This window comes from Martes martes (assembly GCF_963455335.1).
Source record: "Martes martes genome assembly, chromosome: 2".
Taxonomy (NCBI): Eukaryota; Metazoa; Chordata; class Mammalia; order Carnivora; family Mustelidae; genus Martes; species Martes martes.
In genome coordinates, this window is record NC_137889.1 from 171,665,770 (window position 1) to 171,787,665 (window position 121,896).

General features: G+C 38.6%; 1 protein-coding gene across 2 annotated transcripts; it reads left to right on the forward strand.

Annotated features, from left to right (window-relative positions):
* The first annotated feature begins 36,387 nt into the window (after positions 1-36,387).
* Positions 36,388-112,902, forward strand: UBE2K (ubiquitin conjugating enzyme E2 K). Of its 2 annotated transcripts, XM_080796907.1 has the most exons (7): positions 36,388-36,661; positions 80,529-80,622; positions 85,628-85,686; positions 96,836-96,918; positions 105,540-105,639; positions 108,988-109,116; positions 109,646-112,902. In XM_080796907.1, exons 1-7 carry the CDS (start codon positions 36,599-36,601, stop codon positions 109,718-109,720), a joined length of 603 nt encoding a protein of 200 aa, XP_080653033.1. In that variant the 5' UTR covers positions 36,388-36,598; the 3' UTR covers positions 109,721-112,902. The 2 variants fall into 2 exon arrangements, with proteins under 2 accessions (XP_080653033.1, XP_080653034.1); XM_080796908.1 differs by lacking the exon at positions 80,529-80,622 and having other exon boundaries at positions 36,415-36,661.
* Positions 112,903-121,896: the final 8,994 nt, after the last annotated feature.

The following is a 121,896-nucleotide window of genomic DNA, read 5'->3' on the forward strand; positions in this document are numbered from 1 at the left end:
GAAAAATTTAATTTCATACTTATGGGAGCTCATAAAAATATGAGACTCAAAGAAGTGACCAAAGCAGAGAGTTTTTATACCTTTTAGGCAAAGACACGATAAATCCGTGAAGAACTGACAAGACAAAGAAGTTTGGGCCTGAAGTAGAAAGTTCATGAAGTAACTAGGTTTGCTTATATAGCCTCTCAGGCCTTAATTTCTTCTTTCTGGCAATAAGGATGCTTTCTACCCTCCAGGTGCAAGGAGGGCACGCTTCATATGGGGGATTTATTTTCTGTCTTCAGGGGGACAGAGGATGAGAGTGTCTTTGTGGTAGTGACTGCTCCTTAAGTAATTTTATTTTATTTATTTATTTTTAAAGATTTTATTTATTCACTTGACAGACAGAGATCACAAGTGGGCAGAGAGGCAGGCAGAGAGAGAGGAGGAAGCAGGCTTCCTGTGGAGCAGAGAGCCAGATGTGGGGCTCCATCCCAGGACCCTGGGACCATGACCTGAGCCGAAGGCAGAGGCTTTAACCCACTGAACCACCCAGGTGCCTCCTTTTCCTTAAGTAATTTTAATTCAAAAGAATCAAAATCCCAAAGAGGCATATTTGGGGGCACCCTGCCCCAAACTCTATCAGATATCTTGTGCAGATATGAGGCCAGAAAAGTTCAAGAATCTTAAAAAGCAGCCTAAGGGAAAAGCTGACACAAGGAAGAGAACAGAGCAAGAGAAGGGAAATGGAACTGGAGGTACTACTTTAGGTTAGCCCGAAAAGCCCTTCCCACCTCTGGATTTCTGATCTGCGGACCTAATACTTTCCTTATTATTCCAGTCCATTTGAGTAAGGGCTTATGTCCCTTGTTGCAAAAAGCATTCCAATGGACATACTCACCATTGGTTAATGGACTTATCATGGACACAGTCACTTACACTAGAAATCAGAGTCATTGGAGATGCCTTCTTCTTTCACAATCACACTGTTCTGTGGTTTCTGTATCCACGATCTATCTCATTTCAGCTCCTTCTTTTCATTCCCTATTGTCAGCCCCATAGCCATTACCTCTGACCTACAACACTGCAACGGTTCCTAACTGGAGTCTCTCTACTTTTTTTTTTTTAATATTTTGTTTATTTATCTGACAGAGAGAGAGAGAGAGAGATCACAAGTAGGTAGAGAGGCAGGCAGGGGGGTGGGGGTAAGCAGGCTCCCCGCTGAGCAGATAACCCAATGTGGGGCTCCATCCCAGGACCCTGAGATCATGACCTGAGCTGAAGGCAGAGGCTTAACCCACTGAGCCACACAGGCGCCCCAATCTTTCCTCTTCTTTTGTTTCATTTGACGTGTTTCTTTTTGCTAGTAACTTTTTAGATAGAGTGAAAAAAGTTTTTTAAATAAAACATAGATTGATGCTGTAACTTGGCAGAAATTCCAACAGATTTCCATGACCTATGATAGCGTTTCCTGAATGTGTTCCATAGAACAGTAGTCCCAAGAAAATATTAAAGAAAGGGTTTTGTGATCAAATACATTTAGGAATTTCATCTTTGGTAGCCAGATTTTGAGATAGTTCCCAATGATTCTTCCTATCTCTGGGTACTTACTCTCTTCTATGGTGCCTTCCCACACTGTATCAGGATTGGTTTATGTGAGCACCAGAATATGGCAGAAGTGATGGTATGCTACTTCAGGGTGAGGTCATAAATGTTAGCTTCTGTGTTGGCCTTTCTTGAATCTCTCATTGTGGGGAAGCCAGTTGCCATTTCATGAGAAGAGATCCATGTGGCAAAGAACCAAGACCTTCTGGGGCGCCTAGGTGGCTCAGTGGGTTAAAGCCTCTGCCTTTGGCTCCGGTCATGATCTCAGGGTCCTGGGATTAAGCCCCCCATTGGGCTCTCTGCTCAGCAGGGAGCCTGCTTCCCTTCCTCTCTCTCTGCCTGCTTGTGATCTCTGCCTGTCAAATAAATAAATAAAATCTTCAGGAAAAAAAAAAAAAGAACCAAGACCTTCAGTCAACAGCCAGAGTCCACCTGATGGGCTTATAGCCTTTCTCTACTGGAGTGCTTAAAAAAACAATGATGAAAAGAGCCCTTTCCTTGTTATTACCCTGTCCCTTGAGCCTCCACAGATTAACAGGACAGACTGTGCTGGAATAGAAAAATAGTTACTTACAAAGGAGAGCTGTAATATACAAGAGACAAGAGTTAACATATCAACAACTTGAGCTTTCCTTTGCTTGCCTGAAGGGAAAGTATCCAAAGACTATTGGGAGGGTGCCCTCACCAGGCCCTTCCCTCCATTCCTAACAGGACCGTCCAGGCTCTTGCCCTGCCTCTGCTCCAAACATCTCTTCTTCAGGATAGTCCTATAACCCCATACTATCCTTGGGAAAAAACCTGGTCCTTCTTCTATAGGAAAAGATTTCTTCCTCTGGATCAGGAAAAAAATAAATAAATACAGTTTTTCCTTGGAGAATCCCAACATCTGCCCAAGCCTAGGGGCCTTATTGTTTCATAAAGAGACTATAAGAGAAGAAGGAAGTCATCACAAATAACTGTAAGAAGTCTGACCATATAATCTGCTTCTGCTGGGCAGGAAGTTTTCATCAGTGGGGTACCCACTCTTAGTGGCTCTGGTCTCAAGTAATTTTCTGAACGCGAACAGCAAAAACGGCCAGTCCTTTGGTCATTTGTAATGTAAGTATATCTCCCAAGGACTTGCATTAATGACTTATCTTGAAAATACCAAAGTCTAAATTCATACTGAAGAAAGAATGTGTTCTCCGTCATCAAGATTCCCCATTGTGTTGATGAGTTTCCAATGGTTTCTTTCTTACTCCTCCAAAGAGCTTAGGGCCGTTACAAAATTACTTACTGGCTTTTAAAGTCTCCCTTCTCTCTAACTCAGAGATTGGCACCAGCCTCAGTTGTGTTCTTTAGACTCCGACACTCCTCCTGCTAATAGGTGAGAAGGAAATCGTTGATATTTTCCGTCACTAGGGCATGGTCCCGCGAAAATAAGAATTGGAAAAGATCAGGGGAAAGGTGTCTGGTTGGCTTGGTCGGAAGAGTGTGTAACTCTTGATCTTGGGGTCATGAATTCCAGACCCGTGTTAGGTATAGAGATTACAGAAATAAACTTAAAAAAAAATCAGAGAAAAAGAAGTTGATAGCTTGAATGCGTAACTCCAAGAGACTGTTTTCATGTTTATTCATTCAGCTACTATTTGTTGATGCCGGTTATATGCCAGGCATGCTGGTTACAAAGACAAATAAGATGTGAAGCATGTAAAACATGATTCTCTGAGAGCTCATAGCTTGAGAGAAGATTGATGATTGGGAAATTGTTTGGCCAGATGTTTTAACCTCCAGTCTAATCTTCAATTTGCTAAATGAACCACTTTGATTGCCTTGTCCTCAAAGTGCAATTAGTAAAATTTCCTCCAAGTATTGAAACATGATTGCCTTGGTTCCTAAGTGTACAATATTTGATTTGGACAAGTATGTGATCTTTTAACTCCTGTTTCCTTTCCTAAGTCGAATTCAAAGGTAGACTAATAGAAGTCAACCTCAAGATCCCTCTTTACAACTAGATCAAATCCTAAACAGCCAGCTCTATGTCGTCTTCTCCTGGTTGCTTTTAGTTGCCAAGAATTAAAATGTTTAGAAGGCATTCTTTCAGAGAAAGAGAGAGAAAAAGAAAACAAAATAAACCACAAGAACAAACAAATCTCAGCTATGGTGGAACCTAATGTCCCAAAAGCTTAAGGGGAAAAAAAAGGCCTCTAGGGGGCGCCTAGCTGGCTCAGTTGGTAGAGCATGCAACCCAGGTTGTGAGTTGGGGCGCCATGTTGGGAACAGAGCTTACTTGAAAAAAATACAAAAAACAAAAACCAAGAAGCCTCTAACCAAATAGTCCGGGACAGTCTAGTTCTCCATCATTCACACTCCCCTTCAAATCCTTTGTAAATCTGAACCACGTGTTTAGACAATCATTTAGGGAGGGAGAAGCAGGACATTTGTCTACTGGATAACTACCGGTATCAATAGTATTTGCATTTCCATGGTAACTCAAACCCCCTCCCCCACGTCCTCCTTTATTATGGATTCTTATTCATTTTCAGTTTCTTTCCTGAAAAGTACAGTTAAGAGAAACAGGGTGGCTGAGATTGAAAAGAGGAGCCAGTGCAGTCCTACAGAGCCACTGATTAATTATAAATTAGCATTTTTCAACATAACCGATGGAGAACTTTGACATGGAAAACAGTTCCTATATATTATGTTATATTTAAAAACAAAACAAAACAAAACAAAAAACCACTTGCTTTGACCTCATTTTCTTCTCATTTTCTCTTTTCTCCTCAATCGCTTTTTGTGGGATTTTGTTTCTGTCTTCTTTTTATTGGATTTACATTTTTCATTGTGTCCCTTATCTCACTGGTTCTCCTTTTCCTCTTTTTTTTTTTTTTTTTTAAATACTGCTTAGGACATTGTAGAAACATATACTTCTAAATTTGTTATGCTGTACTTTTTGTTCTTGAATAGATACTGGGCAAAAGGAGGAGTGGATACAAGAAATTTGTGTTATATTCATTTTCTGCCTCAGTAGAGAAATAGTGCCTTCTAGTGTTTGCAATAACGTTTTGTATTTGCACCATTTCCATTCGGAAAAGTAAAATGATACTTTTACTTTTTGTAGTTCTACCTATTCATTAAATATATTGATAATATTTTGATTTTAGGGACTTAAAAGACAGGATGATAAAACATAGTTAATGAGCTTATGATAGCACTTAGTCCAAATATGTGAAAGGATTAGCAAAATGTATTCTACTTAATGCATTCCCCATTTAGCTGCCATTGGTCACCAATTGGTGAGGAAACAAATCACAAAAATGTGATCCATGATACTGCCAAGACTGCTAAAAAGATGCCATAAATAGAGAATTGAAAAAAAACTGGTTGCTCGAAGGCACCATGAAGGAAATGTTACAGAAGAGTTGTTCTAACTTTCTATCCCTCAAGGTATCCCTTTTGGGTTTTGACTTGGGTTTTGAAGGGATTTGATTGACATGACTTCTTCCCTTCTGCTGTCCTAAATCACCTCTATTTCTTCTAGAACTGGCCATGTTCTTTGGAAGAAGGGCTGTTCTCTCAGAGAACCAGATATATCCCTTACGCAATTTATCAGTTGTGAGAAGTTAGCTGTTGTCCAGTATTTCCCAATTTCCTGTGGCTGGATAAGCATTCCCTATAGTGGATTCTCACTTATTGACTATTATGAAAACACGAGGAATAACTTTGTGCATGTGTATATCTATGTATTATGTTAGGGTTCTTTAGATATACAGATACAGATAAAGATATAGATAAAGACGTAAATATAATTACATACGTCTCTGTTTTTATGTATCTACACATACACATATCCTAATGGTTCTGTTTCTATATATTTCTATATATTTATTTTTATAAAGAGATTTCTTTTTTTTATTTTATTTTTTTTATTTTAATAAACATATAATGTATTTTTATCCCCAGGGGTACAGGTCTGTGAATCGCTAGGTTTACACATTTCACAGCACTCATCATAACACATACCCTCCCCAATGTCCATATCCCCACCACCCTCTCCCGTCCCCCCTCCCCCCAGCAACCCTCAGTCTGTTTTTTGAGATTGAGTCTTTTATGGTTTGTCTCCCTCCCAATCCCATCTTTTCATTTTTCCTTTTCCTAGCTCCCCCCAACCCCCCCGCATTGCATCTCCACTTCCTCATATCAAAGAGATCATATGATAGTTGTCTTTCTCCGATTGACTTATTTCGCTAAGCATAATACCCTCTAGTTCCATCCACATCGTCGCAAATGGCAAGATTTCATTTCTGTTGATGGCTGCATAGTATTCCATTGTGTATATATACCACTTCTTCTTTATCCATTCATCTGTTGATGGACATCTAGGCTCTTTCCACAGTTTGGCTATTGTGGACATTGCTGCTATAAACATTCAGGTGCACGTGCCCCTTCGGAGCACCACGTTTGTATCTTTAGGATATATACCCAGTAGTGCAATTGCTGGGTCATAGGGTAGCTCTATTTTCAGTTTTTTGAGGAACCTCCACACTGTTTTCCAGAGTGGTTGCACCAGCTTGCATTCCCACCAGCAGTGTAGGAGGGTTCCCCTCTCTCCGCATCCTCGCCAGCATCTGTCATTTCTTGACTTGTTAATTTTAGCCATTCTGACTGGTGTGAGGTGGTATCTCATTGTGGTTTTGATTTGTATTTCCCTGATGCCGAGTGATGTGGAGCACTTTTTCATGTGTCTGTTGGCTATCTGGATGTCTTCTTTGCAGAAATGTCTGTTCATGTCCTCTGCCCATTTCTTGATTGGATTATTTGTTCTTTGGGTGTTGAGTTTGATAAGCTCTTTATAGATTTTGGATACTAGCCCTTTATCTGATATGTTGTTTGCAAATATCTTCTCCCATTCTGTCAGGTGTCTTTTGGTTTTGTTAACTGTTTCCTTTGCTGTGCAAAAGCTTTTGATCTTGATGAAATCCCAATAGTTCATTTTTGCCCTTGCTTCTGTTGCCTTTGGCGATGTTCCTAGGAAGATGTTGCTGCAGTTGAGGTCAAAGAGGTTGCTGCCTGCATTCTCCTCAAAGATTTTGATGGATTCCTTTCTCACATTGAGGTCCTTCATCCATTTTGAGTCTATTTTTGTGTGTGGTGTAAGGAAATAGTCCAATTTCATTTTTCTGCATGTGGCTGTCCAATTTTCCCAGCACCATTTGTTGAAGAGGCTGTCTTTTTTCCATTGGATATTCTTTCCTGCTTTGTCGAAGATTAGTTGACCATAGAGTTGAGGGTCTATTTCTGGGCTCTCCATTCTGTTTCATTGACATATATGTCTGTTTTTGTGCCAGTACCATACTGTCTTGATGATGACAGCTTTGTAATAGAGCTTGAAGTCTGGAATTGTGATGCCACCAACTTTGGCTTTCTTTTTCAATATTCCTTTGACTATTCGAGGTCTTTTCTGGTTCCATATAAATTTTAGGATTATTTGTTCTATTTCTTTAAAAAAAAAAAGTGGATGTGTAGATTGCTTTAGGTAGAATAGACATTTTCACAATATTTGTTCTTCCAATCCATGAGCATGGAATATTTTTCCATTTCTTTGTGTCTTCCTCAATTTCTTTCATGAGTACTTTATAGTTTTCTGAGTACAGATGCTTTGCCTCTTTGGTTAGATTTATTCCTAGGGGGGCACTTGGGTGGCTCAGTGGATTAAGCCTCTGCCTTCGGCTCAGGTCATGATCTCAAGGTCCTGGGATCGAGCTCCGTATGGGGCTCTCTGCTCAGCAGGGGGCCTGCTTCCTCCTCTCTCTCTGCCTGCCTCTCTGCCTACTTGTGATCTCTGTCTGTCAAATAAATAAATAAAATATTTTTTTAAAAAAAGATTTATTCCTAGGTATCTTATGGTTTTGGGTGCGATTGTAAATGGGACTGACTCCTCAATTTCTCTTTCTTCTGTCTTGTTGTGAGTGTAAAGAAATGCGACTGATTTCTGTGCATTGACTTTATATCCTGACACTTTACTGAATTCCTGTACAAGTTCTAGCAGTTTTGGAGTGGAGCCTTTTGGGTTTTCCACATACAGTATCATATCATCTGCAAAGAGTGATAGTCTGACTTCTTCTTTGCCAATTTGGATGCCTTTAATTTCTTTTTGTTGTCTGATTGCTGAGGCTAGGACTTCTAGTACAATGTTGAACAGCAGTGGTGATAACGGACATCCTTGCTGTGTTCCTGACCTTAGCGGAAAAGCTTTCAGTTTTTCTCCATTGAGAATGATATTTGTGGTGGGTTTTTCATAGATGGCTTTGATAATATTGAGGTATGTGCCTTCTATCCCTACACTTTGAAGAGTTTTAATCAGGAAGGGATGCTGCACTTTGTCAAATGCTTTTTCAGCATCTATTGAGAGTATCATATGGTTCTTATTCTTTCTTTTATTAATGTATTGTATCACATTGATGGATTTGTGGATGTTGAACCAACCTTGCAGCCCTGGAATAAATCCCACTTGGTCATGGTGAATAATCCTTTTAATGTACTGTTGGATCCTATTGGCCAGTATTTTGGTGAGAATTTTCGCATCTGTGTTCATCAAGGATATTGGTCTGTAATTCTCTTTTTTTGTGGGATCCTTGTCTGGTTTTGGGATCAAGGTGATGCTGGCCTCATAGAATGAGTTTGGAAGTTTTCCTTCCATTTCGATTTTTTGGAACAGTTTCAGGAGAATAGGAACGAATTCTTCTTTAAATGTTTGGTAGAATTCCCCTGGGAAGCCGTCTGGTCCTGGACTTTGTTTGTTTGGAGTTTTTTTTTTTTTTTTTAAAGATTTTATTTATTTATTTGTCAGAGAGAGTGAGCACAAGCAGACAGAGAGGCAGGCAGAGGCAGAGGGAGAAGCAGACTCCCTGCTGAGCAAGGAGCCCGATGTGGGACTCGATCCCAGGACCCTGGGATCATGACCCGAGCCGAAGGCAGCCGCTTAACCAACTGAGCCACCCAGGCGTCCCTTGTTTGGAGATTTTTGATGACTGTTTCAATTTCCTTACTGGTTATGAGTCTGTTCAGCTTATCTATTTCTTCCCGGTTCAGTTGTGGTAGTTTATATGTCTCTAGAAATGTATCCATTTCTTCCAGATTGTCAAATTTGTTGGCGTAGAGTTGCTCGGAGTATGTTCTTATAATTGTATTTCTTGGGTGTTGGTTGTGATCTCTCCTCTTTCATTCATGATTTTATTTATTTGTGTCCTTTCTCTTTTCTTTTTGATAAGTCTGGCCAGGGGTTTGTCAATCTTATGAATTCTTTCAAAGAACCAGCTCCTAGTTTTGTTGATTTGCTCTATTGTTTTTTTAGTTTCTATTTCATTGATTTCTGCTCTGATCTTTATGATTTCTCTTCTCCTGCTGGGTTTAGGCTTTCTTTGTTGTTCTTTCTCCAGCTTCTTTAGGTGTAGGGTTAGGTTGTGTATTTGAGACCTTTCTTGTTTCTTGAGAAAGGCTTGTACCGCTATATATTTTCCTCTCAAGACTGCCTTTGTTGTGTCCCACAGCTTTTGAACCGTTGTGTTTTCATTATCATTTGTTTCCATGAATTTTTTCAATTCTTCTTTAATTTTCTGGTTGACCCATTTATTTTTTAGAAGGATGCTGTTTAGTCTCCATGTATTTGGGTTCTTTCCAAATTTCCTCTTGTGATTGAGTTCTAGCTTCAGAGCATTGTGGTCTGTAAATATGCAGGGAATGATCCCAATCTTTTGATACCGGTTGAGACCTGATTTATGACCCAGGATGTGGTCTATTCTGGAGAATGTTCCATGTGCACTAGAGAAGAATGTATATTCTGTTGCTTTGGGATGGAATGTTCTGAATATGTCTGTGATGTCCATCTGGTCCAGTGTGTCATTTAAGGCCTTTATTTCCTTGTTGATCTTTTGCTTAGATGATCTGTCCATTTCAGTGAGGGGAGTGTTAAAATCCCCTGCTATTATTGTATTACTGTTGATGTATTTCTTTGACTTTGTTATTAATTGGTTTATATAGTTGGCTGCTCCCATGTTAGGGGCATAGATATTTAAGATTTTTAGGTCTTCTTATTGGACAGACCCTTTGAGTATGATATAGTGTCCTTCCTCATCTCTTATTATAGTCTTTGGCTTAAAATCTAATTGATCTGATATAAGGATTGCCACCCCAGCTTTCTTCTGATGTCCATTAGCATGGCACATTGTTTTCCACCCCCTCACTTTAAATCTGGAGGTGTCTTCGGGTCTAAAATGAGTTTCTTGTAGGCAGCATATTGATGGGTTTTGGTTTTTTATCCATTCTGATACCCTGTGTCTTTTGATTGGGGCATTTAGCCCATTAACATTCAGGGTAACTATTGAGAGATATGAATTTAGTGCCATTGTATTGCCTGTAAGGTGACTGTTACTGTATATCGTCTCTGTTTCTTTCTGATCTACTACTTTTAGGGTCTCTCTTTGCTTAGAGGACCCCTTTCAATATTTCCTGTAGAGCTGGTTTGGTGTTTGCAAATTCTTTCAGCTTTTGTTTGTCCTGGAAGCTCTTTATCTCTCCTTCTATTTTCAATGATAGCCTAGCTGGATATAGTATTCTTGGCTGCATGTTTTTCTCGTTTAGTGCTCTGAATATATCATGCCAGTTCTTTCTGGCCTGCCAGGTCTCTGTGGATAGGTCCGCTGCCAATCTAATGTTTTTATCCTTGTATGTTACAGACTTCTTTTCCCAGGCTGCTTTCAGGATCTTCTCTTTGTCGCTAAGACTTGTAAATTTTACTATCAGGTGACGAGGTGTGGACCTATTTTTATTGATTTTGAGGGGTGTTCTTAGCATCTCCTGGATTTTGATGTTTGTTCCCTTTGCCACATTAGGGAAATTCTCTCCAATAATTGTCTCCAATATACCTTCTGCTCCCCTCTCTCTTTCTTCTTCTTCTGGAATCCCAATTATTCTAATGTTGTGTCTTCTTATGGTGTCGCTTATCTCTCGAATTCTCTCCTCGTGGTCCAGTATTTGTTTGTCTCTCTTTTGCTCAGCTTCTTTATTCTCTGTCATTTGGTCTTCTATGTCACTTTTTTTGATTGCACCTCATTAATAGCTTTTTTGATTTCAACTTGGTTAGATTTTATTCTTTTATTTCCCCAGAAAGGGCTTTTATCTCTCCGGAGAGGGTTTCTCTAATATCTTCCATGCCTTTTTCGAGCCCAGCTAGAACCTTGAGAATCGTCATTCTGAACTCTAGATCTGTCATGTTACCAATGTCCGTATTGATCAGGTCTCCAGCCTTCGGTACTGCCTCTTGTTCTTTTTTTTGTGGTGAGTTTTTCCGCCTTGTCATTTTGTCCAGATAAGATTTGCTTTCTCCTCCTATAGAATTCTGCTGTTCTTGGTGAGTGAAGTTGGTCTTGGCTGGGTTTCTTGTTGATCTTCTGGGGGAAGGGCCTGTTGTGGTGATTCTCAAGTGTCTTTGCCGCAGGCAGAATTGCACCGCCCTTGCCAGGGGCCGGGCTAAGTAATCCACTCGGGTTTGCTTTCGGGAGCTTTTGTTCCCTGAGCGCTTTCCGTAGAGTTCCAGAGGACGGGAATGAAGATGGCGGCCTCCCAATCTCTGGCCTGGAGGAGCCGAGAGCTTGGGGTTCCACTCCTCAGTGCGCCCTCAGAGAAAAGCGCCCAACCGCCCCGCCTCCCTGGTCTGCGGTCGCGCCGGTAGGAAAGCAGTCAATTGCTGGCACTTGGAGAAATGCGCCCGGTCGCTTCCGTCTCCGTGGCCAACGGCTGCACTCCGAGCCCACCCAGCCTGCGACTGGCACAAGGTAACCCCGGGCTGAGAGCTCACTCCTTGGCTTTGTCGCTGTAGCCGGCTTCCCCGCTCTAATACCTGCGAGCTCTGCGGCACTCAGACGCCCCCGGTCCTTCTGTGACCCCGCGGGACCTGGGGTTATGCTGACCCCGCCTGGGTTTCCCCCTGGTTTAGCCTCTGGAGCGATGTCCCTCCGTGGAGCAGACTTTTAAAAGTCCCAATTTTGTGCTCTGTTGCTCTGCCGCTTGCCAGGAGCCGGCCCCTCCCGCCGTGGTCTATCTTCCTGTCGCTTTGGATTCACTTCTCCGCAGGTCCTACCTTTCAGAAAGTGGTCGATTTTCTGTTTCTAGAATTGTTGCTCTTCTTTTCAATTTCCCGTTGGATTTGTAGGTGTTCACAATGGTTAGATAAGCTGTCTAGCTGATCTCCTGCTACCTGAGGTCGTCTCAGCCTGCTACTTCTCCACCATCTGGACTCCTCCCCATAAAGAGATTTCTTATGAGCAATTTGCTCATGCAGTTTTGGAGGCTGACAAGTCCCCAGATCTGCAGGGTGAGTTGGCAATCTGGAGATGGAGGGCTGATAGTACAATTCCAGTCCAAGTTCAAAGGCCTGAGAACTAGGAGAGCCAATATTCAGTTCCAGTTCAAAGACGGGCAGTCTTAAGACCCGACAAGAGTTGATGTTTCAGTTTGAGTCTGAAGGCAGAAAAAATTCTCCTTTACTTGAGGGAACATTAGCCTTTTCTTTCATTCAAGCCCTTCAACTCACTGGATGAGGCCCCACCCTCATTTGGTGGGGGAATGTGCTTTACTTAGTCTATTGATTCAAATGTTAATCTCATCAGAAATACCAAAATAATGTTAGACCAAATATCTGAGCACCCCGTAGCCTAGACAAGTAGACTTAAAATGACAGATTTTATCAACATATACAAATTAAAATATGTTTATTTCTTTAAAATGTTTATAGCATCATTGTTCTATAACAAACATATTGTTTCAGTATTCATTGAGTCTTACGAATTTCTTTCTTCAAAGCAGTAGACTGTACGATGTCTAAATGAGTTATGGTAGGCAGTGTCTTTACTCCACAAAATAACTGGAAAGAATATGGAAATAATAATATTTACTGAGCACCAACCATTTATTTGGGATTAGATGTTAACACATTTAATTTTCACAATAATCAATTGAAGTAGGTAAGATTACTATCATTTTAGAGATGAGGAAGCTGAGACTCAAAGAGGTTAAATAACTTGCCCCAAAGTAGCAGACTATGACTCTAGAAATAGAAACAAATCTTAAAAGCGCATATTCTTTCTACTCCAATTTGTTATCATTAACAAGCTGTATTACTGAGGCAAACTAATTAACTTCTTCAGACCTTGCAAATTTCTTGTATTGCATTGCATTGCAAAATGACTATGAACTAGAAGATTTCTTTTTTTTTTAGTTTTTTAAATTAAATTTAATTTTTTAAAAATATTTTATGTGTTTATTTGACAGACAGAGATCACAAGTAGGCAGAGAGGCAAGGCAGAGAGAGAGGAGGAAGCAGGCTCCCCAAGGAGCAGAGAGCCCGATGTGGGGCTCAATCCCAGGACCCTGGGATCATGACCTGAGCTGAAGGCAGAGGCTTTAACCCACTGAGCCACCCAGGCGCCCCTAGAAGATTTCTTTTTTTTTTTTAATATTTTATTTTTTACATAATCTCTGCACTCAACATGGGGCTTAGACTCACAACCCCAAAATTAAGAGTTGCATGCTTTGCCGACTGAGCCAGCCAGGTGGCCTTGAACTAGATGATTGCTTAGGTCTCAATTGCTAGAGTTGGTAGCAGAGATTTTCAATTATCTACCCAATATGAATTAACCTATTCTTCCTTGCGGATAGAATAGAGACAAACTCATTTAGCATACTTCCTTTGCCCTTCACCTTTACCCTATTCCTACCTGAATACAGACATGCTGCTAAAAGAGAAACATCATGTCCCAGTTCCTTGGTGCAATGTTTGTTCTCTACTGTTCTAGCTAACAATCTTTTCATCTTCATTCCAGGATCTAATGTTGGCCTTCAAAGTACAGTGTGTTCCCCCAGGGTAGAAGCAAAATGATTGTAGGTGTGCCAAATAAATATACATATATTTTAAATGATAGGTTTTTCCTGAATACAGGGCAAATTTTGTCATTGAAGTTATTTGGAAAATGCAGAAAAATTGGAAATTAAAAATATGGGAAGCCTGCTATTCCTTAATGAAGAGAAAGAGAAAACCATTTTTGAAATTTTGCTGTGTTTTTCACTTTTGGTCATAGTGGAATGATCAACTGTAAAACTGCCTTAAACATATTCAGCAACTATTTTCAGACAATTAAGAGCATAGATTGCAGTTTCTGAGAGAAAGAAAATTCATGAGGTGAGTCTCATGACTGATTAGCTCTCTGCCTAGGGAAAATTTCCTAACCATAGTGCCGAGGGCTTGAATTTGAACAGAGCACAGAGATCCTGCTGAACTGAGGAGACGGGCATGAGAGTCTGTGGCCTCTGAGTTGGCTAAAATCTCTGGGGCCAGGACACTGGAGAGGAATAAGCAGTACAGAAGGGGGCCGGCTCCAGATATAACTATTTCTACATATCCAGATCTATATATATTTTATTCCACTCTTCTGTATAGCACCCCCCCACACACACACACATATAGCGAGAGAGAGAGAGAGAGAGAGAGAAAGGGAAAGGTCTAGATAAAGATATATAAATATAGATGGTTATATATCTCCTGTCTATCAGCATGGAAAAAGCATTCAATAAAATAACCATTCATGGCATAAATTCTCATCAAATAAGAATAGAAATTTTCTTAATCTGTGTACAAACATGTACAAAAACTACAGCTAGTATCACTCATGGACCGACAAAGGAATGCTTTCCCTTTAAGATGGGGCATAAAGATAGGATATCCACATTCAACACATTTAGTATTATTTTATTGGAGGTCTTAGCTAATGCAGCAAGGCAAGAAAAAAAGATACAGAGATTCAAAAGGAAAACGGAGGGGTGCCTGGGTGGCTCAGTGGGTTAAGCCTCTGCCTTTGGCTCAGGTCATGATCTCGGGGTCCTGGGATGGAGCCCCACATCGGGCTCTCTGCTTGGTGGGGAGCCTGCTTCCCCCACTCTCTCTACCTGCCTCTCTGCCTACCTGTGATCTCTGTCTGCCAAATAAATAAATAAAATCTTTAAAAAAAAAAGGGGGAGGAAAGGGAAAACTGTTTCTATTCACAGATCACATGATTGATTGCTTACAAAGGAAATCCTAGGGAATATACCAAAAAAGTGTTATCATTAAGAAGCAAACTTAGGGGGCTCCTGGGTGGCTCAGTGGGTTAAGTCTCTGCCTTTGGCTCAGGTCATGGTCCCAGGGTCCTGGGATCAAGCCCTGCATCAGGCTCTCTGCTCAGCGGGGAGCCTGCTTCCTCCTCTTTCTCTGCCTGTCTCTCTGCCTACGTGTGATCTCTGTCTGTGAAATAAATAAATAAAATCTTTAAAAAAAAAAAGAAACTTAGCAGGGAAGTGTGATTAAAGAATCACTTGTATGTCAATATACTAGCAACAAAACTACTGGAAAATAAAAATTTTAAATGCTATTTATATATTTATAACATTTAAAAATAACATAATGGGGGGGCACCTGGGTGACTCAGTGGATTAAGCCTCTGCCTTCAGCTCAGGTCATGGTCTCAGGGTCCTGGGATCGAGCCCCGCATCAGGCTCTCTGCTCAGCAGGGAGCCGGCTTCCGCCGCTCTCTGCCTGCCTCTCTGCCTACTTGTGATATCTCTCTCTGTCAAATAAATAAATAAAATATTTTTAAAATAAATATAACATAATTAGGAGTAAATTAAACAAAAGGTGTCCAAGACTTCTTCACTGAAAAAAATGTAAAACATGACTGAGAGAAATGAAAGATTTAAATAACAGAAAAATAAATCATATTCACGGACTGAAAGATCCAAAATTGTTAAGATGTCAGTTGTTGATCTATAAAATCAATGCAATCTTAATCAAAGTCTCTGAAGAACAGACAAGCTGATTTTTAAATTTGTTTGGAAATGTGAGAAACCAAAATAGCAAAAACAATTTTGGATAGCTGGTCATTTCAACACTATTTGTTGAAAGAATTTCCTTTCCCCGTTGCATCCCTTTGATGCTTTTGTCAAAAATAAACTGATCTTCTAAGTGTGGACCTATTTGGGGGCTATTTTGTTCCATTGATCTGTTTATTGATTTTATTCCAGTGCTACACTGTCTTGATTGATCTATATTCCTGGTGTTTGTATGACTGGTTCTGGAGCCTGTAGTCCTCAGGGAGAGTACTCAGGAAAGGAAGATGGATGTGAAGTGGCGGAGGAAAGAACAAAATGAAATTTGTGAGGTTGAGCTGCCCATCCATTGGATGGACCTTTCATCACCTCGAAGCTTCCAACTTTGATGATGGGGGTGTAATGCAAGGAATCCAGTTGACACATTTTATCTGAGAACTATTTAGGCACCCTCCCCAGGAGGTGAAGAAGCTGCAGGGGGAGATCTGGCGGGAGCCAGGGCTGCAGTCCTGTCCACACTAGCAGGTGAGCAGGCAGATAAGAGACGACTGTAACACTTGCTGGTGCTCTGCACTGACGTTCTAAGTACAAGAAGGAAATGGCTGTTATTTCACTTCTGTCTTCTAAAAATCCTGCAAAGAAATCCCTCATGGCCCTGGAACTATAGGCTGGGCAACCGTTCTCCATAGTTCTCTCACTTCTCTGTCCATTTTTAGAGCAAAAGCAGTGTCAGACTTCATTTTGGAATATCTTTTTTTTTTTTTAAGATTTTATTTATTTATTTGACAGAGAGAGAGAGCGCGCATGAGCAGGGTCCGCGAGAGGGGCAGAGGGAGAGGAAGAAGCAGATCCCCCCCTCCCGCCAAGCAGGGAGACAAGTGGGGCTTGATCCCAGGACCCTGAGATCATGACCTGAGCTGAAGGCAGATGCTCAGCCAATTGAGCCACCCAGGCACCCCGATTTTGGAATATCTTTAAAAAGATACTTGTATAGTGAACAGCCTTGAAAGAAATAGATAGCTTCTTCCTCTGGGACAAAGGGTACATTTACTTGCTCTGCAATATAAGAAGACAATAATGTAATAATGACGCATTCCAAAGCAAAGGTTGGGCAGGTTTGCTTGCAGCCCATTATAAGAGACTGGGAGTTTTCCCAAGCTCAAAGTCCCTCAGCTGTGACACAAACCCATTACATGGGTCACACCCACCCAAGTCCTCCTCCATGTTGCCCCTGTGGGACTTGGTAGGGGTGGGTGTGAGGGCAAAAGAAGCTGTGTGAACACAAAGCTCATGCCGACTGTTTATGCTGTGAGAGATAAAGTCCTCTATCTCTAACCTGGGTATCTCATGTCTTCTGCCAGATCCACGAACTGTGACAGGACTTTAAAAGGGTAAAATCTGGAAAATGTGAGGTACCAGCTTGGCTAAATTCACCCAACACAAATCCACTGCAAAGAGACAAAGGGAGAGAGGACATGGGGGTGAGGGAGGAAGGGGGTATGTGGTAAAATGTTTGCAATTGGTAAATCTAGATGAAAGCTATGCGAGTCTTCACTACATTCTTTTTTTTTTTTTTTTTTTTTGAGAAAGAGACAGAGCGAGCAGGGGTGGGGCAGAGGAAGCGGGACAGAGAGAACACCAAGCAGGCTCCACACTCAGCACAGAGTCTGATGTGGGCCTCAATCCCAGGACCCTAAGGTCATGACCTGAGCTGAAATCAAGAGTCAGACGCTTAACCGACTGAGCCACCCAGGCACCCGCTACACTATTCTTTCAATTGAAATTTTACAAAGTAGAAAGTCAAAAGGGAAAAATCACCCAAACTGCTATGGGAGACAGGAGAATGGGAAGAGCTGAAGCTGGGATATTAGTTTGGAAGTCTTAAGCAGCTAGCCAAAATGCAAACCAGAAATCTAGATGCCATTTTGTCATCCTTTCCCACATCCAAACCATCACCAGATGACCTCCTGGTCATCTTAAGCTTTGGCATAACCTCTTTTTCAGTACCACTATCTGGATTAGGGCAAGACTAATAAAATAACCTCCTAATTGGTGGTCTTACCTCCAGTCCAGCCCTTTCCAAATCATCCTCCAAATTGCTGCCAGGATAATCTTCAAAGATCTTTTCTGACCATGTCATTTTCCCACTCAGAGCCTTCTGCAGCCCGGACGAAGTTCAAATTCCTTTACACAGCCTACATGGCATCATGATCTGGACCCCATACTTGACTGACTTACACATGCGCCAGAACAATGGTCACATCTTTGTTTTCCCACACACATCATGCTCTTTTCTAGGTGGTATTTCTGCTGCCTGGAATGTCCTTTTCACCTTGACTTCCTGCTGCATGCTTATTCATCCTTTCCTATCTGGTGACTGCAGCACTCACTGGTGCTGAGCCACTTTCTGAACCTCACACTCAGTGAGAATTTCCTCCTCTGCGCTATTTCACAGCCTTACACATGCTTCAGTTGTTTCACACATTACATACTGTTATATTATTTATTGACGTGGCTGTCTTCCCAACCAGGCCATGAGGGTCTTACAGGCAGAGACTGAGTCATAGCTGTAATCCAATGCAAAGGACAAGGACTACATGTGGCAGGTATTCTAGAATAGCTCACTGAAGTGGACTGAAAATCCTGACACTTTAAGAGAATTTAGGGAGGGCAGGGAAGAGGTGAAATCCTGAAAATGCCAAGCATAATCTTTTGCGTGGCTGAATTCTAAGATGCCCACCCCAAGAGTCAGCCCTGAGTCACCTCTTTGAGGTTTGAAAACAGGTAAATGAAGCAACTGAATGGGGAATTGTAACCACTTTCTTTGAAGAGTGTTTCTGGCTAGCTATTTGGGGAAATACAAAATGATGGCCAATATCTTTTTTTTTTTAAATAGGAAATGTATGGAAATTCAAATTGAGTATTAAAACATAAGGCTAGTTCATGAACAGAGAGAATGAACAACTTGGAAGAGGGAAAATGCTTTAAACAAAATTTCTTTTTTTTTTTAAAGATTTTATTTATATATTTGAGAGAGAGAGAGAGAGAGAGCACCAAAGTGGGGATACGCAGAGGGAGAAGCAGGTTCCCCCACTGAGCGGGGAGCCTGATGCGGAACTTGATCCCAGGACACTGGGACCATGACCTGAGCCAAATACAGACGTTTAACAACTGAGCCACCCAGGTGCCCCCAAATTTCTGTTATTAATACAGTATCTCTTCCCCACATCCCCCGCATCATCATTTTGTACCTTCTGAGAGAGAGAACTCAATCTCTATTCCTACCATTTGAAAGATCCTCCATTTTAATCTAAAAAAGCCGAACTCAGAGAAACAGAGAATAATGTGGTGGTTTCCCAGACTGCGGTGGGATGGATGAAAAGGGGAGATATTGGTCAAAGGGTACAAATTTCCAAACTTACAGTGATTATAGCTAATAATATCATATTATATATTTGAACGTTGCTAGGAGAGTAGATCTTAAATGTTCTCACCACAAAAAAGAAATAGTAATTATGTGATAGGATGGAGGTGTTTGCTAATTCTTTGGTGGTCATCATTTTGCAATATTTAACTGTATACCTTAAAGTTATGCAATGTTGTATGTCAATTATACCTCAATGGGGCTGGAAAAAGAAAGATCTTCATTTTAACAATAAAGTCGTTGAATTACTGCCTGAGACTCTACATTTTTGAAGAAACATTGCAAATAGGATACTTTATAGTTATTATTTTTTATGTAGCAGAACAGCTCTAGAACGCTTTGAAATAGGCAGAATAATTTTAAAAGCAAGGTTTTTGTACTAAACTGTCTATGATGTAATTTTCACAGATTAATCCCAAAATACTACCTGGTAATACCAGTGTTTAATAGCACCAATACATAAAGACAGTGTCAGGAAAATTGATGTCCTCAGCAAGAAGAACAAGGAGCAGAATGTGTAATGATAACAGATGACAGAGGAAAAAGCAGAATGCATCACCTCCTACTTTGCCTTCATTTTCCAACACAAAGAATTATCCTCAAATTAGAAAAGGTAAGAGCTGCACGTGAAAGAGAATTTTAGGCCAAGGCAGGTGAGGATATAAGAAAACATCCAGCCCTTTAGTGTAACTTTACCTCTCCGGTTTTACTGAGAGAATTTGAAATGTGGTCCAACTTTGTTGGGAACCGGAGAGGTGCCAGAAGACTGGAGATGGACAAATGTCCTCATTTGCTAAAAGAAGAAACTATATAAGCCTGTGAACACATTTTTTCCTTGGCAAAATTCTGGAATGGAAAATTAGACAAATGGTTTGTGAATCTTTTAAAAAGGGGTGGAAACAAGACACAGCATGAATTCACTAAAAAAAATAAGTGGATCTAAATGAAGTGTTCTTCCTTTCTAACAGGGTTCCTGCTCTCCCTGGTCTGACCCCTACAGAGTGACACAAGGGAAGAAGGTGGGCCTGGAAGTGGGATGAGGTTGAATTCCCTTCCTGGCCCCCCATTTACCAAAAGGGAGACTTGGACACTCAAATTCTCAGAGCCTGTCTTGTAACCCAAATGTGATGCAGTTTCTTTGAACTAGCTCTGCTCTCACCCAGGGACTTACTTGAGACCAATCCCACATATGTGGTCTTATTACAAAACATCAATGACTTAAACTTTGAAGGCATTGATAAATAATGCGGATTATGTTACACATGACACAATACAACTTCTTAAAAATCCCTTTATCTAATCTGACTCTCCTTAAAATTCTTCCTCTTGGGAATCTACATCATCACTCATCTCCTTCATTTCTAACTCCCTCAAAACAAACAAACAAACAAAACACACACACAAAACCCCACTCTCCACAGCTTCTGCAGGTATACCTCTGCTTTCAGTAAAACATCAATATTTAGAAAATGAATATGTGGGGGCACCTGGGTGGTTCAGTTGTTAAGCATCTGCTTTCTCTCAGGTCATGATCCCAGGGTTCTGGGTTCGAGCCCCGAGTCAGGCTCCCTGCTCAGCGGGAAGCCTGCTTCTCCCTCTCTAACACCCCTTGCTTATGTTTCCAATCTCATCTCTCTCTCTGTCAAATGAATAAATAAAACCTTTAAAAAAAATGAATATGTGTTAGATAAAAGCAGACCATACCCACATGTGCCCTAGGGAGCCTGAATTCTTCTGTCACATAAAAAATTAAAATAACTAAACCTATGTCAGAACTTTTTGAGAGGACTAGTTTAAGATTATATACAAAACGCTTTGGTCTTATCGCTCAGTAAGCAGTAGCCATTATTCTTCATCACTATTCTCACTACTGTGATAGAGCAAGAAAATGGTATGGACCCTGTATATCCTTAATTTTCAAGGCATTTGACAAATCTTCAGGACAAGGAAGGTTGGATGATAGTACAGTTCATTGGAAGTTGAAACAGTTTATACAAAGGTGAAATAGAACTTTCTAGTACTTTGTCAGAGGCCTCTATGATCCTATCCTGTTAGACATTTTCATGACTCACTTAACATAAAGGAGCATATTGGACATCCTAATCAAATTTGTAGTTAATACAAAATGGGGGGTGATTAATAGACAAGCTCAAAGAACAAATGATTCCAGATCTGAGAAAGCTGATACAAAAAAGTAATGCAATATAGGCCTAATGTAAAATCAAATTTCCCCCAATGGTTACATTTTACATAAATATAGTACAGTAACAAAACCAGAAATTTGACATTAGTACATGTGTGTATAATTCTGTGTCATTTTCTCACATGTGTAGATTTGTGTAACCCCAGCTATAATCAAATCTATTGGTGTAGACATTTTACTTTGCCTTCATTTATGTTTCCTTACTGTCCCACATTTATAATATAATTGTCTTAAATATTTCCTCTATATACAGTGAGAACCACATTAGACAGTGTTATAATTTTTGTTTCAATGGCCAAATGGAAACTCAAGGCAAGAAAAGTATTGTATTTAGCTGTATTTTTGCTCTTTCTGTGTTCTTCCTTCCTTCCTGATGTCACAAGATTCTTTCTCTTCTCATTTCCTTTCTATTTAAAAGAGAACTTCCTTTAGCCACTCTTTGAGGGCAGGTCTAATTTGGTGAATTTGATGTCATATTCTCTTAGTGTTCCTTCATCTGAGAATGTCTTCTTCTTTTTTTTTTTTTTTAAGATTTTATTTATCTATTTGAGAGAGAAAGAGAGAACACAAGCAGAGGGAAGGGCAGAGGGAGAGGGAGAAGGGCTTGACAAACTCAGGAATTCTGACCTGAGCCAAAGGCAGACGCTCAGCCAACTGAGCCATCCACGTGCCCCACCTCTGAGAATGTCTTGAATGATCCTTCACTTCTGAACGATATTGTCTCTGGATAGAGAATTCTGGTTTGACGGTTCTTCTCTTTCACAACTTCAAAAATACTATGCCATTTTTTTCTGGCCTCTATGGCTTCTGATGAGAAATCTGCTATTATTCCAAATGTTTTCTCCCTATAGTAAATTTCATTTCTCTCTGAGTGCTTTCAAAATTTTCCCATGTCTTCAGTTTCCAGAAGTTTGACTATTACATGCCTTGATATGGATTTCTTTAAGTTTATCCTGTTTGGTGTTCAGTCCATTTCTGGCAACTGCTAATGGGTTTTTCGGTTGGTTGGTTGGTTTTTTGGTCGGTTGGTTGGTTGGTTGGTTTTGCTGAATTTGGGAACTTTTCAGTTTCGATTTCTTCAAATATTTTTCAGCACTGTTCTCTATTCCTTGGTCTAGGACTCTAAAAATATGACTACTAGATTTTTTGTTGTAACCCCATAAGTCCTTAAGATTTTGTTAATTTTTCTAAAAATCCAATTTCTCTTAATGTTCAGATTATGTCATTTCTACTCTTCTATCTGCAAGTTCACCGATTCTTTCCTCTGTCCTCTCCATTCTTCTGTTGAGCCCATCCATTAAGATTTTATTTTGGTTATTGAATTTTTTAACTCTAGATTTCCATTTGGTTCTCCTTTATATATCCTCTTTCTCTTCTAAGACTTGGTATCTTTGCAAAACTTTCTATTTTGTTCTTTTTCTTTACACTTGCTCAAATTGCTTGTTGAAACATATTTATGATATCTTCTTTGAAATCTTTGTAGAATAATTCTAATATCTGTGTCATTTTGGTGTTGACATCTGTTAGTTGTCTTTTTTTCATTCATTTTGAGACCATCCCATTTCTTCCTGGTCGCAGAAGGCTATGCTAACTTTTAAAATCTTCATGTCAATCCTATGAAGTAACTCCTATTAGATCCATTTCAGAAGGGGAAACTGACTACAAAGAGGTTAAGTCATTTGCCCAAGACCACACAACTAGAAGTGGGGATGAGATTCAAATCTGAGGCAGTCTGGTGTCATAGCCCATGCTCATAACTGCCACATGGGCTTATAACAATCATTTATTTATTCCCTACTACATTTCAGTCAAAGTATCATCACATTTAATTTCATTCATTAATTCAAAAAATATATATTGAGTGCCCATTATGAAGCATCTTGTACTAGATATAAAGAGACAACGTTAAAAAGACATGGTCCCTGGCCATAAGATGATTACAGTCTAGCAAAGTGTATAGAAATATAAATAAATAATCAAAATATAACATTATGAGTACAATAGTAGATATATGTGGTAGATACAGTGACTGCACAAAAGAGACTGTAAGTTTGTTTGGAGAAGGAAGGCAAGTGTCACAGATGTTTAATTTGGATCTTGAAAGAATAGGATGTCAGTAAATGGATGATGTAAAAAAGGAATTCCAAGCGAAGAGAACAGTATACACAAAGGCATGGAAGCATGAAAATAGCATCACATATTTGGGAAGCAGTAAATAGAGTAACTTAGCTATTATGCATGGTGACTGTTGTGGGGTGGAGGGTAGCATTGTTTTTCCCAAATTATCCTAATGCTGCTTATTAAACAATTCATTATTTCTTTACCAATTTGAAATGCCACATGTAACACACACTAAATCTTTATAAACTGTTGGATCAGTCCATTCTCACTATACTATCTACTCAGAAAATGATTTGATTTTCAACAGCTTTAAAGTATATTTTCATATCTAACAGTGTCTTTCTTTTTCAAAGATTCTTAGATTTAGGATGAAATGGTTCAGATAGGGGGGAACCCTTGAAATTTTAGTTGGAATAGCATTAAATTTATAATTCATTTTGAGCAGATGGGAAAATCATTAAAATTTTGTCTTCCAATAGAGATGTGTCTTTTTATTTGAGTCTTCTGAATAAAGCTGCACGTTTTTTTACATGCTATATAATTATAATGTTTATTGCTAGATAATTATTTTAGTTTTATTTTGTGAAAATAATTCTGAAATTGATTTTTTTAAAAGATTTTATTTATTTATTTGACAGACAGAGATCACAAGTAGGCAGAGAGGCAGGCAGAGAGAGAGAGGAGGAAGCAGGCTTTCTGCGGAGCAGAGAGCCAGACATGGGGCTCGATCCCAGGATCCTGGGATCATGACCTGAGCCGAAGGCAGAGGCTTTAACCCACTGAGCCACCCAGGCGCCCCTGACTTTTTAATTATTATACAAATACATAGTGAATTAAGTTTTATTTAATGCATTAACAAGATAATCAGTAAAATTCTGAGCTCCTTCAGAGAAGGAGAACTAGGGGTACCTGGCTTTAGGGGCAGACTCATGACCTGAGCTGAAGGCAGAGGCTTTAACACACTGAGCCACCCAGGCACCCCGCCCGCCTTTTTTTTTAATCTTTAAAAAAGAAAAGGAAGGGTGGCTCCATCTGTTAAGCAGCTGTCTTTGGCTCAGGTCATGATCCCAGAGTGCTGCGATCGAGCCCCACATCAGGCTCCTTGCTCGGCGGCAAACCTGCTTCTCCCTCTGCCTGCTGCTCCCCCTGCTTGTGCTTTCTCTCTTCTATCTCTCTCTGTGTGTCAAATAAATAAGTAAAATCTTAAAAAAAAAAAAACAGAAAAAAGAAAAGGAGAAGTAGAAGTAGATGCATATAGTTAGTGGGAAAAGGAATGCTGAAATAAGGTTGCTAAATTAAATGCAAAACCGGTCAGTGTCATAAGGGACAATAAAATATAATCTTGGTCTTATCCTTACTACCAACAGAAAAAAAAAAGTGCATCCTATTCATTTCTATAAATTAAGCTCAACTATTACAGGAAAACATCTGGTCCCTAATCAATTACTTGTCAGAGTTACAATTTCTGAGTCAGAAATGATCCTTGGGCAGCTTATTTTAAAATCCTCTAAATGAATACTGAAGCATAGAATATCCAACACAATACTGGAAAAGAACAAAGTTGGAGGGCTGACACTAGCTGACTTCAAGGTTTATTATAAAGCCACAAAAATTGGGGTGCCTGGGTGGCTCAGTGGGTTAAAGCCTGTGCCTTTGGCTCGGGTCATGATCCCAGGGTCCTGGGATCGAGCCCCGAATCGGGCTCTTCCCACATCAGGCTCTCTGCTCAGTGGGAAGCCTGCTTCCCTTCCTCTCTCTGCCTGCCTCTCTGCCTAATTGTGATCTCTGTCTGTCAAATAAATAAATAAAATCTTTTAAAAAAAAAAAGCCGCAAAAATCAAGACAGTGTGGTAGTGATGAAAGAATGGACAAAGGGATCAATGAATAGAGCCTAGAAATAGACCCATACAAATATATATATATATATATATGTGTGTATATATATATATATATATATATTTGTATGTATAGTGAATATAGTGAACTGATCTTTGACATGGAGTAAAGGCAATCCAGTGGAATAAAGTTAGTCTTTTCACAGATGGTGCTGGAAAACTATAAAACTTCTAGAAGATAATATAGGAGAAAATCTAGAATTTTTATATACAACACCAAAAGCATGATCTATGAAAGACAATATTAATAAGCTAGACTTAAAGTTTAAAATTTCCTCTCTGCAAAAGATACTGTCCAGAGGGGCATCTGGGTGGCTCAGTGGGTTAAGCCTCTGCCTTCTGCTCAGGTAATAGTCTCAGGGTCCTGGAATCAAGCCCCGCATTGGGATCTCTGCTCAGTGGGGAGCCTGCTTCCCTCTCTCTCTGCCTGCCTCTCTGCCTACTTGTGATCTCGCTCTCAAATAAATAAATAAAATCTTAAAAAAAAAAAAGATACTGTCCAGAGAATGAAAAGATAAGCCATAAGCTTAGAGAAAATATTTGCAAAATACATATCTGATATAGTACTTGTATCCAAAATATAGAAAGAACTTCTAAAATGGAACAATAAGAAAAATAAATGTCATTAGGGAGCTGTGAATTAAAAGAATAAGATGTATTATTAGAATGACTAAATTCCCAGATGCTTTTTCTTTTTCAAAGATTTTATTTATTTATTTGACAGAGGGAAAGAGAGCATAACCAGAGAGACTGACAGGCAGAGGGAGAGGCAGACTCCCCACCAAGCAGGGAGCTTGATGTGGGACTCGATCCCAGGACCCCAGGTTCATGACCTGAGTCAAAGGCAGATGCCCAACTGACTGAGCCACCCAGGTGTCTTAAATTCCCAAATGTTGATAATACCAAATGCTGATAAGGAGGTAGAGCAACCGAACTCTCATCGTTGGTGGTGATGCAAAATGGTTTAGCAACTTCAGGAGATAGTTTGGTTGTTGCTTTTTCTTTTCTCTTCTTTTCTTAAAAGATTTTTATTTATATATTTATTTGATACAGAGAAAGAGCACAAGCAGGGGGAGCAGCAGAGGGAGAGGGAGAAGCAGGCTCCCCACTGAGCAGAGAACCCAATACAAGGCTCCATCCTAGGACCCCAGGATCATGACCTGAGCTGAAGGCAGAGGTTTAAGCCACTGAGCCACCCAGGCACCCTGCCCCCCTTTTTTTAGTAAAGATTTTATTTTTTAGTAATCTCTACACCCAATGTGGGGCTCTAACTCACAACCCTGAGATCAAGAGACATATAGTCCACCAACTGAGCCAGCCAAGTGCCCCTAAGTGGCACTTATTTTTAAATTAGCATATGCTATGTTATTTGCATGTATTTTAATGACATATTCTATTTTCCCCAGAGATATTCTGTTTCCCCCATTAAATTGGTAGTTTCGTGAGCAGAGTCCATATCTTATTCCTCTATGTATCTGTAGCATCTAACATAGTTACTTATATACTCATAAATGTTAATAATAGTGCCTTTTCTTCCAATGTAAAGCTTTGCCTGGGAAGAAAGATAAGAATAATTTGTGTTTAAAGGTTTGAGATGATCCCTTACATACATGGTCAAAGAATTTTCAACAAGGACCAAGACCATTCATTGGGGAAAGGACAATCTTTTCAACAAATCATGCTGGGAAAACCTGTACATCACATGCACAATGATGTAATGGGACCCATACCTTACACCACATTCAAAAATTAACTCAAAATGGATCAAAGACCTAAAAGTAACAGTAAAAGGGGCGCTTGGGTGGCTCAGTCTTTAAGCATCTGTCTGCCTTCCTGCTCAGGTCATGATCTGGGAGTCCGGCCTTGAGCCCCATGTAGGGAAATTCCTGCTCAGCGGGAAGTCTGTTTATTCCTCTCCTTCTGCCTGCCCCCCTCCCCCCAATTCATACTCTGTCTTTCTCTCTCTCTCAAATAAATAACGTCTTTAAAAACAAAATAAAAAAAATAAAAATAACCTTCTGGGGAGGAGGGGAAAAAGAAAAATAAATACACAAAACTGTCTTTCCTAATGTTAACTTAAAAATATATTATACTAATAGGTTAAAGATGTGTAAGAATTCACATTGTTAACACACCGAAATCATAAAAAGGAAGATAAAATGTAGTTACATCAAATTCTGAGCACAGTGCTTTTGCTCAGATGTTTATATAAGTCTGTCTCCTGCATTATGCTTTTCATTACAGCTCTCCTATGCAGAGAAGCTTGGCCTCTGTAGGGTCTCCTGAGAGTGACTACCTCAGTCACGCTGTTTGCTAGCTTCAGAGGGCACAGGGAGAATTGTTTGCATGTGCTTCTCTAAACCTCTGGAAAGAGAGACTTAAAGCCAGAAAGAAAGAAAGAAATAGAAAGAAGATAGAAATAGATAGATAGAATAGATAGAAAGAAGCCATTGCCTAGGAAAATACAGTTGAATATTCAGCTACAGTGATCTTCAAGTGACTGAATCTCTACCCCAGGGAGCATCAAGAAAGGGAAAGATAGTTATCTATTATTCATAGAGCTATACCTACAGTGGTCATTCTCAGTTGGTCCTTCTGGGTTAGGTCATCACCCTAGCAGGGAAAGTTGTTACAGTGGGCTCCACTAATCCTAATGCAGAGCCTACGGAACGGTAGAGAGAGAGTGGTAACTTTCCTCAATGACAGCCACATCCAGGAGAGTAAGAAATTATCGTTGTACTGTGGGTATCAGCAGAGTCCTGGCAGGAAGCAGGTGGTTAATCAGAAGGGTTTGTTAAAGAGACTCTAACAGCTATAGGAAGCTGATAAAGGCTAACAATAGCAGGGACCACTTGGCACCTCCAGGCTTGAAGGGGTAGAAGGAGCAAGATTACCAGAATCCTGAAAGAGCTCTGGTGGTAGCTGAAGCTACAGCTGACGGGGAGAGCTATTGGACAGGAACTGTAGCCTTTGGTAAGGAAGTATAGCATTGCTGATTCCTGCCTCACTTCCTGCCAGAGTCTCCTACTCATTGGCCACACTCAACGGAATCCAGACAGTAATGAAGTCTTATTGATGTCAGGACAACGTTGCAGATCATACTTCCAGAATCCAGGGGGCACAGAGTAGAGAATGTTGGCGAGTGGATTTGCAGGAACGAAAAAAGACTATCTGACCAACTTGATGAGATTTATATGATTTTTGAAATTCTGTATTCTAAATGAATGATAAGGGGTGCCTGGGTGGCTCAGCAGGTTAAGCCTCTGCGTTTCGCTCAGGTCATGATCTCAGGGTCCTGGGATCGAGCCCCGAGTCGGGCTCTCTGCTCAGCAGGGAGCCTGCTTCCCCCCCACTCCCTCCGCCTGCCTCTCTGCCTACTTGTGATCTCTCTCTCTGTCAAATAAATAAATAAAATCTTTTAAAAAAATGAGTGGTAAATAACTGACATGATTGAGGGGGTCGAGTAGGTAGAAGCTAGTTGTGGATTTTATTTAGTGGGAACTTCATGGCCTCTGAGACGACCAAAGAAAGGGAATTTTAAAGAGTGGCTTTAAAGGATTGGGAATCTTTGCATCGGGTCTCATATAGAGGACTCTGGTTTAGAAGACCCAAAGGAATCAACCAACTCAGCAAAAACAACCAAGATGGTCAGCAGGGGGCAGTCTCCGGGAAACTTGGCTTGTATCTTAAACATGAAGTGTGAAGGCCCCTTAGCCGTGTCCCAGTTGTAGCTGCACATTCCTTTGAAACAGTGAAATTATAAAGTCCTTCCCTCAAAAAGTTCCCACCCAAAGAACTTCACTGCCTAACAGGTACCAAATCAGTAACTTAAGACAAGGAAACATATTCTGTGCTATTAAAATCAACTTTCCACTCATGCTCTATAATGTGCATTACAATCAATATTGCGGTGCCCACGGGCCTGGACCTAAGTTTAGAAGTTCGACTGTGGATCTAAATGCTGTTTTCCACTCTTGCCACTAGAGCTCCTCAGCAGCTGGGGTGAGTAGGGGAGAGAAGCTAACAAGATGGGAAGGGCAGAATCCAGTGAAAGAAAAAAAAAGGCAAAATGACCTCAGGGTTATGACTGGGTGTTTCCAAAAAAAAAAAAAAAAAAAGTTAAATGGGAGGCTTGGGTAGAACAGGCAGTGATGAGAGAAAGAAAGGAAAAAAGGTCTCACAAAGCTGGCCAAGACAAGGTCAGGAAAGGGCACTAGGGGAAAAAAAGTTGCTCTGCCTTCTTTGCCTTCGGAAGAACAAGAAATCTGAATATGAAGAGCGGTGACAGGAACTGGCAGGAACTACAAAAAAGACTTGCACATTTCAGATTGGCGATTATTATCAGGGGTCAGCAAAGCACTCCTATGCCTTGCTGCTTTTTTTTTTTTTTTAACATGAATCAAAAGATCAAAATACATTGTTCTGTTGGAGGCAACAGAAGAGTTACCAGATTAACTCCCCATCAATCTAAAACCAAGTTGACAACCTTCACGTATATGTTTATGTAAATTACATACTCTGAAAGTGTGTGACCTTTTAGATCTAAACTTTGTGTCTAACCAGTACAGTATATTCAAATGTACTTAGGACTCCTTTACACTCTTTAAAAATATTGAAGATTCTGGGGCGCCTGGGTGGCTCAGTGGGTTAAAGCCTCTGCCTTCGGCTCAGGTCATGATCCCAGGGTCCTGGGATCGAGCCCCGCATCGGGCTCTCTGCTCAGCGGGGAGCCTGCTTCCTCCTCTCTCTCTGCCTGCCTCTCTGCCTACTTGTGATCTCTGTCTGTCAAATAAATAAATAAAATCTTTAAAAAAAAAAAAAAAAATTGAAGATTCCGGGGCGCCTGGGTGGCTCAGTGGGTTAAAGCCTCTGCCTTCAGGTCAGGTCATGATCCCAGGGTCCTGGGATTGAGCCCCACAGCAGGCTCTCTGCTCCGCAGGGAGCCTGCTTCCCCCTCTCTCTCTGCCTGCCTCTCTGTCTACTTGTGATCTCTGTCAAATAAATAAATAAAATCTAAAAAAAAAAAAAGTTGAAGATTCCAAAGAGAGGTTGTTTACATGGGTTAAACAACATTGTGTTAGAAATTAAAACAGAAATTATTGGAACATTTATTTAAAAGTAACTATAATAGGGGTGCCTGGGACGTTCAATCGGTTGGGCGGCTGACTCTTGATTTTGGCTTGGGTCATGATCTCAGGGTCATGAGATCGGGCCCTGCATCCACATGGGAGTTGGCTTGGGATTCCCTCTGTCTCTCTCCCTCTGCCCCTTGCTCTGCTTGTTTTTGCTCTTTCTTTTTAATATTATAGCTACTATAATAAACCTATTACATACTTACATAAATAATATATTATTAGTGAAAAATAATTGTATTTTCCAAGATAAAATCTCTTTTTAATGCTTGCCTTACGGAACACAGCTGGATTTTCTTTTTCCTTTTTTTTAAGATTTTATTTATTTATTTTTCAGAGAGAGAGAGAGAGAACAAGGAGGGGAAGTGGTAGGCAGAGGCAGAGGAAGAAGCAGGCTCCCCGCTGAGCAAGGAGCCCTATGCGGGAATCAATCCCGGGACTCTGGGATCATGACCTGAGCTGAAGGCAGACACTTAACTGACTGAGCCACCCAGGCATCCTACAGCTGGATTTTCATATATGCTTTTGCAGTTAGTATGTGCATATATTGTTTTGGTTGAAGTAGAAGAAAATCCAATCTTGTACAAATACGTAGCTGGAAAGTAAAAAAAAATGTTTTAACAACTTTTTCAGCTAATTGTGGATATTATTTTTCAGTACTGCACTAAATCCAGACAAGGGGTCAATCCTCAAAAGTTAGTTGCAATGTGGAATCTGAAATGTTACCAGTGAATATTTTGTACCCTGTTATGTTAAAATCCATTGATCTGTCTCAAACCTTGAATGGATATTATTATACCCAGGCATGATTTTGTAACATCATGCATTGGTCATTTAGAAAATACTAGTTCACTGGCTTATGCAGATCTTCCAAATATTTACACATTTCACTGTAAAATTTCAAACAATCACATTTATTAATTTTGCCACCAATTTAGTCAAAATGTCTTTAAGTGTATTGGAAAGCTGTTGAGTCACAGGGGCAGATATATTTTCTAAAAGTCTAATTTTGGGGGCACCTGGGTAGCCCAGTTGGTTAAGCCTCTGCCTTCGGCTCAAGTCATGATCTCAGGGTCCTGGAATTGAATCCCGCATCAGGCTCTCTGCTCAGCAGGGAGCCTGCTCCCCCCCCCCCCCACCTGCTTGCCTCTCTGCCTACCTGTGATCTCTGTCTGCCAAATAAATAAATAAAATCTTTTTTAAAAAGTCTAATTTTCAGTTGGAAGTTTGAATTTTTTCATTGGCAACAAATTCTGCCAGTAGTTTTCCTTGATGTGATGGGCTCACCTAGTTCATTTGTGATAAAATGTCTGCCAAATACCCAGTCCTTGAGAAACATAGTTTGTCTCAATCATTATTTTAAGTAAAAATAGTGTTCCATGGAAATAGTTGCTAATTTATTTTTTTTTTAAGATTTTATTCATTTATTTGACAGACTAGGCAGAGAGGCAGGCAGAGACAGAGAGAGGAGGAAGCAGGCTCCCCGCTGAGCAGAGAGCCCGATGCAGAGCTCGATCCCAGGACCCTGGGATCATAACCTGAGCCGAAGGCAGAGACTTTAACCCACTGAGCCACCCAGGCGCCCCAATAGTTGCTAATTTAGCTCACAACTCACCACTTGTGCAAGTGCTTAACCATGTGCTTTGGGATGCAGTAGAAGTGCTTTCTCCATCGTTCCCAAGAATGACACACAATATATATATATATATATATATTTTTTTTTTTAAAGATTTTATTTATTTATTTGTCAGAGAGAGAGAGAGAGCGAGCAAGCGAGCACAGGCAGAGTGGCAGAGGGAGAAGCAGGCTCCCCGCGGAGCAAGGAGCCCGATGCGGGACTCGATCCCAGGACGCTGGGACCATGACCCGAGCCGAAGGCAGCCGCTTAACCAACCGAGCCACCCAGGCGTCCCAGAATGACACACAATATTAAAAGGGCGTGTATTCAAATATTAAAGTTTAATAAAATCAATTTCCACTGCTTCATCAAACACATTCTAAAGTGAAACTGGTAAAAAAAAAAAAAAAGAAAGAAAAAAGAAAAAAGAAAAAAGAAAAAAAAAAAAGGAGGGGGCACCTGGCTGGCTCAGTCAGTAGAACTAGCGACTCTTGATGTCAGGGTTGTAAGTTCGAGCCCCACGTTGGGTGTAGAGATTACTTAAAAATAGAATCTTAAAAAAAAAAAAAAAAACAAGGGGCACCTAGATGGCTCAGTCAGTTAAGCATCTGCTGTCTGGTCAGGTCATGACCCCCATGTCCATTAACATTTAATAAAAATGTTAAAAAAATTAAAAAAGTAAAAGTGCAAGTCTTCATTTAAAAACAAACAAACAAACTAAAACTGGTATTTTTTTAAAGTAAGCTCTTTATCTAATGCAGGGCTCCAACTCAGGACCCTGAAATCAAGTTGTATGTTCCACCAACTGAACCAGCTAGATGTCCCTGCAACTGGTATTTTTTTTTTCTTTTTAAAACTTTATTTATTTATTTTAGGGGGGAGGGGCAGAGCAAGAGAATCTCAGAGACTGACATGGAGCTCTATCTCACCACCCACAAGATCATGACCTGAGCTGAAACCAAGAGTCAGATGCTTAAGTGACTGAGTCATCCAGCCACCCCAAAATTGGTATTTTTAATAGTGAGTGCATGGTATTAATAGGATTATTACTAACACAGTGATTGTTTTTGTCTACTATTGCTTTTATGTCATCAGAGCAAATTTCAACACAGGAAAAGGCAAATAATGTCTTAGTTGTATTATGATGATAATTTGGTCATTGCAGATTGACCTCTGAAAACATATCAGGGACCCCTACATTTTTGTGGACAATATTTTGAGATGAATTCTCCCTATCTCGACAGAATGTGAATCCTGCAATTCCAGAAGCTTTCTGTTTCTTTTTCACTGATACACTTCTAGGACCTACATCATGCCTGGCACATAATAGGCACTCAATAATTATTTGTTTCATTAATTAATTTTTTAAAAAGATTTTTATTTATTTATTTGACAGACAGAGATCACAAGTAGGCAGAGAAGCAGGCAGAGAGAGAGAAAGGGAAGCAGGCTCCCCGCTGAGCAGAGAGGCCAACCTGGGGCTAGATCCCAGGACCCTGAGACCATGACCTGAGCCGAAGGCAGAGGCTTTAACCCACTGAACCACCCAGGTGCCCCCATTAATTAATTTTTAATGAAGTAGTCAACCAGAACTAGATCATAATAGTGAAGAACTTATAATTGGCATTACTAGAAACTCATTTTTAAAAATTTAGTTTTGAATAGGTAAAATATACAAGAAGGTACATGGTGAAAATTCTCCCATTTTGCCTTCTTCAAGGCATTTAAGTTATTTTCTCAGAGATAACCCCTACTGTCATTTTCTTATGCATTTTTCCAGTGACATTTTGAGGATTCACAAATATTACATACATAAGCATATTCCTTTCTTCCTTCACACATATGGTGGTGCACTACACACAATATGGACTGCATAGTGCTTTTCAAAAGTAAACTTTTTCTTTTGAAGTAATTGTAGATTTACAGAAAAGTTTCAGAGATTCTTGTATATTCTTTACTCACTTCTACTAATGTTAACATCTTACATAACCCTAATACCATGTCAAAACTAAGAAATTCATATTGGTATGATACTATTAACTAAACTACAGAATTTATTTAGATTTCATTAGTTATGTCCTTTCAATTCTAGGATCTAATCCAAGATACCACATTGCATTTAGCATACTGCTTTTTTCCTCTTAAAATGTACTTTGGGAATTGTCTCATATCAGTTAATATGTAGTTGCCCATTCTTTGGAAGGACTGTAGAATGACTTCCTAGAAGTAGAATTTCAGGACCAATGATTATGTGTGTTTAAAAATGACCAGGGATGCCTTGGTGGCCCAGTCAGTTAAATGTCCAACTCTCGATTTTGGGTTCAGGTCATATTCTCAGGCTCTTGAGATGGAACACTGTGTCAGGCTCCACTCTAAGTGGGGAGCCTGCTTAAGATTCTCTCTCACCCTCTCTCTTTTCCCCTCCCCCGCTTTCTCTTTTTCTCTCAAGGGAAAAAAAAAAAGACCAAGGCCCTCTCCCCCAAAGAAATTACCATACCCTTATAAGTAGTCCCCCTGTGATTTGAGTGTTGCAAGTTTCTTTGAAGTTCCAAGATTAAGATTGGGGACTGAATGAAGTTGACAAATGTAAAGTACTCAAAACAGTTTTTGCACACTTCAAAATGATTATTTTCAATGTACTGACACAGATACACATAGCATTGCATGAATTACATTATAGCAATGATTCATTGTACCATCACCCACACGTACAGTTGGTTCCTCTTAGGACCACTAGGGGGCTCTGCTGGAAGGGTTTATAATTTATGTTAGTCCTCTTACGGAGATGTTTCCAAATGATGTTTTAGAATTCTGACCTCTTAAAACTTGAAAGAGATCGTCTAATCCAGCTTCCTTATTTTGTAGGTGAGGAAATAAACGGTTGACCAAGATAGCTAGCATGGAGGAGAGCTGGAATCAAATATCTCCTCCTGGTTCCTGTGGCAGAAGTTCAAGAACTTTTTTTCCACATGCTTCCACTTGAGTGATTCACTCCAGGGAATATTTCCTTTTTGGTGCCATAACTTTAATAATTCTGCTAAGACTGTGTATTTGTGGTATTTTTCTAGGCGGATACTTTACTAATTGATTAGGTGAAAGAAGCTCATGAAATAAAAACTTCTAAATAACCTTTATTACTTCTTCCAGAATGTTCTATTTAAAGTACCGCTCAGCACCAAAACCATATTACTTACTGAAACCCTAGCAACGACTTTCAAATTGCCTTTCAAACTTACTTTCCACCTAAAACATTTTACTCTTATCTTCATTTGTTCATTTAATATTTATTGAGGGCCTACCAGTACCAGACACTGTTGTAGGCCCTAGGCCTACAGAAGTAAAGCTACCGTTCCTCCGCAAGAAGCCTCTATTTCTCCATTTTTCACTTTAATATACAAACTATTTTCACGTGTTTTGGTTTAGTGGTTCTCATAGTGTAGCAGCAAGAGCAGCAGCATCTGAGAACTTGTTAAAGAAGGAAATTATTAGACCCACCCCACACTCTAGGGATGGGGGTCTAGCAACGTGTTTTTTTTTTTTTTTTAATATAAAACAAGGATTTTTGGCTTTCTGTAAAATCAAGGAGAGGGAGGAGAAACAAGAAGAAAGAAGTCGAAACAACCAACCAACCAATACTTTAAGACAGCCTTATTCCTCTCCTTACCAACGATGTACCCATGTCCTCTGCACCAGCCACAATGGGAGCTCATTTTCTTTCTGGTTCAGCCAAATCAGCTGTCACTTTCAGGTCCCCATCTCTCTGATCTATTATGATGAGTGATCAAAAGTTGTGGGTTTTTTTTTTGTTTTTTTTAAACAAGCTCTTCAGGGATTCTGATGTACACTGGAGGTTAAACACTATTAAAACTCGGTATTAATGATCTAAGTAGCTCAAAGATCAACATCTGGCTTCTAAATCCACCTCAGGCATCTACATGGAGTACCTGTTTCAGATACACGGGATGGGACCCAACAATGACCACTCTTAATTCAGTGACGTGTAGTACCTGGAATGATAGTATTAGCAGTGGCACTCTAATGGCTTCAGAACAAAAACGGACCGCAGTGGATTTTTCTGGGCTACACCAACAGAAAATGGGCCGGATCGAGTTCTGGAATGATGTTTTTATACACTAGACACAGTCAGGCACATTAAGCCTGCAGGTTCTCGGTCTGGCTGAGTCAGGACGGCGCTCACAGGCGCTGGTAGCCGAGGGGGGCCGCGTGAACCCGTTAGGTTGGGCTCAGCCTTCAGTCAGAGGCCATGGCTGGAAGCCCCGACCACACCACAGTGATTTGAAGAGAGGCGGAGGCACAAGAGAGGACCCGGGAGGCCCCAGCAGGGTTGGCCAGCGCGGAAGCCGCACCCTCCTGGCCCCAGACGCCGGCAGGGCGGAGCCGCGCGGCCGCAGCTCGGGCTGAGACGCGCGGCGCGGCGCGGCGCGGCGCGGGCTCGCGTTTGAGGCGTATGGGGCTACAACGGGAGCGGCTGCGCCGCCCGGCCGGGTCACCGTCTTGCGCATGCGCGGACCCGGCGCCATTTTGGTGGCCGGGCGCGGAGGTGATTCCACACTGAGGAGAGCGCGGCGGCCGGGGTGGCAGTGGCAGCATTCGTGTGCTCGGGTGTGAATCGCCGAGGGAGGAGGCGGTGGTGGAAGAGGTGGCGGCGGTGGCGGTGGTCGTAGCGGTGGCGGAGGAGGCGGGTACGAATCAGCTGCGGGCGGAGACATGGCCAACATCGCGGTGCAGCGAATCAAGCGGGAGTTCAAGGAGGTGCTGAAGAGCGAGGAGGTCAGAAATGAACTCCCGGACATCCCCCACCCCAGCCCAGGGCGGGAGGGTTCTTCCAGCGGCGACCCCAGTATCCCCGGTAACCCCTGCGTGGCCCTCCTTGCGGTCGCCCTTCTGCCTGTGGGAGAGCAGCAGTCTCCCCCTGCTTCCGTCGCCTTCTCCTCCCCTCCCCGGGCCCTGGGATGGACCGCCTTGCGGGCGGGTGGTCTGGAGAGGAACTCGGTTTGGGGGGCAGATGGAGAGGGGGGCATTTCTTGGGGGGGGGGGGGTGAGCTCTAGAGAGAGCCCCGAGGCAGTGGCAACAGCTGGAAGTCTGGCTGTAGGGTGTGGAGGGAGCAGGCCGAGCCTTAGAAAACCCGGGAAGTGGGTTGGGGGAAGGGGAAAGGTGGTAACTGGATCCGGAGAGCTGCGCTGCTCAAAGGCCCACACTTTTAAGGGTATTTCTACATTATGGCCTGTTTGGCCTCCACCGTCCTTTCCTTTGGAAAGGAGCGGTGAAAGGCCTTAGGTTTTGATGAAAGAAGGACGTTCAGAGTTACTCCCTCCTTAGTTCGGTGTTGGGAGAGAAGAGGAGACATAATGGGATACTCTTTTATTTGAGTGGGAGATAAGGGAATTTTCATCTGAGGTAGGAAATTGATTCCAGATTAGATAATTACCTCATTTCCCCCGTCGCCCCACTCCCCAATTTCTAGGCCTCTTTTCTGTTGACATGTGAAGCTTTTTGATTGGGTGAAGGCAAGTTGTTTGGTGTGTTAAAGGCGCTTAAATATTATTCATTAGGAAAAAATAATGGAGGGTATGAGTAGCTTATTTCAAAATATTGTTTACAAGTTACAGATCAGAGAGTCTCTCCTAAGACAGTGCCTCTGTGACTGTTGTATTGTGCCATGAAACTTCATTATGATGTCCCTCATAGTTAACTTGATTCTTACTTTTGAAAAACAGCCCTATTAAAAACATGGGATTTCACCAGATCGATACATTATTACACCACCTTATTTAGTAGGTTTGTCCCAGTGTATCTTATCTGAAATTATTAAAAATATGTTTTTTTGTCTCAAGCTGCTCTTGAGTCTTGCAGAATTTACTCTGATGTTGGTCATATTTATTTATATAATATAATCAAAATATCCTTGTGATTTGACTCAAAACCATGCAAGTATAAGTACAATTTTTCATACCCAAATCAACAAGAATGCAGTTTTTTTCCTCCTTGGATTTAACAAAGAGATGAAAAAGTAATACTGAAATACTTATTATTTTCAAGATGTTATATCATTTTAATAATGCATCATTACTATTTGTATTTTTCTCTTAATGTTGGAACTTCGATAAATGATTTGTGCAATTCAGCATTCTGAGTGTGTGATAAGTAATAGATATAAGTGAGCTTTATTTGTGATACTGACTCTACAGCGATTATTTTTCCAATTCGACATGTTGAATATAATTCTTTAAAATTAACTTAAAAATAACAAATACCAGTAGATTTATTGAATGTAGTAGTCTGTAAGAAATGATCTGTTTTACAGAGCATGTGTATGAACTCTGACCTCTGTATTTGTTCTAGTGCCAAAACTCTGAATGGAAGGATGACTTTGTATTTTTGTGGTACAGTGCAGAAATAGGGTCATAAATGTCTGTACTGATATACAGTGAAACAATGATTCTTACTTTTTATTTGCAAGAAAATATATTTGAGTATAGTTGACATATATATTCCTAATGAAAGATTCAGTTAATACAGTTGCCAATAGCCTAAAACATTTCTTCTATAATAAAGTTGCACAAACCTGAGACTTAATATAAAACTTCTTTCAAGTGCTTTATTTTCTGTTACTTAAAAATGGTAAGTTACTGCTCTTGTGATCCATATGGTCTCTTTGCTTTGTGTAAGAGGTGACTTTCACCATGATATTTTTAGTATTTCAGTTAAAGCTTAAAAGAAATCTAGTATCGCCCTAGTGTGCATATTGTTAAAGCAGTATTGCTCTTTATATGTAAGGGATGCTGAAGCCTTGCTTCAAGTAAGCATTATAGTATTTCAGAGGAAGAGAATAGGAAATGCAAAAAAATTATTTTTTTTAAGAAGAGTAGCTTTATAAATCTGGAAGGAAACTTCTTCCAGAAAGTAAGTTACAAAGTATATTTAGAAAAGGGTCAGATAATTTAATCTTGTATTATAACCAATAAATGACTTTATTTTCACCAATATTTTATTTCATCGATAATTTAGTAGTCCCAGTTCTATAAGTGGATTATGTTGATTACTTTCAGCTCACTGAAGGACTTGTAGTACAGTCCACGTGTTTCCTTTTTAAGTGTGGAAATGTAGTATTTTGAGTGTCTGGTCATGTAACCAAGTATTTCATCACTTCATCTATGTAACTCTCCATGTTTACCAAAGTTTCATATGCTTTTGTTTACTGGTTGATTCAAGTACTTTTTTTTTTTTTTTTTTTTGGCATTTTAAGTTGTCTTATAAAGATAGCTGACATTTGCTGAATTCTGACCATAAGTTATAAGTGGCCATTCTTAAAGTGTGTTTATTAAAATATAGTCTCCAAGATAAATCAAATGTGAAAAGCAAGGTGCAGAATAGTGTGGAGGAGGCCAGCATTTGTGTTGGAAGAAGGGGGAAATATGTGTATTTGTCTCAATGAGAAATTGGTAAAATTGATTATTTCTGTATAAGCGAATGTGTCTGAGGTAATAGGCATCAAAGGATCCCTTTTGAGTTTTGAGTCATACAGATATATGTTACTTACTTAAAATAATAAAGGCATCTAGGCCTTTTTTCCTTGAGGCTGTTTGGAAATCCATCCTTTATGTGTCAGACTTAATTTTAAATATGTGTGAATTTTAAGTAATATCTCAAATTGCCAGGAATGGAAAATTGGTTAAAATACATGTTATAGTTATTTTATGAGTGCAATTACTAAGTGAAATGTAGATTTTGAGGCTATAATAAAACTATAATCTGTATTCACAGATTTATTATTATTGCTGTTAAAAACTAACCACCATTTGTAGAGTGGCTGTCAGTACCATTTGTTTATGCATTATTGCTAATTTCCAGGAAAAATTTTTTGAATTAGATTTCCTATATTTTAGATGAGGAAATTGAGATTCAGAGAAATTAAATTATTTGTCTACAAACATAGCTTTAGGATTTGGGTCTAGGTCCACTTGTGTTTACATTGTACCACATTGTCATTACTTTCCAAGGATAAGCATTCTTTAATTATTTAAAAATAACTGAGACTGGTTTGTATTACGGGTTACAGGATTTAAACATAACCTAATTTAATAGCTTAAACGTTAAAATAAGGGGGGACGCCTGGGTGGCTCAGTCAGTTAAGCATCTGCCTTCAGCTCGGGTCATGATTCCAGGGTCCTAGGATTGAGTTCCCCATGGGGCTCCTTGCTCAGTGAGAGGCCTGCTTCTCCCCCTGCCTGCTGCTCCCCCTGCTTCTGCTCTTTCTTTCTCTCCCTCTGGCAAATAAATAAAACCTTAAATAAAAAATTAAAATAAGTGTTACCTGTAAGTTACTTAAAGATTTAGCTGTGAGTCAATATGCAAAATACTTGAAAAAATTTTTATTTGAAAGCACCCAAGCTGGGGGAGGGGCAAAAGAGTGAGAGAGAGAATCTCAAGCATACACCCCACTGAGCTCAGAGCCCGCATAAGGCTCCATCTCAAGACCCTGAGGTCAAGACTTGAGCTGAAACTAAGAGTCGGACACCTAAAAGACTGAACCACCCAGACGCCCCTGCAAAAAATACTTGTAAATTTGAAGCTCAATGAAGTAAAATGCCCTTAAGTCAGTGTATATACTCTTGTTTGTTTGTTGTATGTTATCTGTAGTTTTTCATATTGTAATTGCACTTCGCTGACATTTTCTAAGATTTCAGTAGGGAATACTTAAATTTATGGCATTACAAATTGATTTCATGAAAACTGCTTTTGTAGTTTTCTTTTAAGTGCTTAAGTGGATTTTGTATTTATTGCCATTTTAATTTTAATGTATTTTATCTAGTTTGATCTATAGAACTGGTTGGCAAATCTTTAGAAGTAAACTGTTGATTTCTGTAGACCATAGTTTCTCAACCTTAGCACTGTTGACATTTTAGGCAGATAATGAATTCTTTGCTGTGAGTGGCTCTTCTCTGCATTGTAGGATGTTTAGTAGTATCCCTGGCTTCTATCACTAGTTGCCATTAGCACAGCTAGCCCTCCACCCTACCTCCTTACTCTCTCTCCCTGCCAGTTGTATCAACTAAAAATGTCTCCAGACCTTGCCAAATGTTCAGAACCACTGCTATCGACAAAACTCTTTAGAACATTTCAGACTATTAAATTTGTAAGATGTGTAGTATATTTTATCTAAAAGATGGACAGTAAAGGTACAAAAAAGTTTATAGCATGGCTACTACTACTAGTTTTGAGTGATGTTTTTAGGATTTTATACTTGTTTTCCCTTTGTAAATGATTTTTTTTCTTTTAAACTTTTTCCTTTTTGATTAAAAGAAAGAGGTGAAATTCCCTGCTGGAAATGAATATAACCAGAGTTTGAACAATTTTTTTAAGAGTAGAAAAGCAGTTTTTACAGTTATATAAGTTACAGCTCTGTGTAACTTATTTAAATAATGTGCCTTATGGGGTTCTGGGTGTGGGCTGAGTGAAGAAAGCTTTTGATGAGGTAAAAAAAATAATTGCAGCCTGTCCAAGTAATACTGTTTGGGGTGCATTTCTTGTTTTATTTTACGATTATAAAGACTTTGATCTCTGTCCATCAGACATAGATTTAGATGCATCTGGAATTCCCTTTATCACCCCTTTGTGACCCTCAAAACTAGTAGTAGCCATGCTGTGAACATTTTTTGTACCTTTACTGTCCATCTTCTAGATAAATATACATGTATATATTTACTAATGTGTTAGTGGTGTCTTAGAAAATGTGTTAAAATGCGTTGAGTAGGGGCGCCTGGGTGGCTCAGTGGGTTAAAGCCTCTGCCTTCGGCTCAGGTCATGATCCAGGGGTCCTGGGATCAAGCCCCACATCCCAAGTTTCTGCTCAGCGGGGAGCCTGCTTCTCCCTCACTCTCTGCCTGCCTCTCTGCCTGCTTGTGATCTCTGTCAAATAAATAAATAAAATCTTTAAAAAAAATGCATTGAGTATTCGAGTTGAAAGAGACCTTAGATCTAGGCCAAATTCCTCATCTGTAAGATCAGGAAACTGAGGCCTGAAGAGATTGATTGTTTTTCAGTGATACAGATCTGGTTAATGAACCCAGACTTTTTGCATTAGCAGTCCATTCTAATCATTATATATGGTTGCTGTATGGGACTATTTTTTTTTCATAAACAATACTGTAAATGCTAAATGCTAATAAAACAAAGTATGAGTGACAGTTTAATATTCCCTATTGTATTTAAGTATATTTTGCCTTTTTTTCTTGGTGTTAAAAACTGAATTTGGCAGGAGGCAGGGATATTTCACTCCTTAAGCATGATACAGTAAATTTAGCTTAGTGATTAAGAGCGTGGGCTTTGGAATTAGATTTGCTTTGAGTCCTGGCTTTTCTATTTAATATCTTCAGCTTTGACTCTCTTAGTTTTCTTATTTGTAAGAATGTAGGAAAGGAAGATTAAGAGTCTTTACAGTGCTCAGAGCAGTTCTTGGGACATCTGAACGGATAGCTGTTAAGATGTCAAAATTAGCTATATGTTCATATTTTCCTTATTGTTGTTTTGGATCATAAAGTGTTCCTTCAGTGTAGTGATAGTGCTGTGTGAATTTGCCTGAAAAAAAAGATTTAAATGAAGGGGCTTTGGTACTTACAATAGAGTTACTTTGTCATCTCTGTGCAAACAACCTGTGGCCAAGGGGAATGCAAAAGAAAAATGTGGGCCTTGTTCTCATGGTGTTTGTTAATCCTTCTTTAGGAGAGTTAAGAGTACCTGGGTGGCTCAGTCGGTTAAGCAGCTGCCTTTGGCTAAGGTCATGTGAGATGAGCCCCACATGGGGCTCCTTGCTCAGAGTGGAGCCTGCTTCTCTCTCTACCTGCCACTTCCCCGCTTGAGCGCGCACACTCTCTGTCTCTCTCTCTCTGCCAAATAAATTAAAAAAAATTTTTTTATTAAAGGAGACAGTTATAAATTGGGGAAGAGGTTGTGTTACAATGTGACCTTTTTAAGTGAAAAAGTACTTTATTTGGAAGCATTTCAGATAATACCGCTTTACAAGATTATTTGGGATTTTTTGATGTGACTCTGGTTGCCTTGAACTGCACCAAGAAATCTAGATTCTAATCCTATGATAGATGTAATCTTGAATCTCTTTGTAAAATTCCTGTTTTTTATTTTTTTAAAGATTTTCTTTGAGAATGAGAGTGCGCACACAGGGGTACAAGTTGGGGAAGGGGCAAGGGAGAGGTAGAAACAGATTCCCCGCTGAGCAGGGAGCCCAATGGGGCTCCATCCCAGGACCCTGAGATCACGACCTGAGTGGAAGGCAGACCTTAATTGACTGAGCTGCCCAGGCACCCCTAAAATTCCTATTTTAAAATTGATTCTTGGAAGATAGAAAGTGGTGGTCACATCCATCTGACATCCCTTGTTCTCTTACATAATTTTGCAAAGGAGAGAACTTCGTATCATTCAAAACCTTTGTCCTTTTTCTCCCTTCAATTCTTTGCTTTTACTGCAAATTTAAATTAATAAATACTTCAGTTGAATGCCTGCTATCTGGCATTTTATATGTTTAGCAGCCTTATGAGATTGATGTTATTCTTATTTTACAGATTAGAAAATTGCAGCTTTGAAGAAAGTACCTAACTTTCTCAGTATCAGGCAACTTGTTGGTGGAACAGAGGTTGGAAACTAGGTCTCCGACTCCCAAATATTTACTGATTATGGTGGAAAGAATAGTCTGCAATCATGTCTACTGCTTGCTACCTGTCCATTATTTTTAAAGTTGCTTTTTTAAAAAAAATTTGTATTTTAACAGGGCTCCCCAAATTCTTTTTTTAAAAAAATATTTTACTTGGGGCGCCTGGGTGGCTCAGTGGGTTAAACCTCTGCCTTCGACTCAGGTCATGATCTCTGCTCAGCGGAGAGCCTGCTCCCCCCCCCCCCCCGCCTCTCTGCCTACTTGTGATTTCTCTCTCTGTGTGTCAAATAAATAAATAAAATCTTAAAAAACATTTTTACTTAAAATATTAAATACTTAAATTGACCGTGATCATGACCTGAGCTGAAGGCAGACACTTAACAACTGAGCCACCCAGGCGCCCCTTTAAAGCTGCTTTTTAAGATTATGGAATATTTTACACTTTGAAGTTTAGAAAACAGTAGGTGTGAATACCTTTATGTTCATGGTATAGATGTAGCAGATCTTAACTCCCTCATACTTGGTTAACTTGCCCTTTCCCTCAAGCAATAAAACAACATGCAGATGAAGTTCACTTTGTAACCTTTTCCCTTTTCCATTCTCTTTCTTAGAAGTAACCACTGTGCTGAAGATGCCTATATCCTTCCCATTCATACTTTTGTTTTTACTATTGAAACCATAAGGTTTTTTTTTTTTTTAAAGACTTATTTATGTGACAGTGAGAGAGGGAACACAAGCTAAGGGAGTGGGAGAGGGAGAAGCAGGTTCCCCGCAAAGAGGGAGCCTGATGCGGGGCTTGATCCCAGGACCCTGGGATCATGACCTGGGCCGAAGGCAGATGTTTGACGACTGAGCCACCCAGGTGCCCCGAAACCATAAGATTTTTTTAATGTCAAAGCACTTTTTAGTGTTTTTAAAAGTTAAAAAATTTTTTCCACAGATGATTGTAATATTCTACATCTCCTGCAACTTTTCTTCTTTTCTTTTTTAATTATTTTTTAAAAGATTTTATTTATTTACTTATTTGTCAGAGAGAGAGTGAGCGCACAATCAGGCAGAGTGGCAGGCAGAGGCAGAGAGAGAAGTAGGCTCCCCGTTCAGCAAGGATCCTAATGCGGGACTCAATCACAGGACCCTGGGATCATGACCTGAGCCGAAGGCAGTGGCTTAACTGACTGAGCCACCCAGGCATCCCTCTTCTTTTCTTTTTTTTTTTTTCTTTTTAAAGATTTTATTTATTTGAGAGAGAGAATGAGAGAGAGAGCATGAGAAGGGGGAGGGTCAGAGGGAGAAGCAGACTCCCTGCAGAGCAGGGAGCCTGATGCGGGACTCGATCCAGGGACTCCAGGATCATGACCTGAGCTGAAGGCAGCTGCTTAACCAACTGAGCCACCCAGGTGCCCCCTCTTCTTTTCTTTTTGAAGATTTTATTTATTCATTTGAGAGACAGGGACAGAGTGAGCACAAACAGGGATAGGGGCGGAGGGAGAAAGAGAAGTAGATTCCCCTCTAGGAGCCTGACGGGGCTGAATTCCAGGGCCTGGAGATCATGACCAGAGCTGAAGGCAGATGCTTAACCATCTGAGCCACCCAGGTGCCCCTTGTGCAACTTTTCTTTTAAGTGTTAACTTTTTTTTTAAAGAATTTATCCATGATAGTGCATATTGCTTTAGTTCCTTAAATTATGTAGTATTTCACATCAGTTTTTTTGTTGTTGTTTATTCATTCTCTGTGTACAGCATGTAGTTTCAGCTTTTAGCTGGTGTACAAAAAAAAAAGCGTTGTACATTACTATACATGTTTTCTTGGACACGCAAGAGTTTTTCTTAGGAAGTAGTATTATAGGATCTGAGTGTATTTGCATCTTCTGCGTTATTGGATATTGCTTCAACTTATAATCATGATATCAATTTGCACTCCTCTAGCAGTGTATAAGAATTCTAGTGACCTGGGGCACCTGGGTGGCTCAGTGGGTTAAAGCCTCTGCCTTCTGCTCAGGTCATGATCTCAGGGTCCTGGGATTGAGCCCGCCATCAGGCTCTCTGTTCAGCAGGGAGCCTGCTTCCCCCTCTCTCTTCCTGCCTCTCTGCCTACCTGTGATCTCTGTCAGTCAAGTAAATAAACAAAGTATTTAAAAAAAAAAAGTTCTAGTGACCTGACATTTGTAAGACTTATATTTTTGTCAGTCTGATGGATGTGAATGGTAGCTTATTTTAATTTTAATTTCCCTTCCCAGTAGAAATATTAAGCATATTTTTGTGTTTATCGGCCATTAGGCTTTCCTTTGCAAACTCAGTGTTCTCATTCCTTACCCATTTAAAAAAAAATTGGGACACCTGAGTGGCTCAGTTGGTTGTCTGCCTTCAGCTCAGGGTCATGGGATAGTCTCTCGCATCCGTTGCCCTGTGCAGCCCTGCACAGCAGGGAGTCTGCTTCTGCCTCTCCCTCTCCCCCACTTCTTGTACGTGCAATATGCACATGCTCACGCACGCTGTCTCTCTCTCTCTCTCAAAAATAAGTAAATAAGAATTCAATCTTCAAAAAAAATTTTGATGGTTTGTGTTTTCCTTATTCATTTACAGGTATTCTTTATATAATTTTGTCTACTTCCGTTATGTGGCTTAATTTTTAGGTTTTTTTAATGCTTTTTTTTGTAATTGTGGTATGCTACACATCTAAAACTTAGCATCTTGTATATTTTTAAGTGACAGTTTCAATGTACATTTTTGTACAGCCATTACTACTCTTCATCTCCAGAACTTACTTCATCTTGTAAAACCGAAATTCTGTATCTATTAAATGCTAACTCTACTTCTCTGTTGCCCAGCCTGTGGTTCATTGCTCTACTTTGTGTCTCTATGAACTACTCTGTTATATTTGTCCTTTTGTGAGTGTTTTCTTTTGCTTAACTTTGTCATATCTTTTGTCTGAAGTTTAATTTTTATTATTTATTTATTTTTATTTATTTTTTTTAAAAGATTTTATTTATTTGACAGATCACAAGTAGGCAGAGGGGGGGGGGGGAAGTAGACTTCCCGGTGAGCAAAGAGCCTGATATGGGACTCGATCCGAGGCCCCTGAGACCATGACCTGAGCTGAAGGCAGAGGCTTAACCCACTGAGCCACCCAGGCATCCCTGAAGTTTAATTTTTAAGTAGTCACACTTTGAGGGGAGTGCCTGGCTGGCTCAGTTGGTAGGGTGTGTCTGGCTGGCTCAGTTGGTAGGGTGTGTGACTAGATCTTGGGGTTGTGAGTTCCAGCCCGTTTTGGGGGTAGAATTCACTTAGAAAGAAAGAAGTAAGTCACATTTTTCTGTTTTTTCCTGTATGGTATGCTTTTTGTATTTTGTTTAGGAAATCTTTTCCTTTAATTACAAAGATGTTTTATATTTGGTTATAGGAGCAAATGTAGGTTATATTCCTTAACTGCTGTCCTCAGATATTCCTTAACTGCTGTCCTCAGGCTTCTATCTCCACCATATCATATGGAAACTACTTCAGGCATTATCATTATCTTCCCACTTGCCAAATGTGGAGTAACTTCTCATCAGTCCATTTTGTATACCTTTCACTTCATTTCTCAAAGCTTTCCTCTTGTGGTTGCTCTGATACTGCTGGTTTTCCTTCATACTGTGTTACTACACTTTCTAAGTTGGTTTCATCTGTTATTTTCCATTTATCTCTTAAATCTTTGTTTCCTCTTTTGTATTCCTTTTGTTAATCACTCTAGGTTGGGTTTTCATATCCCAGATGGACTATTAAAAGTTAAATTTTTATTTACTATTATAGTAAAATGGTTTGCCTTTTTTTTTTTTTAACTTCACCTCTTTTTTATCCCTAGGTTCTCTTTTTTAATAGATTTTATTTATTTATTTATTTGAGAGAGACAGCGCGCACAAGCAGGGAGAGTGGCAGGCAGAGGGAGAAGCAGACTGCCCCCTGAGCAAGGAGCTTCATGTGGGACTTGATCCCAGGATCCTGAGATTATGACCCGAGCTGAAGGCAGAGGCTTACCCGACTGAGCCACCCAAGTGTCTCAGACAGTTTGCTTATTTACATTTATTTCTCTGCATCCTCTCTTCAGCCCTCCTGGTGCCATGCCATAGGATGGATGGATTTATTTATTTGTTTTAAAAGATTTTATTTATTAGAGCAGGGGGAGGACAGAGGGAAAGGGAGAAGCAGACTCCCCACTCAGTAGGGAGCCTGGATGCAGGGCTCTATCCTGGGATCCTGGGATCATGATGTAAGCCAAAGCCAGATGCTTTATTGACTGGGCCATCCAAGTACCCCCATGCCACATGATTTATGACCTTGTCATTTTCCTTTAGTTTCTCTACTGCCTATTGCATAAAGGCAAACTTGTATACTTTTGTTCTAGCCTACCTTTCTTGACCTGTTTCCTGTCAAGTCTCATCACAGTTGCATGCCTACACATACTTCACTCTCAGACCTTCAGCTGTGCTAAACTGCTTGCCATTTAGTTATTCTGTCTGCCTGGAATAAGCCCTTCCTCCTTCTTTGCCTTTGAAATAAACTTATCCTAAAATGCCACTCCTCATAAACCTTTTGTGGAAAACACAGTTTACTCCTGTTTCCCAGTGTCATTTTGTCAGGACTTTGTTAGAGTAGTAACTGTAGATATATTGATAATTTTTTTAAAGATTTTATTTATTTATTTGATAGAGACAGCCAGAAAGGGAACACAGCAGGGGGAGTGGGAGAGGGAGAAGCAGGCTCCTGCTGAGCAGGGAACCCAATGGGGAACTGGATCCCAGGACCCCGGGATCATAACCTGAGCGGATGGCAGATGCTTAACGACTGAGCCACCCAGGTGCCCTATACATTGGTAATTGTACATATGTCTTTCTGTTCCTGCTAGATATCATTGAGCTCCATGAGGATGCTTATTCATCTTTTTTCCTTTGTCTTGTATAGTGCCTGGAATTGGTAGGCATAATAACATTTACAGTAAGACAGAAAATCTCTGATAGGCATCTACTTTTGTTTTTTTGGAGTTGCTGCAGAAAGTGCATAAACCTTTGCATAGGTGTTAGGGCTGCCATGTTACTCTGTTATTTTATTTTATTTATTTTTTTTTTTTAGCCTTTTTGGGATTACATATTTTTCTAGTGATTACAGATGCAGGGCTAGTATATGTAGCTTTCTTTCTCAAGTGACTATGGGTACTTTACTTTTAAGTTTCTTTGTTTTGTTTTGTTTTGTTTTTGTGGTTTTATTTGTTTTTGCTTAATTTGAGGGAGGGAGTGGGTAAGAGAGACAGAGAACATGAGCGGGGAAGAGGAACAGAGAGAGAAGCAGACTCCCCACTGAGCAGGGGTCCTGATGTATGGCTCTGTCTCAGTACTCTAGGAGCATAACCTCAGCCAAAGGCAGATGCTTAACTGACTGAGCCACCCAGGCACCCTAAGGTTTCTTTGCTTTTTTTTTTTTTTTTTTTTAAGATTTTATTTATTTGACAGAGATCACAAGTAGGCAGAGAGGCAGGCAGAGAGAGAGGGGAAGGGAAGCAGGCTCCCTGCTGAACAGAGAGCCCGATGCGGGGCTCGATCCCAGGACCCTGAGATCATGACCTGAGCCGAAGGCAGAGGCTTTAACCCACTGAGCCACCCAGGCGCCCCAGGTTTCTTTGCTTTATGTGAACTGTCCTTTTTGGGATTGGCGTACTTAGAGTGTGGGTTGTCTGATACTATTGTTTTTCAGCAGTGGTAATACATTTTACTTCATTTTTCTTAAATCCTTCTGTAGTAGTTCCTTTTTTTTTTTTAATAGAATATACTGAAGTTTATGCATCTTTCGAACATTTGGTTATTTCCAGATTTTGCTGGTACATGTGTGTAAGAATTGTGGGTGTGTATCTGAGAGTGGTATTACTAGGCCATTGGGTGTTTGGATGGGATATTAGGTGGTTATATGTGTCAGACATTTTTTTTTTTAAAGATTTTATTTATTTATTTATTTGACAGACAGAAATCACAAGTAGGCAGAGAGGCAGGCAGAGAGAGAGAGGAGGAAGCAGGCTCCCCGCTGAGCAGAGAGCCCGATGCGGGGCTCGATCCCAAGACCCTGGGATCGTGACCCGAGCTGAAGGCAGAGGCTTTAACCCACTGAGCCACCCAGGCGCCCCAGTGTGTCAGACATTTTATCTGTAGGCTTGGTCATACTTTGATTAAATCCTTAGGTGTTTACTTAGGTGCTTTATCTCTTACTGCTCTTAGGAACTGTGTATGTGAGTCATTGAAGGCAGAGACTTATATTTTCAGTTCTCCATTGCTTAGCTCATTGCCAGGTAAGCAGGAAGCATTTGTTTTCCCAAATGAGTTTAAGGGTTTTTTGTTGTTTTTTTTTTAAGCGCCAGGGAGCTCATCCCCAACCATTATGAAGGTATGATCGCTTATCCTGCTTCTGAGAGTAGGGACTTTATAATATGTTGATAAAGGTAGCCCATAGATGAAGATGGGTTTCTGTTCAGTGTAAGTGTTGATAATTTGGTCAGTTCATGCTTTGGGGTGATGTAATATCAAAGCCAAACCTGGGAAATAAGATGGTGGGAAGGCAATCTTTTTTTGATTTGTTTTGCAGTTTTCCTTGTTAAAGATCTTAGGGAGCATCTGTTTAGTATTATATATAACGTCATCTATATCACTGTGGGTTGACTCTTTAAGTCTACATTTTTCTCCATTTATTTAACAAATATTTATTGAATACCATCTGTGATGTAATAAGATAGACATAGTCCAGGGTGCCTGGGTGACTCAGTTTGGGCGGCTCAGTTGGTTAATCCTCTGCCTTCAACTCAGGTCATGATCCCAAGGTCCTCGGATGGAGCCCCTTCCCCTCCCAATTGGGCCCCCTGCTCAGCAGGGAGTCACTTCTCCCTCTGCCCCTCCCCCTGCTCATGCTTGTGTGTGTGTGCGCGCGCGCACGCGCCTGCGTGCGTGTAAGTGCTCTCTCTCTGAAATGAATCAATCTTTAAAAAAAAAAAAAAGATACACATAGTCCATGCTGTTATGGAGTAAATTATGATCTAGTAAGGCCATGAAACATTGAACAATTATATGTGTGTTTGTTGAATTTAAGTAAGGAGAACTGTGTTGGGGTGGTGTAACCTAATCTCAGGGAAAGAGTTCTTGGAAATAACCCTTAAACTGATAGTTGGGAGGGTAAATTGGAATTAACTTAGTCATACATCAGGATGATCAATTCTTATATGCATACAAAAAGCACTAGTAATCATTACAGTCATTGTAGAACCATTTAATTGCTTTTCCCTTTTAAATAAATAGCCAGTTTCTGTGAATACAAAAGTAACATGTTTGCTTATTATTGAATTTTGGAAACTACATGGAACTATAATAAAGTAAAAATTATCTGTAATCACACCCCTGGGGATAATTCTTTTTTTTTTTTTTAAGATTTTATTTATTTATTTGACAGAGAGCGAGAGATTGTAAGTAAACAGAGAGGCAGGCAGCGAGAGAGGGGGAAGCAAGCTCCCCGCTGAGCAGAGAGCCTGATTCGGGACTTGATCCAAGGACCCTGAGATCATGATCTGAGCCAAAGGCAGAGGCTTAACCCACTGAGCCACCTAGGCACCCCAATAATTCTTTTCTTTAAAATATTTTTGTCTATGAAATAGTGCAAACATGTGAGATACATCTTAATTTTGTTTATTTTTTCTTTTTTTTTGTATGTTTGCATATATAAACACATTTCGAAGTTTTCCAAAGTCTTGAGTATAATTCCAATCTGACTTTCAACCCAGATTTGTAATTTTTAATGTTTTTCAGTGATTTGAAGCTGTCTTTCACTACTAGATTCCCTACTTTTTTTTTTTTTTTTTAAGGTTTTATTCATTTAGGGGCGCCTAAGTGGCTCAGTCATTAAGTGCTGCCTTTGGCTCAGGTCATGATCCCAGAGTCCTGGGATGGAGCCCCACATCAGGCTCCCTGCTCCACGGGAAGCCTGCTTCTCCCTCTCCCACTCCCCCTGCTTGTGTTCTCTCTCTTGCTGTGTCTCTGTCAAATAAATAAGATCTTGGGGGGAAAAAAAGGTTTTATACGTTTATTTGAGAGGGTGTGTGCACGCTCAGGGGGAGGGGCACAGAGAGGGAGAACCAGAGTACCCACTGAGCAGGGAGCCTGATGATTCCCAAGAAGCTCAAGAGTAGGTATCCTCAAGGGTAAGCATCATGGTTTGTCTTTGTATCTTCAATGCCAAAAGCTTTTTATTTAACAAATACTTTTTTAAATTTTTTAAAAGATTTTGTTTATTCATCTGCAAGAGAGGGTGGGTGAGCACGAGCAGAGGGGAGGGCAGAGGGAGAATTGGGCTCCCTGCTTAGGGATCCCAATGCGGAACTCGATCCCAGGACCCTGGGATCATGACCTGAGTCGAAGGCAGTTAACTGACTGAGCCACTCAGGCGCCCCTATTTAACAAATATTTGAGGGCTCCACTGAGCCACTCAGGTGCCCCTGTTTAACAAATATTTGAGGGTTCCCTTTATCCTAGGTGCCATGATATGTGCTGAGGCTATAGTGAGGAGTGGGGCAAGGTAAGACAGATGAATAAACAAGTGATAAAAGCAATGCAATGGAATATTATGCAGCCATCAAAATTTGAAATCTTGCCATTTGCAATGACGTGGATGGAACGAGAGGGTATTATGCTAAGCGAAATAAATCAGAGAAAGATTGTTATCATATGATCTCACTGCTATAAGGAATTTGAGAAACAAGACAGAGTGTCATAGGGAAAGGGAGGGAAAAATAAAACAAGACAAAACCAGAGAGGGAGGCAAACCATAAGAGCCTCTTAATCTCAGGAAACAAACTCAGGGTTGCTGGAGTGGAAGGGGGTGGGAGAGAAGATGGGGTGGCTGGGTGATGGTCCTTGAAGTGGGTATGTGCTGTGGTGAGTGTTGTGAATTGTGTAAGACCGATGAATCACAGACCTGTACCCCTGAAACAAATAATACATTATGTTAATTTAAAAAAATCAGTGCAGAGAAATACAATATTGTATAAATGAAATTAATTGGTTGTTTTTGACTGGGTTTCAGAAAAGGCCTTTCCTGGGATTCTTGACTTAAATTGAGGTCTGAATGATAAACCTGTGTCTTTAGGGGAAGAAAACATTCCAGATCAGAGGAAACAGTGAATGTAAATTAAAGGCCATAAATTAGGAATAAATTTGCTATGTTTAAGCAAACAAAAGGAGGTTATTGTGGCTGGAGTATTGTGGGTAAGAGGCCGTGAATGATGCAAGATGAAGTTGGAGATGTAGGCAGGACCCAGATCACATAAAATTTAAGTCCAAAGTAAGGAATTTGTATCGTGACTCTGAAATCCATTTGAGGATTTAAAGAAAACAAAATTTTTGTTTTTAAAATACCACTTTGGGGACGCCTGGGTGGCTCAGTTGGCTGAGGGTCCAGCTCTTGATTTCAGCTCAGGTCATAGTCTCAAGGTTGTGGGATCAAGCCCCACATCGGGCTCCATATTGGGTGTGGAGCCCTATTGGGAATCTCTTTCCCTGTCCCTCTGCCCCTTCTCCCTCACCCACCTCACCCCCACTGTCTAGATCTCTCTCTCTTAAAAACAGAACAAAACAAAACAAAACACTTTGATGCCTTAAACTTATGACTAAGGAAATAGCAATTCAGGGTGACGCCTGATTCCTCACTGCTAATGTGAGATGTATTTTTGAGTAGGTAAAGGTTGCCCCAAGGTTACCCATCTACCTTGTGGGATCCTTGGGATTCAAGATCTACCCCGCCCCCTTAAAAAAAAACAACACTTTAGCTGCTGTGTGGAGAATAAATTGACACTGAAGATGTAAAGAAAAAGGGTTTAGGAGTTAGGGGTTGATTTTGGCTGGAGTAAAGTCAAGTCTGAAAAGTATCCCAGAGTTGGTTGGTTAGGGATTATACAGTGTTAGTAGACTACTAACTTTCAATTTACCTTTCTTAGGAGTTTGACCCTTGTCCTTAAACTCTCAAAATGCCTGTCAGAGGTCCAGACAACATATCAGAATTTCAGAAAGGGAAAAGCATAACCAACATGTCAGCTGAGTTTCCCCCTTTTATTATTTTTTTAAAAGATTTTATTTATTTATTTGACAGACAGATCACAGGTAAGCAGAGAGGCAGACAGAGAGAGAGGAGGAAGCAGGCCCCCTGCTGAGCAGAGAGCCAGATGCGGGGCTCCATCCCAGGACCCTGGGATCATGACCTGGGCTGAAGGCAGAGGCTTTAACCGACTGAGCCACCCAGGTGCCCCAGTTTCCCCCTTTTAAAGAGCTTTCTGAGAAGTCCCATTCAGTGACATCTATTTTTATTTTTTTTTTTTATCCTGGCCTGTGTCATAACATCTTGGTTTAAGAGAAACTGGGAGATGTTTTTTTAGCTGAGCACATTGCTCCCAATTAAAATCAGGGTTTCATTAGGAAAGAAAAAGGAGGAAGGAAGTTTGTTAGACATCTTGCCCTGTGGAGGTGGGGAGTGGCAGGAATGAAGTAAGGAAGACCTTTTTGGAAGCCTTTCTAGATAGCCTAAGCAAGAAATGATTGTAGCTTGGGACTACAGTTAAATAGGAGGCTGAAGAGAAGTATTTGGGGTATGTTTTAAAGGTAAGTCAAAAGAGCTTGCTTGATGGTGCAGATGAAAAGTGAAGAACCTAGAAAAACACCTAGTCTTTTATCTAGGAACCAGACATTTGGGGGTGCTATTTTCTGAGATGGGAAAGAGTGGGACGAGCACATGGAAAGTGTCCGGGAAGATTTAAGAGTTTTGCTTCATTCTTGTCAGGTTAAAGCTTAGACTGGGTGACTTAACTGTAGGAAAATTTGGTTAGAAAAGGAGGGAGCCTAGGACAAAGTTCTGGTTTTTGTCATAGATGCCTAGCATCTTTTGTGGTTGAGCCTAGAAGAAACATTGAAAGATAAGGAGAGTGAGCTATTAGTGATATATTAGGAAAACTAGGGGAGTGTGGTGTCTTTGAAATCAAGAGATGAGTTCCGAGAGTGGTCAGTTTTGTTATGCTGCTGAGTGAAAGAAATGAGCACTGAATTTGCAGCACAGTTATCATTGGTGACCTTGACTAGAATATTTTCATTGGAATGGTGAAGATGGATGTATGATTGGACAGAGTTAGGAAGTGAGGTGAGAAACTAGAATCTATGGTCAATTAATTTTTTTTTTAAGATTTTGTTTATTTATTTGACAGAGATCATGAGTAGGCAGAGAGACAGGCAGAGAGAGAGGGAGGAGGAATCAGGCCCCCTGCTGAGCAGAGAGTCTGATGTGGTGCTCGATCCCAGGACCCTGGGATCATGACCTGAGCGGAAGGCAGAGGCTTTAACCCACTGAGCCACCCAGGTGCCCCTCTATGGTCAACTAATTTTTAAAGTTTGTTTTGACAGGAGCAGAGAAGAGAAGGGGAACTGCAGAAGAATATGGCTTCAGAAATCTTAAAAAATTTTTTTTAAGATTCTATTTATTTATTTTAGAGAGAGAGAGAGAGAGCACACAAGTGCAGGCAGGAGAGGGATAGGCAGACTCTGTGTTGAGCTCAGAGCCTGACTTGGGGCTTGATCTCAACTCAGAGATCATGACTTGAGCCAAAATCAAGGCTCAGATACTCAACCAATTGAGCCCCCCCAGGTGCCCCTTAAAAAATTTCTCATATTCTATTGATTATGTTTATATGTTGATGGATGGGAGAAATTGATTATGCTAGAGAAAGGAGGAGTGATTGAGCCTGTAAAGTCCTTGAGAAGAATAGAGGGGGGATATTACAAGCATAAATGGAAGGATTAATCTTTAATAGGAGCAGAGACACTTAGGGCAATGTTAAGTTTTCATTTGGGATTTGTGGTCTTCACTTGAACATGAGAGCAATTAATGATGGTTGTGTGTGTGTTTTTTCCCAGCAGTGCTGCTTGGGGCAGATTCAGGAAGGTGGTTTTGTTTTTGTTTAAGTTAATTGGGGAATGAATTTAGCAGTGGGGCTTTGTCATGTGAGTACCATGAAGGAACAAAAGCTTCAAGGTTAGCAAGGGAGTGATTGATAATGATGGAGAGTGGTGATGTTCGATTAAACTAGCTAATAGCTGGGTTTGGAGTACTAAATAGTGAACTTGATCTAAGGAGGTTGGGAATTTGAGAAACTTGAAATGGATTTCAGAGAAGATACAGTTTCTGCTGATGATGAAGTTATGTGTATGACCATAGGGATAAGACCTTACAATCTTTAAATATTTATTAGAAGCACAGTCTTTGTCTCCTTACCCTTTTTTGAGAATTTGGAAATGCACAAAGACAAGAGGTGTAAGCAACAGTCTCTCATCAGACACAGATAGCTGTTGCTAGTAACATCCCCTTTTTTTTTTTTTTTTTAAAGGATTTGATTTATTTGTCAGAGAGCACAAGCAGGGAGAGCAGCTGGCAGGGCATGCAGAGGGAGAAGCAGGCTTCCCGCTGGGCAACTAGCCCGACAGGGGACTCGATCCCAGGACTCTGGGATCACGACCTGAACCGAAGACAGACTTAACCAACTGAGTCACCCAGGCAACCCGACATCCTTTTTCTTTTCTTTTTTTTTTTTTTTAAACCAAATCAAGGTCGTAGTCTGTAGTATTACTGTTTTGGTTTTTTTTTTTTCTCTTAATATGTTTTCTATTTTCTTTTTTCCTAAGTAGGCTCCATGCCCAACTGGGGCTTAAACTCACCACCGTGAGAGCAAGACCTGAGTTGAGATCAAGAGTTGGACATTTGGGGGCGCCTGGGGTGGCTCAGTGGGTTAAAGCCTCTGCCTTCGGCTCAGGTCATGATCTCAGGGTCCTGGGATCGAGCCCCACATCGGGCTCTCTGCTCAAGTGGGGAGCCTGCTTCCTCCTCTCTCTGCCTGCCTCTCTGCCTACATGTGATCTCTGTCTGCCAGATACATAAATAAAAAATCTTAAAAAAAAAAAATGAACACAGGAGATAAGCCTGCAATTTAAAAAAAAAAAAAAGAGTTGGACATTTGGGGCTCCTGCGTGGCTCAGTAATTTAAGCATCTGCCTTCGGCTAGGGTCCTGATCCCAAGGTCCTCGGATTGAGCCCTACATTGGGCTCTCTGCTTAGCGGGGAGCCTCCTTCTCTCTCTCCCTCTGTGTGCCACTCTGTTACTTGTGTGAGCATGTTCTCTCTCTCTCTCTCTCATAAATAAATAAATAAATAAAATTAAAAAAAAAAAAGTCAGATGTTTAACTGACTGAACTACCCAGGTACCTGATAAATATTAAATATTCTTTCAAAATGTTTACTGTTCAGAGGTGCCTGGCTGGCTCAGTTGGTGGATTGGGCAACTCTTGATCTCGGGGTTATGAGTCTGAGCCCCACGTTGGATGTAGAGATTACTTAAAATCTTTTTTTTTTTTTAACGATTTTATTTATTTATTTGAGAGAGAGAGAGAGGCAGGGAGAGAGGGAACACAAGCAGTAGGAGAGACAGAAGCAGGCTTCCTGCTGAGCAGGTAGCCTGACATGGGGCTCCATCCCAGGACCCTGGGATCATGACCTGAGCCGAAGGCAGGTGCTTAATGACTGAGCCACCCAGGTGCCCCAAGATTACTTAAAATCTTTAAAAAAAAGTTTATTGTTTAAATATTAAGTGGCATTAAATATTACTAGTATTTAACATATATTTAATATTACCTGACTAAACCATTTTTGTTTTAAAGTTTTATTTGTTTAAGTAATCTCTATACCCAACGTGGGGCTTGAACTCAGCGGCCCCAAGATCATGCTCTTCTGACTGAGCCAGCCAGGTGCCCTTAAACCATTCTTTACTTGAACATTTAAAGGTTGTTTCTGTTTCTTCCACTGTGTGTGTGTGTGTATGTGTATGTATTGAATGGAATATATATAATTTTTATATTAATTTATTTCCCTAAGATAGATTTCCTGGAAAAAAGTTACTGGGTCATAGTGTCTGAATTTCTCATATGCTGATGACCAAAGTGCTTCCCAGAAAGTTTGTTGTAAATTACTGTAGCACTGGCACTGCATGAGGTAGCCAGTTTCATCATAGTCTTACCATTAATACAGTCTTTTTTTTTTTTAAAGTCAAATTGAAAAATCAGTTGTCCAGTTTTATTTTTTAATTTTACTTAATTTTTTAAAAAGATTTTATTTATTTATTTGAGAGAGAGAGAGAGAGAGCGAGAGAGGAGAGAGGGTCAGAAGGAGAAGCAGACTCCCGGCTGGGATGGGAGCCTGATCCATCTTAGGACTCCAGGATCATGACCTGAGCAGAAGGTAGACACCTAACTACTCAGCCACCCAGGTGTCCGTATTTAACTTTTTATTAAGAAATCTCCCTCCCTCCCTTCTTTCCTCTTTCCTTCCTGTCTTGAGAGACAGCGCATGTGTATGCAGGCGTGCATGTGCACAAGCGTGGGGGCGTGGAGAAGAGGCAGGGGGAGAGGCAGACGCCCCACTGAGTAGGGAGTCGGATGCTGGGCTCCATCCCAGGATCCTGGAATCAAGACCTGAGCTGAAAGCAGACACTTAACTGACTGAGCCACCCAGGTGCCCTTTATTAAGAAAATTTTCAAATGGAAAGTTGAAGTATACTTATATTCCCACTAACTAGATTCAACAGTTGTTAATGTTACGGATATGAAGGTAATTCACTACCAAAATCTTGAGGTTGCATCTCCTAAAAATAACATTCTTTTACATAACCATAGTATCATTATTCTACCAAAGAAAATGTTAATTCCTTGGTATCTAATCTCATATGTCCTCAGGTTTTATAACCTTTTTTGGGAGGGGGGAGCAGGATCTACTTAAGGTTTACAAATTGCATGAGAATGTAATTTTTAGTGTTCTAAAATTTACAGTGGTTCTTTGACATACACCCTTCTTTTTTTCTCTTTTTGACACTGAAAATCCTGGAGATTTCTTTATGGAGGTGCTTTTTGTATTTCTTGTACAAAGTGGGAGTTTATGTGTAAAGGTTTGACTAGATTCAGGGTCAGCATTTTTGGCAAGACTCCAAGTGCAGTATATATTTCATATTTAGTCATTAATAGATGTGTAATAATATCATGTTGCCTCACTGTTAGCGATACTAGGTCATTTGATCTTTGCCTGCAGTTATTTCATTGGGCATTGCAGAAAGTTGATTTTCCTAATCGGCAACTCTACATTTGCTTAGCTAATATTCTCCCAGAAAGAAGAGTTTTCTGTCACCAGCTGGAAAGAAAAATAATTATTATCAGAGTAAAGATTGGTATAGTAGTCACCTCTAATGGCAATGATGATTTTCCCCTTTCCCTTTTTTTATTATCGGTGTGTGGATGTCTTGATCAACCTAGGCTACCATAACAAAATACCATAGTCTACATGGCATAAACAAGAAGAAATTAACTTTCTCACTTTTCTAGAGATTGGGGATTTCAAGTCACAGCTTCAGAATAATTTGAGATCTGTCTTTGTTGTTTGAAATTCTTGTGGTTAAAATAACATTTATGCAAAATAAATTCGTATTGGATTTTATAATAGTGTTTGTGTTTAGGTGAAAGGATTACTCTTAAGTGGTAGAAGTGAAGACACATTTTCTTGTCTTTTCCCTTTTTTATTTTTTTATTTGACAGAGCGAGAGATCACAAATAGGCAGAGAGGCAGGCAGAGAGAGGGGGGAAACAGGCTCCCTGCTGAGCAGAGAGCCCCATGCGGAACTCCATCCCAGGACTCTGAGATCATGACCTGAGCTGAAGGCAGAGGTTTAACCCACTGAGCCACCCAGGCGCCCCTCTTTCCCCTTTTTTAAGAAAAATATAATTTTATCTCAATTTCAGGTATATACTTTGTCAAATTAAGGCCTGTATTTTTCAAATTAAGGCATTTGAAATACGTTTTTAACTTTTTTAGATTTTGTTTTTAAGATTTATTTATTTTTAGAATGCATGTTTGCGGGGTTGGGGGAGTAGAAGGAGAGGGAGAGAGAAACTTAAGCATAGTCATTGGCTGAGCATGGAACCCAATTTATGACCCTGACGGAGATCACTACTGGAGCAGAAACCGAGAGCCCCATGCTCAACCAAATGTGCTCCTTAATATTTTATTTTTAAGTAATCTATACACCCAACTGGGGCTCAGATTTACAGCCCCAAAATCAAGAGTCATATGCTTCACCAACTGAGCCAGCCAGCACTCCCCAAGTACTTTTTGATAAAAGTTTTCATGGAATGAAATCATTCTTGAATTCTTGGAATAAATCCCTCTTGGCCATATTGAATAATACTTCAGTTTGTAATGTATGTTAACCAAGATTTTGTTCAGAGTTGTGTATCTTTTTAGTGAGATTTGCCTATTTTTGTTCAGGATTGTGGTGGGTAAGTTTTGGGGGTAGGGGCTCAGAGCCATGTTTGTTTTATAAAATGTGTTTATGATCATTCTTTTCATTTTATTGTTTTGAAGCCTATGGGATTATTCTTTGTAAATTGGGATATGTGTTTGAGAACCCAGGTGGCTTTTTAGAGCAGTTGCTGAAAGGCATGTTTTTTGTGAATTTCTTTCTCTGTCTTAATGCTCTGTTCATGTTCAAAATTTTTGTCAATTTAGGTGTTTTAAGAATCTCATATGTAGGACACTTTTGTTATTTATGATGTTATTAATATGTAGCAAATACAGGGTTTGATTTACTTCATTTTTTAGTTTCTTTTTCCCACCTTTACTTATTATCTTATTAATTGAGCCCAAGACTTTTCAATTTTATTTTAATTCTAATGTTTTTCTTCCTTTGGTTTCAGTTCTTTCGTTATTTTTTTCTTTTTTACTGTCCGTACTTTTTATCATTTAAAATTTCTTTGCATTTTCTTAGTGATATAGGAATTTGGAAGATTAAAAAGTTGTTTTAAATTAAGGATACAGGGTCTTTGTGAAAATTTTTTCAATGCAGAAATATATGGAGTAAAAGTTTTCTCCTTTTTTTCAATCATTACTTTGGTGGGGAGAGAGAATGGGGGAGATGGGAGAGGGAGAGAGTTTTTTTGTTTTTGTTTTTGTTTTTGTTTTTTTTAAAGATTTTATTCATTTATTTGACAGACAGAGATCACAAGTAGGCAGAGAGGCAGACAGAGGGAGAGGAGGAAGCAGGCTCCCTGCTGAGCAGAGAGCCCGATGTGGGGCTGGATCCCAGGACCCTGAGATCATGACCTGAGCCGAAGGCAGAGGCTTTAACCCACTGAGCCACCCAGGCGCCCCGGGAGAGAGAGTTTTAAGGAGACTCAACACTGAACCCAGAGTCTGGCGTGGGGCTTGATCTCACGACCTAGAGATCATGAGCTGAACCGAAACCAAGGTCAGATGCTTAACTAACTGTGCCACAGTAATAGTTTTCAATACTTACTCACCCTTTCCTTCCTCTCTTCAATCCTAATCCTCTTTCGGAGGGAACTTTGAGTAACTTTTTCCATGCCTTTATATTTAGTAAATACAGGAATTTTCAGTTTATGAACTTTCTTAAATACGAGCAAAGTTATAACCACAGTAAAAGTATTTTAGCTCTGTGTGTGATGATAGTTGATGTAAAGGAAGACTTGTGTAGAATCACAAGATTTAAGAACAACTTTTTGACACACCCTGCTTCCACAGATGCATAGCTTCCCTCATCAGTATCCCCTATAAACTGCCAAGGTATAGGTTACATTTGTTATAACTTATGAACCTACACTGATAGATCACAATCACCCAAAGTCTATAGTTTACCTTAACGTGGTTCACCTTTGGTTTTGTTTATTCTGTGGGCAGTGTAATGTGCTCATCATTATAATGTCATACAGAGTGGTTTTTTTTTAATTAATTTATTTATTTTTAATACCCTTTGTTTTTTTTTAAAAGATCTTATTTATTTATTTATTTGACAGACAGAGATCACAGGTAGGCAGAGAGGCAGGCAGAGAGAGAGAGAGAGATAGGGGGAAGCAGGCTTCCCGCTGAGCAGAGAGCCCGATGCGGGGCCCTGGGATCATGACCTAGGCCAAAGGCAGAGGCTTTAACCCACTGAGCCACCCAGGCACCCCTAAGTTTATTTTTATTTATTTATTTATTTTAGATTTTATTTATTTATTTGTCAGAGAGAGAGAGAGAGAGCGCGCGCGCACTGACAGACCAAGGCAGAGGGAGAAGCAGGCTCCCTGCCGAGCAAGGAGCCGGATGTGGGACTCGATCCCAGGATGCTGGGATCATGATCTGAGCCGAAGGCAGCTGCTTAACCAACTGAGCCACCCAGGCGTCCCACTAAGTTTATTTTTTAGTCATCTCTGTACCCAACGTGGGGCTTGAACTCCTGACCCCAAGATCAAAAGTTGCATGTTCTAACAACTGAGCCAAACAGGCACCTCACCAGAATATTTTCATTGCCCTAAAAATCCTCTGTGTCATCCTGTCCATCTCCCTCCCCACTGCCACCACTGCTGACCTTTTTACTGTCTCCATAATTTTGCTTTTCCAGAATGGCATATAGCTGGAATTGCACAATTATGTAGCCTTTGCAGATTGACTTCTTTCAATTAGCAATAGGCATTTAACTTTCCTCTGTATCTCTTTGTGGCTTGATAGTTATTTTTGTTATCTATTTATATATGTAATAAATATATATTTAATTTTCCGTTATCTGAATGTATGGCAGTTTATCCATTCATCTACTGAAGTACATCTTGGTTGCCTCCAAGTTTTGGCAATCATGAAAAAAGCTGCTATAAACAGGTTTTTGTGTGGACATAAATTTTCAACTCCTTTGGGTAAATAACCAGGGAGTGTGATTAGTTCTGTAAGAAACCACAACTGTCTTCCAGGGTGGCTGTATAATTTTGTATTCCCACCAGCACTGATTGAGAATTTTTGCAGTTCCACATCCTTGCCAGCATTTCGTCCAGATTTTGGCTCTTCTAATAGGTGTGTAGTGGTATCTCGTTATAATTTGCATTTCCCCCGTGGCATATGAAGTGGACCATCTTTTCATATGTTTATTTGCAATCTGTGTATCTTGTCTGTTAAGGTCTTAAGTTCATTTTTTGTGTTGTTTTCTAATTGTTGAGTTTTATGAATGTATTTTTTTTTAAGATTTTATTTATTTATTTGACAGAGATCACAAGTGGGCAGAGAGGCGGGGGGGGGTGCGGGAAGCAGGCTCCCCAGTGAGCAGAGAGCCTGATGTGGGGCTCGATCCCAGGACCCTGAGATCATGAGAGCTGAAGGCAGAGGCGTAACCCACTGAGCCACCCAGGTGCCCCTCTTTGTATGTTTTGTGTAATAGTCCTTTATCACATATGTCTTTCGCAGATATTTTCTCCCATCTCTTATTCCTTCATTCTGTCATTGTCTTTTGCATAACAGTTTTCTATTTTATTTTTTATTTTATTTTTTTAAAGACTTTATTTATTTATTTGACAGTGAGAGATCACAAGTAGGCAGAGAGGCAGGCAGAGAAGGAGAGAGGAAGAAGCAGGCTTGCCGCTGAGCAGAGAGCCCGATGCGGGGCTCGATCCCAGGACCTGAGATCATGACCTGAGCTGAAGGCAGAGGCTTTAACCCACTGAGCCACCCAGGCGCCCCCAGTTTTCTATTTTAATGAAGTTCTACTTATCAGTTATTTCTTTCATGGAATGAACCTTTGGTGTTTTATCTAAAAAGTTATAGCCATACCAAGTTTATCTAGATTATCCCCTTTGTTATCTTCTAGGAGTTTTATACTTTTGTATTTTATGTTTAGGTCTCTAATCCATTGAGTTAATTTTCATGAAGGGTGTTGTAAGCACTGTGTCTAGATATTTTTTTCCCCCATGTGTGTATATCTGGTTGTTTCAGAAATATTTGTTGAAAAGACTGCTCTGTTGTATTGACTTTGCTCTTTTGTCAAAGATCAGTTGACTGTTATATTTATGTGGGTCTATTTCTGGGCTATATATTCTGTTTCATGGATCTCTTTGTTCTTTGGCCAGTACCATGTTTTGATTACGGTAGCTTTACAGTAAATCTTGAAACTCAGTAATGTCACTCCTCCGTTTTTTTAGTCCTTTAATATCATTCATCAGAGCTTTATAAGTTTCCTCATATAATTCTTGCACATATTTGTTAGATTTATACCTCAGTATTCTGGCTTACTGGTGCTAATGTTAATGGTTTGTGTTTTTGAATTCAAATTCCAGTTTTTCATTGCTGATACATATAAAGTGATTGATTTTTGTGTATTAACTTTGTATCCTGCAGCCTTGCTATAATTGCCTATTCTCGGAATTTGCAGTTTCTTTCAGATTTTCTACATGGGTGTCATTTGTGAACAAAAATTTATTTTTTCCTTCTCAATTTGTACACCTTTTCTTATTGCAGTAGCTAGAACTAGTTTAATGTTGAAAAGGAATGGTAAGAGGGGATATCCTTGACTTCTACTTGATCTTACTGAGAAAGTTTTGAGTTTCTCACCATTAAATATGATGTTAGCTCTTAGTTTTTTTGTAAACATTACTTATTAGTAAGAAAGTTCCACTCTATTCCTAGTTTATATGGAGTGTTTTTATTGTGAATGGGTTTTGGATTTTGTGAAATAGTTTTTCTACATCTGTTGATAACGATTACGTGGTTTTTCTTTTAACCTATCGATATGATCAGTACATTAATTGATTTTTGAACATTGCACTAGCATGTATAGCCAGGATAAATTCCACTTGTCATGGTGTACAGTTGACCCTTGAACAACACAGATTTGAATAGCATAGGTCTACATAATACATTTTTTACAAATACAGTACAGTAACATAAATGTATTTTCTTTATGATCTTATGGGTATGTTCTCTTCTCTAGCTCACATTATTATAAGACTGCAGTATTAATACATGTAACATATAACATATGTGTTGATTGTTTATGTTATCAGTATGGCTTCTGGTCAGTAGTGGGCTATTAGTACTTAAGTTTTTGGGGAATCAGAAGTTACATGCAGGTTTCCAACTGTACAGGGCATCAGCACCCCTCACCCCCTTGTTCAAGGGTAACTGTATAGTTCTTTTAATTCATTGTTGGAGTAAATTCTCTTTTTTTTTTTTTTTTTTTTTGAGGATTTTTGCATACATGTTCATGAGAGATACTGGTCTGTACTTGTCATTTGTCTGGTTTTGGTATTAGGGTAATACTGGCTTCATAGAATGAGTTAGGAAATACTTTTTGCTTTGCTTTTACCTTACAAAAGAGATGATAAGTGGTAGAGAATTGGTGTAATTTCTTCCTTAAATGTTTCGTAGAATTCATCATTGACACTATCTGGGGCTGGTGCTTTTTGTTTTATAAAGTTATTATTGATTCAATTTCCTTAATATAATCTTATTCAGATAGTCTATCTGTTGAATTTTGGCATTGTGTCTCACAGCAGAGAGAGAACACAAGCAAGGGGGAGTGGGAGAGGGAGAAGCAAGCTCTCCGCTGAGCAGAGCACCCAATGTGGGGCTCGATCCTAGGACCCTGGGATCATGACCCGAACCAAAGGCAGATGATTAATGACTGAGCCACCCAGGCACCCCAGATTGTGTCTTTCAAGGAATCGGTTCACTTCATCTGGGTCATCAAATTTTTGAGCATAGAGTTGTTTGCAGTATTACTTGCCGTTTTAATGTCTGTGGAATTAGTGGAGATGGGTCTCTTATTTCTGATATTTAGTAATTTGTGTCTTCTCTCTTTTTTCTTAAACTGTCTAGAGTTTATCAATTTACTTGATTGTTTCAAAGAACCAGTTTTTGGTTTAGTTGCCTTTTCTGTTTATTTCTTGTTTTCAATTTCATTGCTTCAACTTCTAAATTACTTTACTTTTCCTTACTTTGTATATAATTTGTTCTCTTTCTGATTTCATAGGTGGGATCCTAGATTAATTTTTACTTTTTTATAATGTATGCATTCAAGATGAATCTCCCTCAAAGCACTATTTTTATTACCTTCTGCAAATTTTGATGTCTTTTTGTTTTCATTAAGTTCAGAACATTTTAAGAGTTCTATTAAGAGGTCTTCTTTGACCTATGTGTTATTTAGAAGTGTGTTGTTTAATCTCCAAGTGTTTTGAGGTTTTCCAGCTATCTTCCTGTCATTGATTTCTAGTTTATTTTTTATTTATTTTTAAAAGATTTTATTTCTGAGTAACCTCTACACTCATTATGGGGCTTGAACTCACAAACCTGAGATCAAGAATTGCATGCTCTGCTGACTGAGCCAGCCACTTGCCCCTGATTGCCAGTGTGATTCCATTGTGGTCTGACAGTATATACTTTGTATGATTCCTGTTCTTTTGAATTATATTATTCCTGATCTTCTGAATTTGTGTTTTTTGAGCTTGAGAAGAGTATATATTCTCCTGCTGTTGGATGAAGTAGTGTATGGATGTACATTAGATCCAGTTTGGTGTTTGCTAATCAGTCCATCTATGTCTGTCTGCTGGATCTGTCAAATAGTGGTAGAAGGATGTTGCAGTCTGAGTATAGTTGTGGATTCATCTCTTTCTCATAGCTGCCTCATGCATTGTGAAGCTCCTTGTTGTTGTTGTTGTTGTTTTTTAAGATTTATTTGTTTATTTTAGAGGGAGAGAATTTTTTTTTTTTTTTAAGATTTTCTTTATTTGAGAGAGCACTAGAGCGCAGGGAGGCACAGAGGGAGAGGAAGAAGCAGACACCCCGCTGAGTGGAGAATGCAATATGGGGCTCCCATCCCAGGACCCTGAGCATGACTGGAGCCAAAGGCAGCTGCTTAACTGACTGAGTCACCAAGACCCTGAGAGAGAATCTTTTTTTTTTTTTTTTTTAAGATTTTATTTATTTATTAGGGAGACACATCGAGAGAGGGAACACAAGCAGGGGGGTGGGAGAGGGAGAAGCAGGCTACCTGCTGATCAGGGAGCCCGATGCAGGGCTTGATCCCAGGACCCTGGAATCGACCTGAACCGAAGGCAGGCTCAGTCATGCAGGTGCCCCCGGAGAGAGAATCTTTTTATTTATTTGTTTATTTATTTATTGAGAGAGAGAGAGAGAGAAGAGAGCATGAAAGCTGAGAAGGTCAGAGGGAGAAGCGGACTCCCCATGGAGCTGGGACCTCGATCCCGGGACTCCAAGATCATGACCTGGGCCAAAGGCAGTCGCTCAACCGACTGAGCCACTCAGGTGCCCCCGGGAGAGAGAATCTTAAGCAGACTCCCCATTGAGTACAGAGCCTTGATACAGGGTCGACCTCACAACCCTGAGATCATGATCTAAGCTGAAATCAAGAGCTGGATCCTTAACTGACAGACCACCCCGACACCCCTGAAACTCTGTTGTTTTGCTTATATATACTTTAAGGATTTTTTAAAAAGATTTATTTATTTGAGAACAAGAGAGAGTTGGGGGAGGGGCAGAGGGAGAGAGAGAATCCTCAAAACCTGCGGCTCTATCCTAGGACCCTGAGATCATGACCTGAGCTGAAATCAAGAGTCAGATGATTAACTTACTGAGCCACCCAGGCGCCCTACTTTTGGCTGTTCTTGAATAATGCTGCCATGAAATGGGTGTGCAGATTATTTGAGACCCTGATTTTTGAGCATGTACCAGAAGTGGAATTGCTTGATCACATAGTAATTCCATTTTCAATTTTTTGATGAACAACATACTGTCTTCCATTGTGGCTGCACTGTTTTACAGTTCCCACCAGCAGTGTCCCAATTTTTCCACATCCATGTCAACACTTATTATTTTCAATTTTTTCTGATAGTAGCCATCTTGGTAGATCCTTGTATCTCATTGTGGTTTTGATTTGCATTTCCCTAATTATAGTTATGTAATAATGTTGAGAATCTTTTTATGTGCTTGTTGGCCACTTGCATATCTTGTGGAGAAATGTCTATTTAAGTACTTGACACCCCCCCGTGTGTGTGTGTGTGTGTGTGTGTGTGTGTGTAAAGCGATAGAAGTTTATTAAATGAAGATAAAAAGTTCTCAAGAGTGAGAGGGGTCCCAGCAGGGTTGCCCAAGTACTTTACCCATTTTTTAATTGTTTTTTTTTCTTTTTTATGATTTTAAGAGTTCTTTTACATATCCTGGATATTAATCACTTGTCATTTACATGACTTTTAAATAATTTCTTCCATTCCATAGATTGCCTTTTTACTCTGTTGATTGTGTTCTTTGATGCACAGGAACTTTTCACTTTGATGTGGTTCCAGCTTATTTCTATTTTTATTGGTGTCATATCCAAGAAATCATTGACAAATCCAGTTGTCATGAAGCTTTTATGTTTTCTTAGTTTTATAGTTTTTCCATTCCCTTTACTGTCAGTGTGTCTTGTCTTTATATTTAAAGTGAGTTTCATTTAGATAGCATATAGTTGACCTTTTTCTTTATCCACTCCAGTAGTATCTGTCTTTTGTTATATTTAGACTATTGATATTTGAAATTATTGTTGATATATTTGGATTAATGTCTGCCCTTTTTTTTAACTGTATTTTTTTCCTTTTTTTAAGATTTTATTTATTCCGAGAGAGAGACAGATCGCAAGCAGGGGGAGAGGCAGAAGCAGACTCCCGCTCAGTTGGGAGCCCAACATGGGGCTCGATCCTAGGACCTGGAGATCACAACCCAAACCAAAGGCAGATGCTTAACCATTAGAGCCACCGAGGTGGCCCCTCCTTTTTTTTACTGTAATTTATTTGTTGCCCTTGTTCCTTCTCTTTTTTGTCTTACACTCTTTTTCCGCCTTAACTTGTTTTTTTTTTTTTTTAAGTTTTTATTTATTTATTTGACAGACAGAGATCACAAGTAGGCAAAGAGGCAGGCAGAGAGGGAGAGGGGGAAGCAGGCTCCCCGCCGAGCAGAGAGCCCGATGCGGGGCTCGATCCCAGGACCCTGGGATCATGACCCGAGCTGAAAGCAGAGGCTTTAACCCACTGAGCCACCCAGGCGCCCCCGCCTTAACTTGTTTTATTGAGCATTTTATGATTCCATTTTTTTTCTTCTCTTAGCATATTATTTGGGCTTTTTCTTTCTTTCTTATTTTTAGTAGTTGCCTTTGAAATTGATGCATATACGTAACAGGTACTCTTTGTAATAATGCTGTACTACTTCACAGGTAGTGAGAATACTTTGTAACAAAATTCACGTTTCCTCCCTCCTATCTACTATAACTCATTCATTTCTTACCCATGAGGTATAGTCACCAGATACTTTGTTGTTGTTATTGTTTTGAACATATTCTTATCTGTTAGATAATTAAGAATATGAAAAGTCAGGGGTGCCTGGGGGACTCAGTCCATTAAGGATCGCACTGTTGATTTTGGCTCAGGTCATGATCTCAGGGTTGTGAGATTGAGCCCTTTCTGCATCAGGTTCCTTGCTGGGCGTGGAGCCTGCTTGGAACTCTCTCTCCCTCTGCCCTTTGCCACCCACTTTCTCCCTCTCCCCCTTCTCCCTTCCTCCCCCAACTCCTCTGCCCAAAAAACAGTAAGATCAAAGATTCTATTTAACCTTTTTTTTTCTCTAATGCTCTTTGTTTCTTTTTTCTTTATGTAAATTCTGTGTTTCTGATCTATAGCATTTTCCTACTTTCTGAAGAATTTCTTCTAACATTTCTTGCAAGACAGGTCAGCTAATAATAGATGTCCTATTCTTATTTGAGAAGTCTTTATTTATCTTTCATATCTGAAGGATAATTTTGCTGGATATAGAATGTTAGGTTGATAGGGCTTTTTGCTTTCAACACTGTTGTTTTTATTATTATTATTTTTTAAGTTATCTCCACATCCAACATGGGGCCTGAACCCACGACCCTGAGATCAAGAGTCACACACTCCACCGACTGAGCCACCCATGCGTTCCTGCTTTCAGCACTAAATACTACAGTCCATTTTCTTGCTTTCATGATTTCTTTTTTTTTTCCAAAAGATTTTATTTATTTATTTATTTATTTATTTATAAAGGTTTTATTTATTTATTTGACAGAGAAAGACACATCGAGAGTGGGAACACAAGCAGAGGGGAGTGGGAGAGGGAGAAGCAGACTTCCCACCCAGCAGGGATCCTGATGCGGGGCTTGATCTCAGGACTCTGAGATCATGACATGAGCCGAAGGCAGAGCCTTTAACCCACTGAGCCACCCAGGCGCCCCCCAGTGTAATTTTTATCTTTGCTCCTCGTTAGGCACGGTTTATTTTTTTCTTCTGATTTTCTTTTCAAGCTTTTCTCTTTGTGTTTGATTTTCTTCAGTTTGTATATGATATGCCTAGCTATGGATTTCTTAGGATTGATCCTCTTTTACATTCTCTGAATTTCTTGGATCTGTGATTCAGTGTCTATCATTAATTTAGGGAAATTCTTGGTCATTATTGCTTCAAATATTTCTTTTCCTGTCTTCTCATTCTGGTATTCCCATTACTTGTATGTTACACCTTTTGGAGATTCTAGTCTATCTTTTTCATTTGTCCTTCCTTTACATTTCAGATTTTGGGGTTTCTATTCATTTTTTCTAGCCCACAGATTCATTTTTTGTTTGTGTTTACTTACTAATGGGCCCATCAGAGGCATCTTTCATTTCTGTTAAGTTTTTTTTTTTTTTTTCCTAGCATGTTCTTTTAATTCCTTGTTAGAGTTTCCGTCCCTATGTTAACATTACTTACTTGATTTGGACATTGTTAGCTTTTTCCATAATGGCACTTAGCATATTAATCATAGTTTAAAATTTTTAGTCTAATTCTAGCATTTCTGCCATTTGAGTCTTTTTCTGTGGTTTTGTTTTTGGTATCCCTTATAATTTTTTCTTGAAAGCCAAAGTCATGAACAATGTACTGGGTAAAAGGAACCGAGGTAGATAGGCCTTCACCGTGAGACTTTATGTCTGTCTGTCCAGGGATACTGTTTGCTATAGCTGTAGATACCAAAGTCTAAAATCTCCTCTGCTGTTCTTATTTTTGTCTTCCCTGTTGCCTCTGGGGCTCCCTAAAGACATCTTCTTAAGTCAGGTCTGAGACATGCAGTTCTTGGAGTTGTCATCCCCTATTATTACACAGGAGCCCTATTGATGTGGTGTTTGGGAGAGGGGAAGCAGTCTATAATCCTGTAATTGGGTCTCACTCTTTTTTTTTTTTTTTTAAACCTTATTTATTAGAGAGAGTGTGTGTGTACAAGCAGAGGGGAGTGGCAGGCAGATGGAGAAGGAGGTTCCCTGATGCAGGACTCAGTCCCGGGACCCTGGGACCATGACCTGAGCCACCCAGGTGTCCCTGGGTCTCAGTCTTTTAGGAAGCCTATCCCCCGCTAAGCTGTGACCTTTAGAAGTACTTCTCAGTCCCCCCGCTTCAATGATACTGGAAGATTGGAAGGCTTTGGTATAGGGTATTTCTGTTCACTCAGATTGGTTAGATCTGTTTTAAGACTCTAGTTGGTTAGGTTCTGGTGAAAGTTTCTCTTGAGGACAGGCCTTGTGTTAAGAAAAACAGAATAGGTCTGTTTCAAAATGGCTTCTTTCCCCTTCTCTCTGCCAGGAGGAACACGAGCGCATTTTCCTCTGATCGTCACTGTGAAAGTGTGGTAGGGAACCTGGAGGTAAAAGCTCAACAAAAGTGGCAAAGCCCTTTGAGAGTTGTTCACTCTCAAATTTATTCCGACTGTGCCTCCAGCACTTTGTCAATTACAGTTTAGTTTTTCCTGCTGGGGTAATGGCTCATGCTTGTGATCTTTTGCCCTGATAATTTTGAAACTTATTTTCTCCCAGTCATGTCACCACGTCACAGGGCAGCATTTGCCCTGTGCTTCAGTTCTCTGATGGATTTAAGAGGAGTTGTTGATTTTCAGTTCTGTTTAGCTTTTTTCCTCTGTGGATGGGAGTGGTGATTTCTAAGTTTTTACAAGTTAGGTTGGAAACCAGAAGTATATTCATTTATTTTTGTTTGTAGTATTCTGTTAAATTGCACTATAATTCTTGTAGACATCTCTGAATTAATTGGTTACTTAGATTAATGTTTTTTTCATTATATTTAACGCATCAGTGATTTCCATTAGAGTTATATATTTTTTTCCTGCCTGCAATGAAATTATTTCCTCAGGCAGTTTCTAGGAGTGATAATACTGGGTTGAAGAGTGTGACAAGGGCACCTCGGTGGCTCAGTTGTTAAGCAGCTGCTTTTGGCTCAGGTCATGACCCCAGGGTCCTGGGATCGAGTCCCACATTGGGCAGGCTCCCTGCTTGGTGGGAAGCCTGCTTCTGCTTTTCCCACTCCCCCTGCTTGTGTTCCCTCTCTCACTGTGTCTCTCTCTGTCAAATAAATAAATAAAATCTTTTTAAAAAAGAAGAGTGTGACAGATTTTATGGTGTTATTACTTTTTGCTGTATTGCTTTTAAAAGGGCTTCTGAGCTTTATTGATATCCCTTCAACTTTAGCAGTATTGGATATTAAGAATTTTGCCAGTTTAGAAAACATAAAATGTAATAGAAGATTACTTTACACGTGGATGTCCAGTTGGTCTAGTACCATTTTTGTTGAAAATAATTGTTTTTTGGGGCACCTAGGTGGCTCAGTCGCTAAGCATCTGACCTCTGCTCAGGTCATGGTCCCAGGGTCCTGGGATTGAGCCCTGCCTCAGGCTCCCTGCTCAGTGGGAAGCCTGCTTTTCCCTCTTCCACTCTGCCTGCTTGTGTTCCCTCTCTCACTGTCTTCTCTCTCTCTCCTCTCTCTCTGTCAAATAAATAAATAAAATCTTTTAAAAAAACAATTTTTTCCCTCCCATCAGATTATTCCTTTATCAAAGATGAGTTGACTATATAAGTATGGGCCTATTTCTGAGCTCCCTATTCTGTTCTATTGGTCTGTGTGTCTGTTAACAATACCATGCTGTTGATTTTAGTAGCTTTATGATAGCCCCATCAGAAATGGAAAAAATGAAAAAGGGATGCCTTTTTTTCTTTTAAGATTTTATTTATTTATTTGATAGGCAAAGATCCACAAGTAGGCAGAGAGGCAGACAGAGAGAGGTGGAAGCAGGCTCCCTGCTGAGCAGAGATGCCCGATGCGGGGCTCAATCCCAGGACCCTGAGATCATGACTGAGCCGAAGGCAGAGGCTTTAACCCGCTGAGCACCCAGGCGCCCTAAGGGATGACCTTTAATAATAATTTTCAGGTAGCACTGTGGTCTCCCATCTGCCCCAGATCCGTGTGTGTTTGTGTTGTGTGTGTGTGTGTGTGTGTGTTTAAAGCTTTTATTTATTTACTTGAGAGAGAAAAAGAACATAAGAGCGGGGGAAGGGGCAAAGGGAGAGGGACAAGCAGACTCCCCATTGAGCAGAGGGGCCTGATATGAGGCTGTGTCCCAGTACCCCAGGATCGAGACCTGAAGCAAAAGACAGATGCTTAACTGACTGAGGCACCTAGACTCCCCCATAGTTCTTAGTTTTATTTACCCTAAGGGAATCACTGTTACCAGTTTCTTACTTACGGTCCTGGATGTGTGTGTGTGTGTGTACACATTCAGGGCTTTAAATGTGAAGAAAATAACTGTTTTGCTTATTTTTTCTTTCTGCAGTCTTACAAGTGATATGTGAAGTCTAACGTTTCTTTGAGTAAGTGTAAAATAAAAAGTTCTAGGGGCGCCTGGGTGGCTCCGTTGGTTAGGCATCCACCTCAGGATATGATTTCAAGGTTGTGAGATTGAGCCCCACATTGGCTTGTGCTAGGTGTGGAGCATGCTTAAGATTCTTTCTCTCCCTCTGCCCCCCTTTAAAAAATCTAAATGACAAAATACTGTGTCAAAGTATAAGTAAAGGTTTTTTTTTCTCACTGGCGTACAACAGGGCATTCTGTTATTGATGGTATCTTAAGATAAGTCAATGAAATTAAGTATGTATGTCTTGGCTCACAAGTCATTTTTGAAGCTTAGCTTCCCTAATTATTAGCTGTGTGACCTCTATATCTCAGTTTCTGTGTTGGTAAATACATAAGATTGTTAGAAGGGTCAAATAAGTTACTACATATAAATCAGAATACTACTTATAAGGTGTTACATAAGTATTAGCTATTATTTTTACTCTCTGCCAGCAACATTAGCTACTCTCTCCTTAAAACATTTTTTTAAGCACCTAGGTGGCTCAGTTGATTAAGCGACTGCCTTTTAGCTCAGGTCATCATCCTGGAGTCCCGAGATTGAGTCCCACATCGGGCTTCCTGCTTAGTTTGGGGGAGGGGGGTCTGCTTTTCCCTTTGACCCTCCCACTTCTCATACTCTCTCTCTCATTCTCTTTCTCAAGTAAATAAAATCTTTTAAAAATAATTTAAAAATTAAAAATAAAAAAACAAAACAAAATATTTTTCTTCCTTTGGTGCCAGTGGTAACAGACTACCTTGGTTTTTCCTGATCTTGCTCGTCATCGTATCATCAGCCCAGATCACTCCTGAATTTTAGATCATGAACCATATTCTTGGCCCTTTGGATTTTCATATATAGCTCTTTTCAACATGTCCAAATCTGAGTTTTTATTTTCCTCTTTCCCAAACTTTGACCTCTCACTTTCTTGTTTCCTTATCTTAGTTTTTTATTGCATTATCATCCACTCAGTAGAAAAGCAAACTACAAGAGTAATCCTTGTTCCCTCTTTAAGAGAACATACGCTTGTAGTTTATAATAACATATTCCTAGAAATTTTTCCTCATCTCTCTCTTTTTAAGATTTTTAATTATTTTAGGGGTGCCTGGGTGGCTCAGTGGGTTGAAGCCTCTGCCTTCGGCTCAGGTCATGGTCTCAGGGTCCTGGGATCGATCCCCACATCAGGCTCTCTGCTTGGCAGGGAGCCTGCTTCCCCCTCTCTCTGCCTGCCTCTCTGCCTACTTGTGATCTCTGTCAAATAATTAAATAAAATCTTTTTTAAAAAAAAGATTTTTAATGATTTTAGAGGTAGACAGCACAGGCGTGGGAGGGAGTGTCAGCAGGAGGAGGAACAGAGGAAGAGGGATAAGCTACTCCAAGCTGAGCAGGGTACCTGACAAGAGGCTTGATCTCATGACCCTGAGATCATGACCTGAGCCGAAATCAGAGTGGGATGCTCAACTGACTGAGCAACCCGAATCTCTTCTCTCTCTTGATTGATTTACTTCTTTTCATCAAAGTGAACTTACTTCCTTCTTGTCTTCCTCCCTTCCCCTCTCCTTCCTTCCATCCTTGCTTGCTTGCTTCCTTCCTTTTTTTCCAAAATGGACTTTCTAATTACTCTCACTGGTTCCTAACCTTTCTCTCTGTATCTGCTTTAATCTACCTCCAGGCATTTTTTCCTCACTACAGTGGTTTGTTCTTGAAAAGATTCAAATCTGATTGTTAAATCACAGCTTTAAATGTTTCTCATTGTTCTTCCTGACCCTGTAATCTGGTTCCTGCCTACTTTCCCCAATTCATTTCTGCTCCTTTATTTTGTGTGTATTCCAGGCATATTGGTAGCTTTTCAATTCTTAAACATGCCAGGTCCATTATTGCTTCTGTTTTGCACAGGGTGGACTTTCTGCCTGAAATGCCATCACTGGCATCATTCATAAATCTTTTCAAGGTAGTTTCCTCAGAGAAGCTTCTTCTTATCCTCTGGATTCTCTTTGTTAAATATTACTCTCATGATATTCTGTACTTCATTTAAAAATTGTATAATTTATTGTTTAATACCTTAGAATGAAACTTTTGTAGATGTGGATAGGGTGGGTTAGAGAACATTTCTGGTTGATCATTTTAGAACTCAGTACCTATTTGCCTTGTGAATAGTGAGTACTCAGGAAATATTATGGGATTAATATGTTCAGAACTTTAATTATTCTGCATTACATATTGTGTGAAGTATGGTGACAGAAATCCAGAAAGTAAAATTTTAATGACAGACTGTTGCTGTAATTGGAAAGACTGTTATTTCCTGGTTCTGTATCATAGGTGCACTTGTCCAATATTGTAGCCACTAGCCAAATGTGACTTTTTTTCAAGTTTTAAAAACTGTTTTTAGACTTTTTTAAATGTACAAATCAGAGGTTATTAGTATATTCACAAAGTTGTGCAGCTGTTACCACTAATTCCAAAATGTTTCATATCCTTAAAAATAATCCTTGCACCCATTAGCAGATCCTTCCCATCTCTTCCTTCCCTCTCCTCTCTTAGCAACCAATAATTTACTTTCTATATCTGTAGATTTGACTGTCACATGTGGCTTTTAAACACTTGAAGTGTGGGCAGTCCAAATTGAAATGTGCATGTGATTTGTAAATTAAACACTGGGTTCCAAAGACACTGGTTTAAAAAAAAAATGAAAATATCTCAGAGTTTATTATTTTGATTACATGTTAAAATGGTAATTTTATATATAGGAGATAAATTATTATTAAAGTAAATTTCTGTACTTCCTTCACTCTTTCTCATGTGATTACTAGAAAATTTTATTTATTTATTTTTAAAGATTTTATTTATTTGACAGAGACACACGCAGCAAGAGAGGGAACACAAGCAGGGGGAGTGGGAGACGGAGAAGCAGGCCCCCTGTCAAGCTGGGGGCCTGATGTGGGGCTTGCTGTGGGGCTCAATCCCAGAACCCTGGGATCACAACTGTAGCCAAAGGCAGACACCCAGCCATCTAGGGGCCCAGGGTGCCCCTAGGAAATCTTGAAGAACATTTGTGGCTTACTTTTTTTTTTCTTTTTAAAGATTTTATTGTTTGTTTTTGTGAGACAGAGAGAAAAAGAGAACATGAGCGGGGGTAGGGGAGAGGCAGAGGAAGAGGAAGAAGCAGACTGCTGAGCAGAGAGCCTGATGCAGGACTTGATCCCCATATTCTGGGATCACGACCCCAGCGAAGGCAGATGCTTAACTGACTGAGCCACCTAAGTGCCCTGTGGCTTATATTATTATATATCTGTTGGATAGCACTGATCTAAAACTTGTATTTAGTAAGGGTCATAAATGTTCCCATTCCCATAAATGTTCCCATGGCTTCAGTTCCCTTCTGGGCTCTAAGTTTCTATGTCAACCTGCTTTGGGTATATGACATGCCCCAAGCTTCAGAATAGTTTTTACTTATTAACTGCTTGCAAAGTGGAAATCTTTCTTATTTGGGGGGCCTTAGAATAGTAGGGGAAAATAAGTCATTCATACTAACTTAGGGGAAAATAATGGCAACTCTTAAACCTTTTAAGCCTCATTTCCAACAAATTAGGAAGAATGAAATTCACATTTATCTGCATGATACTGATAAACAGTGCTCCTAAATTTTGGTAGTTGTGATTTGACTAGGAAACAAACTGATAGTTTCTTTATAGCATATGAGAATAATCTATAACTTCAGGAGTAATTTAGATTTAAAATTTGAAATTTAGATTGAAATTTTGTTTCAGAATAAATCTTCCTGAATAAATACAAGTGAGTGTAATGCGACAAGTGGTCCTTAAAAAAAAATACAGTATTTACTTTAGGCGGAAGTTTTCTGCTCCTACAACATCATTGTTAAAAGTCAACATATTACAGTGTTAAGTGACTACTATACATTCAGCATTTACTTTTTGGCAGACATTGTTTTATATATTGTATTAATTAAATTCCCCCAAGAACTGTACATAAGTAAGTACTCTTAAAATTCCCAGTTGACAGAGGTTGAAACTTTGGTTGAGTGGTTAATTAACTTGCTTGAGGTCACATGTAAGTTTAAGTAGGTTAAATAACAATGTACTTAGAGCTTTTCTGATAAAATCTTTCAGTTTTTAGTTTTTCTCACTAGAATGTAAGCTCCAAGTGGGCAGGGACTTAGTTTTGTTCACTAACACTTGAGATTTCTTTCTGGCATATAATAGACTCCAGGAATTATTTAGACGAATTTTGTGATGATATCAATTCACCCAGAGACTTGGCCTTGGAAAGCCATTAGAATTGCTTTAAATTCTGCACTGTTGCTTTATTAGCAGTAATGCCAATTTATGACATCCATATAAGATTTAACATTATGTGCTATTATGCATACTTTATTTTTTAATAGTTGATTTTAGAAATGTTTGCTAGAAACTGTAACTTCTATTCATGTCTTTTCCTTTTATGTGTTAGAATCCCATTGGAGCCACAAAGGAACATTAAAAAAAACAGAACTACCAAAGGTCCAACTGTGTGTTTAGTTGAGTTGGGAGAAGAAAATAAAATCAGTTTTGCAGCTCTTGCCACAAAAAATGTAGTACAGTGGTAACACAGTTCTTCAGGGTTTCATCCAAAAGGCCTTAGCATTCCTGGTCATTAAAATGAATAACAAACATATTGTTTTGTTACTTACTTTTAGAAATAACATTTCCATTCTTAGACTGGAAACAGAGCTGTGAAGTAAATTTTATAAAGTAGGGCTTTGAAATCAAAGGTTTTTATAATTAATATTATTGGGGAAGGGTAGCTATGCTTTTTTCTTGAAGATTCTCATTAAATTTGAGATCTGTGTTCTCATTTTAGAGTAATAAAATTGAGAGATGTTAAGTGACTTACCTAAATTAATGCCAGTTGAGTGGCGGAACTTGGATTCAACTCACATCTGTCAGACTTCAAAGGGCATACTTTTTAAAATACTGTCATTTTTTTGCCATTTTTTGTATCTTCCTTACAGTTCTTTGATTTTAAGTTAGTTTGTTGGGGGCACTGGGATCAAAAATCTGGATTGTGGAGTAACTGGACGTTAAACTGTGGAGATAATAAAGGATAATTATTGCATGGTGGAAAATTAAGCTGTGAAAAATCTGTCTTTAACTTTCCATTTTCTCTTTTTATCTTTGCTTATCTGGAGATAAAGATCCTACTCTGTCTAGACCACATAGCATGCTTCTTTATAATGGATTCATCATGGTGATTGTATTTTTTTTAAGCTAATTTAGTACATTTTTCATACATTAATAGTGTGCTTTCTGTAGAGAAAAAAGTCTGTTTTCTTCTAATTATAATTCGGGGATAATGAGGACAGAAACAAGGACAGAGGAATACTAATACAATTAGTAATTGTTTATTTAGCATTTTACTAACTTGAGATTTGGGGGCCATCTGGAAGGCAGCTTCTCTGATTTCTCTTACTTCTTCTTTTCCTCCCCCAAACTTTAATCATGTCCTTTAGTATCCTGACATTTTAGGGTTGTTTACTTCTTTTTGGAAAGGGAATATTGTGGAAAGCTATAAAGAACTTTGAAAGCATTGATGATTTGCAAGATTGGATTACTCTTGCTTTACTTAGAACTCTCAGGGGAGAATTGGAAGTCTTATAGTTCTACTTGCAGCTTCTAAATTGGTCAGTGGAAGTATGGTTTCTCTGATTTTCATTTTAACATTATTAATTCCTGTGCATACTGGACAAAGTATTTTATCATTGGTAAGATTGTATATTTCATCCTCCACCGCAAATATCAAGGATGATAATGATTTTTTAGGGCACAGGAAGAAGTTTCTCATGTGTATATTTGTAATTAATTTTAATTTGGGGGTAAAATTAACTTCAGAAAAAAATGAAATACATTAATCCCAAAGGTGAAAATAGAAAAAGGTTATATAAAAATAAACCTACTAATTAGAATGTTTTTCAAATGTATAAAGTTTCTAAATCTTGTTATTATTAAAAGATAAGATTAATTAGAAGTCATATGAAATCTTTAAAATTTGGGTTTTAAGTTATATATTTTTTCAGTACTTATCATTCTGTATTAATATAAACTGCTTAGTATAGAAAAAGAGTAAAATTGGTATCTACTTGTTGGAGGTTGGGGGAGGAAGCCATGGACTTTTAAACAGTAATTCTTACATTGTTCATCCAGTAAACAAGCTTAAGAAGGTAGAGTTGAAAGCAAAAAATTTACTCTTGAAATCCTGCAAGGCTTTTTTTTAAGAGTGGATATGTTGTGTTACATAGGTAAAAATATGAAATCGTAACCAAGAAAATGAAAACATAACTTGTATATTAAGGATGTATGTTTTTAACAATTGAAAAAAAGAGAAAGCTTATCATATTAGGAATTTAGACTTAGGACCAGTAAGGTATTAGTGTAGATTACAAAGTATGAGTTGGAGAGCTCGTTTGCAGACAGGTACTTTTGAACACTAATGTGAATCCCCTTGGAGGGTTTTCTGAATCATTTAAGGTCACCATTAACAGATTGAGAAATTGAAATGATAATATAGATATGAAATGACTTTGAGAAATGTAATGGGCAAAATAAATAGATGTAGATAAATTTAAAATAAGTCTGTTTTGAAAAGTAGGTAGTTGCCACTGAATTAAACTAAGCAGTGTAGCTTAGTTTAAACTAAGCAACTTAAAACAAATTATACAAGGCATTAGATGATTCTAGTGAGGCATTTTAGGCTTCAGGAATTTTTATGGAAAGGGAAATTAGTTAGATGCTTCGAGTTTTCACCAGCTGGGTGGATGGAATAGTATTTTAGTTAACCTAAACATCTAGAACTGTTGTGGTTAGTTTAAGTCAGAGTTTATACCCTACATGGCTTTTAATGACCCTGAGTTTTCTGTTTATATGGATAGAAACCATGTAACCTGGGGTACAGTATAGCAGCGTTCATCTACAGAAGAATAATAGACTCATCACGTTGGACCTAACATACATGAAGTTGGAAATATAAAATAGGTGTCTGCTCTTTTTCTCTAAACATTCCAATAAAGTTAACAAGCCATTGTACTGTTGTTCAGAGTGGTGTTATTTCATTAAAAACAATGAAGTGAAAATTTGTTAGTTTTTTGGTTTTGAATATTCTTAAAACTGGCTAATTAAATCCTAGAAAAGCATAGGTTATTATTTTTTACTAGAGCAGATAATCAAGTTTATTAAAGAGGGGGTTTCAAAATTTTTTTATAGATAATACTTTAAAATAGGCTTTTTTCTTGCTGATATAACTAACATTTATTTTCTGTTTATTTTTAAGACGAGCAAAAATCAAATTAAAGTAGATCTTGTAGATGAGAATTTTACAGAATTAAGAGGAGAAATAGCAGGACCTCCAGACACACCATATGAAGGCAAGTACTTTTTTCTGTATCAAAATATTGTGCGTATTAGAACTTACCTGAAACATTAAATCAGATTAATCTTAAGTATCTATAAATTACATGGAAGGTAACTTCATTTGGCTTAGGATATTACAACATTTAAATAATAAATTTAGATATTGCTGTAGACTGATTTTTCTTACTCAATTTTAGCTAATTTTTTTCTTTCCCCAACATAGATTTAGTAGAACCAAGTTACAATTTATATAGGTTAGAATTTAACAGTAGAAAACATCTAGCATGTTAAGCCTCTAATATATGGACTATAGATGCTCAGTTACCCTTCATATGGTATTTATAACAAATCTTGCCTTAAATTTCTGACTGATAAAATACTTATTTTTTTTATAAAGCTCCTCTCCCCTGTTTGTCATTAAGTATTTTATTCATTCATATGTCTTCACACAGGCTGTATTCCAAATATTTAATTTTCTTTATTCAGGAAAGCTTTGAATGATCGTTTCAAGACAGAAAAAAGAAAGGAGGCAACTTTGCTGAACTTTGTGTTCACAAACTAAGTCTGTAGCTACTTTAGACTATGGAATTGGGTGATAAGATAAGGATAGAAGCTTTTTTATAGCTTTTTATTTCCTCATTAGGCAAATCTTCAGTAATGAATATTATTGTAAATTTGGGTTATGTAGCATATCCAAGGTTCTTGCCTTCAGATATATGCTTAGTAGAAATCATAACAGAATTTGTAGTCATAGTAGCATTTACTGAGTTCTTACTTTCAGAGCTTTACATGTATTTTCTCATTTAATCCTTAAAACAAATCTTACGAGGTAAGTAGTTATCACTGTTTATAGAATGAAGAAACTTAAGCTCAGAGAAATTAAGTGCCTTGTTTAAGGTAAGACATCTAAGTGGCACAGCTGGGATTTGAGTCCTAATAGCCTTTGACTTCAAAGCCAGTGTTTCTAATTACTTTCTGCTTTTGAATAAATGAGGATTGACTGAATATTGGAAGTGGTGGTTATGTCTACTTTGAATGAGGTCGTCTTATAATTCCTTAATAAACAGTTAACCCAAAGTCATCAGAAAAACCCAGCATTCTAAAATATCTTAGTTTTCATTAAATTTTTAAAGACCCTAGAATGTCTTTAGCATATCCTGCTAAATCTTAAACGGTAAAATTTTATTTCCTGTATTATAGTTCATATGAGCCATTTCTTTCTTTCTTTCTTTCTTTTTTTTTTTTTTTAGAGATTTTGTTTCTTTATTTGACAGAGATCACAAGTAGGCAGAGAGGCAGGCAGAGAGAGTGGAAGGGAAGCAGGCTCCCCGCTGAGCAAAGAGCCTGATGCGGGGCTTGATCCCAGGACCCTGGAATCATGACCTGAGCCGAAGACAGAGGCTTTAACCCATTGAGCCACACAGGCGCCAGCATATGAGCCATTTCTTAACATTATTTAGTTTTGTATTATTTACTGAGTGACTCCTATATGCCAGGCCTCATCTGGATGCTTTCATGGATACCATGCATTTAGTCCTTTTGACAATCATTAGATGGAAAAAGGTCATTAGTTATCTTATAGAAATCACGTTCTTATCTTAATAGTAGATAGTGTATGGAATGATACACTAGCTTCTTAAAGGTAGGCATTATAAATATTCTTGCATCTTTTTTAGGTTGTTTAGATGTATTTTTAAAAGATAGTATGGCAATAGCATTATCATTCTAGAACTCTTCCAGCAAATGGATATTTATAAACAAGGTACCTCCTGAACTTAATAGGCAGAATGTTCATTACATTCTTAGAAACCCTTAATAAAAGTAGATGAATTTTTTTTTAATTTTAATAAACATATAATGTATTTTTATCCCCAGGGGAAAAGTAGATGAATTTTTAAAAAATTGGATAATACTCATTTGTAGGATAATTAAGTTATAAATATACCATATTCTTTATTGATTGGAAGCAAGTTTGGTCATATTTAAGTGTTTCTGCTGCTGCCACTAAATGAGATATTAATGTTTGATAATACTAGTTTTTGTTTTGATAAGACTAATTTTAATATGCTTTTTGGGTATAAATTGTGGCCTTTTTGTCATAAAACTGTTAAGGAGAAATTGTTCATTTTATTTAGGAAAAGCACTACTCAAGGGCATAAACTAAGATATTTTTTGGAAACATGTACATGAAGAATATTTTGAAGATGTATTTTGATAATATTTATTGCAGGGCTCTTGGTGGTTTTTGAGAGTTTTTGTTTTTTTTTAATCTCTATAACTAAGGCAAGTGTTTCCATGTGGAATGTTAAACTGTTTATAATGATTAACTAATGAGGAAACTATTTTATGTTGTGTTAAAAGTAATCAGATTGAAAAGTAGAATACCCATGGGAAAATTAGCCATATTGCACGTGTTACTTAACTCTTGTTTTTTTCTTTTGCTGTAATAGTGGCAAAGGAACAGTTTAGTTTTTGAACCTTTCTTCCTAAGAGTTGTTTTGAATTTATGGAATAATTGTTGGTATTTTTAAAAATATCATCCCTTCCCCATTTTCTTTTTAAATGAAGTCTAAAAATTATAAAATTTTAATAATAAAAGCAATTTAAGAAGAAATGATTTATGGTGAAAACTTAAAATATGAATTATGTAGTTATAAAGCTTGCTTAGTTGTGTTGCTCTGATATATGTGTGTATACACACACACACATATATAAAACAAATAATGCTATGGTTAATGTTATGGTGGTTATATATTGAAAGTTGTCAGATAATAATGCAAGACAGAGCATATTAGTAGAGCATATTAATAGCATGTGGAGTAAAAATGGGCTGGGGGGGGGGACTCTAGGGGCCAGCATTATTTATGTAGTATTTCTGGGCTCTCACTGCTCCTAAGAAATTGTTTTGGACATTCAAGAAGGAACAACTTTATATGAAAGATTATAGAAACAATCACCTAGAATTTAACAGAAAAAGTAATATTCTTTTTTTTATATATAATACTCTTTTTTTAATTTATTTTTATTTATTTATTTATTTTTTAAAAAGATTTTATTTATTCATTTAACGCAGAGAGAGAGAGATCGCAAGTAGGCAGAGAGGCAGGCAGAGAGATGGGGGGGAGCAGGCTCCCCGCTGAGCAGAGAGCCCGATGCGGGGCTCGATCCCAGGACCCTGAGATCATGACCTGAGCCGAAGGCAGATGCTTAGCCCACTGAGGCACCCAGGCACCCCGAAAAAGTAATATTCTTAGGAAGGAAAAAAAACCTACATTTTACTCATTTTACATTTATTATACATATATTTGAAGCTGGCATTTATAACTCTAAACAAAAACAGTTCTATCTATAAACGGAATTTTCTCAGGTACTCTCCTCTTACCTATCTTACTTGGTTTTTTGTTTGTTTGTTTTGACTACTTTCCTTTATATTGATTTCGCTCTTGCCATATGCTCTGTGATTCAGGCATCTAGTTCAACTCATGCATAAGTCACTATGGGATATCATTAAAAAGAATTAACAAGAAAAGAAGAATTGGAACCAGAAAGGGTTGAAGAAAGTGTTACTAAGTGAATTGCCCCTTTGTTTTTCTCCCAGATCCACATTCATCTATAACAATGGAGGGAGGTGGATTTGAGAGAATGTGGGTGATACTGAAAATTGAATTATGAAATTTTTAAAAAATATTTTTATTTATTTATTTGATGGACAGAGATCACAAGTAGGTAGAGATGCAGGCAGAGGGGCGGGGGGAGCAGGCTCCTCGCCGAGCAGAGAGCCCATGCGGGGCTCGATCCCAAGACCCTGAGATCATGACCTGAGCCAAAGGCACAGGCTTGACCTACTGAGCCTCCCAGGCGCCCCTGAATTATGAAATTTTGAAGTTAATAATGCTAGTGCATAATTTTTATTTTATTTTACTTTTATTATGGAAGGTTTTAAGTATCTATAGAAGACAAATGGTATAATGAATCTTTGGTGTACTTATCATCTGGCTTTAATAACTATCAATTTAGGGCCAGTCTTTGATCTAATTCATCCCTTTATTATTTTGAAGCAGATGCTAGGCATAGTATTTCAGTAGTACAGTTTTATTTGTTACATTCTGGAATAGTGTGTATTCTATTTTAATAGATCATAAAATGTTAGGATTGGAAGGTTCCTTGAAGTTAGGATTCAAATCCACCCCCTCATCCAGTGGAAGACTCCCCCCCCCCCTTCAGAGTTTCCTGAGCGACAGTTACCTTTTCTTGAATTATCCAGTTATGGGAAGCTAGATAAAGTTTTCTTAAATATGTATTTGGCTGCTAGTTGCTCAAGATGACTTCAAAACAGAATGTTGTGGTTTTTTTACATATTACTGGTTAAAACAATCTCTTTGTAAAGTGTTTTCTTTTCTATACCTATTGAGGAGAAGAGAACAGTCTTTTGTCTTTATGCCTACCTGTTATTGTTGAATTTTAGTTTTAAAATTTTAGCAAGCGTTGGCCTTTCATTGAGGGCACAAGTTAAAAGTTTGGGGCATTTTTACATTTGAGAGAACCAGCTAGTGGTAGATTTTTTTCAGTTTACGACATAACCATATGTCCTTTTTCTCTTTACCGTCTATGCCCTTATACCTCCTTACCTTCTTTTTGTCTTTTTATTTTTTCTATATTTTTTGTTATTTAACAGCTCTTCTCTGTGGACTAGAGGAAACAAAAGGAGACGGGACGTATATTACCTAACTGTCCCAGTGAAGTGTTGGATTGTCTTTGGATTTAATGTATTTGTCTATCTCAAGCTCTTTTATTCACTGATAAACTAATATAGTTGTGTAATGGCTATTTTATATGTTTTAAATAAACTTTAAGTTAACTAGTGTTTTTATTATTTCCTTTTTGGGTTTCAACTTTAGAATGAATTTGTTATAATTGAATATAAAATAGTACGTGTTTTGAAAAATCATGTCACTATATTTTGTTTCAAATATTTGAGGTGAGCAGCATTCTTAACTTTCTGTTTTCCCCATTTTTTAGGAGGAAGATATCAGCTAGAGATAAAAATACCAGAAACATATCCATTTAATCCCCCTAAGGTACTGTAAGCCTATTTTTTGTGCATGAACTTCTAAATTCTTTCCCATTTAATTTATATTTTAGTGCTTATTAAGATTACAGCTTTTTGAGTTATTGTCTGTATAAAATTTAGTAGGGACAAGCATTCAGGTAATGTCAAATAAACTTTGTTGCTGACTTTAGAATGAAAAGCAAGCTTACTCAGAGGTAGCTAGTAAGGCTATAGACAGGAATAGGATTTTCATCTGCCAGTGGCTTAAATTCTAGGTCTGAAAAAATTTACAATGCTCCCAAGTTTTGAGAACCCTTATACAGATTTGTACTTGCCTCAAAGAAGTATGTTTTTTTTTTTTCTTTTTCTTTTTTTTAGGGAAGAGTATATTCTGAATTCATTCAGTAGTTATTTGAGTACTGTGTGCCACTGTACTGTAGCTTTCACGGAGCTTTCACTGTCCTTGCTTTCACGGAGCTCACGTTCTAGCAGAAGAAAATCTTATGAACAAATAATTGGAACTGATGAATATTAAAAGAGGAAATGGAATACCCTAGCTCATGTATAACAAAGGGAACTAACCTAAACTTAATTTTTCACTGAATAGCTTCCTTTATCTTTTACTTTTGCTATTATCACTTTAGTTTAGGCCCTCAGCTTTATTACTTTCCTGTTTTGCCTATTATTTAATCTGTCTTTGCCACACGTATTCATTCTTTGCAGTTCTGTTCTGTAAATCTTCCTGAAGTGAAGTTTTGATGTTTCTTTTCTTTCTTTGTTAATAAAGTCTAAACTCCTTGGCTGGGCATTTGAAACCTCTTAACAGCCTAACCCCAATTATCTTTTCAGTCCTAATTTTCTACCACCTATACCCACAACATGGGTCTCATTTTCCAACCTAGATTATTTGCTGTTTGTAGATGGTGCTTATTATTTCATACTTTTCTGTCATTTTCACTTGAATCATTATCTGTATCATATAAAATTTTAGGGTGTTTTTGAGGTCTAGGTAAAGTATATCACCCTTTACATTAAGCTGTATCCATCAAATTGTTCCTGTACTCTTTTTTTTTTAATAATTTTAAAAAATTTTAAATAAACATATAATGTATTATTAGCCCCAGGGGTACAGGTCTGTGAATTGCCAGGTTTACACACTTCACAGCACTCACCATAGCACATACCCTCCCCAGTGTCCATAACCCCACCTCTCTCTCCCTACACCCCTCCCCCTGGTCACCCTCAGTTTGTTTTGTGACGTTCCTCTACTCTTTTAATAACATTTTATATTATTTATACACAGCTGATCCTATGAACAGAGTGGGGGTGAGGTACACTGAATCTCCATGCAGTTGAAAATCCCTATATAACTCTTGACTCCCCAAAAACTTAAACTGCTAATAGCCTGTTGTCAACCAGAATCCTTACCAATAACAAAGTCGATTAACACATTATTTTTATATATGTATTATATACTGTATCCTTATAATAAAGCTAGAGAAAAAATATTAAAATCATAAAGAGAAAATATACTTAAAGTACTATACTATACTTATCAGAAAAAATCCAATATAAGTTGACCAGTTCAAACCCATGTCATTTAAAGGTCAGCTGTAGTACCAATACAAATACAGTACCAATTTATTATTTGGGGTATGTATCTTTTACTAGCTTTTATGCCCCTCAGGTGAAGGACCATGTCTTAATATATCTTTGCATTTTCTGTGGCTCCGTGAGTGTCCTTGAGCATATGATAGTAGTCACTTGGAAAATGTTCTAGAATTCATTCAGCCTGTTGGTGGTTCCCATTTAGGAATAGACATGGTAATGGAAGTTCCAGGGTGCACTTGGGTCACTTACTGGTTTGGAGTGTCTATTCTGTATCTTATGTACATCTATTTTCTCATACGCCCATTTGATTCTTTTAAATTGTTGCAAAGTAGACATAATATAAAATTTATCATTTTAACCATTTCTAAGTATACAGTTCAGTGGTATTAAATACAGTCATGTTGTGCAGTCATCACCTCTAGCCATCTCTAGAGCTTTTTCATCTTAACCTGTTAAATAATAACTCCCCCTTACACTATGGCCCCAGCTCCCTAACCTTTGTTCTACTTTCTCTGTATGAATTTGATTAGGTACCTCAATTAAGTGGAATCACAATATTTGTCATTTTGTTTCTGGTTAATTTCACTTAGTATAATGTCTTCAAGGTTCATCCATATTTCAGCATGTATCTGAATTTTATTCCTCTTTAAGGTTAAATAGTATTCCATTTTTCATATATGCCACATTATCCATTCAACCATCAAGGGACATTTGGTTGCTTTTAAGCTGGTTGATTTTTTTTTCCCTTTTTTTTTTCTCTATTATAAAAGCAGTTTGGTGGCACCTGGATGGCTCAGTTGACTAAGCATCCAGCTCTTGATTTTGGTTCAGATCATAATCTCAGGGTTGTGAGATCAAGCCTTGTATCAGGCTTCATGCTGGGTATGGAGCCTGCTTCAGATTCTCTCTCTTCCTCCACCCCTTCCTGCTCCTGCTGTCTCTCTTTCTAGAATAAATAAACATTTTTTTAAGTAGTTTGTGCTTTTTGTAGAAATTTGAGAAAGTTATATAATAAATTATAAAAAAAGAAAGGATTTTTCAAAATGACCATTTAGCGATAACACTATTATTAAGCTATCATCTTATATCTGTGACTTAGTTTTCATACTCATCCTGGTTACCCTCCACTGGATTCAGCCTAGGTTTTAATGTTATCATTGGAATGAATACATAATTGAGGATACTTTAATTGTTGAATACCACAAATTTAACAAAAGATTTTAAATGTTTAAAGATAAGGATGCCCTCTTAGCCTAAAAAAACTTTTTTAATGGAAATAAGGAGGAAGAAAAAAGAAAAGCCCTCAATAGAGACTACTTTCAGCCACCACATTTTTTACTATTAGAGAATGGCAGTAGCCACTGTCACTTGTGAAACAGTCTTAACAGTTCTTTTGACAGAGAGAGAGAGACAGTGAGAGAGGGAACACAAGCAGGGAGAGTGGGAGAGGGAGAAGCAGGCTTCCCACTGAGCAGGGAGCCCTATGCATGACAGACCGCCCCAGTCTTAACAGTTCTAATAAATGAGGGACCTGAGGCTTAGAGGTTAAGTAGAACCCAAATCCCATAAGGCCCAGTGTGCTCTACTTTTTTGATCCTGTTGAGGAAGGAGTGAGGGCATAATCTCTAAAACAGTGACTATGACTCCCCCAAGAACAAGAGCAGTCCACCAAAGTTCAAATCTACTTCGGCCATTTAACTGGCTTTATAATTTTTTTTTCCCTTACTAATCTCTGCCCAATGTGGGACTATCCCAAGATCAATCACTGCATGCTCTAGCTGAGCCAACCAGGCACCCCTGGCCTTACAATTTTAGGCAAGCTTTGTGCCCTAGTTGCCTCATCTATAAAATCCTCACTTAGGATTGCTTATAAAGATTAAATGAATTGGGGCGCCTGGGTGGCTCAGTGGGTTAAAGCCTCTGCCTTCAGCTCAGGTCATGATCCCAGGACCCTGGGATCAAGCCCCGCATCAGGCTCTCTGCTTGGCGGGGAGCCTGCTTCCCCCCGTCTCTCTGCCTGCCTTTCTGCCTACTTGTGATCTCTGTCTGTCAAATAAATAAATAAAAATCTTAATCTTAATCTTAAAAAAAAGATTAAATGAATTAATCCTTGTATAAATTATTGTAATAATTCTGTGAAACATTTTTTCACATTTTTAAAAAATTTTTTATTTGTTTGAGAGTGAGAGTGACAGAGAGAAAGGGAGGGAGCATGAGTAGGGGGAGGGCCAGAGGGAGATGCATACTCCCCAAGGAGCAGGGAGCCCAACTCAGTGCTCGATCCCAGACCCGAGCTGAAGGCAGATGCCTAACCAACTGAGCCACCCTAGACACCCCTTTTTCACATATTTTAATGTCTGTGAAATCAAGATACACCTTACAATGGATGACATGTCATAATATAATTGGCAGAGTTTTTCTTTCTCAGGGTACATAAAGTAATGGTGTGTTATATAATTCATGGTACCTGAGATTTAATGAAATAGTAATACTTATAACTTGCTACACAGAGTAAGCACTGTGTAAATATTAGCATTAACCAGTGACTCCCACTCTAAAAGGCTCTTCTTGGGGTGCTTGTGTGGCTCAGTTGTTAAGCATCTGCCTTTGGCTCAGGTAATGATCCCAGGGTTCTGGAATCAAGCCCCCACATTGGGCTCCCTGCTCAGCAGGAAGCCTGCTTCTCCCTCTCCGACTCCTCCTGCTTGTGTTCCTTCTCTTGCTGTCTCTCTCTCTGTCAAATAAATAAAATCTTTAAAATAAAATAAATAAAAGGCCCTTCTTGAAGTAGCCTTTGTCTTCCTTCTGTGACATTGTTTGAAAATATAACATTGGCACTTACATTTCCAGTATAAGTTGAAATTTTCATTCATTGCTGACCTGGATGGCTCAGTTGGTTAAGCAACTGCCTTCGGCTCAGGTCATGATCCCAGGGTCCTGGGTTCGAGTCCCACATTGGGCTCCTTGCTCAGCGGGGAGCCTGCTTCTCTCTCTGCCTCTGCCTGCCACTCTGCCTGCTTGTGCTCTCTCTCTCTGACAAATAAACAAATAAAATATATTTTTTAAAAAAGTAAAATGTTAGAGCTGCTTTGATACATAGTTTGGTCAAAATGGTAAACAGAGTTGCTTTATGACTTATATCAGTCCTACCCAGGTACCTACCCAGTAGAAATGAAAACATGTCCACACAACAACTTGTACACAAATGTTCATACCAGCACTATTGATAATGGCCAAAAAGTGGAAGTGACATAAATAAATGTCCATTAATTGAATGGATAAATAATATGTGGCATATTTATACCATGGGACATTTTTTGGTTATAAAAACAAATGAAATACTGATAATGTATAATATAGAGGAATTTTGAGAACATCATGCTACATGAAAGAAGCTACACACAAAAGGCCACTCATTGTATGATTTCATTTATATGAAACATCGGAAGAAACAAATCCACAGAGACAAAAAATAGGTCAGTGGTTGTTTAAGACTGAGGGTGTGTGAAGGAATGGGGAGTGACTGCTGATGGTTACATGGTTGCTCTGTGTATATACTGAAAACTGTCATGGAGTTACGTACTTTAAATGGGTGAATTATAATCTCAGTGAAAGTGTTTTATTAGTTCCCTCTATAGTCTTTTATATAGCTCCACAGTGATTGCATAGCCCTGGCTCTGTTTCAGGCACTTGACACATTATTTTAATCATTGAAATCAGTGTTTTATTAGTCCCTCTCTCACCCTCATTTTCTAGCATAGTGGGAAAAATAGACTCATAACTTAACAGAGCTCCTATTGTTCTTCAGGCCACTACTATCCTGATTCCAGACATTCCACATTGAGGTAGCTTCAATATTTAGAAAAGTCTCCCTCTGTTATTCTTAGTTGTAATTTAGTATTCTTTTAAATATGGTACTCATTCCATTTATGGCATTAAGCTTTTGTAATGTAAACGAACGTATTATAAATATGTTCTAAATATGTTGAGCTTCGAGATATATTGAAGTTTTACTGATTGGTAAATATAATGGAAAAATTGGGAGTATTTGTAAATTTCTTGCTGGATTTTGTTTGTGTATGTTTAATATGTAGGCTCAGGTTTAATTTTAAGCCTCATGAGATAAAAAGTATTAAAAGTAGCTGGTTATATTCTCACTGTTGTGCAGCTAAAATTGCACAAGGTTGAAACTTACATATTTGATAACAGTGGGCACAGAGTATTTCCTGTTTATTATTCTGCAATAAATTATTAACCTGAAGAGCAGGTTTGCTTCTAGATAGAGAAGGTATATCTTTGAGTCAGCTGAGTATAGTGTAGAAGGAATTTAATTCAATGCATATAACCAGTGTTATTTCTAAAGTGAATTGTAATATACTGTTAATGAAAAAATTAATTAAATTGGGAAACCTCTAGCTCAATGATTTGCCCAGTTATGAATTAGAGATTAGGTTGTGAATTTTTCTGTTTTTCCTTGACATTATAAATGTAGTTTTATATGTAAAATTGATTGTAAATATCATTGCTAATAACTTTTAATGGGTCTGCCCATCTGCACATGCATATTTAAAATAAAATAGCATTTTATTTTGTACAATAAGTTAGATAAAGCTGGTTTAATACCATAACATCCTTGAGTTCCAAGTTTGAAACTGGAAATTCAATGGAAATGTGAGCTTCCATTTGCCATGAAGTTGCTGAAATGTTTGAACTAAAGAGTGAATGTAGGATACTGTCCTCCAGGAGGAGATAAGATTAGTGAAGGAAAAAAAAAATAGATTAGTGATAATGGTGTGCCAGTATAGATTATAAGAATAGTCTCCTTCCTTCATTTTGGTCTGGTAACACTGTGTATATGGTGTTAAGATTTATATTTCTTGGGGTGCCTGGTTGGCTAAGTGGTTTAAGCCTCTGCCTTCGGCTCAGGTCATGATCTCAGGGTCCTGGGATCGAGCCCTGCATCGGGCTCTCCGCTCGGCAGGGAGCCTGCATCCCCCCCCCCCTTCTCTGCCTGCTTGTGATCTCTCTCTGTCAAATAAATAAAATCTTTAAAAAATAAAATAAAATCTTTTTTAAAAATGAAATAAATTTTTCCAGTGTTGAAAATATTGGGCCACTTTTTTTTTTTTTAAGATTTTATTTATTTATTTGACAGACAGAAATCACAAGTAGGCAGAGAGGCAGGCAGAGAGAGAGGGGGATGCAGGCTCCCTGCCAAACGGAGAGCCTGATGCGGGGCTCGATCCCAGGACCCTGAGATCATGACCTGAGCCGAAGGCAGAGGCTTTAACCCACTGAGCCACCCAGATGCCCCAAATAAATAAAATCTTTTAAAAAAAGGATTTTTGTTTCTGTATAAGATATTTAATATTTTTAATTTTAAAAGTATTTTTATGAAAGTTTTTATTTTATAAATATTTGTTTATATTTACATATTTTTATATTTCTATATAAAAAGGTTTTTTTGAGTGTTCCTCAGAGGTAATGAGTGTTCTGAAGCTACCCAGATGGTGCTAGTATTAGTTTCATAGGTGAAAATAAGGAGGCCTGAATTGTGATTAGTAAGTCTTTTAATACTATAAACCATTTCATACCTGTTTTGTAATCAGTGTCAAATGTGACTGAAGCAGGTCATAATAAATGTCCTTGAGTTGTTATTTACCGTTATGCTTCATCCTTTCCAAATTTTTTTGAGTCTACATTTTTGTTGATATACAACAGAGGTGTTAGTACTATGAGAAAAAGTGACAAATACAGTTGATATTAATTGTGTATAGAATAATAGGATACAATTCTGGAACATGTGTGGATACCACTAGTGACATTAAGGTTTGAGAAAGAAGAAGACATGAAAAATCTAAGAAATGAGATAGTTGATAAATAATTTAAAAAAGAGGAATAGAAGATAAAGAGTGGTAGACCACAGAAAAACTACTAAGGTACTTATATCCACACTAGTGGGTGATGCAGTGTCCTCTTGAAAAGATTTTTATTACATCATTTGCAAATTCAAAGGTATCTATTCCTAAAACTGATTAGAACAAAGTAACAAATAGTTTAATAATTTCCTTGATCCTACATATACATGTATTTATTTTCATATAGAGTCTGCAGAGATCATGTATTGAAGACTCCTCTTTAAAAAGAAAGAGATCACTTAGATCACTTGCCTAACCATAAACCTTCTTTTTTTTTTTTTTTTTTTTTTTAAAGATTTTATTTATTTATTTGACAGACAGAGATCACAAGTAGGCAGAGAGGCAGGCAGAGAGAGAGGAAGGGAAGCAGGCTCCCTGCTGAGCAGAGAGCCCGATGCGGGGCTCGATCCCAGGACCCTGGGATCATGACCTGAGCCGAAGGCAGAGGCTTTAACCCACTGAGCCACCCAGGCGCCCAACCATAAACCTTCTGATGACTTAAGTAGCAATTTCAAATTCTTGGGGTACCTGGCTGGCTAAGTCAGTGGAGCATGTGGCTCTTGATCTCCGTGTTGTGAGTTTGAATCCCATGTTGGGTGTAGAGATTTCTTAAAAATAAAATCTTTTTTGGGGCGCCTGGGTGGCTCAGTGGGTTAAAGCCTCTGCCTTCGGCTCAGGTCATGATTCCAGGGTCCTGGGATGGAGCCCCTCATCGGGCTCTCTGCTCAGCAGGGAGCCTGCTTCCCCCTCTCTGCCTGCTTTTCTGCCTGCTTATGATCTCTTTCTCTGTCAAATAAATAAATAAAATCTTTAAAAAATAAAATCTTTTTTAAAAATGAAATAAAAATCTTTTTCCAGTGTTCAAAAGATTGGACCAATTATTTTTTTTTTTTAAGATTTTATTTATTTGAGAGAGAGTGAGTAAGAGAGAGTACACAAATGGTTTGGGGGGGGTGAGGAAGAGGGAGAAGCAGACTCCCCACTGAGCAGGGAGCCCGATGTGGGGCTTGATCCCAGGACCATGGGATCATGACCTGAGCCAAAGGCAGACGCTTAACCGACTAAGAACAAATTTTTGTTTTAAAGTCACAAAATGCTGTAATGTCCTTGAGTTACTGAAATTATGGCATATGGTTATTTTGTATCTTTATGCTTCAAATTCATTGAATGGTAGAAAATATGATAAGACTATCATGTTTATATCTATTAGGAAGAAATGTTTGTTGTACATAGGCCTGGTATGCCTCTTTTCTTTGACCAGCTTTGTATTTGAGAGGGATGCTGGTTAGGTCTAAGAATAGGTTTGTCATGATGTTAATTGCATATTCATTCAGTGTGAGACATTTCAGGTACTTGGGGTGCTCTGGTAAGCAGGCTAGATACTGAGCCTTTTAGGGAAGGCCAAACATAGAAGGAAGAAATTATAGAAGTGTGGTCAGTATGATGAAATAGGAACATACAGAGTGCTGTGAGAACTGATCGGGAAGAAGTGATATGGAAACTAAGACTTAAAGGATTAAGTAGGAATTAGCCAGGAGAAGAGGGCATCAACATGTGTTACTAAGAGAAGAAACAGGTATGAAAGGCCCAAGGGAGGGGCGCCTGGGTGGCTCAGTGGGTTAAGCTTCTGTCTTTGGCTCAGGTGGTGATCCTAGGGCTCTGTGATCTAGCTGCATCGGGCTCTCTGCTCAGCAGGGAGCAGGGAGCCTGCTTCCCCCTTCCCCTCTGCCTGCTTCTCTGCCTACTTGGGATCTCTCTTTCTCTCTGTCAAATAAATAAATAAAGTCTTTTTTCTTTTAAGATTTTATTTCTTTATTTGACAGATAGAGATCACAAGTAGGCTGAGAAGCAGGCAGAGAGAGAGAGAGGAGGAAGCAGGCTCCCTGCTGAGCAGAGAGCCTGATGTGGGGCTCGATCCCAGGACCCTGGGATCATGATCTGAGCCGAAGGCAGAGGCTTTAACTCACTGAGCCACCCAGGTGCGCCAAATAAATAAAATCTTTAAAAAAAAAAAAAAAAAGCCCAAGGGAGGAAAAAAAAATTTATTTATTTATTTATTTATTTTTTTTAAAGATGACATGGGAGATGGGCTGGGACAGTTTAAGAGTGCAGACTTACATAAAGGGAATGAGAAGTCATTAAAGGGCCTTAAGTAGAATAGTGAATCAGTTGTTTTAAAGGGCGCTCTTGATTTCAGTGTGGAGAATGGATTGAAAGGAACCAAAATGAAGTTATTAAAGTCAGTGGACTGTTTAGTAACCCAAGTGTAGAATGATGGTCTTGTTTAACGAGTTGTGTGATTATGTGGATTGAGAGTAGATACCTTGTGTCTACTCTTGTAAGCATGAATTAAAAAGGATCAAGGCATGGATAGATTCCATCAGTTTTAGGTGTTTTGAAGTCATTGGTAACTTGAAGTTCTTTTTTAGCATATAATTTAGTGTGTAATTAGGTGAAGAAGTGATTAACAGGTAGTATCGACAAATCCCGTCACCAAGAGAGAAGTGGAAACTGTCTGCTTAGCTGCTTTCCGTAAATAGCTTAGATTTAGAGCACATATTAACGAGTTAATTTTTGTAGAATACTTACTGTTTGGCTTGCGACACCTGGGTGGCTCAGTTGATTAAATATCAGACTCTTAATATGGGCTCAGGTCTTAATCTCAGGGTGGTGAGTTCAGTCCCACCTGGGCTCCACTCTGGACATGGATTCTACTTTAGAAAAAAAACAAAAACAAAACAAAACAAAAAAACCATTGCTTGACTTACAGTACTTAATGTGTTAAGTAAAAAGGAGTTTTGACTTAGGTGATTATTATATATGTATCAGATAAAATAACAGTAGCCCCCCCCCCAAAATAGTAATATTTGGTCCTTCAAAAGCTTGTAAGTAAGACCTGATGAACCGGATTTCATTTCATGGTGATCTGTTAGAGTTAGTATTTTTGTTTTGTTGGTTTCTTATCCATCCTAAGACAAATAATGAGGTGATTAGAGACTCAGAATCTGAAATGAGGTTGTGTAAGTTTGCGTATTGTTCTATTGCTAACTTGTTACTGGATTTTTGGATAAATTTCTTAAACTGTAAGCCTCAGTGTCTCTTGAGTGCCATTGTCTTTCAAACAAATTTGAATTTTTTTTTTATCTGAGAACAATTTCTACAGAAAATTTAGGAGCCATCTTAGAGCCACTTACTACTAAAATGCTTCCATGTACTGATTTTGTTTACTTTGTCCTTCAAAGCTGTCCTGCATCCTATTTGACACTGAATAAATTGCCATTCACTATCTATATTAGTTTTTATTTTATGTTACTTTATCTACCTAACTAGATTTTAGTCTGTGTTGTAGTTGTCGTAGCATGGACTATTATGGTAGGTAAATTGTAAACACCTGGTAATTATTGGGTTTCTTTAGGGGCGGAACATTTATTAAAAAGTTTTTTATAAAAATGTATGTCAGTGACAGCATTCAGCTTAACTGAATGCTTTGTCTTTCACACCCTTCCCTTCAGCTAGGCAAAATGATGGTAATGTAAGTATGGACTTTTTTTTTTTTTAATCTGAGGATTTCATTTTCTTGTAGTTATACTTGAACTATATGAGTTTTATTTATGTTACTTAAAAACTCAAGTGTGCTTTATATTCTAGGTCCGGTTTATCACTAAAATATGGCATCCTAATATTAGTTCCGTCACAGGGGCTATTTGTTTGGATATCCTGAAAGATCAATGGTAAGATATTTTGAATTCACTTTCTTCCCTCTCAATGAATTCCAAGGGTATGCTTAGAGTGTTAAACGTGTAATTGCCTCAAAACATGAGCATATATTATACTTTCTCTTATTTGGGCTATAATTTAAAACTTTATGAAGTCTCAAGTACATAATCAAAAATGTGTTGGGGTGTCTGGGTGTCGCAGTTGGTTAAACATCTGACTCGTGGTTTCAGCTCAGGTCATGAGCTTGATTGAGCCCCACATCAGCTCTGCACTAAGTGTGGAATCTGCTTGAGATTTTCTCTACCTCTCCCTTTGCCCCTGCCACCACCTCTGTAAAATAAATAAATCTTTTTTAAAAAAATGTATGTTAGAATTGAGATCACAATCATTATTTAAATAGTGACTTATGGGGCTCCAGGGTGACTCAGTCTGTTAAGCGTCTGCCTTCTGCTCAGGTCATGATCTCAGGGTCCTCGGATCGAGCCCTGCATTAGGCTCTCTGCTCAGTGGGGTGTCTGCTTCTCTCTCTGCCTCTGTGATTGCTTTCACTCTCAAGAAAATAAATAAAAATCTTAAAAAAAAAAATAGTGGGGCGCCTGGGTGGCTCAGTGGGTTAAGCCTCTGCCTTCGGCTTGGGTCGTGATCCCAGGGTCCTGGGATCGAGCCCCACATCGGGCTCTCTGCTCAGCAGGGAGCCTGCTTCCCCCCCCCTCTGTCTGTTGCTCTGCCTACTTGCGGTCTCTCTCTCTCAAATGAATAAATAAAATATTAAAAAAAATAGTGACTTATTAGGTTATGTCAGATGCTAGCTTTACATCTTGAAAAGTCTTGATTTCATTTATTTTGGTAAATTTGGTTCTTTCCTGTCTCTCAAAGATACTTGTAAAAGACTAGAAAAATAAGTATTGAAGTAATCAGCTCTGATCCGGGTGGAATGTAGGCAACAAAAATGTTAAAAATTGTGTTAAGTGAGCTTAGTTAAGGTTCTCAGATTCAAAGAAAGGAGTACTTTTATAAGTGATATCTTCATTTGCATAGCACTTTATAGTGCTTTCACATGTTTTGTCTGATTTGATTTTAGCAGCAGCGTGTTTAAGAGTTAGTTCAAATCATGACGCTGCCATTTACTAAACTGTGGTCTTGAGCAAATTACCTAGCCTGTGTGCCTTAGTTGTCCTCATCTCACAAGATGGGGTTAATACCTACTTCATAGGGCTATTAAAAGGATTAAATGAATTGTTTTATGTAATTTTCTTAGATTACAGCCTGCCATATTCTAGCAATATGAATGGAAGAGAAACTAAGACAAGAGGTATATAAAAAAGATGTCAGAGTGGGTGAAAACAGTAATAAGCTATGTGTTTGATTTGTTAAGAAAGGGAAAGAATGGAACCTGAACAAGGTGAAACAAATGACAACATTTACTATTTGGGGAATTTGGTTTATTTAGTAATTGGATAAACAGACAAGAATTGTTGGTTTGGTTTTGCTTTTCCATTCTAATAGCACATCTGAGTAAAGCCTCCTCCCTCAGTTCATCCCTTGAGGTCTAGTTTCTTGATCTGTATTCCATACCCTTAAACATTGAATTGTATGAAATAGAACTAATTTTATTCTGTCATTCTTTTAACTTGTGATCTTTCATAATTTGGAGGTCTCAGTGTTTTTATCCATAAAGTCATCTCAGTGGCCCCTTATAATAGTTAGAACACTCAGTCATACTAATGAATATTTGCAGACATTGTACCTCTTTCACTTGGTTTCCGGGACATTAGTTCCTCTCTTCTCCCCTTTCTTGTGCCCATTCCCCGATTTCTTAACTAGTTCTCCCTTGTTTCTAGGAGAGTACCTTGGGGCTAAGTCTTTACCTCTGCTACTTTTCATCTATAGTCATTTTCTGGTATGCTTATCTGATTTTAGAACTTCACTTTTTAAATACCAGCAACTCATAAATCTATCTTCCTTGGACTCCACACTCATATGCTGCTACCTGCTTAACACCTGTACTTCAGTATGTATGTAGTAGACATCTCAAACTTAAAACATGTTGAAAACTCAACTGATACTCCCTAACCCAAAACCTGCATCATTCCATTTAAGTTACTGGCAACTACATTGTTGCAGTTGCTTTGGCCAGAACTTCATGATGATCCTTGGTTCTTGTTTCTCTGGTACCCTGTACCCCATTTGCAGATTTTATTGGTGAAACTTCCAATAAATTTCACTTTCATTAGTACTACCTCGCCCAAGTCACATTACCTCTTTAACCTCCCTGCTTCTGAATTTGCCCTACTCAGCAGTTCTCAAAGAGTGATACTCTTCTCCCTGTGCCCCCCTCCCCACATCCCTTTTCAAAAACAAATACAGCTCCAGACTAAAATTTCCCACTGACTCCCCTTTTTGTTCAGTTAAGTCAGCAGTACTACCACTTCTGATTATCTCTTCCGACTGTTGAAAGATTATGGTGTATATGTGGAGAGAGAACTTGGTACTGTTGTACTGAAACACTTTTTGTCAACTGTTCCTATTAGGCAGATGTGAAATAGCTGAATTTAATAATTGAAATATTTTAAAATGTCAAAGACAGGGGCACCTGGGTGGCTCAGTCAGTTAAGTGGCTATCTTTGCCTCAGGTCATGATCCCAGGGTCCTGGGATTGAGTCCCACATGGGGATTCTTACTCAGTGGGGAGTCTGCTTCTCCCTTTCCCTCGGCCTCTCCCCTCTGCTTGTGCTCTCTCTGATGCACTCTCTCTCTCAAAGAAATAAAGTCTTTTAAAAAAAATAAGTGAGATGAGATATACATGGATATCTTAAGCCCCTCTCCCCAATTTATTGAGGTATAGTTGACAGTCAGTGGATATTCATGTTTATTTAGGCCTCAGACCTGGAATTTGGTAAAGAAAACTAAAGGATAGTAATCCTCAGGAAAATAAATTGACTAAACATTGAATAATTTGAGGTAGGTGTGCTAGAAAACTGTCTTGGTCTTTTGTGAATACATACGGCAAGTTACCTTTAATATTTAACAGCTTTATGTTAGTATGGTTTATTAACTCCACAATGTGTTCTGTGTGGAAACTACAGATGTTTTTCCACTGACACCTATTATGACTGCAGGTATCTGTTTACCTGAGGAAATAGAAGAAAATGACTACACATAAAAATTGCACTCAGGGGGCACCTGGGTGGCTCATTCATTAAGCATCTGCCTTCGGCTCGGGTCATGATCCCGGGGTCCTGGGAAGGAGCCCTGTGTCGGGCTACCTGCTCAGTGGGGAGCCTGGTTTTCCCTCTCCCACTCCCCCTGCTTGTATTCCCTTTCGCTGTCTCTCTTGTCAAATAAGTAAATAAAACCTCTTAAAAAAAAAAAAAGTGCACTCAGTGATACTGCCCTTCTAAAAGACATGAACAGGGGTTAAGAGAATACCTAGATGGTTAATAAGCAATGTTCAGCATCATTAGTCATTAGGGAGGTGCAAATTAAAATTACAATTAGATACTACTACATACTTACAAATAGTTCTCATGCATTGATGGTAGGAATGTGGTTCAACTACTCAGCCAGCAGTATCTACCAGAGCTAAACATACATCTTTGATATGGCCCAGCAGTTCCACTCCTAGGTCTATATCCAAGAGAAATGAATGCATATGTCCATCAAAAGACTTGTACGAGAATATTTGTATCATGTTTATTCAATAACCCATATACCTGTCAATAAGAAAATGGATATATAATGGAATAATTGTCCAGTGAAACACTGCAATAGTAGGTTTTTAAAAAGCATATTGACACAAACAACATGGATAATTCTCACAGACATGTTGAGTGACCAAAGCCAGACACAAAGGAGCACATATTATATGATTCTGTTTTTATAAAATTCAAAATGAGCCAAAACTAATTTATGGTGATAGAAATTAGGATAGTGGTGGGGGTGGGTGAGGGTTGTGAAAGGGAATGCAAGAGAGGTTTTTTTTTTGAGTGCTGAAAATTTTCCAAATTTTGATCTATGTGATGGTTACATGGGTATATACATATATAAAAATTCATCCAGATGTAGAGCATTTAACTCTGTTTGTTATGCTTTAATAAAAAGTTATAACAAAAAAGCTGCCTTACTCTTTTAAGTAGCAGTGTTTTGAATAAACATCAATTATATGGATGGTCTTCTGAAGACCCTTAACAGAAAGTCAACAGTATTGACAGTTCATATAGCTCTGTATGTTTTGGAGGCTCTGCTGAGTTTGTATGCATGAATATTTAATTAGCCATTTTAACTGTGTTTATTGAGGTTTTGGCAAAATTAATTTACTGAAGATAGATTTGTAAGGTCCATCATCCATTGACTATTAAAATTAGCTGACACATTTTGAAATTCCATATTCCTGTTAACCTGTTAGGATTTGTTTTTTACACACACACAGAATCCTAAATAATCTTAGTGCATTATGAATTTAGTCAGTACTGTGTAAAAGGAATAATAACTAGAATGAAAGATTGTATTTCTACTGTATACTTTCTCACATTACTAAATTTAGGTTTAAAAATTAATGTAGATCAGTCAACATACACATTTTTTAAAAATTTTTTTAAGATTTATTTGGGGAAGTGAGGTGAAGCAGGCTCCCCGTTGAGCAAGGAGCTTGACTCAGGGCTTGATTCCAGGACCCTGCGATCATGACCTGAGCCGAAGGCAGCCGCTTAATTAACTTAGCCACCCAGGTGCCCCCTAAAACGTATACATTTCTTTACACTATCAAAGATGTTATAATTTCTATAGTATGTAGAGCCAGAAGACTGAGTTTTGTTTTAATAATAATTTTATTACAACTGATGATTAAAATAATGTCATTGTTTACCATTAATTTTTTGTCCAGCTTAAAACTTTGCATTTAGAGTTTTTTTTTTCCCCCTTACCATTTTAAAATATTTATTCATTCATTCATTCCCTCATTTTTACCTGCACTCACTCTTTCTGTTATGTTTTGTTTTTTAAGCTGGGGGTGCAGAGGGGGAGAGAATTTTATGCAGACTCCACACCCAGCATGGAGCCCAACATGGGGCTGGGTCTCATAACCCTGAGATCATGACCTGAGTCCAAATCAAGAGTCAGACACTTAACCATCTAAATCAGTTCTTTGTTTCTTAATTTTATTTATATTTATGTATTTTTTTGAGGGTTTTATTTTTTGACAAAGACAGCAAGAGAAGGAACACAGGCAGGGGGAGTGGGAGAGGGAGAAGCAGGCTTCCTGCCAAACAGGGAGCCTGATGTGGAGCCCAATCCCAGGACCCTGGGATCCTGGCTTGAGCTGAAGGACGACGTTTAACAACTAAGCCACCCAGGCACCCCCCCCCCTTTTTTTTTATTGAAGTATAGTTGATGTACAATATTAGTTTCAGGTGTCATTTAGACTTCTTTTTAGTCAACTAATTCTTAATGGTTTATAAATACCTCCCCCAGTATTTCGTTATGAAATTTGAAGCGTACAGAAAACATACCTTTTTCTTATTGAGATTGTTAGGAATCAAATCTAAGATTTTTCCTTTCATATTGAGAACAAACTGTCCCTTTCAACATGTTCATCTTTATTTCCTTAGTTTCTGATTTTTGAAGTTGTAAGTCCAGAGGTCTGTAATAGTTTGTCTCCTCCCAATAAAGACTGTAAATAAAATAAATAAAAGGTAACTGTCACTAAAAAGTAGGAAGTATTTATAATACAAACTTACAAATCTCTGAGGGAAGAGCTTCTCACTTTAAGAAAAGTTTTTTAAGGATGCCTGGGTGGCTCAGTCAGATAAGCATCTGCCTTTGGCTCAGGTCTTGATCCCAGGAGTCCTGCATTGGATTCCTTGCTCAGTGGGGAGCCTGCTTCTCCCTCTGGCTGCCCTCTCCTTGCTTGTGCTCTCATGCGCGCGTGCTCGCGCGCTCTCTCTCTCTCTCTCTCTCTCTCTCTCTGACAAACAAATAATCAAATAAATCTTCAAAAAATAATAAAAATAAAAGAATTTTTTATTTTGTAAAATATATATAACATGAAATTTATCATCTTGGTTTTTTTAATTGACATATAATATGGACATCTTCACTGTTTCAAGTAAGTGTACAGATGAGTATTGTTAAGTATATTCACATCATTATGCTACCAGTCTCCAGGACTTTTTTTTTTTAGAGCAGTTCTACATTCATAGCAAAATTGGGAGGAAGGTACAAAAATTTCCTATATACTCCCTCCCCTGCACACACATAGCCTCCCCCATTATCAGCATCCTCTATCAGAATGGTACATTTGTTACACCCGAGGGACCTGCATTGTCCTATCTCAGTCACCCGAAGTACTTAGTTTTTATTATGGTTCACTCTTGGTGTTGTCCATTCTATGCATTTGAACAAGTGTGTAATGACATGTATCCATCATTATGGTATACAGAATATTTTCATACACACCCCCCCAGAAGTCCTCTGAGCCCTCACTCTTCATCCTTTCCTACCCCTTCCCACCTTTTCATCTTTCAAAACTGAAACCATACCTATTAAATAATAACTTCCCATTCCTCTTACCCTTCAAGCAATGACAGTCACCATTCTACTTTCTGTCTCTGAATTTGGCTTTTCTAAGTACCTCATGAATCATACTATTTGTCTTTTTATTCCTGGCTTCACTTAACATAATGTCAAGATTCATCCATGTTGGGGCACCTGGGTGGCTCAGTCGTTAAGCATCTGCCTTCAGCTCAGGTCATGATCCCAGGGTGCTGGGATCGAGCCCCACATTGGGCTCCCTGCTTGATGGGAGGTTTGCTTCTCCCTCTCCCACTCCCCCTGCTTGCGTTCCCTCTCTCGCTGTGTCCTTCTCTGTCAAATAAATAAATCTTACCAAAAGGAAAAAAAAAAGATTCATCCATGTTGTAACATGTGTCTGATTTGTCTTTCTTTTTAAGGCTGAATACTATTCCAGTGTGTGTATATATACCACATTTTATTTATTCATGGGTTGATGGAAATGAGTTACTTCCACCTTCTGGCTATTGTGATTAATGCTTGTTATGAACATGGGTGTACAAATATCTGCGTCCCTGCTTTCATTTATTTTGGATATGTACCTACAAGTGGAATTGTTAGATCATATGGTAATTCTGTTGTTTAATTTTTTTTGAAGAATTGCTATACTGGGGCTGCCTGGGTGGCTTAGCTGGGTGGCTGAGCTGAAGCATCTGCCTTCAGCTCAGGTCATGCCTGGGATCAAGCCCTGCATCAGGCTCCCTGCTCAGTGGGAAGCCTGCTTCTCCCTCTTCAACTCCCCAGCCTTGTGTTCCCTCTCTCACTGTCTCTCTCTCTCTCTCTCTTTCAAATAAATAAACAGAATCTTAAAAAAAAAAAAAAAGAATTGCTATACTGTTTTCTGTAATTGTTGTTCCATTTTGCATTCCCACCAACTGGGCATAAGGATTCCAGTGACTCCACATCTTCACCAGCAACTTTTGTCTTTGTTTTGTTTTGTTTGATAGTAGCCATTCTAATGGATGTGAGGTACTATCTCGTTGATTTCTTTTTCTAATGATTAGTGATAATAAGCATCTTTTCATGGGCTTATCAGATACTTATATATCTTCTGTGGAGAAATTTTTTTTAAGTCCTTTCTTTCTTTTTTTTTTTTTTAAGAGAGAGAGAGAACGCGTGAGAGAGCACACAAGCAGGCAGAGTGGCAGGCAGAGGCAGAGAGAGAAGCAGGCTCCCTGCTGAGCAAGGAGCCCGATGCAGGACTCGATCCCAGGACCCCGGGATCATGACCTGAGCCGAAGGCAGCGGCTTAATCGACTGAGCCACCCAGGCGTCCCAAGTCCTTTCTTATTTTTTAATTGGGTTTTTGTTATTGAGTTATAGTTCTTTATATATTCCAGGCATTAACCCTTTATCAGATACATGATTTGCAAATATTTTCTCCAATTCTTTGGATTGCCTTTCACTCTATTGATTTTATCCTTTACAAAGGAGGTTTTTCTCTCTACACGGTTAACTTTGATGTAGTTTGACCGCTTTCTCTATTTTTTCTGTTGTTGCCTATGCTCTTGATGTCCTATCCAAGAAATCATTATCAGCTCCAATGTCATGAAACTTTTGCGTAAATTTTTGTGTTATATACATACGTGAATTAAGTGATACATTTTAAGCAAATAACTTGCTCTAGTTCAGAATGTTGTGGAATGATATCACACTTGCTTCAAAGTAAGGGATAATTGCTTGATGATATTTTGTTTTAGGAGTGGCACTGAAAGTAAGTTAAATATAGTAGTTTATCACCTTAACTTTATGTCTAGAGAAATGGATAAAAATTTAAGTCAGTGAGTAAAGCTGACCAGAAGGATATTGGCAACAATAAGAAAAGCAAGTCCAGCTCAGAATGGTTTGACTTGTCTTAAAAAATGGAAAGCTCATTCTTTCATTTTGTAAAGTAAAAAGAGAATAATGTGATAGGCAGATATATAAATTTCTGTAAATTACATGATTAAGATAAAATCTAGATTATTTTTAGCTCCACTGGTTTTTATATTTTATTCAGAAAACATCCACTTTGCTTTTGTCATGCAGCATGTTCTTAACTGTAGTATTTTCCTGTCTTGATTTTTAGGGCAGCCGCAATGACTCTCCGCACGGTATTATTGTCATTGCAAGCCCTTTTGGCAGCTGCAGAACCAGATGATCCACAAGATGCAGTAGTAGCAAATCAGGTAAGGTAGCTGCTTTTGAAAGACTTCCTTATATTTACCTGTGAGTCTCTACTACTGTAATGGTCTGCAGTATTAACACATGTGTGTAGTTCTATGGAACTAAATCTGGAGCTGGTTTTCTTTCTTGTGGTGAGATTATTTTGTCAGATGTGATAGTGAAAACTTTATTTTTACTATATTAATTGGATATATGATAGATGCTTTTTAAAAAAACATTAATGGAAATTTTCAGACACACAATGTCAGAAGATTATACAGTGAACACTGATATTCCTACCTACATCTGGATTCTGTGATTGACATTTTACTATACATGCTTTATCATACGTGTATCCATCTGTCTATCCCTCCATTTAGTGATAATCCCTCCCTGGTGAAAATTTTTTGTAATTGTATAAATTTAAATGTATTTCTATGTTATAAAAATAAAGATAAACGTGTACATATTTTACACTAGTTACAGAACAGCAGTGAACGGTCACTCGATCCTCTTTCACATTTAAGAGAACAAATCTGAGTGCTCAAAACACTCTACTGGAACTATGGCTTTTATGTGCACAAAAACAAAATCCCTGAGAAGCCATTTAATGTTTTTTCTTCAAGTAGAACTCTCCTTGGAGGATCACAGTTCTGAGGTTCAGGTTGTAAAACATTTGCTCCTTGTTCTCCCCGACCTGATGATAATTTTAACCAGCTCCTGCTATGGCTGAAGTGGCATGGTAAAAGTTACCAAGGATCTTATTATAATTGCCAAATGGAATAAATATTTTTCAGTTCTGATCTTTCAGTTCTGATCTGATCTCCAAGGCAGAGGTCAGCAAATTAGAACTAGAGTAGTTATTTTTGTAAATAATGTTTTATTGGAATACAGCCACATTCATTTGTTTACCTCCCAGCCACAAGTGGCAGGGTTGAGTAGTTGCAACAAAAACAGTATGATCTGAAAGCTTGAGGTAGTTATTATCTGGTCCTGTGAGAAAGTTTGCCAGTCCCTATTCTAATACATTCGGATTTACTGATCCTTTTTCTCGCCCCTCCACCTAAAATTTTTTTCTTCTCTTGACTTCTGAGTTACTACTCTCTTCTCATCTTGGTAGATGTAGTTGTTTCTTCCTAGTTCCTACAATTATTTCTCTTCTTTCTCCTTTTAAATATAGTACCTTGGTATAGACATTGTTCCTTTTATTTTCCATTACATAGTCACTTTGGATGATCATATCCAGACTGATATTATCACCTGTCAGTTGAGAAAATGTTTAGGCTTGACCTCTCCCTGAGTGCAAGAGTCTATTCAGAACTGGATAGTTCTATATGAATGTTTCATGGCTACCTCAGTACAGCATTCCCATACTGAACATAGAATCTTAAATCCTGCGAACTTGTCCACCCTTACTTGATACCATCATCAGCTTAATTAAATATCTAAGCCACAGACTTGGAATTCTCTGTGCTTCCTTTTCTCTTGGTGATTCTCTTCCTAGTATCTCCGTCATCATACTTCTCTGATTTGCCTTAGTTCACATTTTAAAAAACTTCTCAGGCACCGGGGTGGCCTGGTTGTTTAAATGTCTGCCTTTGGATCAGGTTATAATCTCAGGGTTCTGGGATAGAGTCCCACAACAGCCTCTCTGCTCAGTTGGGAGTCTGCTTCTCTCCCTCTCAGTCCCCCTCTATGCTCGCTTGTGTACGTGCTCTTGCTCTCTCTCTCTCTCTCAAATAAATAAGTAAGTAAGTAAATAAATAAAATTAAAAATTTTTCTCAATTTAACTGCTCTGATAGCTATGCCTTCCTTGGCCTCTTCCTCATCCCATCTTCTACATTGTTGCCAGTGAGCTTTTTAAAGTACAAATCTTACTTTACTTTACTACTAAAAACCTGTTAGAAGCTCTATTGTCACCTACTTGGAAATCCACATTCTTTAGTTTGCACAGTCTTTCCATGATTTGAACTGTCTTCAAAACCCAGCTTCATCTCCTAAATTCTTACTGTTCCTTGGACTTCTGCTTTCTCAAGATGGCATTCATTTCTGCTGGTCATTTCACCCAATCTGCCATTTTCCTCTGCCTGTTCCTCTTAGTAAACCTATTCCTTTCCCTTGAAAAGCTGTTCACTCCTTATTTTATATATATCTTCATTAATACATTCTACTGTTGTTTGTCTCGGTGTGCTTAGAATTACTGTTTTACATGCTGTATGTATGTGCTGTTCATTTGCTTTTGGTAGTCAGAGGCATGGCTTGAATCTCAGCTTTGATTTCCTGTGGAGTTCTGAGCCTTAAAGGCTAAAGTTGGACTTAGAGCTTTCCTCTAGCTACTAAAACAGTTCAATAATTTGACTTACTTCCTCGTTAGGAATTAACAAGGTAGAAACTAGATTTGTCATTTTAATATATAATAGAATCTGATCAGTCTTACAATAGTCAATACATGTAAAATACTTTTAAAAGAAATATTAAACTGAATTGGACAGTTATTTTAAATTTATACTTAGTTAAGTAATGTTGGTTCCAGAGTATTTAAGAATAAATTTATCTCTTCTAATAAGAATGGGAAGTCTTACCTTTTAAAAGTACTGTATGGTGAGTTCCTAAACATCTCAAAACATGCTTTAAATTAAGATTGCATATCAAGACATCTGGCTGGCTCAGTTGGTGGAGCACATGACTTTTAATCTTAGGGTTCTAAGTTTGAGCCCCATGACAGGTGTAGAGATTACTTAAAAATCTTTTTTTTCCTCTAAGTAGGCTCCATGCCCAACACGGGGCCTGAACTGACAACACCGAGAACAAGAGATGCATGCTGTACCAACTGAGCCAGCCAGGTGCCCCCAGAATAAAATCTTTTTTTAAAAAGACTTTGCACATGGTATTTCCTTAAATCATTGCATACTAATACAGTTCTAACAAAACAGCAAAGTCTAGTTGTGTTTTTTTCTGAGCTGTGGTTAATACAAAAGTCGGTCACATTTGTTAGTTAATGTCCATAGGTTTTAGAAGCAAATTATTCGGTTTGGTTGTATAATGTTTGACACTGCAGTTTGGAAACATGTTTGTACCTCACTTCACTTCATATTAGTTTTCTGTTATTTGTATCTCTTGAAATTGGAGATTTAAGTTGATAAATATAATTGGTCTTTTTTTTTTTTTTTTTTTTTTTTTTGGTCAGCACTTGTGAATCACAGCTTCAGGTCAGACTTCTTGAGTGACCTCATTTGCAAAAGAAAGTTGTTGAGTCAGTCACATTTTAAATGTAAATTACTTTTACTTAGAAAAAGCCAGTTCTTAGGTAATTAAGTATTGAGTATTGTGACTGCATTGTCATGTCTTTCAATGTTTTTCTTCATTATAGTACAAACAAAATCCCGAAATGTTCAAACAGACAGCTCGACTTTGGGCACATGTGTATGCTGGAGCACCAGTTTCTAGTCCAGAATACACCAAAAAAATAGAAAACCTATGTGCTATGGGCTTTGATAGGGTAAGTACCAAAAGGCTTGCTTATTTTGATACATTGATTTAAAATTATTGCTGCAAATCCTTGGCTGACGAAAGTGGTTCAAAGATACTCTGAATCTGGGGCGCCTGGGTGGCTCAGCGGGTTAAAGCCTCTGCCTTCGGCTCAGGTCATGATCCCAGGGTCCTGGAATCGAGCCCCGCATCGGGCTCTCTGCTCGGCAGGGAGCCTGCTTCCTCCTCTCTCTCTGCCTGCCTCTCTGCCTACTTGTGATTTCTGTCTGTCAAATAAATAAATAAAATCTTTAAAAAAAAAAAAGATACTCTGAATCTAATTTTGATAAACTTTATTCTGTTACTACAATCAGTGATTTTTTTCTTTTCCTTTTGCTAATTCCAGTCATTGGTTTAGAAGCTTTTTATGCACTACAAATACAAGGCAACTTAAAAAAAAAAAAAAACCAAGGTGTGCTTTGTCAATATATAGTTATGATTCAGTATTTTTAAAATATTTTGAAGATTTGATTTTTTTTGTTCCCTTTTCTCCTCTACAGAATGCGGTAATAGTGGCCTTGTCTTCAAAATCATGGGATGTAGAGACTGCAACAGAATTGCTTCTGAGTAACTGAGGCATAGAGAAAGCTGCTGATATAGTCAAGCTTGCCCCTTCTTGAGGAGCATCAACATCTGTTATTTTTAGGATTCTGCATAGATTTCTTTTAAACTGGCATTCTTGCCTAATGATGTTATCTAGGCAACATTGGAGACTGAAAAAAATCCCTGCTCTGTAAATAAAGCTAATTAAACGTCTGTGTAAATTTAAAAAGGGGAAATACTTTAATTTTTTTCTTAATAGTGTAAAAATTCTTTGAGCTAAGCTAAAACCATGGAAAAAACATGCTACTTTAGTGTTTAGCAGTGTACCAAGACTAGCAAGAGTTTGCTTCAGGATTTCGTTGAATAATTAAGATAATATTTTGAGTGTGTCAGGGCCATTCAAATTGTTGGTGTTTGCATCACAGCTACCTTAACTGTTTTTAACATGGATCCTCTGTGCCTGTGAATTTACTTGCATGCTTGTACTTGACTTCTTAGAATGGGTAGCTGAAAAGACCACCATTTTAAGCATTTGAGAATTATTAAATATGAGATTTATCCAGAATCGAAGATGGTGACCTATTCAGAGCCTTTTTGTCCTTGTCAGCAGACTGGGACACCATATCTATTTTTCCCCCTCTCACCACACACAGCGAATATTCCAGTAGTAAATTTCTCTCTTTGGTGGAGAAATGTGCCTCGGGGCAGTATCCCTTGCTCCATATTTAGGTCGTAAATTTGGAATGTTTTGTTATAGTTCTTCACTCTTAACTTTCCTGTGTGAGTAATAATGTAAAAATGGAGCTGCCAATTTTGTTCCTCTTGCAAAAACAATAAATACTTGATGTTGCAGTATTCCCAAGATTCAATGGAAGAACCCAACTTAGTTTTTCAGTGAATTTGACATCTATTTTTAAACTGATGAAATTTTCTTTGAGAACTTGCAAGGATGCAATCAGCTGTTGGCAGTTTTTTAGACTAATTTTGGCTTCATAGAGGTTGCTTTAGCAGGTCCTTTCCCAGTCACTCTTGCTTGCATTTGCCCCTATTGATGCCTGAAAGCTGTGTGGTGTTTTATTGTACATACTTCAGATACACATAGGAATAGAAGTGTGTTATAAATCTAGCTTTCTTTATGATGTTTCTGATAATATGAGAATTGAAAACTTTACCTTTTCTTGTACATAGTCAGACTTTTATTCGTATTAAAGTTACATTTCATTCTAAGTTCAAAAGTTTGAAAATTGTTAGTTTTGCAAGCTCAAACACTAATGTGACCATTTTATGAAGGCTGAAATGGATTTATGCAGGCAGTTCTATACATAGAAACACAGTTCTTATCAAATTTTCAGGACCAATGCAAAATAAGAAAAATGTAATGGAATGAAAATGAATGAAAGTAAGGCTGTATATTGGAAGTCGTATTATAAAAGGTTTGCTTTCTTCAAGTGTTATTTATCCTAAATTATAATCATTAAGTGTTTGGAAAATAGTTTTGAACCATAAATTCAGTATAATTTCATTTGACTTCTCAATAATCTTAGAAGCAATAAAAGAACCATTATTAAATATATTGTAATGTTAAAGATGTGAAGGTTCTTCCAAAAGCTTGTAAGGCTTTCCTAATTAATAGTAAGCTCTTGTAGTTAATATTACATACTAAACACAAGTTGCTATGTTTTTTTCCCCTATATATTTGCTTAAGCATAAATTTCTTTATACAATCACCTCTTTTAATTGTTATAGTTTAGTTACTTTCTAAGATGCCAAAGGAAACAAGATTTTTTCTTTATTTATTTTAAATAGCTAAAACCTTGTACTTTTCTTTATATTTTGAAGTAAGGTTGGGATTGTGTGAAATGTGGACAGTTTTTTTCCACCGTTGGTTAGATTTTTTTTTTCTTTCTTTTTTTTTTTTTTAAAGTGGAGGGTTGGCTTGGTAATATTTGGATTATTTTAAATATCAAACGCATCTACCCAATTTACTATTTGCCTATATTATCAGGGTATATTTAATTGTCCTGTGGTTAGACAAAAGAGAGAATAAACTCAGAGGTTACTAAGGTCAAACATTACCTACTTAGCTCTTGGAGGCAGCTATACCTTTATACCTTGCCTTTGATTTTTATGCACATTAATGCATAGGTAATCTCATCCAACTGCAATCAACATGCTCAGTGCCCAGGAAATTGAAAAGTACAATATTTGGTATAAGAGGTTCTCCATAGTTCATTTTTCATTTCAAAAATTTATTTACCTCATTTACATTAAATGTGATAATCCCTCTTTCCTTTCTGGTACATTTCCCACTGTCCTCCTGTCTTGTTTTTCACTTCTCTACAGATAAATGTATTTCCCCAAACATAAAAACTAAGGCAGTTGCTTTTTTTTCTCTGGTCTTACGGGTTTGGGAAAAGGACACTAAAACTGCAGGTCTAGAGAAAAGGTACCCTGGTGGAAATTATTTTTATAATTCTCAATTTTTTGTGATTTGTCAGTTGTAAAGACCTCAAAAATTATGGAATATATATATGTGAAAATCTCATTAGGGCAGGCAGATTTGCTAGAGGTCACTGATATTCCAGTAGGTTTTTATTATAATTGGGTCTATTTCCTGGGTATGTGCCCAACTTTTAAAAGGACAAATACTTAGTTGTGTAGTATTTCACTACAGATTACTGAATGCACAAATAGTGATTTGTCACCCAAGTAAGTATACAGTAGGTGGTATATCAATATTTGAGAACTTTGTACTAAATTAGATTCTCTGAGTTAGCTCCCCAAAATATTTGGAATTGTGACTGTGGTTTACTTAAATACATAATAACATTCAAGTATATATATGTTTGGATTCTGGGTATTTTGCTTTTGAGGAGAGTAATCTATGAAATGAAAGTAAGACTGACTTTTTTTTCATTTTGGAGGTATTTCACATTTGTGATTGTTGGTGGCGCTTAAAACTATGCAAAAATAATTTTTTAAAATATCTGTAAGAAAGAATTGGCAGTTAAAATGGATATTGCTTATTTATGCACTACAGAATGCAGCATATTGTGTTACTGTTTAGGCTGCTTATCAATAAGTTTATCAATGTGAAAAGCAGATCTTGGCTATAAGTGTATGCCTGATTTGAGCTTTTAAAACTCTGCAGTAGGGGTATGATAATATTTCCACAGTACTTGTAGCAACACAGGAAATAAAACATTTTTGTTGTTGTTTTAAAAATTTAAGATGGGTTCGGGCAGGGAAGGGTTGGAGCCAGGTATACTTTCTTGTACATAGATGGAAACAATGTTTGGACATGATAAAGGAAGCCCTCTGTTTACAGTTAACTTTCTTTCATGGACTTTTACAAAATGATGTTGTATTAATCACTTTTTCTAATTCAAGAAATTTCAATTCCAGGGTACAAACCATTGGTTTAAAAAATTTGCATTTCCATTCCTTTAGTACCAGTTTAAAATAAATGCTTAACATCAGCTGTTTGCTATCACTGGGGAAGAAGGCAACTTGAAGTATTTACTGATAAATAGCCTTTTTCCCAAATGTTACTTTTCTGCAGTGTCTAACATATAATGTCACATGTTCTATTTGCACTGTTGCAATATGGATCAAAAATCTTGTGGCATAGGGATAGGGGAATGTTAGTCTCTCCCTTGTCCCGTTTATTCTGTTAACTGCTTTATTGGACTGATCTACCCTCATAAACCTGTGATCATCACCTAAATGTAAGTTGTGAAAGTGTCACCTTTTGCTTGGTTACTTCAACCATGCTGCTATATATAATCAGGTGTGGCACGGTTTATCAGTTTGGTTCTAGGGGGTGAGTGAATACAAATCATTGCACTGTGCTGTTAAATGATCCTTGTATGCTTGCTGTTACCTACTTTTTACAGGCATCATAATAAAAGCTAGACTATTTCTTTGGGGGGAAAGAGACTTATTTAATGTAATTTAAAGACTTTTCCAATAGAAAATGAAATACTATTGAAAATAATATCTATTTTTTAGCTTTCAGCAATTGATGGTGCTTTGTTGTGGTGTCTGCTGGAAGTCTACTGCCATTATAGGGATTCTCATTAACCTCACTGAGAAAGAACCTTGCTTGTTAGCTTCTCTAGATCTCTATTCTAAATAATCTGTTAGTGATGATAAATTCTGTAGGAGGGTCTATTCTGAGCCATTAACTTCCTGTAAGGGGAAAATGGGAGGGTTACCAGAAAGACCATTGAAGCAGGGTGGGCTGTGGGTGGAGGGTTGGGTATTTGTCTTGAGAATTAAAAACTACGAAACACTTTTGTACACAACTGATTTTTTAAAAAATAAACACATTTTTAAAGATGTTGAATTTTTTTTCCCCCCTTACTGGGAATTCTTAAAAATAAATGCCTGCATGTTTTCCCCGAAAATGGTTTATATCTTCTTTCTGGGTACATCTAGGTAGGCGGTTAAACTTCAACATTACTTTGAGCAAGAGAAAGAAGCAAGTAGAGGTGTCTCCTAGACAAAGTTCATAGTAACGAGCTTATGATGATAAAGGGGATAAATTATATTGGATCTTTGAATTTTAAAATCCATTGAAACTTTAAAGTTATTAATTTGAAAATAGGACATTATTTGGGTAAGTTCTAGTCCAAAATTTAGAGTAATCTGGAGTGAATTGGTACTGAAAATAATGTTTATCCTGTTTTCATATATGTACACAAATCATTCTGGAAAGGAGGGTGACTGTTCCCATGGAAAAGACTCGATGTTTCAGAAAGTCCTGGGTTACTACCCTGGATTACTCCCTGCCTCATAATTATAATAGGCTATATCGGTTAGGATTTGTACTAGTTTTTTCACATGGCAAAACTGATTGTTACTTTATGTCTCTAGGGCATTCATAACCAGCTTTCAGCAGACCTGTGACTTTTCTCTAGCCTGGAGATGGAATTGCTCCTGACTGGAATACCAGTATGGAGTGCTCTTTTCATGGAGCAAGCTGGATCTTTACATATTAAGTCAAGAATAACAGATGGAAATCAAGTGAGCTCTCATACCAAACCCTAGGAAAGGGATGGTCAGATTTAAAGAGTAGTAAACACTTGATATATGTTTTGTTTCAATCGTCAAAGAATTAAAGATTTTCAGTAAAATAACATGCATTCTCCAATGCCTTTTAGGAGTATGTCCCACAGTAATATACTGTCCATGTGTTCATGTTGTAATGTTCATTTTGCCCCATTTAATTTCAGTAAAAACATTAAAGCACAACTGTATTATTCTAATCTTCCTATTGTAAATTACCTTTTAATAAGATACAGAACCAAAGTCAAGAAGGCCAAGCTGTTTAGTCAGTATATAGTATTTGTAGAGCCTTTTTAAAATACACATAGGTAAAATAAGACAAATACTATAAAACTGGACAACATTTGAGAAACCCAAAGTATATTTTATTTCTTACAGAGTTAATATACCTAATACTTTATCATTTACAGCATAAAAGCTTTGCTGCATGTACAGAATATGCCTAACTGGATTTAAGGACAACTAGTAGGGCCTTTTCTTCACTCACACAACTAACATACAGCTCTTTAATTACTGTGTTTATTCCTCAGTTCATTTTTAATATGTGAAATACATATTCCTTTTTGTGCACATTGTTATTTGCATGATATTGTTAGATGAATGACCTTGTGTTCTGAGCAATATTGAAGAACGAGTAATGGCATTGACATTGCACTGGTATTTTCTAATCATATTTATAGAATTGTAGAATTTAAGGGAAAGGGGGGGAGTTTCCAGGCTTGCTCTTTTTTTGTATAGAAAATTAAATGACTTGGATACCTTTTTGTTTTTGTTGTAGGAACCCCATCATATTGTTAATTTATATGTGCCTACTAAACTTGGTAGTGTTTTAAGACATTTTAATGCTATTCTTGTTTTCCTTAAAAATAGGAAATATGAAGGGATCATTTGCAAGCATGAAAAGGAAAACCAGTTCAGGTGGGAGTAAGGTCTTCAAGGAAAGTACCCAAACCAGTGAAATCAGTGGTATGAATTGAACAGAATGTTTTTGTAAACTAGCTTCAACTGTATTTAAGGTTCCATGACTTCTGTTGAAGTTGCTTTACATGCACCAAACATACTATTTTCTGTTGTAATAATAGAACAGATAGTGTTCTTGGTTTATGGAGCCCATAGAAAATGATCTTTCAAACCACAAAATCTAATTGGCTCTAAAAACCATTTTATTCCATTTGTTTTATTATTTTTATCTTAATTTTTTATTCCATTATAGATACTTCAGTTCATAACTGAATAATGTTATACTGTGTATATGAGGTGTAGCTCCTTTCAGGTTAACTTTACTACGATGTCATGACGTAGAGGTATAATCAAAAGGCAAAATTTTTATAAAGGAACAAATGTGGGGCACCTAGCTGGCTCAGTAGGTAGAGTATGTGACTCTTGATCTCGGTGGGGGTCATGAGTTCAAGCCCATTGGACATAGAGCTTACTCAGGAAAAAAAAAAAAAAAAATTCAATAGTCTGCTGAGGTGATTATTAGCATGGTTGATTTTCCTTTTTAAAAAAATATGTTTTCAAATTATAAACGTGCATTTTTAACAACCGAAAGCAGTGAAGTTTCATAATGGGAAATCTATAATCTTCCTACTATAGCACTAATCCATTGAGAAAGTAGCTTTTAAATGTTTCTGGTTTTCCTTTTTAGGTTACCTCAGGTAACTCTGGGCTTTGTTTGTAACACCTATGTTAATTACATTTCTATTCCATCAATTATATGTAGTATCTTTTGACTTCCTGTTTTTATCCCTAACCATCATTTAGTATAGATGGTCCCTGACTTTTAGTGGGTTAATTTACTTTTTTTTTTTTAACCTTATGACAGTGCAAAAGCAATATGCATTCTTTAGAAACTATACTTTAAATTTTGAATAATGATCTTTTCCTGGTTTAGTAGTATGCAGTATGATAATCTTCTTGTGATGCTGGGCAGTGAGAGTGAGCTGTAGCTCCCAGTTAGCCACGTGCTATGAGGGTAAATAATGATACAGTTAGAACCATTCTGTACACATGTAGCTATCCTGTTTTTTACTTTCAGTACAGTATTTGATAAATTACATGACGTATTCAGCACTTTATTATAAAATAGGCTGATCTGGGGTGCCTGGGAGGGTGGCTCAGTTGGTTAAGCATCTGTCTTCCACTCAGGTTGTGATCCCCGGGTAGGGATTGAGACCTGCCTCTGGCTCCCTCCCCGGCAGGGAGACAGCTTCTCCCTCTCCCTCTGCCCTTGCTTGTGTGTTCTCTCTCTTGCTCACTCAAAGTCTTAAAAAAATTTTAAAAATAGACTAAACTAAGCTGTGGTATTTGGTATATTAAGTATATTTTCAATTTATGATACTTTCAGCTTACTATTTTATTGGTACGTAACTCTGTTATAAGTTGAAGATCTACAGTGGAATTAGGTTGAGGGAGGTTTGTTACATGAATGAAAGGAAAGTCAAAATGTAGTGAAAGATCAAGGCTGTAAACCTGAGGAGGGCAAGATAGGAAGGGAAAGGAGTGCAGTGTTGGAAGACGCCCATGTAGGGAGTGCAACCAAAAACCTGGGCCCTAAATGGTAATCCTTTTAACGCGCTCAAGTTGCTGTTCTAACCTTCTATCCCCAACTCTCTCAACTTAATTGAGTAGGTTAATACTTTTTTCACTGGGCCTTTCAGGAGCTTCTCCTCCCAGACATACATCATTATATTCTTTATTACTAGCCATGGGTCTTAGATGATTTTTTTGTCATCTAGCAGTTCTTTTTTCCAATGTCTTTTTCCATTAAACTGTTCATGCTTTTATTTTCTGCTCTTTTGTGTGCTTTCTACCACACTTATCACACTTCACAAAATGCTGCTTCCTGAATAGTTTGCTTCCTTAAACTTTTCCTTATTCTTTAATTCTCCCAATTTGGGTCTTGGCCTGAAAATTGCTAAAATTGGTCTGAAAGTTCTGCAGTCCTTCAAATTAGAGGCAAAAAAAAAAAAAAAAAATGAGGTCTTTACTTGCCTAAAAGTAACCTGATGACTGACGTTGACTGTCGGATTAAGAATTTGGGTTTTCTATCCACTGTACTTATTGCATTTTTTTTTTTAAGTTTTTGTTTGTTTATTTGACACACAGAGATCACAAGTAGGCAGGGGGGCGGGGTAAGCAGGCTCCCCGCTGAGCAGAGATTTTTCCCCATGCAGGGCTGGATCCCAGGACCCTGAGATCATGACCTGAGCTGAAGGCAGAGGCTTAACCCACTGAGCCACCCAGGCACCCCTTCCTATTTCATTCTTAAATGCGTACGTGCGCGCGCGCATGTGTGTGTGGGTGTGTGGGTGTGATAAAAATGGGCTCATTCAGGAAACTTTTAAAAGTCCTAAAAAAAAAACCCCTAATCCTGCTACTTAATAGACTGGAGTATTCTCTTTAATGTACTGTCTTTAGGCAACTAAGCTAATCCTATATAATTTTCAATATTCAGCTTTGTAAAACTGATCATCACAGCTCTTTAAAAAACTTTTATGTAGGGGTGCCTGGGTGGCTCACTGGGTTAAAGCCTCTGCCTTCAGCTCAGGTCATGATCCCAGGGTCCTGGGATCGAGCCCTGCATCGGGCTCTCTGCTCGGCAGGGAGCCTGCTTCCCCCTCCCTCTCTCTCTGTCTGCCTCTCTGCCTACTTGTGATCTCTGCCTGTCAAATAAATAAATAAAATCTTAAAAAAAAAAACTTTTATGTAAATATTTGAATCCTTAAGGATAGGCCATTGAGTAAGTTTCCCATATTTTACATATCAGTTACCCTATCAGATGTGTAGATTCTTTTCGATTACACATTATGCCTCAGGGCCTTCTGATTAAACAGGAGTACCACAAATGCTTTAATAGAGCTTCCTCCTAAAATTCAACTGAAATGACGTATTTTAAAAAATAGAAATCAATAGGGGCGCCTGAGTAGCCCAGTTGGCTGAGCATCTGCCTTCAGCTCAGGTCATGGGATTGAGCCCTGCATCTGGCTCCCTGCTCAGTGGGTAGTTTGCTTCTTCCTCTGCCTACTTCTCCCCTGCTTGTGGCTGTCAAATAAGAAAATCTTAAAAAAAAAAAAAAAAAAAAAGTATAGGAGTAACCTAGGCTATACTCTGTAACTGCTCTTACCATGGGAGGAGAATTACTCTTTTTTTTTAAATATTTTTTTAAAGATTTTATTTATTTATTTGACAGACAAAGATCACAAGTAGGCAGAGAGAGGAAGAAGCAGGTTCCCTGCTGAACAGAGAACCTGATGTGGGTCTCCATCCCAGGACCCTGAGATCATGACCCAAGCCCAAGGCAGAGGGTTTGACCCACTAAGCCACCCAGGCACCCCAGGAGGAGAATTACTCTTGAGAATTTAAGTCTTCAGACTCAGATACCAGTTATAAATTGAAAATGAAGATCAATTAAAATTCAGTATACTTGAATAATAGATTCCTAGTTTCTAAAATGCTGGGGTATCTGGGTGGCTCAGCGGGTTAAAGCCTCTGCCTTTGGCTCAGGTCGTGATCCCAAGGTCCTGGGATGGAGCCCCACATCAGGCTCTCTGCTCCACAGGGAGACTGCTTCCTCCTCTCTCTCTCTCTTTCTGCCTGCCCCCTCTGTCTACTTATGATCTCTGTATGTCAAATAAATAAAATCTAAAAAAATAAATAAATAAAATGCTGACAGTCTCAGGGAAAAGGAGAAAAGGATCTTCGCCGCCCCCCCCCCCCGCCCCAGTACTCTCCACACCCAGCATGGAGTCCAGTGTGGGGATTAAATTCATGACTGTGAGATCCAGACCTGAGCTGAGATCAAGAGTTGGACATTTGACTGATGAGCTACCCAGGTGCCCTGGCAGGATCCTTTCCTATAGAAACTCCATGATCTCAGGAAAAAGATGTTCTTTTTTTTTTTTTAAGATTTTATTTATTTATTTTGACAGATCACAAGTAGGCCGAGAGGCAGGCAGAGAGAGGAAGGGAAGCAGGTTCCCTGCTGAGCAGAAAGGCCTATGCGGGGCTTGATCCCAGGACCCTGGGATCATGACCTGAGCTGAAGGCAGAGGCTTTAACCCACTGAGCCACCCAGGTGCCGCCAGGAAAAAGATGTTCTAAGGTATTCAGACATTTGAAGGTTTTCTAATGAGAAAGCAGAGTACCCTACACAGTGAACCTCAAAGTATGAACAAATTCAAGAATTACCAGATTTTTCTAAAAGGATTTTATTTGTGTATTTTAGAGAGTATACAAGAGTGGGGGGAGAAGAAAAGAGACAATCTCAAGCTGACTCTGCTCTGAGCATGGAGCTCACTGTGGGGCTTGATCTCAAGACCCTGAGACCATGACCTGAGCTGAAATTAAGAGTCCATCACTTGGGCGCCTGGGTGGCTCAGTGGGTTAAGCCGCTGCCTTCGGCTCAGGTCATGATCTCAGGGTCCTGGGATCGAGTCCCGCATCGGGCTCTCTGCTCGGCAGGGAGCCTGCTTCCCTCTCTCTCCGCCTGCCTCTCTGTCTACTTGTGATCTCTGTCTGTCAAATAAATAAATAAAATCTTTAAAAAAAAAAAAAAAAAGAGTCCATCACTTAATTGACTGAGCCACTCAGGCACTCCAACAAGCAGCAGATCTGTGAAAATTGCCCCAATGCTAATGACCAAGACCAAAACAAGAAAATCTGAAAATATAACTGCTTTCAAAAATAAGTTTTTATGTCCATGAGAAAAGTACAGAATGCTTTAAAAGTAGATTTTGGGGCACCTGGGTGCCTCAGTCAGTTAAGGGACTGCCTTTGGCTCAAGTCATGATTCCAGGATCCTGGGATTGGCTACCACATAAGGCTCCTTGCTCAGCAGGTGCCTGCTTCTTCCTCTCCCCCTGCCTGCTGCTCCCCCTGCTTGTACTCTCTGTGTCAAATAAATAAATAAAATTTTTTTAAAAACTAGATTTTGTAAATTAATAATATTCAATAAAATACTAAAATAAAGATTTTATTTTTAATAAAATAAAGATTTTATTTATTTGACAGATCACAAGTAGGCAGAGAGCCAGGCAGAGAGAGAGGGGGAAGCAGGCTTCCTGCTGAGCAGAGACCCCGATGTGGGGCTCAATCCCAGGACTCTGAGATCATGAACTGAGTGGAAGGCAGAGGTTCAACCCACTGAGCCACCCAGGCACCCCAGATTTTGTAAATTATTAAAACAAAATTTGGTTGAAAAATTTGAAGTTTGGGGCGCCTGGGTGGCTCAGTCTTAAGCATCCAGCTCTTTATTTCCACTCAGCTCATGGTCTCAGGGTCATGAGATTGAGCCCCTTATCAGGCTCTGAGCTCTCAGACAACTCTGCTTGAGATTCCCTACCTTTCCCTCTGCCCCTCTCCTGGCTCTCATGCATGCAGTCTCTCTCTCTTTAGAAAAAGAAAGCTTTAGAAAAAGAAAGTAGGTAAAATAAAAATTTAAAAATACAAAATGTTTAAAATTACAGGATCACTTCAGAAGGTCCAACATCTAATAGGAACTTTTTTTTCAAAGATTTTACTAACTTATTTTAGAGATAGATAGTACAAGCTAGGGAAGGGGCTGAGGGAGAGGGAGAGAGAATCTCAAGCAGACTACACACAGAGCCCGATGCAGGGCTCAGCCTCATGACCCTGAGGTCATGACCTAAGCTGAAATCTAGAGTTGGTTGCTTAACTGAGCCACCCAGACACCTCTAATAGGAACTTAAAATGGAATGAGGCAAAGTATTAATCAGGGACATTTAAGGACACTACTCTGAGAGAGACTGTTGAGTACCCAACATAATGGAAAAAGACACACAGTGAGGCATGTTTTGTTTCGAAAGATTAGGAAAATGAGACAGCCCCAAAAATGGAATTGGGAGTTTGGGAAATAGCTCCCTTCAATGAATGGGGGTTAAGAATGTCCTCAAGTTTCTCAACAGTGATATGGGAAGGTAGGTCAATGAAGTGGTCATTAGGTTTTGAATGAAAAATTTCTAAATTATGTTCCCAGCTGAGGTGTCAGTGTAGGCTAAAGGTAGTTTTCATATATTCAAGTCTGAAAACATTTGTGTCTTTTATTGTCTTTTTCTTGGGAAGCACCTGAATGATACACTCACCAAAACGGTGGAATAAGCCATGCAAAAGAAAGACA

What these genes read in the sequence shown, in the direction of transcription:
- UBE2K (XM_080796907.1), top strand. Translation starts at nt 36,599, where the DNA reads ATGGCCAACATCGCGGTGCAGCGAATCAAGCGGGAGTTCAAGGAGGTG. An exon ending in AGGTGCTGAAGAGCGAGGAG is followed by an intron (nt 36,662 to 80,528) that starts GTCAGAAATGAA and finishes TTTATTTTTAAG; the next exon opens with ACGAGCAAAAATCAAATTAA. An exon ending in ATCCATTTAATCCCCCTAAG is followed by an intron (nt 85,687 to 96,835) that starts GTACTGTAAGCC and finishes TTTATATTCTAG; the next exon opens with GTCCGGTTTATCACTAAAAT.